At 43.5% G+C, this 121,896-nt stretch overlaps 1 protein-coding gene and 3 non-coding genes across 4 annotated transcripts; 1 reads left to right on the forward strand and 3 right to left on the reverse strand.

Moving 5' to 3' along the window:
- Nucleotides 1–3,454: 3,454 nt before the first annotated feature.
- Nucleotides 3,455–3,526, reverse strand: trnae-cuc (transfer RNA glutamic acid (anticodon CUC)). The gene has a single exon. It is a non-coding gene; the product is annotated as a tRNA-Glu (tRNA).
- An 8,496-nt stretch (nucleotides 3,527–12,022) lies between these two features.
- Nucleotides 12,023–119,867, reverse strand: tmtc1 (transmembrane O-mannosyltransferase targeting cadherins 1). Its single transcript, XM_070929393.1, has 19 exons — nucleotides 119,572–119,867; nucleotides 104,534–104,711; nucleotides 92,325–92,398; nucleotides 90,381–90,557; nucleotides 60,126–60,207; nucleotides 59,593–59,696; nucleotides 53,020–53,209; nucleotides 43,097–43,218; nucleotides 37,585–37,752; nucleotides 36,501–36,614; nucleotides 32,588–32,731; nucleotides 28,427–28,535; nucleotides 28,113–28,215; nucleotides 25,429–25,564; nucleotides 23,994–24,138; nucleotides 23,636–23,773; nucleotides 20,899–21,021; nucleotides 12,751–12,828; nucleotides 12,023–12,148 (listed from the first exon to the last, which is right to left on the reverse strand). Exons 1-19 carry the CDS (start codon nucleotides 119,865–119,867, stop codon nucleotides 12,023–12,025), a joined length of 2,607 nt encoding a protein of 868 aa, XP_070785494.1.
- trnas-aga (transfer RNA serine (anticodon AGA)) lies at nucleotides 64,370–64,451 on the reverse strand. The gene has a single exon. It is a non-coding gene; the product is annotated as a tRNA-Ser (tRNA).
- trnal-aag (transfer RNA leucine (anticodon AAG)) lies at nucleotides 116,378–116,459 on the forward strand. The gene has a single exon. It is a non-coding gene; the product is annotated as a tRNA-Leu (tRNA).
- Nucleotides 119,868–121,896: the final 2,029 nt, after the last annotated feature.

A 121,896-nucleotide genomic window follows, 5' to 3' on the forward strand; every position in this document is an offset into this window, starting at 1 on the left:
CTTCTGAGAAACATGAAGGCCCTTTCCAGCAGTTGCAGCAAATTATATAAGACTTGCAGAAACCTCTACAAGACTTGAATGCATTTTGAGGCAATGTTTAACAACGGTCTTGCTAGAGTTGTGAATGTGGTTGCTTCCTGTGAAGCTGATGGGGTCAATATTCTGGGCCATTCAAGAGAAACTTGGGCTTCAAGTAGCTTATTTGTCACGTCTATCAGTTTTTAGGGAAGAATTCAGAAAGTTTTGGAAGAAAAAGTGTTCCACATGGGTCAAATCTGGGGCCAGTTGTATCTAACATTGTTTTCACTGCACGATAAGGAATCTCTGGTGCAATCCACAGAGAGACAGAGACCATCAGGGAGCCACTGTTGTTATTTTTGCAGGAAACTCGGGCTTCAAGTTTCTCTTTTTTACACATCTTTCACTTTTGAAAATGTTTTGATAGAAAAAAATGTTCCATAGGGTTCAAATCTGGGGCCAGTTGTATCTTTTTTTCTTTTCCCAAATATTTTAATTGAAAGCTACAATACAATACTTTCAATTTCATAAATACAAATTGCGTTTTCTTTTCTTTTTTACATACATATATGTACACAGTCACATATGCAAAACAAAACAAAACAGAAACACTCTGATAAAAATGTAGAAGAAAATAATTAAATTAATTTACAGAGTGCCACATAATAAACAGTGAACAACTCCCCACCCACGTCCCCACTCGGTTCATCACGACCAACACACATACTACTGGTTATTCATGTAATATAAAATGTACAACAGTAACAGGCACACATTCAATCAGGTAGTACCTCTAAATTAGTGAAATAGGAAATAAAGGGTTGCCATTTGTGAAAAAAATTGACTGTACATCCTCTCAACGTATATTTAATTTTCTCAAGTTTTAAAAAAAAACATGACGTCTTTAAGCCACCGGGAAATAGATATTTAGCAGACTTCCAATGCAACAATAATAAACGTCTTGCTAGTAAGGATGTGAAAGCTATAATATCCTTTTGTGTAGAGTTAAATGAAAGTGAGGGGTCAGGAATCCCAAATATAGCAATCAGAGGGCAAGGTTGAATATTTACCCCAAGAACAGTGGACATAACAGAAAAATACCCCGCCCAGTAACCTTTCAGATCAGGACAAAGAAAAAACATGTGGCTAAGGTGACAAGGAGAGCCATGGCATTTATCACATTTGTCTTCCACTTCCGGATACAATTTAGATAGTCTAGACTTAGAGAAATGTGCCCTGTATAAGACCTTAAATTGAATAAATCCAAGACGAGTACAAGAGGTGGTAGATCGTACCCTCTGTATGGCCTGTTCCCAGGTCTCCTCATGTATTTGTATTCCCAGTTCCCCTTCCCATGTATACTTAAGATTAACATTTGGATGGGTACTAAAAGCCAAGATAATATCATACAACTTTGAAATGATTCCTCTGTGATGAGGAATAAATATTAGCATGGATTCCCACTGGTGTTCTGGGGGTAAAGAGGGGAAATTAGGGAAACACTTAGTAACAAAATTGCGAGTCTGAAAATAGCGAAACAGATGAGTAACAGGGAGGTCATAGCGAGATGACAAATCGGCAAAATTATCAAAGACACCATCTACATATAAATCTTTGAATTGTGTAATACCCTTGTCATGCCACACTGAAAATGTCGAGTCCGAAAGTGATGGAGGAAATACATGGTTATTATTTAGAAGACCCGAAGAAGATGCAGCTACAAATTTATAGTGCCGTCTAAATTGAAACCAGATTTTGAGTGTGTTAAGAACCACTTGATTAACAGTATATAGAGAGGGTTTTGTAGGTAGAGAGGAATAAAGTAGAGCAGGTATAGAAGATCCCTTCAAGGAAGATAGTTCCAATTTACACCAAGAGGATCCAGGAGATTTTAACCAGTAGCAAAGTTTATGGATGTGGGTCTTCCACTAAGTCTGCATCTTTGCAGTAAAGATTTACGAACCCTAGGTGACTTCCCTCCCCAAATGAAAGAACCAATTATCTTGTCCAGTGAGTCAAAAAAGTGTTTTGGCAGAAAGAGAGGAATTGACTGAAATAAAAATAGAAGTTTTGGTAAGATATTCATTTTAACAACATTGATCTTGCCGATTAATGAAAGGGAGATATTACCCCATCTTCGAATATCAAATCTAATCTTTGAGATGAGAGGAGTGAAATTAGCTGATGCAAGGCAAGATAAAGAACGAGTCACGTTAATACCTAGGTATTTAAACCCCGATGGACTAAATTGAAAAGGTAAATCTGACTGTTGAAGATGACGTGCTGCAGTATTAATGGGAAAACACTCACTTTTCCCCAGATTTAATTTATAACCTGAAAAGGTGCTGAAGTTCTCCAGAATACTTAAAACAGCAGGGATAGAGCATGTAGGATCAGTTATGTACAATAACAAATCATCCGCATACAGCGATAATTTATATTCGACTCCATAACGGGTGATTCCCTTAAATAAGGGGGAAGATCTTAATGTAATAGACAAAGGCTCGATAGCGATGGCGAAGAGCAAAGGAGACAAAGGACAACCTTGGCGACATCCGCGACCAAGAGCAAAATAATCAGAATAAACATCATTAGTATGGACACTGGCTTTAGGGGACGAATAAAGGAGACGAATCCAGGAGATAAATTTATCACCAAATCCGAATTTCTTCAAAACTGCAAACAAGTACTCACACTCTACCCTATCAAATGCCTTTTCAGCATCTAAAGAAATCACAAGTTCAGGAAGTTCAGTCGAATGTTCTGAATAAATTATATTGAAAAGTGTACGGGTATTAAAAAACAATTGACGTCCCTTTATAAAACCATTTTGCTCTTCAGATATAATATAAGGAAGCACATTCTCTAAACGCGATGCAATTACTTTAGCCAACACCTTAACATCAGCATTAAGCAAAGATAATGGTCTATAGGAACTACAGGAGGTTGGATCCTTGTCCTTTTTAAGAAGGAGAGCAATAGTGGCTTGTGTCAAAGTTGGTGGTAATGAACCACTTTCTAAGGATTCATTGAATACAGATAAAAGTAGTGGTGCCAATTTACCAGTAAATGTTTTGAAAAATTCAATCGGAAACCCATCAGGGCCAGGGGCTTTGTTAGATTGCATAGCTTTAATTGCATTTGATACTTCTTCAAGGGAGAGTGGGGAGTCCAGTTGCATGGCAGTATTAGTATCGATGACAGGATTCGATAGGTTCAAATCTGGGGCCAGATGTATCTAACTTTTTTGTCACTGCACCATCAGAAACTCTTCTGAAAAACATGAAGGCCCTTTCCAGCAGTTGCAGCATTACATTACATTATTATTTCGAACTTGCAGAAACCTCTGGACCAATCCACAGAGAGTTGGGCTTCTCGTAGCTTGCTTATTAGATGGCTTTGACTTTTCAGGGAAGCATTCAGTTCTCAAACGGTTTTCCCTGACCGGGAATCGAACCCGGGCCGCGGCGGTGAGAGCGCCGAATCCTAGCCACTAGACCATCAGGGAGCCACTGTTGTTATTTTTGGAGGAAACTCGGGCTTCAAGTTGCTCTTTTGTTACACATCTTTCACTTTTCAAAAGGTTTTGATTGAAAAAAATGTTCCATAGGGTTCAAATCTGGGGCCAGTTGTATCTTGCTAGAGTTGTGAATGTGGTTGCTTCCTGTGAAGCTGATGGGGTCAATATTCTGGGCGACTCAAGAGAAACATGGGCTTCAAGTAGCTCATTTCTCACATGTCTATCAGTTTCGAGGGAAGAATTCAGAAAGTTTTCATAGAAAAAGTGTTCCACAGGGTTCAAATCTGGGGCCAGTTATATCTAACTTTTATGTCACTGCACCATCAGAAAGTCTTCTGAAAAACATGAAGGCCCTTTCCAGCAGTTGCAGTAGAGTATTTCAAACTTGCAGAAACCTCTGCAAGATTTGAATGTTTTTGAGATACGTGGTTCTCACAGGACAGCGACACTAAATATGATGATCTTATTGAATATGAGGCATTGCTGGAGATGAATATACCCAACAGTATATAAAGTAGGTAAAATGAGCTCAGCATTAAATATCTACAGCATTAAAATGCAATATACAAATTAATGCAGCGGTCATACTAATCCAGAAACATCATAGATAATTGACAGGGACCATTTTACTGCAGAATGAGTACTTTTTCTTTGGATACCTTACTTAAATAAGGCTTTGAATGCAGAACCTTTACTTGCAATAGAGTATTTTCACAGTGTGGTATTGCTACTTTTACTTAAGTGAAGGATCTGAATATTTCTTCCACCATTGGATTTATCCTTAGGGCTCCTTCAGAGCCTTTGGACCAAGTCCCATTTAAGTTTTTATCTACCAAAACAGCTTTGCTTTTTTGGCTCCGACGTCTGCCAAGAGAGTCAGTGAAGTTTCTACTCTCTCTGTGGCTCCCTCTTGCCTCAGGATTTGAGGAGAGGGTGATACGTCTGCTCCCCCCCCCTCATAAATCTGAGGAGAAAGCTGCATCTTATCTTCTCGGCCCGGTGCGCTGTCTTGCTATATTCCCTCATTATCAATGTCTATTTGTGTACTACAGAGAGTCTGCACAGCATCTGTCACACTGGCTGTGTGAGGCTGTTTCACAGGCATATCTCTACCTCTGGGATGGATCCCTTGGATAGCATCCCAGCACATTCCACCAGAGGAATTTCATTCTCTATGGATTCGCACAGAGGAATGGCAGTGGAAGACCTTGGCATTGCAGCCTCTTGGTCTTCCCCCGGCTCTTTCTATCGTTTTTCTATGACTCACTCTGTTCTGAATGTTTTGTCAGAGTGATTGTTACCTGGGGGTGCCTCAACTGTGCGCTCTCCCTCATGCTTTTCGGTGCATGTCGAGTTGTTTTCTCTCCTACTCTGCTCTATGCTGGACAGCGCGTAACCATCGCCTCCGCTTCTCAAAGCAGTAGGCTCCGTCTTAGTGAATAACAGGTGTTGTACTATCTCTGTGACATCTATGCACACTGGATTGTGACGGGTTGTTGTGCTGCGATAAGGACTGGTTATTGTTTCACGTGAAGTGGTCATGCGTTTGTGCTTGCGGTTACCGGACGTACCCAGTGGGGCATGGACCACATCCTGCTTCGCCCTTATCCATCCCACTGGCGATAGCTGAAGTCTACATGTAATAGAACGTTAGTTATGTACTGTAACTCCAGATTCTGCGAGTATAGGCGCAGCCCTCTTAGTTGTGGGCCCCACTGATTCCTTTCAAGAAAAGCTGGTTGGGAGCTGATTTTCAGCTCAATTTATACACAAAGGTGAGACCGAGGTGGGGCCCATGTAGCGTGTGGCCATGGATCCAAAGTATTCAGTGCTGCCGGAAGTGATGAACCAGCTTCTCTCCATCTGACATAAACTGACTTTTTATCCAGTTTGACCACATTTGTACGATACACGTTCTAGGTTTTGGCCGTTTTTTTACTTTATCTTCTAACCACATAAAAGATTTTCGTCATCGGACGTGGTTTACAAGTTGTTTTCAAGAACTTTAGCTCTTTTATCTGCTCATATGTTAAGCGTTCTGAATTGCAGAGGTGTATGAATTGTGCTATATAAATAAACCAATCCTTGCCTTGCCTTCTCTTAGCTTTTTACCCATTCCTGTAGCCTTCATTCAGCATGGTTCACATTTAATCAGGCTAAATGAGTTTAACTAACCGTTAGGACCGCTACACTTGACCTGATTTTATGACTCAGTACCCCCTGGAGCAAGGTTACCATAGAAATGGCGAAGAGCCGTGCCACAGTGCTGTACACACCTCTTTGCCTCGGGCGTCTTGTCAGGCTTGTGTCACCATTATGGGCACCAACTATAAAAGTGTATTTCAGTTACACGGAGGTCTTTTGTAGCAGTGATGGAGAGCAGCAGTAAATGTCAGCGGAGAGGCTGCTGGCTGCAGGTTCCACACACACACACACACACACACTCACTCACTCACTCACTCACTCACTCACTACTGGTTTATCTGCACCACTTGCTCTGGAGATAATCTTTATCACTGTCACAAGGCACTTAGTCCAGTCACGATCATGTTACGCTTCCCTGCTGCTATCTGATGACACGTTTGCGCAAATTCAAGCATCCGCCAGGGAAAAGCAATGTCACGTCGACGTCTCAGTTGTATTTAAACAATCTGCAGGCTCTGATATCTGCCACATGATGCCATGATTGACAAAGGTTCAGCAAAGCAGTTAAAGTATAATTATGGGGAATAATACACTTTGGCTTATATATATATATATTTTTTTTTTTGTGGTGCAGATTTAGATGCACATCAAAATAACTTAATTCTTTTTTTTTTTAAACAGTAAACGGCCAAATCTCCAAACCGCATTTCCTCTGGATAATCAAAGGAGGAAATAAAATGGAAATAGCAACAGTAGCCCCCCCCATTATTGTTTTTCATTATCTAAAAAAAGCATTTTGATAATACTTTAGATGAAGTTATAAAGTTTGAAATTAAGTCTGTTTTGTATACTCTTTCCTGATGGGTGCCGTCCCAGCCTCAATAATACACACTAATTCAACACCAGCCTCCTCCTGGTCAACACCAGCCTCCTCCTGGTCCACCCCCCCCTCCCCAGTCAATGGGTGTAAAACCAATAAAACAGTGGGATTCCCGAGGGATTGGTAGAGTAGCCAATGAAGACCTCACACAAGGGAGGCTGTCCCTGTTTGTATTTCTCCCGCTATCAATAATTGTAGCTTATCGCTAGAGAAGCAGAGACATTTAGCCACTTTCTTAAGAAATACGGTATTAAATTAGGTCTAATATTTGTGTTATCATGATCAACTTCTTCCTGTTTACGTCAAGCCATAGTATCGTAGCTCATAGGACACACCTCTTCATTGCCACAACATTAACCATCGCCATCTCCACTGGTCCGTCCAACAGACAGCGACAACGGGAAAAAAAAGTAGCAGTCAATAGAAAGACGGCAGGTTAAACCGGAGGCTGTTGCCATTTTTTTATATGCAATATTGCGCATTTGCATTGCTGCAACTACCACAGAGGCAGCAGGCCTCGTAAGCAGGAAAGTAGAACATGACAACCAAGGCAAGACAATATTTTCAAACGCTTATGAAAAAGATTTAGCATTTATGTTGAATTTAAATGTGTAAATTTAAATAAAAGGTTCGTCAGTGCCTGTAGCCCCACCCAGATACATAGTCACCGACCGCCACTGCTAGGGCACCACCTAAGCTAGTTAGCCAAGCCTTACTGTTACCCACACAGTATGTTTTAGTATTGAACTCGTTGAAATCGTAAAAGGTCTGACGCCATATCGGAGAGTCTGAGGCTGTGTCCATCCAAAGTGACCGGTCGAGGGAGATGACCGCCCCACCCAGAGCCTGGCTCTGCTCGAGGTTTCTGCCTGTTAAAAGGAGTTTTTCCTTGCCGCTGTGCCTGGGAAGCATCGGGACTCTGTAAATAATATTAGAAAGAGTACGGTCTAGCCCTGCTCTATACGAAAAGTGTCCTACAAAATAGGCGACTAGCTGGTGAAGAAGTACGACGAACATCAGCAGCTAAAGAACCATCGCTATCTTTCTCTCAGTAGGAGCCAACCTGCATCAGTAAGAGGTTTATTGGCTAAACCAGTGGGACAAAGACAGGATTGCGAGGCAGGCAGTGGGTCAAAACCAGGGGGAAACAGTCCAAACAGGCAAACAGATCAGACAAGGAGCGGGCAAAATCAGAGTCCCAAAAAAAAATGAGAGGAGAGTAGGTTACCAAAATAAAACACGAAACACGAAACACGAAACATAACTGACACTCTTGCATTAGAACCAACTACAGCCAGTAGAACCTAATATTTTGTAGTAGTTTTGTTTTTCTGGCATGGGCTTATTATTGTGTATCAAGCTGATTATTCCAAATGATCAATAACATTCCTGTTACATAGTACATGCATTTTTTTACCATGCCGGCCCTAAGCCAGTTAACGCCGAGCGCAACTTTGCACCGAAGATTGGATTTTTAATCCGAGGTGGAAGTGGCCGTGTCATATAAAAATGTGGACGTGTTGTTTCCAACTTTGAGAAATGTACATTAGGGTGCGTGGACCGCCCAGGACCGCCGCTGCTGACTTGCGCACTGTAGCCAGCAATAGAGACAAAACAGGGGAGAGGAACGAACAAGAAAGAGGGGCGGGCCGCATTTGGCCCATACTCTCATTACATTTCTTTGGTCTCATTTAGATTTACAGTCATACTTTTCTCCTTTTCAGCACAGTCCTGAAACTGTTTTTATCCTGCGTGTTGCACCACAAGTTTGTACATTGTTTTGCAGAGTTCCTCTTATCACTCTCGTCTGCATCTTCTGCTGTTTTCGTCTCGTCCCTCCATCCCTCTCTCCTTCAGAGGGCTTCATTGTTAAAAGCTGCAGTTAGTCGGTAAGGGCCCGTTTGCTTTTTTTGTACATTTAGGTGGTCTTGAGCCTGGGTTGGTAGATGCAGTTTTGTTGCTTAAATCTACCACTCACTGAAAAGAACACGCATCTGAAAGAAGAAAAAGAAGAAATTAAAGATATACACCATGCTGATCCTTATAGCGTACCTCCGGAGTTCTGCCAGAAATATGGTTCAAAATGGAAATGAGTTGTTTTGTTGTCAAGCTAAAAACAAGGCTGTTGCTGAAGTACGGCAGTCCTTCTCTGCTCCATATGCTCTGCTCCCGTTCCCCTCGGAAAGCCGACCTCGCCTGCGAAGAACGGTTTATTGAGAGGCTTCCGTCCAAGCCAAAGCTCATTTCTGGCGTGCTCTCTCAGCGCTGGATGCGTGCCACGGCCCCTCCAGTGACTCTCTTGTTTGGGTGTCTATGAAACACTGAACATAGGCCTGATGGGTGGGACCGTGGAGCTCCTGAATCCTGAAACGGATCCAATTTGTGTTTGCTTAATCAGGGATGCGAGGCAGTGGCAAATGAAGGCAGGTTAGTTTCAAGCATTCCAAATACAACACAACCGATTTTTAATCAGCGTTTCACATTCGTGCTCGAAGCCAACTGTGCAGAGTGATGGGTGGTAATGGCTTTTCATTGGAGAACAACAAAAAAACAACACCAAATAGCTGGTCATTAAGATTCACACAAACCCTAGTATTTATCCCTGGTGTCTCTGAAGGTTTATCCAGACTTTTAAAGACCCTGTGCGTCGGATATGAACATTGCCACACAACACTGGGATGAATTTTTTACGAAAGCAGCACACAAGACTGCACCAATTCTCACCCTTGTCTTGTCTCGTTTAAGCCACTCTGTTTTATTATTGACCGCAAATGTGGGACCATACGAACGTAATATTTAACAGAGGGGAGCGTGACGCAAGGAATCGTTCAAAACGAGGGGACAATGTTGGGAGAATGACAAATGTTTGCGGCTATGTCAAACATCAGCAGTAGTCATCAGGTTTTGGTATGTTTTTCTGTCTCTCTCTAACCACATTTACCAACCAAAACGAGGAGAATCCCCCACCTGAATGTGTAAGGCTGGAACAATTCTACAAAGATACATATACATTTCTCTGTGGATGGACACAGTGGAAGTGTCTTATGGGTTGTTGAGGCTTGATTGGCTTCATCCAACTTCCGGACGGGAACAGCTGAATCCAAACATGTCAAAGGGTATCCTGGGAAATGTAGGAAAACACAAGGTTTGCTAAAAAAGGAACAAAGTTGAGTGCAGTGGAGTGTTTTTTCTTGTTCTTTGTTTTGCTTAATACATAGACATTTGAAGAGTAAGAACTCTAAACATATATATTAATAAAACATATACTTTATTTTCTTGGAGCATTCAGTCATTGCACGAGTCACTTCACTTTCATCCAATTGTCATTCCACAACGAAATTCGTTCACGATCAACATCAATGTCAACGAAACCACAACAAGCAACCAAACAGCAATCTTCAGAGGTTATGATATGTATGAAGCCACAAGTTTCACCTCCTCACACAGGAGCGGACTAGCTTATTATACTTGCAGAAGGCTTGCGACATCAGGTCTAATACTGTAGCCAGTTCTGGAAATGGAGGTCAGATGAACATAGTATAGTTTATGTCTAAGGAGAAAGCAGCCATTATGATTCTTATTACATTTCTAAGAAATCAAATAATCTGGGAGCTTCACAGATTTTGCCTTTTGTTATGTTCACTGATATATTCCAACAGAGAACGGGAAAACGGGCCCCGTGTCTAACCATTCCCTTCATGTGCAACACAATAATCCAAGCTCGAAAGGTCCGCTTTCAACCATATCACTTTGACGAATGGAGACGACTCAGGTGGCTTCACTTTATCTTTGACTTGACCCCCCCATATCCAAAGATTCAAAATTATGTTTTAAAAAAGGGTGCAGTAAATTGATACATTTTCGGAAAGGGTGTGTTTGGCAGTACAGACCAACAGACAGTCAAATGAAAAAAAATTCAGGTTTAGTTGGCGCTGACCATTGGTTTTGCTGGTTTAAATGGCAAATGTTATGTAATTATATCACCTGTAGCCAGTTCATATTAATGCCACGTTACTTGCCAAAAGGCAAAAGTTAAACCTTGCCGTTGTCGCGTTAAAGCGCTGTCTGCAAGCACTTGTGAGGTAAAAACATAGTATAGAAAAAAAACATAGTATAGAAATCCGCAAAGGTAATGGTATCAGAAATATGTCTGGACATACCCAACAAGGCGGCTGGACCATTTGGAAGCTATGACACCATTATTTACAAAGTGATGATAGGTTGTTTTTTAGGAAAGAGGTGGAGAATCCATCATTCTCCACCCAGGAGAATCCATAATTCTCCACCCAGGAAGGCGGGGACACTTGGGCTATATAAGAGCATGCACAGCCACTCTGTCTTCAGTTTAGTTCCGGAGCCAGCTCGGGTTTTATCTCTTGCTAAAGAATAAACCCTATTGCACTGAACTCTGATCATCTCCAGTGAAATCTTTTGAACCTCCAGCAGCTATACAACCGCGCTGGAGACCAAGTGTTGGTGAAGAGGTCCAGACTCATACTGGACTTCTGACCTCTGACAGCAAATTCTGCACCCATGCTTCCCAGTCTTGATACATCATGAATCAAGCAACCAAGCTGGTTTGACGGTACAGAGCGCCCTGTCCTATTAATTTACTACTTTCGACGAAGTAGTAGTGTTGCTGTACCTTCTTTACTTCCAAAGAAGAGTAGCCTGTAGCTTCAGGAACTACATCTTCAAAGCAGCATCCCAACCCTGCGTGTGACTTTGACTTTGTCCCACTTCTGGTTTGGTGTTGGATGTTAATGTCCTTCTTAATTATACCGCTTGTCATCCTTGTGACGGGTGTTTGTTTGTGTGCAACCTGAGCAAGCACCATTCGCCGAAGAAGACTTTGAGATTTGGTTGAATGCTCTGACAAGCTAGTAAGAGGACCTTGGAGCTTAGATCATTTTTGTTAAACTTACTGTTCCCAAGAATGGTCAAGAATGAACTTCCATGCCAATTACCTTCATAACAATAACATTTTCCATACACTTTCACTGCACTAATGTAAATACATGAATTATTTTCATAGGCAGAGCAGAGGACTGAATTATAATTTCAGATTAAGTGCCATAAAGAAGATGACTTCACATGAACCTAAATAATAAATCAATCAACAAATGAACAGATGTGCATGTTGAAGTAAAGCTGCTGCAGACAGGGCAACGCACGGTGCTCCCAGTGGTCTTCAACTGGCCATTCCCTTCTGCTTACCACAGGAAGGGCTTCTGGACTGTGGCTGGACCAGTCTCTTTGACTCCAGTACACCGAACACGCTGCAGCCCTGACAAGTTCCCCCTCCTCCTCCGCTCTCACACAGGCAGGTCGTCTTAGTAACCAGGTCCCTGTTATCCAGCAGCCTGGTGACTGGTGTTGGGGCTCCAGAGGGCCGGGTGGCGCCCTGCATCCCTGATCTCTGCAAAGGATGGTGCAGCGTCTGGGGAATCTATGGTGGTCTATGGCCCCCCTGTCAGTCTCCTCTCCAGCCGGTCCAACTTGGCAAGGTTTTCCTTCAAAAGTTTGGAACCAGGGCTCAGAAGTAGGGCTCGCTGGTAGTACATTCTGGCTGCTGCATAGTCTCCCTGCACGCACACAACAATACACGCATTACAGTGTTTTCAATTAAAATCTTACCAGGGGCTGTTAATCTGTCAAAAGTGCTTTAATGGAAGTACTTGTTTTACTTCTATGTTTTAAAATCAGGTTTAGTAGAGTAGATTTTGTACTCCGTGGGATTACGCGATCTGGAATCTACATGATGCGCAAAAAAAAAAACTTGAGAATCAACATAACATAACATAGAAGGCAGGGTAGGGCACCGCCTATTGTACATTCAGCTGAACGAAACCACTCTTTGCAGGGTCCTTGCGACCATCGGTACACAGCAACTGCACTGCCAAAACGTTTCTGGGTAAAAGTCGTGCTGCAGAATTCCTGTTCCGCGTGTGGGAGTAGTACACATAAATAGGCCAACTGACAGTAATTGTTTGGGTCACGGGGCGTACCGAACCGAATGTCCTGTACGTCGGGATGAATATGCGTATTGTTCTCGGATATACACACAGAAAACAGAGTCTAAACTGCTAAAGTTGCTTTCTGTTTATTTATTTATAGTAAGAGCCTTGGTGAGATAAGCCTCTTGGATTGGTTGAAGGAGAATTCAACGACAATTGGCGATTGCTACCTTAATGTGCTGAATCCCTCCCATGTTCATCCAGGCCTGGGACTGGTCAGGTTTGAGTTCCACAGCCAGCTTGTAGCTCTGGTGGGGAGAGAGTAAAAACAGACTGCGGTTGGTGTCATATCTTATCAGGCCATCAGACAGTCACATCCTTCCACTCAAGGAACAACAACAGGGTTTACGATGTGTGAGACTTCTGTCCACACAGCGTAGTGGAAGGAACATGTAAGCAGAGCGGCAGGAGCCTCAGTCCTCCATCTGTGTCTACGCAGGATGCATTCAGGGACGGGGACAGTATTGAGAGTAGGTCACCCGAGCTTTGGCAGCGCTCTGAGCCCAACTCACAATCACTGTAGTTACGCATAGAAGAAAGTAAGACTTCAAGCATAAAAATACACTTCGGGTAGCGAAGATAGAAGCATGCATGTTCTGTCAGATGCGTGTGGCCCTGTGATTTGCTGTCGTTGCTAGTTGACTCTGAAACAGTCCCCCAAAAAGTCTCATGCTGTCCACACAGAAGGGCAATTCAGATGTGTCAATCAGTATTCCATTGCAAAGGACACTAGTACTGTGCACGACGGCTCACTGGCACAGCTTACTGATGCACCTAAATGGAACCGTGCTCTCATTCATGGTATTAGTTACACATGTGTTTGTCCTCCTGTGACAAGTCAAAATGTCTGCTGGGGGAAAACGTCCATTAAGACATTAAATCGTAAAGTGTGGAAGATTTTGCAGCATCCCAACCCAGCAGTGATGCAAACGCAGTGCGCATCTTTACACTTCAACCATTGCTTTCAGTGTTCACTGTAAATTATTCAAAGACAGAGGACACACGCCACTGAATTCATTCACTAGATAGTAGCAGCTAGTACTAACGGCTTCTATCCCAACCATTCTGACCCCCTAAAATATTTACAATATTAACTTAGGGACGGCAGGGTACGGTTAGGGTTATGGCTTTGGACTGGTCTTGGTTCTGCAAGATACACTTAAACCATTGTGTTCTGTACCAGTATTAATCAAGAAAAGTGGGGATGCGCATCACCTCTTTCTACGTACAGAAGAGCATTCAGGCTAAAGGGGACCGTTTAGGCTCTGAACCCTATGTTTCCAAAGTTGTTTTTTCTACTTTCGTGCCGAGCTCACGTCAGATGGGCACGGATTTCCTTACATGGTCACTCTCGGAGCCCGGGCCTGAAAACCTGCTCCTCCTGGTGGCCCAAAGCTCCTGTGCTAGCGGTGTAAACAACAAACACTCCCCCGGTGCTCCGAGCTAACTGAACTACAGTTAGCGGTTACTTTATAAAGCTATCTGTCCATCAGGAAAATCACTGAGAGTTGAGGCAGAGCAGCCGGAGGACATCAGAGGGAAAATATTTTCTCCACAGAATATATATAATTTTGTACAGTAATCAGCGAGGCCCGGTCCCCAGAAACTCCATCGGCATCTATCGCTGTGGTCTGATATACAGTAAATTCATCAAATTCAGTGCTCCATATCGCTATTTTCCAAGCTAAGTTAATGTAGCCGTCATATGACCTAAATTTGAGTTTAGCACTCGGGAGGGTAGATTCTATGGATTCAGTTTTTGAACACAGAGGGTATGTTGAGTCGCATTTTGTAATAACGGTGCATTTTGTAATAAACGTCCAAAATGTAATAACTTTTTCATTTCATTTTGTGATAAAGCCGCATTTTGTAATAAACTGCCGCATTTTGTAATAAACTGTCCCAACGCATTTTGTAATAAATTTTGCCGCATTACGTAATAAGTTATTACATTTTGAGAAGATTATTACAAAATGCACTTGCAACTTTTTTATTTTCTTGAAAATGTAGTAACATGGTGCATTATGTAATAACAATTCTAAAGCATAGTTTATTTGTTTGTTAATTGTATTTTATTTTACTTTCAAGTATTTGTAAAAAGCTAGGCCTATTATTAGTATCACTGTATTAGCCTAGTAGCAGTACTTAGCAATTACTATCAGTACACTATTCAAAGGTTGCATTAACAGAGAATATACTGTAAATTCCAGATTTTTTTTTGTTTTGTTTTGTTTGATGGAAATTTTCCTATTTTGTTTATTGGATACCAAAACCACATCAAGAATAGTTAAAAACGTCCAACAAACCTTATTATGCTTCTTATAATACAGAACAAAACTCTGGCCATCAAAATGTAATCCATTCGTAAACATTAACACATGCACATACAAAATAGAAATGCTGATGAATAGGTAAAGAGCAGCTTTATTTATGCATTAACAGAACCTTTCAACAACAATACATGCGACCAACACATGCAGGCTTTTAACGGCCAATTTAAAATAATAATGAACCAATGAATATAAGTTCTACCTTAAACAACGTAAGGGTCTTCTGTACATGTTTAGAGAGCTGCAGTGACCAGCAAATTTCTCCACTAAGATTAATTTTTAAAAAATATGAAATTACCTCAATAGGCTAAACAAACAACAAAATTTCTATTTCCAAAATATATCTGAAATTTCAAATTGTCCATGTCTAATATGTTTAATTACCAGCCAAGCCATAAACCACTTGGAAAGTTTTCCGAACAGCTCCTTGAGTTTTAATGCCACGCCACCAAAGCGCCCTGCTGCTTTGTACAACCTTTGTACACTAATTGTGTGCTTTCCAACAACGTCCAACCCAAGGCTTCGGCTTAATGTTTCCCTTAGATAGATTGATGGATGGAATCGATCTGCAATGTCTTTAAAATGTTGAGACACTCTGTTGAACGTCCCAAGCATTGACATGTCATCCTCAAGGGTCATTTGGATAATAGACTGAAACATTTCAGTCGGTAGGACAGGCTGAACAGGGGGTGCATTCGGAACAGGCTCCTCAGGCTCATCAGACTGGATAGGTGGGTCAGACTCGACTGGAGAGGCAGGCTGGAGAGGTGAAAGTGTGTTGCTGTCATATAACTGTCCTGCTTGAGCATCCAAAACATATTCTATAAATGGTGTGACTGGTCCCTCAAAACTCAGATAATGTTCTCCATGCCCCTCTGCCACATGACCAAGTACTAGCACTGGATTGTTGTGAGAATATATGTTTGACTCTGATACAATAGTTGAGGCATTGATTCCCAGAGAGGACATTACAAGAAACTGGACCCGGAAAATTTCAGATGCTCTTTGCAATGTAATGTGGTCACCATATGTTCCAGTTTGGGCCATTCTTTCCAAGTATCCATCCCAGTCATTGCCCTCCACAAAGTTGAACAAGGGTGTTCCATTTTCATTGTATGGATAATTCCTGAGGTCTTGGACAATTTCATCTCTTAAGGTTTCTGGTGATCTAAATATTCCAAGTGTGGATAGCTGGTCAGCCATGGCTGCAAACTGACAATTTCCATCTGGGTCAGGGTCATAGCGAATGCTTAACTCCATGGACATAAATTCCTCTAGTCTGTCTGTGTGTGTGTACTGAAACAAAAGTGGGTTTAGGCCTCTCTTTGATGGTGCTGTCTTGGGTTTTTTAGAGTGTGTCTTTTTTCGCAGCCGGGTAGCACTAGTTATATCCGACACGAAGAACCATTTTTGTGTTTGTTGGAGGGTCTTTGGGTCCCTGAAACTCACTTTGTATTTTGAGAGCTTTCGATTTTTTTTCAATTGCACCACGCCTTACGTGATACTTTTTGGAGACTCGATGGGCACCATCCCTCACTCTGACCAAAACAGTGTCCTTAACATTGTAGTGTTGTGATAGGTTTTGTTTGAATGCACGCTTGATCATCAGTTTAGCACAGTGCTGGCATCATGTTGAACTCCGTTGGCTGTCTCAATTAAGCATGCAAGCAGCGCATGATCTTTGTAGAACTGAACGGTGCAGCAGCCAATCAGATTACACCCCCCCCGCCTCCCCTCCCTGGCTGGGTGACAGACGGTGTAAAGAGCTTTGAATTTGGCCACAAATTATTGGCCTATATAATTCCAAACTTCAAATAGGCAACTAACGTTATATTTGGAGTATTCTGTCATACATAGATTTATTAGGCTACATAGCTCTAAGGGAAATTGCATAAAAATCAATAAAAGTCACTCTTGTCTAAATTCATTGTTTAACGAACAACAATAATAGGTATTATTACGTAATGCACCATGTTATTACATTTCCCAGCAAATAAAAAAGTTGCAAGTGCATTTTGTAATAATCTTCTCAAAATGTAATAACTTATTACGTAATGTGGCAAAATGTATTACATAATGCGTTGGGGCAGTTTATTACGAAATGCGGCAGTTTATTACAAAATGCGGCTTTATTACAAAATGAAATAACAAAGTTATTACATTTTGGACGTTTATTACAAAATGCACCGTTATTACAAAATGCGGCTCAACAGGGTACACTTAGCTTTTACAAATTCACTCTGAATTAAAGTAAAGGAATAAAAGAAATCCACTTGATAGACCACTGACTTTTGCAGACCTTACAGAAACAGTCCACTTTCCGAACCCCTTTGCTCTTTTCCTATGATATCTGCATTGCTGTGGAGTCTTTGGTCTCTTCATCACACATGTTTAAAAGCAAGCCTGAATGCTGAAATTATATTTTCAAGGCCAAAATATGATTAATAAACAGCCACGGAAACAGTTTGCAGTATTTAAAGCCCTCAACATTTGCACCCGATGTGTTTATGTTTCTTATCTGCAGGGATTAGGGCAGGGCCGTGGAGGTTTGAATCAGCATTCCGACATTCTGCCGAAAATAAACCAGTTTTTAAAACTGCACTTCAAACAGTTTCTCCTTGCGTTTGTTTTGCTCCTTCAGGACTGTGATAATGCCAGAGAAACAACACCATTGGCTGCATCAACTAATAAAGCTGGTTCTCTCCCTTTAAAGCAGCAGTGACCTGAGATGGCCTCTGCGGCTCTTCCTGTCTTGTTTCCACTCCTTCAGTGTTTCCCACAGAGTGTCTCTCTTGGGTTTGTTTCACCTCTCAGGCCTTTTTCTCAGGAAGTCAATCAAAACTTCCTGCGCAGGAGAGGTGCCTTGCAGAAACTTCCTTCCCAGATGAAAATCGGCGGGCCGAGGCAGTCCTGCCTGAAAGTAATCGCAGTAATAAGCTGGATCTGTTATATATATATATATATATATATATATATATATATATATATATATATATATGGTTGGTTGTATGTTATATGGCAAGTGGTTATGTTTTCTTTTCATTAGTTTCAGTCAATTTATATTTTCAGTTTGCATTTACAAACATTGTTTTGGAACTGCTTACATGTAACTTAACCTAGAAACGTTACCCATCAAGGGTTCGAGACATCACAGCGTAAAAATGGAGTCACATAAATCCAGCTCAAGCCTATGGCTTATCGGCAAGTACAACTTATATATGTTTTATGCTGGTGGGCCGCCGTGTCGTATTCTGTGTTGGTCTATTTCCGTTGTTTGAGGAGACATTTATTTGTGAAAAAGCCTCTCCAAAGCAAGCATTTAACTTGAAATAAAAAAATAACAAAAATATAGCTTCGGGTCTCGAGTTGGGAAAGGCTCTCAAATTCAGCAGTACTTGGCGGGTTCAGGTCTGAAAGGCACGGGTACAGGCAGACCTGGGGTCTCGTTTTTATCCCCATGCACAACTCTGGACTCAAATAACTTAAAACTTAAATACATTCTATGCATGAAAAGCACTGGCTGCGAGGTGCTACTATCTGTGAAAAAAAAGATCCACCACTTCTTTTGAATCATTTCCAGAAATCACTGAGAACAAAGGCTCCTTTGTGTGTTGAGCATTGGGAACATTGTAGTGCTTTTATACTTCATTGCTTTGCTGGGTTTTCACCATGGATGTATTGGATTTTCCCCTTAACATAACATAGTTGTGTGTAGAATGACAAACAAAAAAAAAATAGGCGAGAGAGACCGTAGCTGAACAATCGGCGCATGAAGTAAACGTGAAAGTCAGACTTTTGGTTGCGGAAAGTTACAGGGACGGTGGGACGCAGCCTAATCCGACGTCGGAAAGGTGTGAATCATACTAGCAGCTTAAGCATGCCAGGAGCTGTGAAGCACAGCGTTGCTTTGAGCTTAACGCTAATGTTAGCATGCTAACAATGGTAAATGCTCTCTCTTATATATCTCATATATATATATAAGGTCTCATTCACCCATTCACTCACACACCGATAGTGACTGAGCTGCCACGGTCTCCGTCGGGAACCGGGGATCGAACCCCCACCCTGCTCCCCCTCCTGTGCTAACCGCCGCGCCACCATGCAGCCCGTGATAACGCAAGCATGTTGATCTTTAGTAGATATAATGTTCATCGCCTCAGTTTCGCTTGTTAACATGACGAAACTAGCATTGAACACAAAGTACGGCTGAGGCTGATGGGAATGTCATGGTCTCATGGTTGTGCAGGTCTCTGAACATGAAAGCAACAAATCAGTGTACGATTACTCAACTACTCCTTTGATTTGCGAGCTTAAGGGGAGGTTTTGTTGTTAGAATTAAGTTATTTGCAGTGGATGTCTGGCCAAAGGCTCCAGGCTGGATTATTGCAATTCCTTATTATCAGGCTGTCCCAATAAGTCCCTGAAGACTCTCCAGCTGATCCAGAATGCTGCGGCACGTATACTGACAGGAACCAGGAAAAGAGATCATATTTCTCCTGTATTAGCTTCGCTGCACTGGCTCCCTGTAAAATCCAGAATAGAGTTTAAAATCCTTCTCCTGACCTACAAAGCTCTTACTGGTCAGGCACCATCATATCTTAAAGAGCTCATAGTACCCTATTACCCCACTAGAGCACTGCGCTCCCAGAATGCAGGGTTGCTTGTGGTTCCTAGAGTCTCCAAAAGTCAAATAGGAGCCAGAGCCTTCAGCTACCAAGCTCCTCTCCTGTGGAACCGGCTCCCAGTTTGGGTCCGGGAGGCAGACACACTCTCTACTTTTAAGAGTAGGCTTAAAACTTTGCTTTTTGATAACGCTTATAGTTAGGGCTGCTGGGGGGACTTCCCATGATGCACTGTGCTTTCCTCCTCTCCCTCTCCATCTTTACACATTCATCTCCCTCCAATGCATGTTATTAACTTTATATCTTCCCCGGAGTTTCTTTGTGCTGTGTCGTCTCGCAGGTTGCTGTGGATCGTGGTCCTGGTACGCCTGGCTGCTGCCACCATGGGCCTGCCTGACTCTCATCACTACAGTTACTATGTTTAGTCGTAGTTCTGTTACTATTAAAGCTGTTACTGCTATTATTAATCATATGTCAGTTATTATTACAGCTGTACTATTATCAGTCATATGTCCATTGTTATTCTAATTATAGTTGCTATGGCTACTGCTGGTGCTGCCATACATCTCTGCCTGCCAACCGGTCAAAGCAGATGAATTGAATTGAAAATGGAAAACAGCCAGAAATAGTAATAAATATGATAGAAATAATAGGAATAGGAGTAAAAAAAATTGAGTTAGATCTGTTTTCACCTGCAAAACTGCAAAACTGTTTCACCTGCAAATCTGTTTCCCCTCTGCAGTCAACCTGACAAACTCTCACTGACCCCCCCCCAGAACACAAACACAAGCTATACGTTATATTAACGTACATCACCCCTGTCCCCACTGCGTTACATTAACGCACCCACCCCCTACTGGACACTTTATCTGGACACTTTACTTTATTCTGGTCACTGCACTGTTGTTATTTATCTTATCTTATTTTTATTTATTTATTTTTTTTTTTATTCTTATTCTTATTTTAGCTTTTATATTCTACTTATTTGTTATCAAAACAATAGCACCTTCAGACCACAGCAAATTCCTTGTAATGTATGTTACTTGGCAATAAACAGTTTCTGATTCTGATTCTGATTCTGAAATGTCTGGAACACTGCGACTGGGCTATCATTCACACACACACTTCACACATAAACAGCGCATGTAATTTGCTTCAGGCCATGCTAACATTTACTGTTTTCTTCACAGAATACGTCAGAGCCGGTGGAGCCAGAGTGCTGATCAGCGGCAGCAGACTTTAGAAAACCTGTGCTTCCTTAAAAGCAAGGACAGGAGAGAAAGAGGGACAAAGGAAGTCAGCAAGGGAAGAGAGAGAGAGAGAGAGAGAGAGAGAGAGAGAGAGAGAGAGAGGAGGAGAACAGTACCTCAAAGGCTCGGTCCAGCTGGTTCATCTCTCTGAGCTGGTTTCCTTTGGAGAAATACAGCTCTGCTCTCACTGTCAGATCACTGGGGTTCTGCTGCAGGGCCCTGTCCAGGGCATCCAGAGCCTGGCGCAGACACACACACACACACACACACACACACACACACACAAATGAATATATACAGAATCCCAAACCCCCCCCCCCTTCCAGCCCCCCTCTCTCAGAGTCTGGCGTCTGTCGAGAGTCACTGCCAGTTTAGAGCAGAAATCACAAAAAAAAAAGAAGAAAAAAGCCCCCTTCACGATCTGCTACTTTGAACCATGAAGGCCTCACGAAGGAGAGAGGGATGGAGGGAAGAGAAGAAGAAGAAGAAGGAGAAGCAGATGATGCAGGGAAATGTGGAAGTCTAAACTGATTTAAAGCAGAGCTGGCCAGACAGAAAGAGGAGGAGGACGGGGATGAAGAGCACGGTAATGTATTCCTGTTTCTCTGAGGAAGAGCAGCGTCAGCTTTAACACTGACAGAGAGAGAAGAGTCTACGACAAATACGGAGACGGTCGAGAGGAGAAAGCAGGTTAAAGGAATAGTTTTGTGGGGGTTTTTTGTGCAGAGCTGGAATCAGGAGGTTGTTAGCCTAGCTTAGCATAAAGACTGGAGGCAGGGGGGGAAAACATCTCGCCCGGCTCTGTCTAAAGTTAAAAAAAATACACGTAACACCAGTTAACCTGTACTTAAACAGAAATGAAAAATGGGGTGTTTTAGGGGGACTACTTCTTGACAAACAGTGAATCCAGCATCTCCTGCAACAGGTTCATGGCATGGGTCTCTTGCACAGGCCTGATAGTACCAAAGCTGGCATAACTCCTTCTGAAACCACAACTTGTCAGGTTAACTGGTTCCCCCTGCTTTATGCTAAGCTAGCAATAATTATTACACACCACTGATGGAAAGTGTTGGAGGGTAACTGAATACATTTACTCAAATACAGTACTTGGGTGCAATCCTAAGGTTGTACCTCACCTTAGTATTTCAGTTTTATGCTACGTCATACTTCAACTGCACTTGATTTCAGAGGGAAATGTTGTACTTTTTTACTCCTCTACATTCATTAGATAGGTATATTACTAGTTACTTAACATACAAAACACAAGATAAGTTTGTAAAATACATATGTATCATATATGTATATATTTATAAAACTGTCCAGCAGTATATAAAGTAGTTCACATTAGTTCCACCCCAACCAGCCAATGCTGTTTACATGTTAATGCATCAATAATCAAACAATACAATATATAGTAACACTGACAAGGCCATGCTGCGTAATTACAGTACTTTTACTTTTTTAAGTCGATTTTGCACTTTTACTTGTAAAATGTCTTTACTTGGAACATAGTATTTTCTAAATGATGGTATTTCTACATTTACTTGAGTAAAGAATCTAAATACTTCTTCCACCCACTTGTCGCCTCTTGTGAGGGGTGTGTGTGTGTGCACACACGTCACGCGCTGCACATACGCGTGCACTAATAACTATCTGGGCATGTTCAGTCGCACTGGCAAAGCTCAAACACACAGAAATATACTCTTACATGGTTTCGGTGACACGCGGTCCAGCCCGGATCGGCTCGCAGTTTGGTTATAATGTGAAGTAGTTGAAAACAAGTTTCCGTTTTTATTGGTCCTGTTGCTATTTCTTGGACTATACATATATACCGTGTAATATCATTATTAGCAGTTCAACCTAAAATGTTGCATTTCTGCCTGCAGTTTTTTCACATGTTTCTCCAGTTGTAAGTGGCTCCTCCCTTTCTGCTATGAAAGCATTATGGGCAACAATGATGATGACAATAATGTCCCCCAATAGTACACTGACAGATGCTTTTAGTATGCATACTGTAGACTGCTAGTACACGCTACATAGTTAAAGAGGACCTATTATGTTTTTCCTCATTCTTCTGTCATATATATAATGTTACAATGTTGGATATTCATACTAAACGCAGCCAAAGTTGCCAAATAATGAGGTAAACGTATGTGAATGTAATCCCTGTGAGCCAAAAGCTCAGGCTTCAGACTGCTCTGAATGCTCCGTTTCAGCTTTTTCAACCACCGTGTCTATCTGACGTCAAACAGGCACGGATGTCCTTATATGGTATCTCAGTAATGTTAGGTTTACAGTTTACCTTTGGAAATTCTTCCAAAGACTTCTGGAACTTCACCGGCCAATCAGAAGAAAGTGGGCTTTTGGGGGGGGGCTTAAAGAGACAGGAGCTCAAATGGCTTGTTTCAGACAGAGGGGGGAACTGAGGGGCTGCAGAAAGGGCCAGGAGAAGATAAATCGGGACTTTTTCGAACTGTGAATCATGCAAAGCTGCTCTAGTGGAGTCACAGAATGAAAATATAGAACTGGAAATGAGCACAATAGGTCCCCTTTAAAACACAGAATTATTCACATATTTACTGTGAAACTGGGTCACAAGGAAAGTGAAAGAAAGACAAGCACAAGTGCTGATGGTGGTGATAGAACAGAGTGGGAGGATGAGCGGCAACTGCTTGCCAGCAAATGGTGCTGGTCTGATTGTACAGCGGAGGTGATTCGTTTCCACGGTAACTGTTGGAGGGGGAAAACAATCTCCTGCTGAGAGTTGATCATTCCTGACTGCAACAGACACAAAGGCCATGAGACAGACAGACAGACACACACACACACACACACACACACACACACACACACCTCTGTGTAGTTGCCACGCTTGCTGTAGATGGCGGACAGGAGGCGGTAACATTCGATACAGCTGCCTTCTCTGGATATGATGTCCAAGGTCATCTTCTCAGCCTCTTTGGTACGACCGGCCATGGCTAAAACTTGAGCCTGGGACAGACATACAGCATGTGTGAGTGTGTGTGTGTTACGTATGTGGAACGAGAGAAACAGCTTTTTCAGGGTTTGGCAAAATGTTCGGGGTCAGAGAGATGTTGTTTTGGTGAATATCCAGCATGTGGCAGCAAACACACACCCAGATGTCCTGGCATTCCATGATTCAATGAGTGTGTGTGTGTGTGTGTGTGTGTGTGTGTGTGTGTGTGTTCACCAGAGCAAGCCAGATGTCGGTACTGTCTGGCTGCAGGGCGGTGGCCTCCCTGTACACCTGCAGGGCCTCCTCGTAGCGGCCCGTGTTGTAGTACAGCGCTCCGAGCGGAGTCAGAATGTCCACCTTCCTCGTCACCTGCAGCGCCCTGCAGGCAAAGGTCAGAGGTCACCGAGATGGCTTTCCATGATGGTGGCTCTCTTTGAATAATGTGTTATGTTAGGTGTTACGTACAACGATAAAACACCAAAATCTGCATGATATAGTTAGTGCACACTTATGATCATGGTCAGTACTGCATTTCCCATAAACCCTGTAGCTTCTTGAATCAAAACAGCATTCTATTTGGAAAAAAACCCAGCCCCCTCCTCCTGTTGGACCTTGCTGTAGACGGTCCAGTGGACCTCTTGTCCTCTGACCTACCTGACCCGCTCGCTCGCAGTGGAAAATATGAAAATGTTGCACTGGAGGCCTTTCTCGTTACCTGTTATCTTCTCTGTAATATACTGTATATTTACAATCATGAGATTTAATATCACTGCCTCTGTTTGTTTTCAATTATATGTATTTATTAAAGGTCCCATATTATAGAAAGTGAGATCTCCATGTACTTATTGGATTATAAAGCAGGTCTGGGTGCTGTATAAATACTGTGAAAGGATCAAAACGCTCAGTCCATGGAGAAATGAAACACATTTCCAAACAATGTTGGGAGCACGTTTTTGCAAGAAAAAAAATCATCCACAAATTCCCGCGAAAAATGTCCAGACCTGAATGGTTAATTTCACATGTTGGGAAAAAAAAAGAAATTCCAACAATGAAACAAAAAAAGGTAGTGTCCGTGGCTGGCATGTGGCACTGCTTTCTGCTAATAATCCCACAATGCCATGGGTTACATTTTTGCAGATGTGAAAGCTGATGAGGGACTCCACATGACAAGTCTCAGAGTACTTGAACATTCCCTGTAAATTCCCCTTAAAGGAACACCCTTTTTCTTTTCTTTTTTTTTTAGGAAATATACATATTTTGCTGTCTTGCCAGGAGTTAGAGGAGCAGATCAATATTCACTTCATCTCCGTGCGTTCAGTACAGAGGCAGGTTCAGGAACAACGGAAGCTGAATTTGAAAATCACAATCAAAGACTGAATTATTCGTGTTCGTTGACTATTACTGTATTTCCCCATATGGCTGGGATGTGATTCACTGGTGTAATGGATTATTCATCCTTCTGTAAAGGCTTTCTCCTTCAACTTTGCCAGCTACGCATACTTTTAAATTTGGTCTGGATTCAGTAAAAACTGACGATGTTTGAATGATAAGAATAACTATAAAACACACCAGTAAGTCCCTCTGGGAGTTCAGAGGTCGCAGTCAACTACATGGCAGCAGACTGATAAATATTTTTGCTCCCCCTGCTGGAATGTGATACTTTCCTCACCTCTTGTACCAAGACTCCGCTTCTTTGTTCTCATTGGACGATCGGAGCAGGCGGCCCAGGTTCACCATGGCAACGTAGTGGGCCGGTTTGAGTCTGACAGCTTGCTGGTAATGAGCCGCTGCCAGCTCCCCCTCTCCTGGAGAGGGAAGAAAAGGAGGCAGGAGAAAGGGAGGAAGGAAGGAAGGGACGAAGAAGAGCGGTAGGGAAATAAGGCAGGAGTTAAGAAAGAAATAAGGAAGGAGACAGGAAACGCGTACAGGAAGGAAAGAGAGGGAGTGAGGAAGGAAACAGACGGAAGAAATATCTATTAAATGTACGCCAACACATTTTCCAATTTGAATACCAGCTACTGCTCATTTACATTCCAACGAGTTCATTCAGTCAGCGTATTCAGTGTATAGATTAAGCTCAGGTCAAGTGCTTCTCATACACAACTGGTATTGTAAGTATTGTACCGGTGTAAACACAATCAGACCAGATCAGAGTAAAACTGCAACGGACCCTTAGTAGCTTCTATGGAGTCTATTTTCGTGGTGACAGCTTGGTATTTTCCTGTGTTTTACTTCATTTTCAATCACCTCTCGTGGTTAAAGCAGCAGTGAGTCGGTCGGCATTTATCTATGAATGATTATGAGCGATGTTTTCACAACTTCATTTTCTGCTTGTTTACACGGAGAGACGCTGGATAGCCGTGGCCGTTAAAATAGGGCCAAAATCAGTCTAAACAAGTCAGTTTCCACGGCTGAGGAGCGACTATGTGTTCAGTTCTGGCCAGGTTTCTCAGGCTACCAGCCGACAAGACAAATTTCATGAGCCACCACGCTAATTCATTTCTTTCCATGCTGATATTCCCTGGTCTTTTCGAACAAGGCTTGCTATAAGACCAACAGCACTTTCTGACCTGGAACACCTACACTTAGACGAGAGGTGGACATGATTATTAATCTAAACTACGAGGAGATGAAACATGTGACTACCACCATAAAAATTCTGATGCATCGCCCCTGGTTCCCTCGACAAAAAGCCAATGGGATTTTGGATTATTGCAGAAAATAAGCTCTAAAAATTCAACTTAAAACAAAAGTTTATGATACTTTTACCTTACCTTTCGTTCAGAGAGATAGTCTCCACTAATGAAAAGCACTTTTATGACTTTTGAGGCGTAAACGGAATCACTAGAAGTAAAAAGCTAATGTTAGGCTATAAACGAACTACACCACGGTCACATTACTTCAACGTCACCACCACTGAGCTTCACTTTTAAGAGACTATAGATAGATATAGATATACAGACAGATAGACATAGATATATAGACAGATACTGTAGATATAGAGGACAAACACAACCAGGCTGTAAAGGCGGACTAGTGAGTAGATGACTGAAGACAACCTCTGTAGTCTCATTTAGCCGCTTGCTAGCAACCGCCTTTTTTAAGACACAAAATTAATTTCATTCACATATTTTATGTCGTAGAAACAAAACGTGTGTTAACCACAGACCTTATTTCAGGTATCTAACCAAAAACCCATTCAAAAAAACCCAATGACTTCCAGACGAGGGAACCGGAAGTGTATTTCCAGGTTTTAGGACTCATTCGTGCAGCACTCTGTGGGGTCAAAGACTCCTCACAAATCCACACTAAATAATTTTTTTTTTTTTAAAGAAGTCTAAGTGAGTCCCTCCTGACTGAGGCTGTTGCTTGGTGGTGTGTTAGATAGCTTTGCCTTTGGAAGTTTTAAGAGTCTGCGGATGCAAAGCACTGCAATCACGTCGCTACAAGACAGCAAGTAAAATTGGGTATTGTCTTTTTTTAAAGTAAATCAAAATAATGCACCTTTGTAAAAAATATATAATATATATAAGATATAACAAAAACATACCAGACATAATGCACAATATTGACTAACTACAGGAAGATTATTTTAATTGTATTTGGCTGTGCAGAAAGATTAAAATGTTCTGGGAAGAGGTAAGAGTTATAATCCAGAAGATTATTTCAAAACAGATCTTGCTGGACCTTGAGCTTTTTCTGTTGGGCTTATGTTCCAGAGAAACATAATGAAAAATGAACTTATGGACCTCGGCTTGCTTTATGGCAAAAAATGTATTGCTTACTGTTATGGAAAAATATTCACGGACCAAGCACAATAGATGAGACAGATGCTGTCAAGTCTTAGATATTAGAAAGGATAACTTATGAGAATACACGGAGGCCCTTCATTAATTATGATCAAGTGAATGACCAATTTCTGTAGACAATGCAGCCTCCAATCTTGTGCAGTCGTTCTCTTTCTTCTTCTAATTACTTGTCATTGTTTGCATCTACTGCAACTGTTAAACCACTTAAACAGGAGTTTGTTTTGTCATCTCCACGTGATGAGAATCAAGCATTTTGGCAAACATCATGCAGACTAAATTGTTCACTCTTGACAGATTAGATCTGTGACCAGTTCTAATAATAATGTACTGAACCGAACTGAAATCAATGGCTGCCTGGACGGTAGAAAATCTAAAATTATCGGTAGCAGTCGGGATCAGTAGTCAGGATATATATAGGCAGTGGTTGAATCCTTCCGTTAAGGTGAAGCTGTGTATGTCTACGCACTGCGACACAATGGTGTTACTGGGAGCCTGTGTTTACCCACCAGCCCCGGGGGCTGGAGAGCCGTCGGGTTCAACTCACCCGTATCCACCAGAAACACTCCGTAGTTGTTATGCAGGTCGGAGCTGTCCGGGCAGTTCTCTATGCCTTTCAGGTACACCTCATTGGCTTCAGCGAAGCGTTTCTGTGGGGGGAACGCAGATGAAGTGATTAGAATGGGGACGAGGAATCCGGAGTCCTGCACGAACCGAAACCGGCTCCTCTGCTGGTGTTGTGAGGTAGTGATGAGTTACAACACGCCTCCAGGCACATGAGTCAATATGTGGCACCTATGTGTGTGTGTGTGTGTGTGTGTGAGAGAGACATGGGGGTGTTGCGTCTCCCGGGTGTTTCACCTGCTCAGCATAGAGTGACGCCAGACTGGAGTAAGCGTCCGCAAAATGCGGGCCGAAGCGTATGGAGTCCCTCAGCAGAGTCTCAGCCTCTTTCTCCTTCCCCTGGGACCTGGAACACATCATCATCATCATCATCATCATCAACAACAGCAATATTATCATATGTACATCATCATCAGCATCATCATTATCATTATCATCAACAACATCATTATGGTACGGAAGCCCTGAGACGCAAGTGAGAAAAAACAATTCTGGCGTCTGATCTAAATTGTTTTCTGTCTTGTGTTTATGATTTAAGAAGAGGTGTACATTTTTTTTTTCTTTAACTTCCTTAAAAAAAAGAATTTTGGAAAGAAAAATGGATCACCAGAATGTTTTTTTCCATCTTATCATCATCATCATCAGCAGCAGCAGCAGCAGCAGCAGCAACAACATTATAGTCTCATAATCATCATCATCATCATCATGACCATCACCAGCAGCAGCATAGACTGTATATAAAGATGGATGATATGACAGCTCCCCAAAAGTGAAGCCAAAACGTCTCCATCACCCCCCCCCCCCGGTGGCTGGCTGCAGTATAGGTCATAAGCCCCGCCCCCTCCATATTAACGGATGGGACATGGGCCAAACTAACTTCAAATAAATTCTTCCCAAAGATGGTTTCTGTCATTTCAGACAGCTCTTATCACGCTGATGTTTGTTCAAGTGTTCATTTTTCTCAGATTTTTCTTGATCAGTTTGGTTTTAATTCCCTATTTGATGCTCCAAAAACGGGGTGAAACGTCATGATTGACAGCTGAGACTGACTGCGGTGTGCTCGCGCTTGGAGTCGGGCGGATGTATGGGCGGGTGTATGGGCGGGTGTATGGGCGGGACCCCTCCACTCGCCGATCACCACTGCGCAGACTCTGGCTCCAAATGACATCACCAGGCAGCGGCCGTATCTGGGTTTGGCTTCATTCATCACAACAGCGGGGAGGAAGTGGAGTAGCTGCAATATTATCATACTCTCCTCATCATTATTAGCAGAAATATTATCATTATCTCACTGTCAAGGTCACAAGTTGTTGTCTGTCATTTTTGATGGGTTGCCAGTCTTCAAGAGCGTGCGTCTTTCGTAATATTCGTCACCAGAGGAGCGAATGTATAGGACGAGAGACGAGGACGCCTGAGAGAATGCAAAGAGCTACTTATCATTGAGACTGTGATGGACTATGAACGACAGCCCTCACCCCCAAACTCTTATGGTTTAGTTTATGTCTGTGTCCATTTGTTTAACCAACGTGAACTGAAACCGGCGGAAAGCTCGGCGCTCGGTTGCTCAAACGAGAAGAGGACGGGAGCCAACCTGGACGGGCTGGCACCGGCCCCACAACCGCAGGGAACAAGAGGCTTGAAGCCGGTAGCTAGTCAAGCTCACGTGTGTTTCAGTAGGGCCTGCGTCCTTTTCTTGCTGACTGGCGACCAACGCATTCAGGTTATATTGTGGCCTGTTAGTAGCTGGTACAGCCATTAGATGCCCCTCGACCTTACAACAAATCATTTCCCCCAGTTCAACCTTTAGCCTGATGCGGGCAGCAATATTTCTCATCCTCAACATCTTCACCATAATCATCATCATCATCATCATCAGTAGAAGCTACAGTGGGGTCCAAAAGTCTGAGACCACTAGTCAAAATACTTCAGCCCTTCTGAGAAGTGGTTCAGAAACTGCTACTCATCCTCTGAGACCACTACAAGACTGCCTTCTTTTGACAGGACTTTTGCTGATTGGAGTCTTGGCGTTCTTTATTTAGCAAATTCTGTATCTGCGATGAAGATGCTTTTTTTTTTTTTTTTTTTTTTTTTATCTATCAGGGATTGTGTGGTCACTTTTGGTCTGCCTGATCATGTTTGGATACAACTGATCCCGTTTCTGCAAAGCGTTTTAGAGTTCCACGCACTGCCCCCTCAGAGACCTTTAGTCTGGCTATCTGGCTCTTTGCTCAGAGTAACAATTTGACTTCTGACACTTTCACTTAGTTCTGGTGCCGTGTTTCCCACTATGACAGTGCTACTTAGTAAGCAATGATCCGCTGGAAACATGAGGCACGAGCCTCCGATGAGATCGAATCCGCCCGAGTGTCATCTGAGCGCATGCTTCGATTGGAAGGGATACGACTCAAAGAAATCGGACCTTTTGGACGAAGGAGTCAAGTTGGTCGATGCCACAAATTTGCTTAAATTTGATTGCACTGAAAAATAGTGCACTGTACATCAGCATACTCTCATCACCATCATCATCATAATCATCCATAGAAGCTATATTACCGTGCTCTCACTGGGCCTCGTTCACAAACAGTGCGCATGCGCAAATCTGTGCTTAAACAGTATGAACGTTTTATGCACAAATCTGGGATTCGTCAGTATTTTCTTACCGGAATTTGTTTGTACTCGGCGAACACATTTAGAACTGCCTCAGATGAAGGCCCGGCTGTCTTAGAAAATGTTAATGCACACCTTTTAACTAAATGCATAGCATATCAAAACCGCATTCTTTAAAAACAGGCTTTAATAGGTGGCAATTTTTCAAACTGTTAATTTACTAATGCATTGACCACATGTATTAAATAACCATGACATTGCATCCTCACCAATTAGTGTCATAATTCAAATATTCTACTATAAAAACAGAGTGTCCCGTTCCTGGCTTATAATGGAGTATATGAGAATGTCCATATTGAAATGTAACATCACTTTTACCCTCACTTCTTGGAAATATCCCACTTATCTGGACGTTTGTCCAATAATTGCAGCAAGTCTCTCATCATGGGCTGACCAGATCAGGTGGTCCTTGTCCTCCACCTTGTTTCCTTCTTTTTCTTTTGGTCTATTATTCTGCTTTTTTGGGGGTTTTTTGCGCATCAACTTTAACGTCAAACCATTTCATTTTTACCTGAGCCACAGGTCCGTCATCTCAGGGGGGGGACGGCATTCACCGCCTCAGTTATTGCAGCCCAGCATGATTCTGATTCACTAACATTTGCATGGCGGTAAGAACGAAATTGGAAAGAAAAGCATTTCTACGCACATATTAGTGAAAGAATCCCAATGTACACATATCATTTATTCATGTCCACAAAACAAACAAAGCCCGTATACAGACAAATATAACACAGACAGACAGACAGACACACACACACACACACACACACACACACACAGTGCTGTCTTGACTTGCACCATCACAGCTCCACTGACAACACAGAGGTGGTAATGGAGCTGAGCCACAATAACTGACTTCATTTCAGCTTCTATTATTGTTATGTAATTTTCTATTAGCAGAGCTCAGGGCAGTCTACGCTGTTTGACCTCAAAACACACAAAAAAAGGACTCCACGGGCTGTATAAAGAGCTTGTCACGAGCATGATGGTGGGTCTTTCTTTTTCTGTGACTCCAGTATGGCTGTATCTTCAGCTGATCTCTCAATTATGTTTGTGTCCACATTGACACACTGTGACTTCAAGGTTCTGCGTCATTAGTGCAATGAATCATGGTCATTAAAGGTCCCATGTCATGCTAATTTCAGCTCTCTGGGACTCCACTAGAGTAGCTTTTGGGGGGGGGGGAGTGGCCAAGGGCAGTAACTGTGACATCACAACCTTATGGAAGTCCTGACGCCTCGTTTAAAGGCACAGTTTCTGAATACGGGCTGTGTTTAATTTCTCCGTGGACTGAGTGTTTTGATCCTTTCACAGTATTTATACAGCACCCAGAACTGCTGTATAATCAAACAAGACATGGAGATCTCACTTTCTACAATATGGGACCTTTAAAGTTTAACAACGGTTTGTTGATTGAGTTTACAGTTTAATCACAGATCTGAAAGCAAGCCACAACAAAAACATACTTGGCAGGCTGTTGATTTTCAACCCCAAGATTTCAAGTTTCCTCCTATGTTCAGAAATAGCAATATACTCTCATCATCGTCATCATCATCAACAACATATTCGTCATCATTATCGTCGTCACTACGTCATAGCGACACCGTTTGCAATGTTGGGATCTCTTGGAAGAGCTGAGAACTTCCCACTAGAAACCGCTCAAACGTTGTTAACACAATGTGCTATCATGCTACATGCTTTTGTGCAGTGTGACCAAAAGCCAAATCTTACTTGAGGAGGTTTCCCAGGTTAAACAGAGCTCGGTTGTGCTGAGGGTTCGTGTCCAGCGCTTTCCTGTAGTAGCGCTCAGCCTCCTCTGGGTTGCGAGTCAGAGTGCCGAGATTGTTCATGGCGCTGGCATGGCGGGGGTATAACCTGAGTGGAGGGGAGAAAGGGAAATAAAGGAGACAGGGCAGGAGAGAGTCAAATTTAATCAAATGAGAACATTTTGTATAAAAATGGAAATACAAATCTTTGACTTTGCGTAAGGGAAATGATATCAACCCTGTAATAACTGATTATCTTTTTACTACTTCGAGGCAGAGGAAACAAATAGCGAACACAGCTTTGACACATCTATCGCCTTTTAAGTTGATATGGAGAACTTCTTAGAAAACAACTGCTTATTTACACATCCAGCAGTTACGGAGCGACATTATCATTCATCGGAGTGGTGTTGAAAGTCGTCTGTAACAGCCAGTCTACTAGCTCTCTGGCTGTGGAACTGAGCACCACTGTCAAACTATGTTCATCCTAGGAACCGCTAATAGCTGCACACTACCAGGGAGAAGCATACCATAACATGATCTTGATTGGACCAAGTGCCTTGTGACAGTGATAAGGATTATCTTCAGAGCAAATGGTGGAGATAAATCAGCCGTGAGTGTGCGGAACCTGCAGTCAGCAGCCTCTCCGCTGACATTTACTGCTGCTCTCCATCACTGCTACAAAAGACCTCCGTGTAATTGAAATACACTTTTATAGTTAGTGCCCATAATGGTGACACAAGCCTGACAAGGCGCCCAAGGCAAAGAGTGAGCGGAAGCTGTGGCAGGCGATCTTTACTGTTTCTATGGTAACTTTGCTCCACCCTTTTCAAAGAGCTGGCGTTTCACTGCACAGAAAGAGGAGCAGCTGTGGAAGTACCCAAGAGAAGCCAGCAACCGATCAACAATCAGTCTATCTGTTCACAGAGAGCCTTCGCATTACACTGTGAGCTGCTTGATGCAACAATCTATGGAGGAAAGATCCACTTAGGCTGTCAAAACCTCCAGTCAGATCTCTATGCTTCCCCTTCCCACTGGCCTGCAGACTGCAGGTCTGCTGCTGTGGGCGAACAGTTAATGCAGGGTTGTGTGGCGGTGTGGGAGTGACACTACGTTATGTTGTGAACTTTAACCCCCCCAATCCGGAAGGTGGCGGTAATGCGTTTAAAAGCAGTTTGCCAAAATACACATTTACTTTCGGTAAAAAGGTAAACAAGGTTCGTCTTCTCGCAGGCGTCTTCCGGTCTGATCGGCGGCCTACGTGATTGGCCACCGCAGCGTGACGTTGGCTTGCGTTTCTCCAAAAGTTGAATCCGTCTCAACCCCCCCCCGCCCCCCGGAACCCCCCGCAGTTACCACCGCCGCAGCCTAAACGCACTACCTCAATTTGGTCTGAAAGCGTTTGAAACAAACTGACTCAATAATCAATTAAACAATTTGCTAATTAACTGATTACCAAAGTTGAACCACAGGAAGCCTCTCCAGTGACAGCAACAACTAATGGACACTCTCTTTCATTAATGCAGCCCGTGTGTGTGTGATAGGTGAACAGAGCACAAGCTTTGAGCTGAAACAAGGCCATTACATGCATGAGAGCATGCACCCAAAGGTGTGTGTGTGTGTGTGAATTTGCTTCCATGTATCTTCGAATCTGAATTTAATCATGTAAGAAACAACAACCAAACAGTATGATATGTTGGGTGAAAGCCATCCATTGTGTGGCTCAAGTTTATTCATTTCAAAAAGGGTCTGACATGGGGTTCCTGTTTCAAGTGGAACCATATCAAACAATGGAAGATGGTACCTTTAAAACTTCATTGGACATGAATTATGTTGCTCATGTGTGTGTTTTCCCATTTTACTGAACCTTACACAAGCTAGACAGCTTAGCACATCTGACGGGTCACTGGGGGGGGGGGTAAACAACGTATGTAGGCTATGTGGTCTTACAACTTTGACTGTTAAATAAGACGAACATAACTTGATCATCGGTGAAGAGGCGAAGCCTACTCTCTGGAGGAGCTCACTGGACCCGTTAAAACCACGAACTTTCAAAACAGCAATGTGCAGCTAGCAGAAGGAGAGGACTTATCCCAGCAGTCTAAATCCGGTGAGCCAGACTAGGTACTACTGTACAGTCTAATGCAATCCAATACAATTGTTCTGCCATAATGTTTACTTTTACGGGCGGCGTGGTGGCACAGTGGTTAGCACTGTCGCATGGGCGGTAAAGCTGGTTAAAGCAGGTTGGGGGTTCGCTCCCCCCAATCACGTTGAAGTGTCCTAGAGCATGACACTGAACTGTAAGTTACTCCCGATGGAGACCAGCACCTTGCATGGCAGCTCGTTCGCCATCAGTGTGTGAATGGTTTGAGAGATCATTTACCATTTTAAGATGCCTATAATATTCAGTTGTTGTTCTGACATTGTCAGAGGGGCATTAGAACGTTATTCACCCCAAAAAATGAGAAAAAGGCAAAGCAAAATGAACTACAATGGGAAAGCAGGCGGATAGTTGGTTTTCCGTGAGGCTGGCATTGTTTTATCTGATGCAACGTTCGCATTAACATACGCGTTTTCATGCAGCTTAAACTTGCAATATTTGTTCCCACCAGGTTATTTCACGCACTCTCTTACAACTACTTTCCATGTGTTTTTTTTTTGTGTGTGTGTGTGTGTGTGTGTGTGTGTACTGGCAACACTTTTTGTGCAGGGTTTACACGTTACTACACTCTTGGGACAGAGCACCCTCCTCCATGCGAGCTGTTTAGCCGGAAGCAGTCTGCCGGTGTGACCTTTACTGCCGCGACATGTTTCTGTGGGACTCCCTCTGACCTTTTAAGGGGGAAACATGTGTATCATGTTTCTTTAATTAGTGCCACACCAAAAATGTAAATAAAAACAATGACAATATTAATAATTATGAACATTATATTATAATGTAACATTTTCAGTGTACTCGGCAGCATAACACTTCCATATTGATAACGAAATCGAAGGTGAAATGGACATTTTCAAATTGACTATATGCAACCTGGACTTTTGAATTCTTATTGTGTGTTCATCTCTAATGGAAATGCCAGGCCTCTTCTGTCAAAGTCAACCAGTGTACATGTCATCATCACACGGCGGCGATATGTTCAGGAATACATGTCGAAGTGTCCTTGAGCATGACACTGAACCCTAAGTTGCTCCCGATGGAGACCAGCACCTTGCATGGCAGCCCGGTCACCATTGGTGTGTGAATGGGTGAATGAGACTTAGCTGTAAATCGCTTTGGGAACCGTGAAGGTTGAAAAGTGCTATATAAGTGAGATCATTTACCATTTGATATGACAGCCTAGTACAACAATGCCCCCTGCCATTTCGGAGAACACGGCAACGGATCACCCGAAAGTGTGAATGCCTCCGTGCGATCTCAAAACTACCGCGACATCTACGGCGGCCTGCTCGCGCGAGCATAAACTTCATGCACTGTCACTTACAAGTCGTGGTTCTCTTGCATGCACATTTTGCAGGAGGAGAGAGGCTTTACTTGAGGACAATGAGCCACGTTAAGATACCTTTTCGGCAGGTTGCCTGACGGACCTTGTGTAGGACGCAAAAGCATTCACAGAGGTCCTCAGAAGCTTTCAGCGATATGCAAAATGTGGCCTTGAAGAGGCAACTTTTGGTCTATCAAAACCAACCACTGATGAAGTAATAAATCAAACTGGCTCCTCGCACAGCTCCTCAGATATTGCAGATATTGTAGCCTGACTAGAGGCTCTTAGGTTTGAATGCTGAAGGGAAACAGGAAACAGCTTTTGCCCACATGCTGTGTGACTTGACATGAGTTGGATTAGCACAGTTAGAGAGCTTGGAGCTCAGAGTCAAACCTGAGGGCGGTGGTGTAGTGGTGAATGGCCTCCTGGTGCCGGCTGCTGTCTTTCAGGAAGTTGGCGTAGTTGTAGTGAACTTTGGCATTGTGAGGCAGGGTCTGGATACCAGAGCTGAAACAAGGAGGGACAGCGGGGAGAGGAGGAGGAAGAGGGGGCATGAGGTCAAGTCTGTAGAAAGAACTGAGGAGCAGACATCTGAGCAAAAATCCCAGTGAGAGCAAAAAAGTCTGCAACCCCATTGGGACTGGATTAATGTCTGTGTGGGGTGATTTTAACATTACCTGTGCTGGTCAGTGACTTTTATCCGGTGGGCCGTTTTCACCCCCACCCCAGTAATAATTACAGCCACAATGACCTCCTGGTTCTCTGTGAACTGGCTGTGCAACTCCCGCCTGGATCTCAGAGTTTTTTCTCCCACGAGAGAGAACTGCTTGTCCTCTGCACTTGATTTGAGATTTGACTTTTGTGTGAAAATGGAGGGAGGCAAAAATGTCGTCGCTAATCCGATAGATGCAAACATGCTGACGCCGACACATGTCACGCCACGGAAACAATCAAATCCGTCGGGAGAGCAAGACCCCGCAAAAGCTCGCCAAATGTGCTGCTGTAATGTCAGCCATTTCCATGAGGGTCTGAGCTGCTAGTAATGGCCCCCACATGGTTTAGACCTTCCTTGTGCCAATTTTGATGTTACATTTTGGCCTGAGCAGACTGTTTATCGCGCCCATGGAAGCCAAGCCTGTCCGCCAAGGTTGAACCCTCTCCAGACGGCATGGCCTTCGTGGTCACCGTCTTCCAAAACCACCATAAGGTAGATACACCCACAAGGAACATATTTCAGGCTAGTCCTACCCATCAAAGTTTGTTTAGAGCAATGTTGAAAGTTCAAAAATGCTATGCATGTCATCCATGCCATAAATCTTCATTCTGATTTGTCAGATTCTATAGGAGAGTCTACTGGACTGCTTTACAGCACAAAGGCAAAAGTGTAATGATAAAGACATTGTTGGTGTGTGGGCCTAAGCATATGTTATGGATGTTCTCTCACATACACTCACACACATACACACACTCTCCTTACCGGAAGAGGGCCTCCCTGGAGAGCCAGACGTGGTTCTGCTGGACGGTCTTCCAGGAGAAGAGCAGGAACAGCAGCAGCATGGAGACACTGAGGACCGTGGTGCCCCAACGGCCCACCACCGAGCACAGCCGACCCAGGCCATGAGCCACCAGGATACAGTAGCCCATGCTGGAAGAGGAGAGGGGGAGGAGGGAAGGATTTAAGTGAGGTAGGAAGGGAGGACAGAGGGGAGGGTGGGAGACTGTTACTAACACGCCTCTTCAAACCTGTGTGACATAACATAATGCCCCCCCCTGGTGGCGCCTTTCATTCAAATCACTTCCGGTCACCACTTGAGAGCTTCACTTTTAACAGAATATAGATAGATATAGATGTATAGACAGATAGATACAGAGTATAAACACAACGAGGCTGTGAAGGCGGACTAGTGAATAGATGACTTTCCGTGTTAATGTCCGCGACAACCTCTGTTGCCTCATTTAGCCGCTTGTTAGCAACCGCCTTTTTTAAGACACGTAAAAGCTTCCAAATTCACCAGTGGGGATATCTACTGACGTGTTTTATGTCGTAGAACAAAACGTGGAAATCTCTTAAGCTCGTGTTAACCACAGACCTTCCTTGCAAGCATCTAACCAAAAAACCCATCGACTTCCAGACAAGAGGACAGGAAGTGTAAAAATGCAAACTCATTTCTGTGTTTTTGGACTCATTCCTGCAGAATAGATAAGCACGAAGTTGCCTGTCAGCCAGAGTTTGAGGGATCTTTGCAAGGCGGGAGACTTTAGATACTGGACAATAACTGTGCACGTCATATTCCCTCATCTGGTGTTTTGATGGTGGTGGTGGAGAGCGTTGTCTAACATGTGCAGTGAACACACGGTTCTTCATTGTGGCTTGTCTAAGCAAAGGGACTTCAACAAATTCAATTGGTATTTTGGATTTTTTTTGCTGGAATCCGGCTTGAAAGGTCCATGAACAAAAACATACTTCTACAAATGTGACTCTTTGTGTGTTTGGACGTTCTGCCAAAATGTTTCAGAACACCTGTGTTATCATTACATGGAGAGCAAGAGGGGAAGGTCAGGATGGAGACACGCTGATTGAACATTCAGTGAATGAATGCATGTGGTTAAAAAACCCCAAATGTTTTATTTTCTGTGTCATACTAATGTAAGTGCTATGGATGTGACGTTTACGTCATTTTCAGTTGGCTATCTTTTGCGTTGCTGTCCGAAGCAATGACTTCCAGGATTAAAGGTCCCATATTGCGGAGAGTGAGATCTCCATGTCCTTGTATGATTATAACGCAGGTCTGGGTGTTGTGTAAATACTGTGAAAGGATCAAAACGCTCAGTCCGCGGAGAACACAGCCCATATTCAGACACTGTGCCTTTAAAAGAGCCGTCAGGACTTCCGTATGGTTGTGATGTCACAACTATAACCACGCCCCCCCCCAGCAGGTCATCTGCTCTAGGTGCAGCACAGCCACAACAACTTTCTACCCTTTTTACCTTGGTTTTTTATGCCTCTCCCTCTTCACTTTCTTTGCCGGCCAACGGTTACTCCGGTTGTTCAACTGTCCGCAATAGCTACTGGGGCAAACATATCTTTGTTTTGTTTTGTTTTTGGAAACAAAACAATAATAACTCCATTCTGTCTCCCTCCCCACACAACCGCAACAGAGCCTGGAACTCTCTCCCCAAACACATCCGAGACTGCGCCGAACTGCCCTCCTTCAAAATACTAAAGTGTGTAAAGTGTTTTTGAGTACCATGAAAAGCGCTCTACGAATAAAATGTATTATTATTATTATTATTATTATTATTATTATTAATTGTACAAGTTTGCAACAGCTTATGTAAAAGCCATGGATGTATAAAGAGAACGGTAAAAATGGCATCCTCTTTCTGTTCTGGTTGCAGTGGTGGACGCGCTCCATTGTGCTGTGAATCGAGCCTTGGTTTTCCAGAGTTGCACAGCGAAAGCGAGGCTTATGGGGGAAACAATGCAAACGCAAATGGTGTCATTATTTTGGAGATAAGGTATTGATCAGGTGCAAAGGCTTGTGACTGAAATGAGGATCAGGTGAGTGTTCTGGCCGACTTCAGGCGTGTGGTGTTCGGGAATCAATGCAGCCAGCAGAATAGTCAGCAGGAGAGGTCATGTGTGAATGGTTTTTCATGGGTGGACTTAAAGACTTAAAGTGTGTGTGTGTGTTGGGGTGTGTGTTGTGGGCGTGACAGTATCACACTCTCCGCTGAACCATGACAGCAGTCAGCTGCAAAGTGTTTTTCTGCCTCCAGTGAAACATCTCCTCTGCTCTGAGTCCGCAGGATTTCCTTTAAAACACGGCCCTCCTTCTTTTAGTCCACTGTCCCAGGTACGTTGAGCATCACGTGTCGCCGTGGAGACACAAAGGCGAGGTCAGGAGCCAATACCACCTGTCTTCTGTGCCTCCTCATGCACAGTTGACAAGTGTTGGACTCGTCGGGGTTTGGAAACCTAAGTCTAATGGAAATGAATCAAATAAATGAATAAATTCATTGTCAGAGGAGGAGAGAGATGGAGGTAAAGGACAGTTAGAGGGTGGGAGGAAATGTCCAATTCCTGTTTCACAAAGTGTCCTATCACACAATACAGTTTAAGCAGCAGATGGCAACATCTTTTTTAAATTTTTTTATTTAAATGCTTTTAAATGCCTGCTGGTACATTGCTGACTGCCTTCAGATCACTATCTGCCTTTTCCTTGTTGTATTTAATAACCACAATAAATCCCAAATAAAATGTCAAAGTAAAATTTTACCAATTCTGAAAGAAATGGCTATTTGAAAAGAAAGAAATGGTAAAAACAAAAAAAAAATGTTTTAATGAATCTGGATTGTGTCTTTTTTCCCCCCACTTCAAAGAGTTGTCAAAAATGTCAAAATGCAGCCGAAGTAACTCTGTATTAACAAGTTAACGTAAGCTGCCGCAGTTAATGCTGTCTTTTTTTTTCTTTTTTTTTTTGCCCAGTAATAATCCAAGCTCCCTCTGTTTGTGCCGGGACACAATCTTTTTGGAGGCCCTGAAAAGTTCCGCGTGCACGAGCGCACCTGAACGCTCCTCTTTCCTCAGGCGTTTCCCTGCACGGACGACAGCGAGGGCTCCTTTTCATGAGAATGTCCAATAATTCCACGGATGAGACGAGAAAAGTGGGAAATAAATCCGCTGAAGTTGTCCCCCCCCCCCCCCACTTATACAATATTTTGTTATAATCAATTGGAAATGGAAATGTAAGGCAGGTTCTGTCTTTTTCCCCCTCATGTAATTGTGATGCATTACGCAGGACTGTGCAATAATGAATTCTTAAACATATCAATACTTAACGTGCATAACAATCAGGCCTCTTATGCGCTGGCTCTCTGGAAGCATGTGGCCTTCTCAGAGCTGGAGAGGACGGAGGAGTCAGAGAGGAGAGCTGGTGTTTGAACTGAACTCAGGGGGCAGCAGAAGCGTCTGATGACGCGTTACGCTGCAATTAGCCATGCAGCAGGCTAAGCGAGCGCTGAGTGAGACCAAGTCAGGGGATTTTCTCCGAGCTCTAGCCCCCCCCGAAGGCATCGCCTTTCAACTAAAGCCCCCTGCTCGGAGGGTAGGATTCGCCGTGAGAGTATTCGTGTGAATGTGCATGTGTGGACCCCGATGATTCACAGGGGAACGTTCACACACGTCACGCATCACAAAACCCGAAGAGGATGAAGTGCCTATGGAATCCAAGATAGAGAAGAAAAAAAATAAAAAAATACAGAGCTCTGAGACACGGCAATTTAGTCTGGAGCGGAAGACTTGACGGGAGAGGGAAAGAAAACAGTCACGGGGAGTGAGATAAAGACGGGAGGGAAGAGAGGCAGGAGGAAAACAGACAGTCTTAAAGCAAGGGGATGGAGAGTTTGAGTCAACTACGGGGAGATGGGGGGAGAGCGACGGCGGGGCGAGTCGAGGGCGGAAAGATTTAACTGGCAGAGTGAAGGAGGACAGAGAGCGATTGAGAGGCAGGGACAACAAAGTAAGGAGAGACTCTCCAGTGAGAGTGGAGAGGCTTTTTGACTTCGAGAGTGACACTGCTGTGTAAGAGTGAGTGAAGACACACACACACACACACACACACACACACTGAGCCAGTGATCATCATACAGACATGCTTTTCCACCGTTTGTAATTGCTTTAATTACGTTTGTAATAAAAAAAAGAAAAACAACAAAAAAACCAAACTGGTTTATTACGGCCTGGGTCGTATTTCCTCAGTCGTGTCAGTAATAACACTGAAGCAAAGTCACCGATGAGGTCTGGAAATATGCATACGTCGCTACAGCAGTTAAAACACCTTGAATATCAGCAATAATCCCCCTCATTGAACGGCAAAAACCGCGTGAGCACAACTGCAGTCAGTGCAGCAAGTTGAAGCAGAGCTGTGACGGATGTTCACAGTGGATGGGCACATCACTTTACAGTCCGTCTTAGGGTTTGTCTTCCAAAAGACATTTGGCAAACGTGGAGGCTTGTTTACAACATGTCAGCACAAAGACTGCGATGCTGCCGCGCTCCCAAATCTCAACTATTAAACTATAAGTATAGAGTGATCCACTGTTCTAATAAACGGTCTAATAAAGCTGGAAAACAGACCTGTTCTTATTATTGCTATTTCTACCGGTCACACACACGGGGCGATGTAAACGGTTGAGCTTCCAGTTGTACAAAAAAATATATATATATGTTCATATAATCTTTATGAAAATGACTGGCGGTGACTGATCATATTAATAAATGATGACTCCACAATGATGTGTGTGTGTGTGTGTGTGTGTGTGTGTGTGTCCTGGACTTAATAGGACCACTAAAATCTTGATTGTGATCAGTGTCAGAATGTGTGATTGTTCGATGAATATTGTGTCGCTCTTAAAAATAAATAAAAAATAAATAAATAAATTGTCACGTGTGTACTTTATCACTCATGGGATGAGCTGTCTTTGGCCGCCAGTGGACAACTTGGACAGCCCAGAATACCACGCATAGGGGCGCCAAGTTGCTAAATGGTAAACACAATTCACTTATATAGCTCAAGGAAAAGTTCGACATGTGGACGCCCAACCCGCTCTACCCTGCTTTAACAAACCAACCTAATATGTGCCCCCGCCGCCCCCCCCAACATTGGCGAGTACAACGTCATTATCATCGATAGAGAGGGTGGCCAAAAGCTACAAAAACACGACTCCGGTTGCAGAGCACAGCAGGATAAGCGCCCTGGGCAAGTTTGAAAACTGGCTGATAGAAAAGATATATTTTGTGTGTGTTTTTGTATCCAGTGTGATCAGGGCCGACATTCGAGGAATGTCGACTATAAACCAGGAGCAACCACATTTTTTCTCGAGAAATTATATTTGTTTGCGCTTTGTAGAAGAGAGGGAGTGCAAATTGTGCACAATAAACATATCACTGCAGGCACACACATACACACACACACACACTGACTCACCTTGGCATGTAAAGAACCCTCTCGGCCACAACAAATCCCACCCTGAAGAAAAGGTTACTGGCAGGAATGAAGGGAAACACCAGAAGCAACATTCCCACCAACACCTCCCTGCTCTCCTGCGTCTGCAGAGAGAGAGAGAGAGAGAGAGAGAGAGAGAGAGAGAGAGAGAGAGAGAGAGAGAGAGAGAGAGAGATGAGCACATTCACAGCAAACAAACCTGACATTACATTTTTCAATGAACCAAGTCAAAAGGCTCCGAGTGTAACCGCTTCAAACATTCATTATGAATGGCAATGTGTACCATTCAGCCTCTGCCAACACACACACACACACACACTTGTACACACTGATACGTGCACGTTCAGCGGCCGTAACTAATCTGTCTTAAATATTAATATATCATCTGTGCAACAGAGAAGCAATTAAGGCGATCAAAATGATCAAATTACAGTTCATTCCTTTTTTCTACAGACGTTTCACATTGCCCACCGCCTCTGCCTTCTCTCCTCCCACGTCATCCCGCCCACGGCTGTGTTTACTTGAATATACAGGCCTCTAAATTGGCCTGTATGTGGATTGGCTTGTTGGCAGTAATTAGAGCGAGAGAAGTGTCGGGCGCTGATCAGTGTTGCCCCAAGTCAGAGGCTTGTTCTGCTGCTGGTGGGCTCATATATATCCCTATATACATAGAGCTATGGTGACATTATAGGCGCGCAATGAGCCAACAAACTCGGAAAAACACTTTTAAGCTACTGATGCGACCCTCGACTGGTAATGGCCTGAATATCATGGAGAGAAGAACACAAACCTGCTGCTGGCTGCTGATATCATCCGACACGTATACTACCGTAAACATTATGCACATCTACAAACATAAACAGAGAGCTGCTGGCATCACAGACTGGCTATGGACCTACAGTAATATCGCAGACTGTAATGCACAAACGACAGCCGACTGCTGAATATCATCCACACAAATAAAGCGCAGCCGTGCATTTAGTGTCCATTCAGCCATGTATGGTGGCTACAGAGTGCCACAACAAAAACTATTTGGAGTGTCCCCAGTGGTTAATTTGAATTGTTTATTACATCATGTATAAAATACCGCTAATAATATAATAGGTTATAAATAAAAGATACATTTAAAAGTAAGGTAATTATAAAACTACAATAATAAAATGCAGGGCGTATGCATTTCTGTTAAGGGTCGATTTTGATTTTCATGGTGTTGTGATAAAGAAGAAGCGATCAGTCATCCGTCCTTACTGGAAAAACAAAATGCACATCTGTACAGGCTGTCCACATTCTTGAGAACAATATATAGCCGATAAGTTGAAAGGTCATCTAGCTCCACCCCTCCGTGCTATCTTAAGCGGGTATCTCAAGCTAAGACTCGCCCTGGGTCTCCATCTGACCCTCACCTTGCACACAAGACTATCCCCACATCACCACTGACCTGAGATGCACCACGTTTGTTGACAAATTTGCCAGTCCCGCCTCTCTGATTTAAATACAGAGTTCCAATCACAGTGCAGGCAGAAGAGATTTTTATTTACCTAGATAACATATCGGGATATGGATTGCATGTTAACACCTGGTAGAAATTAGGTATTACCTGATAAATACTTGGTGCCTAGGGTGACTGAAAACAAAAAGGCATCTTCTCCTTCTGTCAGTCTTATTAGTGTGTTATTGTCCTCAGGTACCTTTTTGAAAGGACGTCAATGAAACAATAATGGACGAAAAAAAGTCCAACATTCAGAGCTTGGTAGGAAGTCGATATTATTGATTTCCTAGCAAATCCTTTGTATTATGAAGTGAAACTCCCTCCTCTTCACATCTTCCCCAGAAGTTATTTTGTCTTTACCGGTATTGCTGTTGTCCGTTTTCTGTTCATCTATTTGTGCCTGTTTGTATTAGTTAATTTCTGTTTCCTGTTGCTTCCTCCGTTTAACCCACTTGTATATTTGTTCATGATATTTTCCTCTGTCCAACAGTTAGTTTCTCTGTTCATTATTAAGTTTCTTTAATCCTCACTTCAACTCCCATTTCACTGACTAGTTGCCTGGTGCATATATTAGTGTCTTTGTTCGATTAGGTTCCGGTTCAGTTTTGATGAAACCTGGGGCAACTATGTATGTAAGGAGTATTTCAGCATTTTCACGGTTGCTTTACTTTGTCAACAGACGCATGTGAAGAAGGTTCCTGTTGATGTCAGAAGACCTGTTATTATTGGTCACTCATCCATCCTTCCATCCATCCATCTTCCACCACTTTTCCAGGTCTGGTTAGCGGTGGCAGCAGGCTAAGCAAAGTAAATGAAATGGTAAATGATCTCACTTATATAGCGCTTTTCAACCTTCACGGTTCCCAAAGCGCTTTACAGCTAAGTCTCATTCACCCATTCACTCACACATTCACACACCAATGTCGACCGAGCTGCCATGCAAGGTGCTGGTCTCCATCGGGAGCAACTTAGGGTTCAGTGTCTTGCTCAAGGACACTTCGACATGACGGGGGCAGCCGGGGATCCAACCCCCAACCCGCTCTAACCAGCTTCATCTCCCGTGTGACAGTGCTAACCACTGCGCCACCATGCCGCCCCTTAGTAGCATCGGTGTCCTGAGATTTCTAGATCTGCCCCAAGCGTCCAGAAGGTATCCTTACCAGATGCTCGCACCATGTCAACTGACTCGTTTCAATATGAAGGGGCAGTGCTTATATCTTGCCTTGCATTTTACCCTGACTCGTGAACAAACACCATAGTAATTGAACGTGCATAAATCCCTACCCCAAGGGGGAAATTTTCCAGCAGGGTACCATGGCATCAGAGTCCTTGTTCACAGCTTACTTGGTTAAAAGTCAGTCCAATCACCTGTAAATTAATTTTGATTTATACTAGTTGATGCCTCTAAACCTAGCAGCTGTCTACAGGGCCAAATTTGTGGCTAACTTCTAATTCCATCTGCTACCATCCTAATTGCCTGCCATCAAACCATGCTTTTATAAAGCAGTAACAGAGGGTTGGGGGCAACAGAGAGTGCTTTGAGTCTGCAGAACGCAAAGAGTCTTTGCCGGCAGTGTTTGTGGATGTCAAAACTGAGTTCATAAACTGTCCCATGTGAACATAACCGGAATGTTGGTTTTGTGCACTTTATCACATTAATGCCAAAGAATCATATAAGAATCCAATATTGCCAAACAATCCTACACAATGATTTACAAAACTGCCTACAATGGGATGGATACCATGGTATAGTAAATTCTGTGAATGAGGACAAATGTGTATTGTCTACCGGTATATGTTGTCACATTGCCTACTACAATCGCATACAAATTCTACACACAGTAAGTCCAGAAGCTGTTTAGGGAAGAGCTGAGACACACTTGGCTGTCGTATTTCAAGCCAATAAAATAATCCTACAGGGAGAATTTGTTCCTACCTAAACAACAGAAATCCAATCAGAGGTGTCATTTGACTGCCGCTATGTATGCCTCAGTCCCTCCCGTTTTTTTTTGCTAATTCTTCTTCTCTCTCCCTCCATTCAGTCACCTCTCTCTTCATTGCCACTTCATTCTCCTTCCATCCACCAGATGCCCTCAGCCTTTTCTCCCTTCATTCCAGATCCTGCCACCCCCCATCTCCCCTGCAACCACCTCATTCCTCTCACCTGAGCTTCCACGCCCACCTCCCCACCTGTACCTCATTCCCTCACCGGCCACTCAGGTACCGGCCCAGATCCATTATTCTTCAAAGTTGCCATGTGCCTTATGCCTTATCTGCATTATGTAATATGTTACCTGTTGGTTTTTTGACAATGACAGAGTTATCACCGGGTATTTGAGAATGAACCCAGCTGGACCATTCAGGAAAATGCCGTAGCAATACAATCCTTGGCCACTATGTGGAAGTTACTGCCAAATTCATCCAGTGCACTGCTCCCTTTAAAGTGCAACATCACCCCTCCTTTAACACAGGATGGAAGCTAAACAGAATCCACTGAGGCTCTGGACTTGAGGCGTGAGGTGGGTTAATATCCCACCAGTGCTCTTCCGGTTGGAGCGGTGCCATGTAAACACGGAGTGTTGTTGAGCTCCTCCCCAAGAAAAACTAAAATCATATTGCTCTCATTTTGTGCATTAGCGTCTTAAAAGCTGTCTCTATAGACCACTAAGTGCTTAACAATGGAAGTTTTGACGGTCTCAAACAAAGTTTTGAATCAGTACCGAAACAAGATGAACGCGGGCCGGAGGTGGCCGCGAAGAGGCAGAGACTGGTGCTGAAGTCCAATCGACAACAAAGAAAGATTCGCTGCTGTAGCCCAGTCTGTAGAGCTCCGTAAGCCAGGTTGACCAACTATGAAGTGCCGTGGAACATGCTAACGCTAGAGTGGAAGCAGCCGAGAAGCGTGCGACCAAGCTGGAGTCGGCAATGGGAGGCCACTCAGACTCCATTACCACCCTTTCTTCCTTTTCTTTATCTTCTCTTACTGCTATTCTTTCGCTAACAGAAGCACATGTGCAAGGAGTTTCAGGGTGTTCTGGGGCCTCATTTATAAACGACTGTGCGGTCCGCCACTCTGACCCATGCGTACGCACTTAAACTGGAGAAATGAGAAACTGCGACTCTGATGGCAGAAGGTTGAAACGCGAGAAGCGATGTGAAATTGATGCCATTGTGTAAAATAAGTTGAAATATTACCTCATGCACCATAGCCTATATGAATAGAAAGATAGATGGATAGATAGAAAGATACCGTGTTGGAAGACTTCGGAGGGAGCGAATTTTCAGGGGCCAGCAAGATTACTGGCCAAAGATGATGAGTGGCTGATGATCCTGTTCCGATTTCCTCGAGCTGTTCTCTTGGATCTCTGCTGCCTCTTTTGGGCACAGCTTTACAGAGAAGCACCCGCAGAAACCAAGCCGTGCCAGTGCCACTTCAAGTCCTGACAGCACTGGGATTCCTGGCAACCAGCGCTATTCAGAGGGAATTGGCCGACAGGTCAGGGATATCTCAGCCAACCTTTAGCCGTGTTATGCCAGATGTGTCGGGGGGGTTTAATTGGTTTGTCGCATCTGTGCATAAAGTTTCCTTACATACTGGGTGAACGGGCAAATAAAAAAGTGCAATTTGCAGCAATGTCCGGTTTCCCAACCCCTATCCCAGGCATTTGAGCCAAACTAAAGTATGGAAGGTATGGAAACAAATTATCATTTATTCAGTAATTGTTTCAGTGTAGAGCTAATTTCACGCAACATGTTTTTGAATTACTTTCAACTCCTTGGCAACCTCGTTGATGAAATTGATTGTGTCCCTTTGCATCTGTAGGAATGCATCTGTGAGGGCATGGATGCAGCTGGAGGGTTGTTGTTCTGCAGTTAAACTCCATAAAATGTTCTGGGTCTCAGACCTGAAGGATAAAAGAAGCTCCAGTCTGGTCTCTTATGGAGCAACACTCGTGCAATCCAGTATCATTGCGTTTTATAGTTTGTTCCCTTGAGCGCCAATACTTTATGAATAACCTTCATGCTACTTTAATAGCAAACAAGCCTTTCACACAGCCCAAGATGGGTCCTGTTGAACCCTCTTTAGTGTGTGAAGGACCTTCTTAATGGAGTTTTTTTGATTTATTTGGAAGCTAAGGTCAGACTTCAATATTCCCCAGTCCAATTTCTTACAGGTCCGCAGATTTGTTAAAACACATCTCCCTCCATCCCTGAACCCACCACAGGGGAGCTGGATACATGAATTTTTGTGCATGGAACCTGCTCGTAAAGGTATGGTATCCGTCCTTTATGAGAACATCCAAAGGACTGCTTCCCCGTCTCTCGGACATATAAGGAGGCAGCGGGAGGAGGAACTGGGAATAGTGATATCGGACTCAGCTTGGCAGTGGGCAACAGAACTGGTGCACTCATCATCAGAATGCATCAGATACGAGGCTCTTCAGGCCTTTGGAAATTCCTCCAAAGACTTCCAGGAGCACACTGGAGCGCAAATTACTTCCTGAGGTCGCAGTGGGGTCACGGTGTACGTGCTTTTTACAGAACTGGACTGCAGTGAGTAAAAGGTCACAGGGGTCGAGAAACATTCATACTCATTCGTGTGTGTGTGTGTGTGTGTGTGTGTGTGTGAGACTGACTTTCCTGAAACATATCAGCAACAAACAGAGGACTATACACATTTCTTTCACTGTCTCCCTCTCTCATACTCGCATGCAACATTAACAATATCTGCAGTGCTGACAGCCTTCACCCATCACACACTCCCACCCTGTAGCTCTCTTACTCATAAAAAGAGTATCTTCCCAGAGAGATTCTATGTCGGCGGTGTCGCTGCTTCAGTCTCTGCACGATCCAAACACCCAACTCCTAAAATGCTTTATAAGCAACACACCGAGTTCTGAGAATGAGGGTGTAGAGAAAATGGATGAACAGGGATGGGAAAAAAAAATCACCTCATCTCTTTTCGACTGGTTTCACTAAATTCTGACTCTGCTTTGACACTAATGGACCCAACGTGGGTGCAAGGGTAACAATAAAATCTGATTCTAACTGCAAGGTAATACGTCTGATACACTTGAAACTTAGCAGCTCTCCCTTACAAATGACACTGATTGGCCTAAAGTGGGTACTATAATTAAAAGGTCAGATTTTAATGCCTATACTGCGAGTCTGTTTGACATGAAAGTGGCTCCACAAGTCCAGCTGTCCTCGCTAGTTAGCCGCTGCACAGCTTACTTGTACTTGTACTACATAAGCAACAAAATGTACGGAGATCATTATTTTTGATGTATTAATATGTGAGCAGTACTTTAAGGGGACGGTTGGTCAAGGTGGAACTAATTTTAACTAGTTCATACTTCATGTTGTTGTGGTTTCTAGCTTGTGCTGTTGAGTAGTAGCATAGCATTGTTGGCTACTGACACCTGGGTGCAAACGACATCTGCCTTAAATAAATGTAGTACTAAATAATGTACTAAATGTAGTACTAATAAATACTTAAGAGGTGGAATGGGGTCAACTGGGATCTGCTCAAATCCTTTGAGATGATTTGAAAAATTCACACCATTTACCAATAGCAAGCCTTCTTGACGGGGGGGGGGGGGGGTCGGAGAGTCCTAAACAGAGGAAGCTACTGTAGCTTATTAGCTGTGTAACACAATCCACTTTCATATAACCCTCCACTGCCGTATAAATGCGTATCTGAATATGAATTGTAAATGTCTCTTGGATAAACTGTTCCTGTTAGCGGCCAAGGTAGCGTTAGCTAGCCTGCTAACTGACTTTGAGCGAGCCAGCCAGTTTGGAGGACTATTGTGACTGACGAGTGTTCGCACGCTCCCAGCGGGCTACCATGTTAGCAGTTAGCTCGGCAGCTAGCCCTACGAGTAGTCCATACACCACCAAGCTTCCAGTACCACATATTTTGTGATGACACACAGATAAACTTCACTGTGACCAAGACTTGTTTCGGTATGGAGTTGATGTCCTTTTCGGGGAGCTCCACCTCGACTTCACCTTTTACCTCACCTGAAAGACGTTCAATTGTTATTTCTACTTGTCTGAAGTGAGTTTGTTTAGTCAAACAAAAGTGCCAAAACCAGGTAATGGAAAGAGACTCGAAGTCTACAGAAAGTCCAGAGGTAATGCACATGAGATCCTTTGCAGGAAAGTGCTGGAAAGTCTGGACAATAAGAAGATCAATCTTATTTCTTTCTAGCATAAAGACTGGAAGCAGGGGGAAACAACCAGCCTGGCTTTGTCTAAAGTTCTGGATTTTGAATGCATTTGTTTTAATACGCTAAGGGGACATGTTTAAGCTAAAGTGGTGTATAAAGTTGCTCTTTATAGTCATCATGAACATATTTGGGTTACATTCAGGTTTCAGATTATGTTGCGTGTCCGAGCTTTGCTCTTCTCGGCTGTGCAGAGAGGAGCTGCCTTACTGCTCCTAACATAAGTTAAATTCAAGGAACAATACTGATGTACAAAATGTTCTGGGCAAAGGAAGTGATTCTGCTTGTACATTCGGCAGAAGCACATAGCTCTCTCTCCTGCTCTGCTGAGGCGCTGAAATTATTTATTAATATTTTTGACTTCTCAGAGTGCAAGGCACACAAGCATGACAGAATCTAGACTTTTTCATTGCAGATTTTTTTTTTTTTTTTTTTACCAAATATGAATACAGATCTCCAGAATAAACAGAATGAGAGGAAAGTAGCAGCAGCACCTGGCGGGATTTAACGCGATGAAATTATGTTTTCTGCCAAGAAGCATTCTGTTTGAAAGGAATGTTTTCTTCCCAAAATTGCGGCACAGTTCAATAACGAAACAAATATCATCTGAAATGTATGACGGACATGAGCAGAGAGAGCTATTGTGCGAAAAAGAAATAAGACTGTAAACGCATTGAAAGCAATAATTCAGGCGCCTCGTTTGCTCCTATGACGTCCTGCAGGTATTCACATTTGAAATGCTAACACCACAGAACCAGCAGTATTTTGGGAAAAGGTCGCTACAGTAGGCTAGGCTACAATATAGGCTACAGTATGTGCTGACTTGTCAGACTAAGAAAACAGTCTGATGGCGGACTTCTGTCTCCTTTTTATGCTTTCCTGTTGAGGGAATCAGGAGGGAGGCGACCTCCCTGGTCCAGGCAGGCTGTTCAGCATGGAGACGTATTGACTGTTCTCACATTGCAACACTTTACTTAGATATACTTTTAAAATATCTTTCTTTTCTGTATTTTATATGGCCTATTGGTGAAGTAGCATTAATCACTATGATATATATATATGTATATATATATATATATATATATATATATATATATATATATATATATATATATATATATATATATATATTCGTATCACCTTGCCAAATCACACCCTGGGTTTATGTAGACGATTCATGACCAGCAGATCAGTAATCGTTCATGATAGATGGTATGGGGTGGGTCTGTTAACTGGTACTGCGGCAGCTTTGGTCTCTGGGTCCTCATTTTGACACTCCACAATCTAAGCAAGGTCTGAGGAGGAGGGTGACGCGCCTCATCACGCTTTGTGGCACGTTCGACCCGTTTAAAACGATAGGTGTACTTCAGAACGCCAGCGTCAGGCGCTTTTGACGCATTTGGACCTTAAAGCGCTAAGGGACAGCACTTTTGTTTTTCAGTAACCAGTAAATATATAGTTAAATGGTCTCACTTAGCGCTTTTCAAGCTTCACAGTTCCCAAAGCGCTTTACAGTTATAAATGGTAAATGATCTCACTTATATATCGCTTTTCAATCTTCACGGTTCCCAGAGCGCTTTACAGCTAAGTCTCATTCACCCATTCACTCACACATTCACACATCAATGGCCACTGTGCCACCATGCCGCCCGTGATTCAGTTAAATCACATTCAACCATTCACACGTCGGATGGCAACCGAGCCACCATGCAAGGTGCTGGTCTCCATCGGGAGTTAGGGTTCAGTGTCTTGCTCTAGGAGCTGGGGATTGAACCCCCAACCTGCTGTCAATCATTATAATCATCCTGTTTACCTCCTGTGCAACAGAGCGAACCACTGCGCCACCATGCCGCCGAAGTCGTATGTTTGTCTACTTGATGCTGTGTGTACGTGCGTTTAACATACAGAGGCTTGACTGGGCTGACCTTTTCAGCGCACTTGCCTTTAATGAAGCACTGATTAAGAGTCCCCATTGGGATCTGAAAGTGCACTGATTAATAGCTCCTTAAATACACATTGTGCTCTTTAGTGGAAAAAAAAAACTCAACAGAGACAGGATGAGCCGTCTGATCACTGACAAATGATGCAAATGCGCGATGTAATGAGGACGGAGAAGCAACAGGAGGCAACAGAGTTCATGGGGAAGGGCACTTTCCAGCCACCTGTCACTTCTTTGCGCTTACCTGCAGCGAGAAGACGCAGCGCAGGCAGAGAGCGACCACGACCACGGCCAGCAGCAGGGTGGCCAAGTTGCGTGCGTCGTCCAGCGACTCCACCAAGGGAATGCTTCCCACCTGCCAGTCATAGCACAGCACGATGGGGGCCAGCAGCAGCCAGGCGTTAAAGGACAGCAGGTAGCAATAGGTCAGAATCCTGGGGAGAGGGGGGTAGAGAGAGAGAGAGAGAGAGAGAGAGAGAGAGAGAGAGAGAGAGAGAGAAGATGGATGTGAGGCGGATAGAGATGGAACAAAGCAGTGAAGGAAGAATTGTCGAACCTAATCAGAATTTCAATCAATCATTATAATCATCCTGTTTATCTCAGTACTAGAGTGTTAGGCAGTTTGCCTGAGGAGGTTGTCTAAGGTTAACTATTGATTCGGAGTAATCTTCTAACCTGACATTTAGAGCCCAATCAAATAAGTCACGCAGTGTATTGAATGCTGAAAGCCTGAATCATGCTGCTGCTGTTGCTACGCTATGGTCATCGTTTTCCTCCCCCTTTCTCTCCATTTCTCTCAGTGGAGCTTGAGACCTGCATTGGCCTGTCTGAAGTATCGATCAGTCCACAGCGTGGCGGCTATCTGCTTCAGTTAAAAGTGCCAGGGCAGGGTCAGACAGAGAGGCCCTCTGGTATGGTCCCACATACAGGAGAAGGAGGAGGAAATGTTAATGGAAAAAATGGCAAAAATGCTGCCAGTAAAATATTCGCTGACAACATATCTAACTTGTTTAACCCCCAAATGTCAGATCTTGAATACCTCGTACAGCATGATTCACTTTTTTTTATGGTTATGTTTAGGCACGCGCTGTTCTTGGTTAAGGTTAAGGAAAGATCATGGTCTGGTTTGATACAGGAAAAAGTCCACAGTGAGCTGAGACATTTGTTAAAATTTAACCAAAACCACAATCTTTCCCTAACCTTAACCTGAACCTAACCACAGACGAGAGTCAGGACGTGACCCCGAGACTCTTAAAACACTTTGCCCCTGAATATAATCCAGCCAGCGATTACGTTTTTCATCAACATAATAGGGAAAATAATTTAGTACCAAACTTAATTTCTAGAGGGGTTGCAAATGGGCTATTGTAATGTCAGCTATAGGTACTAGTATTCTCTTTTGGCTCTGTAATGTCCATGTCTATTACAGACCACATTCTGTTATCTCGCAATGGTTAAAATGGCACCTGGAATGATGAGTTCATTCACATTCACATCAGGGATACCCGGGCCCGGATCAGAGTGCACTTGACCCCAAAGATCGGTTCGTTTGATTAGCGTGAACACTGTGTACCCGGGCATGGATCAGCGAACTGGGTCCACTTGGAAAGGTGGTTTCGAGTACAGTTCGCAATCAGGTGTGAAAACTACGGTACTAAATAGAAATACGAAATAGACCGCTGTTTAGAATGTGGCGCCATAACCATTCGACTGCACCAATCGGGTTGCCCCGATCTCATCCTCTGAACTGCACGGCCATGGCTGATAAAGTAGGAAGGACGGGTCGGTCTTGACATTGTCTCCACAGTGGCAATAATAGTGCTCATAGAACTTTTTTCTACACAGGAATTACCGTGGCATTACCGCCACCAACTGCTACAGAGTGTGGATAAAGTGTACTGCGGGGGGTGGGGGCAATCGTACTCTGGCACAGTACGAATCAATCATACCTAATGTGAAAACGCCCTTAAATTACAGAGTCTTTAGACCATGTCCGCACTAACGTTTGTCCATAGTAATAAGGACGGATTCTTGAACATGGCCAACATACTTCCACTTACCACCATTTAGTTGTTTGCCAACGACTGGAGGAAGCAGAAGAGACTTCCATTGTTTGCAGAAAAACTTTTGACACATAAACAGCATTTTAAAATCTACCCAGAGGAATGTGGACACATCCTTGAACTATAATTGGTTTTCACAAGGACTGCAGTGCAAGAAGGCCCACACTTGTTAAGATCGAGTCAGACAGCTCAGTGGCTGAGGGACATGATATTACGGCCCAAACTGGTTTCTTTCTAGTCTTTAGTGATGAGGAATGAGTTTGTAATGTACTGCAGGAGAAATGTCTTGATCTGTACCGGGCTGGAGGGTACATACTGTTAAGTCTTCTACTGTCAACTTCTCCCTCTCTCTTACTTCACGAACACAGAGTGGCGACAAACTTTAAGAAGGCAAGCATTGCCTTAAACCCGACCACCTTTAAAACCAGGGTAAAATTGTTACCCTGGTGTATTGCTTTTAACTGTAACAAAGGCACTCAGTCCATCCTGCGCTGTCCTCTGTCCATTTGTCTGTCTTTCATCTTTTTAATTTCTTTCATCCATGAGAGTTCTTGCTTTAACAGTGTTAATGGCAACACACGTTGGTGGCGTGGTGAAACTCATGTCATCTTACGTATAACAATTAATGCCAATAGCACACACAGAGAGCATAATACAGACAAAAGCAGCACTCGGGGTAAAGCAGCCGGAATGTGCCTACCCAGGAAGCAAATGTGACTCTGAAGGGTGGACGCCTGCTTGACTTGGTTTAAGGATGTTTTTTTGGCGTCAGATGTGAATGTTCTCCTTGATCTTTCTCTGGCCATCCTCTGGCTCCTGGTCGATTGAAGTTTGATGGGGTCAGGGGTCATAGACCAGGAGTCAGTGGACGGCTGGAGAAAGATCAATGAGGACATCATCACATTTAACATCAGAGGCCATCTTTGAGCAAAGACAGGGGTTATCTCGCTAGTAATGTTCCGTGGGAGGTGGTATAAAGCTCTGAAAAGCTAGTTAGTTGGTGGACCTTTGAGTTTACATTAGCTAGCCATCTTCTTCCTGCCTTTTCAGTACAAATGTGCTTTGCATAACCTGCAGGATCGTGCGTGTGCTAGTATTCACAAGACAAAACAAAATGGGAACCCAGTCTTTAAACATAACTCCATTACACCACAATTGGTAAAAACTCTGCAGGTAACCTTAACCCTTAAGTGGTCTTGACTAAGGCCGCGTTCAGACCAACTTTAGCCCTGTGTGAAAATGCGCAGCCCTCTCGTTCATTTCAATGAGCCCAGTCCAGTGACAGAACAAGGCAGGCTCGTCGGGTTGAAAAGCTTGGACCTGGCTCGATTTTTGCTGCAATGACATCATCCGGCAAGGTGCTGCATCACATACGTGCACATGCTCATTCCTAGGGGATTACTTTGTAACGAGGACGCTGTGTTTCTGCTGTTGACCTCGCAATCATCACGAAATAGCTGCCGGCGTGATAACTTTCCACAGTTGTAAAACCCAGTCTCTGACTTCTGATAAGCCTTCAGATTCACAGATCTGTCACTCCAACTGGACCTGGATCGTATTTCATTGAGTCAGATGGGCCTGAGGCCACACGCCACCACCAACATCACAATGAAAACATGACAGGAAGACGACTCCTCCCTCTTCCCGATCTCTCTGCTGTCCCCCTTTGTTGCCCTGACTTCTGTTCAGATTGGCTATTAAAAGAGACTGACGGCTGGAGAGGGACACAGGAGACCAAGTCTGAAATAAACACAGGCTCGGGTCAATAGGCATACAAAGACTTGCAGAGGTTGTCTTAAGCCGTCGCTCACAGACACACACACACACACACACACACACACACACACACACACACACACACACACACACACACACAGATAAGGCAGGCCTCTGAGGAGATGCTGACAGGCCGTTTAGCATGCAGCACAATGTTTTCCACCTGCAGTCATCTGATGGGTCTGGGCCATAAATTCAATTCCCTTTTCCCCACTTTGCAAGGCCCTCTAACAACAAATAATCACACACCCACACACACACACACACACGACAGAGGCTCACAGACAGGAGAAGAAACAGAAGCTAGAGGGAGAAAAGTAGTGCGGGATTAGGGAGCAGAAAGAGAAAATTAGTAATTTGTCAGGTGCAATGGCGTTCTGCTCTCCTGAGTTTCGTCTGATGGCAAGAGGAGCTTAGGCATGAAGCAGCGCTCTCAGCTGTTCCACACCTCCTCACACACACAGGCAGTAGAGTAGAGCAGAGAGCGTTTATTCGGAAAACTTCTACAGTGCTGGATCAAAACGCAAACTCAAGTCAGACAAAAGATAGGCACTCTGATAGCTCCCAGCTAATGTAATTCAACCGGGCAACGCTTTCGATGTAACAGGCACCGTCAAATCGACATCAGACACAAACACGTTCATCCCTCAGGTGGATGTGGTCTGCATGATAGAGAGTCAACCTACCCTCAGACTGGACAAATCATAATAGATATCGCTCTCTGATACTGCCTCTACGGAAAGGGCAAAAATATGTCTGTCCTTGAAAATACTGTTCAACAACATTTGCATAGTTTGAACACAAATTAGTCTTTATAAACTGATATTTACACAGTATTTATCAGAGTTATAGACATGGACAGGAGACCTCTAATTCTTGCTATTTGTTTGAGATGCTCAAAAGCTTTTCCTCGGTGTGGAGTCTACTAAACCGCCGAGATTTCTAACTTGGGCCTTCGTCTTTCTAGCTCTGGGAACAGACTGAGCAATACCTTTCAGTCTATTCTCCTTGTTGCCAAACACAGTTATTTTTGTCTTGTCTTTATATAATTGAAGACAAACATTTGGCATTCATCTGTTGACTTGTCACATAGTATGTCACAGTGGGGGCCGTAGGGATTTTGTGAGAGAGCAAAAGTAAATCAAGGTGTCATCAGCGTAGCTATGATAAGCAATCTTATTATCTTGCACGACTTAGCCTGGAGGACGCATATGCAGGTCATAATTAGCTTTAAAAAGATATTTCATATGTCCACCTGCACACTGTCAACGTCGAACGGCTGAGACAAGAGCACCGGATGGATGGAACGAGGACACACTGACAGACAGACAGTCACACAGAGAGGTGATAAGGGAATACTGGAGGCCCGGCCAGACATCAGTGAGGAGAAATAATGAGAGGAGAAAATGAAGGCGAGCAGGAAGGACAGAGTGAGGGATATGAGAATCCGCTATAAATTTCCCAGGTGGCCGAGGGAGAGGAGAGCTATTTTTCACTGCAGCTGTGCTAATGACAGATTATATGCTGTTTCACCGACGACAGACACTGACACCGCTGAGAGGACCGCAAGACCTCGCTACTGTCTGCTGGCACCCGCAATGCCTCATGCTAGCATCCTACCAAGCTCAATGTTAACAAATGTACAGAGAGTCAGAGGAAAAACTGAAGGTGACTCACTGGAACAACAAAGAGACGAGACTCGGAGTCCACAGCCATGCTAGCAAGTATGTGAGACAGTACTTAGGCACAGTGGTGCTATCATGTTAGCACATTAACCATTTTCGTTTAGTATGTTTGCATGCTAACATACGCTAATTAGCAGTAAATATAAAGTACAGCTGAGGCTGATGGGAAATGTTATTAGTTTTGCAGGTATTTCGTCATAAACCAGTCATAAAGTATTGGACACACTGACGTGTCGACCTGATGATGGCGCTAGATGAAATGAAAAGTTGTAGAGATATTTCACTCCTAACCACACATGTCAACCACATGGAGGCAGCTTGAAGAAAAGCCAGAGGATTTAAAAAAAAAAATGTTTTTTTTGTAAAAAGTCAGGTGATCACCAAAATCAATATGTGTCATCCTCTGGGGACCTTGAATGTCTGTACCCAATGTTTTATTTTAGTCATGCTGCTAGCATGGCTAAAACATAAAGCAACAAATGATGCAAGACATTCATCAGTTTCTTCTCTCTCTGGTTTTCTTTTCTAATTTGCAGTGTTACTGCGCCTACATTTTGCGATGTTTCTAAATAGTAGCCTTCCGAAACAGAAGAGTCCGCATATAATTTACAACATTCTTGAATGAACAGATTTTCAAATTTATTTGTAGACTGTTTATGAGATGTCGCAAAGTTCCCAGAGCCCAAAGACATCTTCCAAAAATTACAAATCCTAACATAAGAAAAGCTAATAAATCTTATGACAAATATTTGGCATATCTTGTGCTGTTTGTTATTGTTATTAATAATAATGATGGCGATGAAAACCCAAAACAATACTATAAGCTATTTCATCAAAACACATACTAGCATTGGTTATTGTCTGTATCCTACTTTTAGTAGTCAAATATTCACAACAAACTCCTGAGACTTTGAATTCCTCCTGAAAGTCAAGAACTCTCAAAGTACAAATGAACTGCTCAAATTGGTATTAATATTTAAGAAAAATAATGAAATGAAAAACTGCACTGTATCTGGATTATTACATTCTCAGTAGTTTCAGTCATTGTTTTGTGTGCTATTGCCATCTTCTAACTAACACTAACACGACTGGCATGTGCTGACTTCATTGCATATTTAAGCTCAGTATACAATATTGTCAATGCTATCTCAGTCATAAGTGAATTTTCACTTTTTTCCACTTAAGAACCCATTTTTAGCCAAACAAACATGGAGAAATGCAGCTTTCTTGACAGATTACATGTTCAATGTGTGAGTGTGTGTGTGTGTGTGTGTGTGTGTGTGTGACACTGACCTGGTAAGCAGGTGAGGCGAGAAGGAGGCGGGGTTGTCCTGTTCTGAGAAGAGAGGCATGGATCCTCCCATCAGCCACAGCCTGACCGACATGATGATCACCACCTGGAGGGCGCAGGGGGGAAACACATGTCAGCACAGTTACAATCCACCGCCAGTTTCCGGTTTTACGGCAGCTAAATGGCCTCTGATAGACCATTTACAGTGTTACATTACAATACACAACACTTGAATGCACTAATGAGCAAAGGTTTTCCCAAACAGTCCTCATTCTCAGCTGTATTGATGATGGCAGCAAAATATTAACTGTAATAGACAAGTCTCTGAAAGTTGCTATTTCATAGCATACTGAAATGAAAGGAAGCCAACGGCTCCCTGGAAGGTAGGAAAACCACACATCTATCAATCTTAAAATCTATGCTTTACTTTGGAAAATGGCCAACAGTAATATACAATTTGTAGGCAGCTGACTAAAGCAAGCACAACCACCGCTGTGGTGCTTTGGTGGTAGTCAGTGTAAAATAAAATACTCACGTAGCCAGAGATGAGGCAGGCTCGTTTGATGAAGGGGCTGCAGATGTGGAGGACGTCCCTGAGTCTGGAGCCAGACAGGTGACTGATGGACAATTAGACATACAGAGGGGTCAGTCAGACTTTAACTGCGGGCTTACGGCAGCAGTACAATACAATCAAAATTGGAATTGTGTTCTCACGGGCGATAAGACCAAAGGGGAAATCACATGGTGAGCTGGCCTCCACTCAGAACTTGTTGACATAATTTGCACAAGGGACAAGTATGTAGCATTTGTAGCCTAAGCTAATTTGCAATGCCCGTCCCCAGGTGGGACTTTTAAAATACATAAAACTCAACTGCAGATATGCGAGAGACGGTGCAAAACACAAACTCGACAACAGGTATGTACATTAAAAACACAAAGCTCAGAACTCAACAAAAAAAAAAAGTACAGACAGAACAATACAACACACAAACTAACAAACTGACAAAGCACCGTAAAACAAGAGGCACCAGATCATTCATGACTGCAGGACTGGTCCCTCTTCAAAACCAGTTTCAGTTTGAGTTTAAAACGACCCCAGTCAAGGATCCAGTTTGAGTTCTGTCGGTAAGGAATTCCACATGTTGATCCCCACGAACGGAAAAGGCTGTTTGGCCGAAATGAGGATCTACGTAAGGGCACCTTACAGTTCCCACCAGATGGGCCACGTGTTACCGAGGCCGAAGCTCTTGAGCGGAACCACAAGGTCACTGAACACCTGGGGAGCCTGGTTATGTAGGCATTTATGGATAAAACGTAACATGTTTTTTTTCGTAACTTCATGTAATAAATAAGTAAAATGGCATTCACTTTAACGAATCTAATACTTTTGACATGAGCTGCTACTTGATCCCATAGATGTCCAGTAATTGAGCTTCAGGCGGCATATAAAAACTTAAAAAGGTGTCCATGAGTTTGTCTGACAGCTAAAGAAAGCTGGAAAAAAAGTAAACTATTCCTTTTAAAGAGGCACTATTACGTTTTTCCTTATTTTCTGTCATATATATAACGTTACAATGTCGGATATTCATACTAGATTTTGGAAATTCTTCCAAAGACTTCCAGAACTTGGCCGGCCAATCAGAAGAAAGGGGGATTTTAGGGAGGGGAGGGGGCCTTAAAGAGACAGGAGCTCAAACAGCTTGTTTCAGACAGAGAGTGAACTGAGGGGGCTCCATCAAGGGCCAGTAGAAGATAAATCAGAACTTTTTTTGAACTGTGAATCATGCAAGGCTGCTCTAGTGGAATCACAAAATGAAAATATAGAGCTGGACATGAGCAGAAGAGGTCCCCTTTAAAAGAATCACGGCAGCTGCCAGGTAGAGTGCAGCAGCATCTCAAGTTGAGAACATTTTTTGTGATCAGAAAGAAGACCGCTCGGGATTTTGCTGCATATAGGTAACTCAGAGTTTGTGGCAACAACAACAACAACAAGCTGAGTGAAGATGGGGCCAATGAATGGCAATTAGCAGTGTCGTCTGCTATAAAAGAGGTCTGGCTTTCGCTACTTTGACATATGAGTTTTCAAAGCTCCAATGGCTCCGATGGGGCCAAACGATCTGAGCACAAACTGCAGGCGCATCAATCAAAGAAAAAAAAAAAGCAAAATTATTAAATACCCCCAAAGGGAAGAGTCAGGGGAAAAACAGAAAAGCATGAAAGAGTACATAAAACATACAGATGCACAAATGTGTAGATTCAGATCAAATCTTGCTGTTTCCAGAGGCCTGGACCACGAAGCAGGATTTGAGGTTAGCGAAGTAACTTCTGGTTTAACCTCGGCGGTTCGGTTCTTACATGGTAAGTCACCATGGTAACTCATGCCGCATACCTAACCTGCTCCGGAGCAAGTCATGTTCCGAGATAACAGATCAACTGGTGTGAAAGCACAGCCATACTGACCAATCAATTCTCTTGGAAAACGGCATCACCAAACATAGAGGATCCCGTGGAGCTTGATGCGGATCGTGAGAGGGTCTCTTATGAGGGCAAGAGAGTTCAGAGACGAGAAAAGCCCTTTGGCTTTCCCTGATGGTTTTTTATACGGGAGATATAGATTCTGGTCAGAGGGAATGACTCATCTGTGTCAGCTTCTTGAGCCGTATGTCAAAGCCATTTCATTTGTGCTTCAGCTGCCCCGAATACTCACCACAGCACCAAATGTGGATTAATCCACCGCTGAAAATAGTCCCCAACAGATGCACTATTTCCTCCTGATTGAGTAACGTTTGTTAAAAACTACAGTAGCCAGGTGTTTTAGAAAATTACTAAGCCTTTTTTTTTTTTTTTTTTTTTAAACATGAAACTATATATTTGCAAGTTGTTTTTTAGGATTTATGTCTTCAGTGGGAACCAATAGGCTCGGAGCCGAGAGCCAAAAACAGAGTAGGGAAGTCAGAAAATATTGAGAGGCAGACTAACACATTGGTGGTTTGGGTCTTTTTATAGGATTTGAATTCTTTTTAGAACAACCCCTGCTTATATTCTTTAAAAAAAATACCTGGCTGCACAAACTGGAGACACAACTCATGTTCACAAGTCCCCAGACTCTTTCAAATCTTGACTTTCAATTTCATTCCCTTTTTCATTTGTTTTCTGCCCTCTCAGTAGCTTTTTTACAAGCAATTTACAGCATTTATGTGTCTATTTCGGCAACAAAGTCTACAAGGTTACCATCCATTCACTCGTATTCTGTATCGATCCAAGCATCCAGCCAAGGTCATTTATGAAGTCTACCTCCAGACCACGTGGTCCTATCCATTAGCCCGAGGTAGAAACTAAAGACGCAGCCCTGACTGTAGAAAAGAGGCAGCAAGAGAATAAGATGAGAGGGAGGGGATCAGACGTATAGGTAGTGAAAGGAAAGCATGGAGAATCCATTCAACACCCCATCACTTTGAGATGCAGCGCTTTCAAAGCATCATAGAGATGGCGAGAGAAGAGATCTCACAGGAATTCTACACACATTCTGTCTGTCTCACACTCCGTCTCGTCTGTTTCATCTCTGCCTCTCTCCCTCTGCTCTCTACTCGCCGTTTCTCCTTTTCTATATTTGTCTTTGACAAAGTCTTTACTCTGCCTGTTCTGCTGAGGTTTGGGGCACCAGGAGACGGCATGACAAAGAGGAGTCAGACTCCGCAGACGCTTCATTTGCCTGAGTTACCGTGAAAGAGTTGCCCTCTCCCCCCAAAAAAAAGCAAGGCCGTTATCCCCGCTGATTACCATTGAAGCCTGTTCTAGAGAAGCGCGGTGCACTTCACATTTTCAATGGGCTTAAAACTCTCAGTGCAAATCCCTGACGGTGAAATAGTTAGTGACGTGCACTTATACAGAGAATCCAGGTAAAAGCATCGATCCCTTCATGATTCAGTGTCAGGAAAAAAAAAAAGTCAGCACTATTATGTATTTTCCGTTGTTCTTTGTCACGACAATTTTAAAATTGATCAAAGCTGCATTTGATATATGCAATATGCAACTACCTTTATGTGGTTCCAACGGCAAACATGCGGGGCCCCCGGACCCTGAAAGCCGAGGTAGAGTTATACTCGTGATAAAGACATATCACCAAAAAAAAAAAAAAAAAAAGCATCAAACTCCCTGTTTTCTGTTTGAGCTGTGAGATGTTAGACATCATCTGCCTGGAGGGGCTAAATAATCCTCCCTACAAGCAAACATGCACCACTCTATGCTTTCATCTTATCACAAAGTCAAAAAGACCGGTTGAAGTTAACGGTGTCTTTCAGTTTTATTATCATTCATAATGAAATACAATTGTATTTCTTTGATTGAAAGAAGTTCCTACTATCAAGAGAATGCCGACTGAAATAGTCGCACAAACTCGACCACAACTATTGCTGGACAGACTGGGATGGGACTTTCCAACACAAACTAAACCGGGACTACTTTGTGTCGGTAATAAACACACCTGAGCGCATGTGGAGTTCCCCAAGGCTCCATTCTCAGGCCTCTTCGGTTCAACATACCACTTACTCAGTAAGATAACTTTTGAACACTTGACAATTCACCTGTCAAACTTTTTTCACTCAACCGGAAACTTTTACAGAGATGTTAGTTGTCGGAACCCTACTCTCACCCCAGGAGATACTCTGCAACATGGCCCGACCTTACACCCAGGGAAGAGTACCAGAATATTATACTCAAGTGAAATCAGAATCAGAAATACTTTATTGATCCGCGGGGGGAAATTACACAAAAATGGGACGTTATCGGCAGGACTCGAATCTGCGTGGGGAAACCTCAATGGATTTCTAGTCCATCGCCTTAACCACTCGGCCACGACAACCGGATAAAGTACTGTTACTTTAAATTACTTTCACTCAAGCAAAGTGACTTGTCTAAAAATGTAGTGAGATAAAAGTAAAAGGTCGGTCAGTTAAATGTAATAAAAAGAAAGGCCCGTCACCGCTTCTCTGGTCCCATTAGTCCAATATAGCTTATAATAAAGAGAAATAAAAATGTAAAAAAAAAAAGTAAAAAAAACCCTTGCAAAACCATGCCACCCACATGCGTGTGCAAGCTGCTGAGCTGCCATGCAATATTGCTGGCATACACCATGTGAGCTGTCAGTGCTACCTACTTATCTGCCGCATAACAGCATATTTTGAAGGGCTTTAAATATTGTAAAATAATATTTTTGCTTTTTTTTTTCTCCCTTCTGTTTTGATTTGCTTGAAAAAGGAGTCTGTGCAATTGTCGTTCTATTTCGCGATGTGGAGAAACATCATCCATACAAATGTACAATAGTAAAATAGAAATGAATAAATCACTGTACAACAGCATAAATGTCTTGTTCAGACTCTAAGTGGTGCATTTCAAATGGAAAGACCACATCAAATTACTGTTACAAGGCCCCTTCAACAGGTGTATTATGTTTAATAATGTGTTGCTGAGCTGAAGCTGATGAAAAGCGCTCTCCGGGGCTGGAAATGCAAAGCAACTCTGTACGTCCTTGGGAAAAGAAAAAAAAGACGGAGCAACGCTGAGAAGATTAGTTTCACGCTGAAAAGTGAAAGAATGAAAAGCCCACGCACCCAAAACACACACACACACACACACACACAAGCACACAAGCACACAGAGGGGCGGGCGGGAGGGAGAGGAACAGACAGATGTTGTTGGTGTCAGACCCAGGCCTCAACTTTTCCCATAGGATCATGGGAAAGACGACTCTGTGCGTCTGCATAACAGGATGCTAATTTACCATGACAACTGTGGCCGTGGCAACAGCAGAGGATGAATGGAGGAAAGGGGGGGGTTAGTTGGAGGTAGGAAGTAGAACAGAAAATTGAGTTTGGTTGATTGTTTTGAACACACACACACACACACACACACAGATAAAATCCACTGTCCCACTTCGGGGTGTGATGGCATGTTATTTGTGGATTAAGCTTTTTAAATTGAAGCTCATTTAAAGCCCTCAGTGCTCCACTCACAGCAGAAATTCCTCACATTCTTCCCTCTGAGTGGCATTTCCTCTCCTCCTCCTCCTCCTCTTCCTCCTCCTCTTCTTCCACCCCGCATTATTTACACTCGCCCCGGCCGCCATGGCTGAAGCGAGGCATAATCGCCCCCCGAATGGCTACACGAGTCTTAACATTCAATACGCAGAGTAATGCTTCTGAATTCTTTGGAGTCTTTTAATGAGACAGATGACGTTCTACAAACATGTAACATTCAAGAGAGGCAATTCTCTCATGTGTCAGAGCTCCACGCCAGGACCGACAACGGCCAATAAAAACCTACTTGCACTCCTTTTAAATGTCATCAGATGGCAATCCCGACTCTCCACACACTTTCCTTTCTTTCCAACCAAATGCACTCAGAGGCTTTAAAAAAAATGTTTGTTTTTTTTTTAATTTGCCAGTTGGGCTAGATTTTGTGCTCAAAATGAAAAGGGTGCAAGTATCATCTTACCCAACGGTGTTCCTTCGAGTTGTGAGCGCAGCTTAAGAGGCAGGACAGCCAGCGTGTGCTAGGGCCGCAGCTAAGGATTATTGTCGCGATTAATCGATTAATCGTTTAGCACAGGGGTATTCAACTAAAATTCGATGGGGTCCAGTTAGAGAAAAGGTCCTCAAGCAAAGGTCCGGAACGTCCTAATGTCTAACTTGCGTTGTGATTTAGTGTGATATATATTGAAGTAGCCTAGTAGCTGTATCAACGTCTGCATGTAATCAACAACTGACTGTCTGACTGACTGTCAAATCAAATAAAGAAAGTACAATTCAATATTTATTGTCACTTAACATTGAACTATACAGATATATGATACTGTAGATATGTATAATGTCCTTCTCTCATTAAGTAAAAGAAGGGCTGCATTTAAAAATGCTTAATTTTAGGAAAAATAAAATAAAGCGTAGCAGCAGCTTGAGTTTCCCTTTTTCCGTGTTAACTCTTTCACATGTTGACTTAACAGTCTCTCTCCCTCGTTCACTCGTCTTATCATCATCTGTCACTCGCCTCTCGCCTCTCTCGTCCAACTGTATTCAGAGTCGCAATGTTTAGCGCCTGGAATGCACAGATTTGATTGGCCGAGCAGCATCATGTGGGCTGGCTTAACTCGCATGCAATTGGTCTGTGAGTTTCTTGAGTGCCGTAAAGACTAGAAAAAGCTGCGCCGGGTTAAAATAGAAGCGCCCCGTCAAAATTTTAAATCCCTTCACAATTAATGACGGTCCAAAACGCCAGAGACCCTTCATCTACTGTCACAAACGACAAAGACAAAAAGCCGCAGATCCTCACGTTTGAGACGCTTTTTTTTTTTTGCTTGACAAACGTCCCGAGACGATTTTCACTCACTTTTCTTTCCATCGAACAGTCGGCTCATCGAGCAAATCGCAGCAGCTCTCGCGTACGAACGATAAGGGTGGCATCACATCGGGATGTGTGGATTCGCGTTTTGTTTTGACAGAATTTCACATGTATTTTTATTTAAAGCTGGAATGGAAATATAAGTACACTACACCAGTGACCCGCGTACTACCAGCCAAAAGCTTTTTGCCTCACACAGCAACAATCGTGTGCCGGTCTTTTCTCACATTTCTTCTTTCTGTCTCTCATCTCTCTCTCTCTCTCTTTCTGTCTCAACCTCTCTGTCTCTCTCTCTCAGAGTTGATGTCAGGCCACGCAATGTCTTATGATGTGTGATGTAGTATGAAGGGCTGCTCCGGGGCAGTCACAGAACTGAAACGCTTCACAGCTCTCTGACACTGACAAAACTGACACTCTGCCTGCGTGCGTGTGTGCGCGCGTGTGTGTGTGTGTGTGCGTGTGTGTGTGTGCGTGTGTGTGTGTGCGTGTGTGTGTGTGTGTGTGTGTCAGGCCCAAGGTGTCCCTTTTTTTTTTGGTCATTTAACTCAAAGTGTGAAAAGCCTCGGCTCATCTCATGTTTGTGCACCTTACTGAGCGCCTGTGCCACTTCATCCTCCACCTGAATCCTCCACTTTCGGTGCTGCAAAACAGTCACTGAGGTTGCGATCTGAGTACTTTACGAAAAGGTGAGTTATTATTCGGTGTAGTTGAAAAAAAAAAAATCTCAATAAAATTTCAATAAAAGGATCTTTCGAGACTGTCGTGAATGAGGGGTAGACATGTAGCAAAAGGGCCCGGGCTGGAATTGAACCCGGGATGCTGCAGTGAGGACCTTAATGGGTTACGTGGAGGTGCGGGTTCGCATAACACAGTCGCCGTTGGTTTCTTTCAATATTTCCCTGACCTTAACCGCTACATAACAATGTGTACATACGTGTGCGATCTCAGGACGTTGTTAAATTAAAGAAGAATTAAAGAATTATGAAGAAGTTAAAGAAAACGAAAGGTGCCCTGAGGAGTTTTCTGTATGTCCAGCATTTCTCGCCAAATGCATTGTGGTCTGATAACCACATTGAATGCATTTCCACGTCCAAAGCCCATTTCTAAAAACATTTCAGATTTTGCAGGGGAACACGCAGAGCGACTTTTCATCGAGACCGTGACGCACAATGAATGATCAGCCACGGGATGGGCCGCGTGCCAGCGCAAGGACCAAAAACAGCGAAACACTTAGGCCCAAACCAATAGAAGAGCAAGCATTTGTAAATGTTTAACTATTGACTTCCGCTCTGTTTTAAAAATAATAATGAGTTGCTGATTCTTGGCACACACTATTCCTACTAAGAAAAAAAATCCTGTGCCAATTTCTTCTTAACCTTCCACAGAGGAGCCATAGAAAGCATCTTGACTGGAAACATTACAAACTGGTGTGGGATGTGCACGGCCCGGGACCGGAGGGGCTCTGCAGCGGGTGATTAAAACCACCGGGAACATCACCGGTACCCATCCACCGAGCGATATTGGAGAGGAGTCAGAGCCCAAAGGACACGAAAGACAATAACCACTCGGCCTGTTCACCCTGCTGCCGCCTGACAAGCGATAAGGAAGTATCGCGCGCTGTCGTACCACCAGACTACAGAGCAGCTTCCTTCCTCGGGCTGCGAGACTCCTCAACTCCACCTCATCCTCCGCACTCCACCATAAATAAATGACTTTCTGTTATGCTGGAAGTGGGAGAGGATTGAAGTCCAACCTAGAGGTTTTAAATTCAGGATGAAAGGCTCAGTTAAAAAACTGCTCTGCAACAATGTTCTGCCGTTGCTGTGGCTTGAAATGCACTTTTTAATCTTTTACTAATCGTCAGCCCCCCCCCCCCAAAAAAAATTCTCCATCGTTTGCGTCACGGCACACACACACACACACACACCCTCCCAATATCACACTCATCAGCCTGCCAGATTAGGTCAAATGTGCACTGCAGAAAAACACAGGAGAGGGTTACTATCGGGCGTTGTTACGCACACTCACAACCTCAGAGCTTTCCCTGAGAATATCACACCAGGGAGAGCTTTACTCTCTCTGTGCATGTGTGTGTGTGGTGTGTGTGTTCCTCCCTGGAAGACACAGCCTGAAGTGCCCAAAGAACCTGCTCATTAATCACAGAGACATTCTCTCTCTCTCTCTCACACACACACACACACACACACACACACACACACACACACACACACACACACACACACACACACACACACACACACACACCCTTTCACATCCCTCCTGTGAGAGCTCAGGAGTCGTTCCTCAGAAAGAGCACTGTCTCCATATTAAAGCCGTCCATCTTCACTAACCTCCGCTTGTTATTCAGGAACTTCGTGGAGAAACGCGTTGCCTTTCTGTTTGCCATCTAAAAGAAATAGCATCTATAGCTATAACTGTGCAACAGCTGATTGAGTCGAGTTAACTCTAAAATGCTTAAAGGCCACCTAAAAAGGTAGATGTTGAATTTCAAAAAGCCTCCTTGAACGAGGGATAATGCTCCATGTTAACCCTGAGGCATAGAAGCGGATCTTTTTTGTAATAATAAGCCACTGGGTACATTTTAAAAACGGAATATTATGTATATTACTTCCACATGATTGGCTAGCAATGTCAATCCGCTGATCACTGGGCACTGGGAGTAGATTATCTGCACAGGAAACAGGTGTTTTTTTTTTCCAGTGTCTGTCTCCATCACTTACTGAGACTCATTTGCCATAAAAAAAAAAAAACTTGGCGTGTCCCTTTAAGAGAATAGCTTCTTTTGATAAAGAGCAGGGGAACAGACATTGAACTGTGAGTGCGAGTGTCGGGGTGAGAGGAGAAGTGTTATGACTTCAGTGGAGCTTCCAAAAACCGCACATTTCGGTTTTCAGTGAGTGTGCTGCCTTGAGGTTCCTCTCGCCAAATGTGCATCGAGGTATGTCTGTGCTCCGGCGTTTCCGCACTCGCGAAGGCCCAGTGTCTTCGCAAGAAATTAGATTCTGAACATTTCCCTGAAGCGCAAGCAGTTTGGCCGATCCAACCCTCCTTTACAGCCTAGTAGTGACAACCATATTGCAGCATGCACCAGAAGTTTCTTAGATTGATTTCAAAACTTTCCAGACAGTTGGTTTCAGTTGATTTCAGTACGCTATAAAAGAAAAATCAACTAGCAAAGACTGCAACTTGCTCAAGAAAGTTGATTTACATGTCAAGAATTAGGTAAGGTAAGGTTAAGTTTATCTGTGTAGCACCTGCAGCAGGTCATCTCAGCTGTCACTAATTCACGTACAATCTGCGACTGACCTGATGACGCGCCAAAATGAAACTTGTCTGGTTCTGCACGCGTGAGCGGCGGCCAGTTTCAGACCAAAGATTTGCGGCGAAAAAAGAAGCCGTTTTTGGAATGCAGCGGCGGTGTGAACTGGCCCTGGTCTCAGCTCGACTCAAGCTGGCTGACGGCGTTGCCTGTGACTCGGCTTGTATATATATATATATGTATATATATCCTACATGTCAAAAAAGTTTGAATAGACTACAATACAATACAATAGCACTACAGAGATCGTTGCTATAGTCGCACTGGGTTTCAGAACGCCGCATTGCAAGCAGCTGCAAGTTTCAACCCGTCTCGTCGTGAATCTTTGGTCTGAACTCTGCTTCAGGGATTAGTGAAGCACTTCTACGTCATTTGCGAGGGGAGTGACGCCACTGTGCAACAAATGAACTGCATAACTACTTGCTATAAACGGTAAATTCCTTGACGTGTCTACCTGTCCGAGTACGTGTGGCAGACCAAAGTTGAACTGTAAACTGTGATGGACGCTCGCATTCGTCTTTGTTTTTTAAGTTCGCCAAACCTGGGAGTTTATTTACAACCTGCTAGTGTTTCCTCCACCATCAAACTTCTTTTTAGCAATGTTGTGTTCCCAGATTTCAGTACTTGTAACTTGTTAAACAACAAAATAGGGCTTTAAAGGTCCCATATTGTACTCATGTAAGCTCTATATTTTTATTCTGGGACTCCACTAGAGCAGCTTTGCATGATTCACAGTTCAACAAAGTCCTTATGTATGTTCTCCTGGCCCTTTCTGCAGCCCCTCAGTTCCCCCCTCTGTCTGAAACGAGCCGTTTGAGACAAACTGAACAACCTCCAGTGGGAGGATGAGTGCGTCCCTGTGCTTGGTGGGTGGCACAGGTTTCTGAATGCGGGCTGTATTTATACAGCACCTAGATCTGCTTTATAACCAAACAAAACATAGAAATCTCACTTTCTACAATACGGGACCTTTAAAAAAAGGGGCTACTTCAGGCTTAGTACCTAACTCTAGTAATTTACTCCGCAAAGTGTCTCCTAAGCGTAGAAAAATGGCAGTGTGAGTGTATAAGGGACAGACTAAATGAGGGGTATTCTGGGTGGCATTCTGCAGTGTAATGCATGGCCATTGCAGCACAGAAAATGTACGAAAGAGAAAAAAGACATTAGTTAGTTGAGGAGTGCTGGGGAAAAGATCAAGGGATGGAGGGATGCAGTCTGAGAAGCATTCTAATGAGCAACGAGTGGAGCCAGTCAAAGCGGAGACAGAGGGAGGAGGAGGTGGAGGTGGAGGAGGAGCTCCGAGCCACGGTCTCCGTTCCCTCCTCGCCTCGTTTCTCTTCGTGGCTTTATAAACAAAATGCCCTCCTCTCACATCTCCCCGATGTCCTCATTATTGCCTGTCTGCTCCTGAGCCAGCAGGCAATCTCCTCACATTTCAGGGAAAACGTAGGGTTGGGTGTCAAGGAAAGCAGGGTAGGAGTTATGCAGCATGTCAGAGAGGTGAAGAGGGAGCGAGAGGAACGAGGCAAATAAAAAGGTGGAAGGAATGCAAGGATGGGGGGGGGCGGGGGCGCGAACTGCTGCATTATGCATGTTGGACAGAGAGGACAGAGAGAGGACAGAGAGAGGAGAGAGAGAGGAGAGAGAGAGAGACAGAAAGACTGCAAAGTTGGGAGAGATTTGTCAGGTGAAAAGGGGCTTTGTTCCTGCTGCCCAGAACAACGTTTCACTGTTTTCACCCGCTCTTCTTGCCCTTCCGAGTCAGGGAAACCACAGCTGTCACCTGAAGTGTTATTCAATAGCTCTGAAAGCTTGAGTACACTCGAAGGCTCAGGTCAACTTTCAGAGAACCACCTTTTCGGGAGGGCAAGCCGACGACAATAGTTTTGAGGGTCTTGAGATGCGGCTTGCTTAGAATGGATCGTCATTGCTCCATGAGACTAAGCCCCCCCCCCCCCCGCATGTGATCAGCACAGCCTGGGGAATGTAGGAAAAGTGTAAAATAGGCACTGTCACAAAATAGAGAAACTCTATTTGATTTACTTCTGATTTGAACTTCACTATATCACTTGAGGGGGGTGGGGGGGTGTAGGCAGTTACTTTGATCGTTGGTGTCACTGTTTTCTGTCTAAATATAGCTCCTTAAGCGGAGCTCCGCCAGATAAGATCACATCCTATGGGGTTCCACAGTCAATGAGAATCTATCTGAGGAGTTCTACACATCTAGAGACATCTTGGGACTCTCGTGGCTGCTAATCAGGATCCAATCCAGATAGCTTCATTATGAGTGCTCACGTTTTACGTAAGATGTCTCACACAATTATATGCTGCAGGTGAAGGGGCGGGAGAGGCCTCCTGTTGACTATATTAGCATACTAATGGTATGCGGGCTATTTCTGGCTCTGGTTATTACCGCTGTAAACCCAGCCGTTAGCTCATCTAGAAGCCACAACATGCATGCATAAACACTGTTACATATTACATATCAATTACGTACATACAGCTGTAACTACTATTATCAGTCATATTTCCAGTATTATTATAATTATAGCTGCTATTTCTACTGCTAGTGCTGCCATCTCTGCCTGTCTGTCTGTCTATCTCTCTCTCTCTGTCTCTTTCTGTCTGTCTGTCTGTCTCTCCCCCTCTCTCTTTCTCTCTCTTTCTCTCTCTTTCTCCCTCTCTCTCTCTCTCTCTCTCTCTCTCAAACCCAACCGGTCAAAGCAGATGACTGCCTACCTAGAGTCTGGTTCTGCTCGAGGTTTCTGCCTCTTAAAAGGAAGTTTTTCCTTGCCACTGTCGCCAAAGTGCTTGCTCATGGTGGGAACTGTTGGGTCTATGTAATAACATTATAAAGAGTCGGTCTAGACCTGCTCTATTTGTAAAGTGTCATGATGACTTTTGTTGTGATTTGGCGCTATATAAATAAAATTGAATTGAATTGAATTGAATATATATATTTCCACAACACTAAAAAAAAACAGGAATGTCAAGAATGCATATCACAGTGACGAAAGGTGCGGTCTTCTGCAAAGCAGCACCAACAGGGAGCCCAAACTTAAAGAGTTAGGAGGAATATTGCAGAAAACCCTTTTGGCATTCTTAAAATATCAAGTCGCCTTGCAGAGGTTTCATCGTCTTTCACATTTCCATTCACAAGGTAACAAAGAGCACAATTTGTGTGCAGGTGTGGCCACATTTGTTTTTGGAACACTACCGCAATCGTTGCTGGATCATTCCTGCAATTTTAATCTCGTCAAAATCAGCCACTTTTTTATGGACTGCGTAATTACCTTCGGTGGGAGCTGACGCTTTTACTTTGAAATAAAAAACCCTATTTCCTGTGCTCTTTTTATGCTCTTAACTTGTGGTTTTTCATAGAATGACATTAGGTAAGAGTTCTATGTTTTTTTTCTATAAGCTAGAGGCATCTCTGAAACAAACTTTGTTTTTAAACTGCACTACACGGTGTAAATAATGCTTCCCAAACCGTGTGGCTGTGGACCATCTGTTCAAGTTGCAACCGAAATAATTTACTCCAAAATGATTATGAAATGATAATAATAACTCTATTTATACAGCACCTTTCAGGAACAAGCTGCAAAGTGCTTTATAATATAAATGGATAATAAAAGTAAATAAGATCCAGAATATGAAACAAGATACCAGATAAATGGTAAATGATCTCACTTATATAGCGCCTTTCAACCTTCACAGTTCCCAAAGCGCTTTACAGCTAAGTCTCATTCACCCATTCACTCACACATTTACACACCAATGGTGACCGAGCTGCCATGCAAGGTGCTGGTCTCCATCGGGAGCAACTTAGGGTTCAGTGTCTTGCTCAAGGACAGTTCACAGTTCCCAAAGCGCTTTACAGCTAAGTCTCATTCACCCATTCACTCACACATTTACTTGCCATGCAAGGTGCTGGTCTCCATCGGGAGCAACTTAGGGTTCAGTGTCTTGCTCAAGGACACTTCGACATGACGGGGGCAGCCGGGGATCGAACTCCCAACCCACTCTAACCAGCTTTACCTCCCGTGCGACAGTGCTAACCACTGCGCCACCATGCCGCCCAAATATTATTTATTTACTTATTCCCAGATAAGAGAATAAGGTTTGTTGCAGTAGTCAAGTCTGGGGGAGATAAAAGCATGGATGACCTTTTCTAGACCTGCAGAGGCAAGGAATGATCTGATCTTGGTTTCATGTCTCAGTTGGACAAAGCAGGACTGCACCACTTTAGTCACCAAAAGACAAATCTGAGTCAAAAAAACACCTAGATTGAGAGTGCCCCCCCCCCCTCCCCCCCTTTTTTTTTTTAAAACATTGTTAGATAAGGCACCCAGACTAGACGAGAGAGTGACGAGGAAGTTTTTGGACATCCAATTCTTAATTTCGGCGAGACAGGACATAAGCGTGGGACATGTGTCATCTGCGTAGCAATGACAATTGATATTGTGCATTGAATTGCCCCAGAGGTAGCATGTATACAGTAAATAAGAGGGGGAGAGGAGCTCGAGAGTAGCATCTCCAAGTATAACGTTGGTACGTTTAGTTATTTTCATGTGATGCACACTCAGTTGTGAGTTTATTAGATACACCTGCCTAAAATTAATGCGGACTAATTCAGCAGTCCTGCAATAAACCCTACCTTCATGAAGATTACAGTTCTTGGTGACACTGGTTTAATTTCATGGTGTTTTTGGAGGATGTAGTAGGTTGTAATTCAACAGAAACACAAACTCAAAACTAAAAACCAACTAAAAAAAATCACTAAAAACGTGACCATAAACGCCTTCACAAAGATAGGATTCGTTGCAGGACTGTTGTCTTGTGTTAGACAAGATTAGTTTCAGCTAGTTGAACTTACAACTGGAAAGTGAGTATATTTCCTATTGATCGTAGGATCATAGGGGACGAGAAACAAGGAGGTGATTTGGAACAAGAAGAAAGGGTGGGACACTTTAAAGTTACCACTCTGGTCCTCTCTGGCGCATCAATGACGGGTAAAAAGAGAAGACACTCTAAGGAAAAAGTTTAATTAATAATGGCAAGCCCAATTCCACTGGGGTGAGCCAGTAAGCAATGCCAGCCAGAACACACATCAGCAGGGCCCTGCTAGTGGGTACCACTGTTAGATTTATTCGGTTTTTTTATTTTTTTTATTAATGTCTGCTTTGATAATGGTCTATTGGCCATCGTTCCATGTGTCCATGTCATAGCAGTGACTTAACAGAAACCATGTTGAAAGCGCGATATGACGCAACTTGTTGCCAATCATGCCTTTCAATGGGTTAATGCTTGCCTCTTCTGGTTTTGACAAAAATTGGCGGTGATGAAGAGAAAAGAGGAGGCACCCAGCAATTTGTAACACCAGAACACCTGGTAAAAGCCTCAGGTCCAATAGGTTGCCCCAAATAGAGACCATCAATCTCAATCTCATTACGGACCCAACACCCACCCCCTTCAGTCCTCCACTTTTGGACCATCCAAAATGGACTGTCAATAATGCTGGAGGTGGACAATAAAACCCTGCAAGAGAGTCTGCACCGATGCCGATTATTCACTCTCCACTACCCTTAACCAAAAGCGGTAGTGCCAAATGACGGGGGAATCATCATATTAATGCAAGCCCCTTTTATGATGGGTTTAAACAAACTTCAACTTCAATCGCATGATGCACGCGTCAGTTAAAGAGCGTATCATCCAATCATCTATTTTCACCATCTCGCACATGCTGACTATTTTAGGCAAATTTAGGGATGCTCAAATGATGATTCAAATCATCAGTGGAGAAGCCCCCGAGTCATATCTCATTTTGCCAGTTGAGTCCCTTCACTCTTTTTTAGCTGCATTGCTATAAACAGAGCAAATGCAAGACGACAGCATGGCAGGCTGTGAACTTTTACAAACCGAGTCTTGTTTGTTCGGCGATTTCTCAAAATCGCTGAACTGCAACACCAACTGTAATGGAAACGGAGAGGGGTGACGGAAACAGAGCAGTGCAACTCCTTTCTGCTCACTGCTTGGACGCTCTCGGCTCCAGTGCTGAATGTTGGCGAACTACTTTTGAACAAGACGCTGAAAATTCTGATTTGGGCACAATCCTAGGGAATTTATGCATAGTACATTATGGGGCATTGGTTAAGACACATTCCATATAAGTGCAACTTCCCCACTTGGATTCTGGTCTGGTATAAAACAAAGCCTAAATGCCAAAAAAGAAGCACATCATATACGATACCAAGCAAGGCCTGTATCAGAATCCATGGTGACGGACGTTTCCTGTTCATGGCGGAGATTGGCAAGCGCGTCCCACAGCTTACCTGCTATTTTATACCCTCCTCTTTAATGTAAAGAGTCCTCTGAAAAACCTTGAGTGCAACTTCACATGGAGGGAAGAGTTTGGTAAACGGTGTAAAGGAGTGTACAAGATGAGCCCTCTCGCAGGATCTGATCGGTCCAGACGGTCTACAGGACAGGAGCCAATTATGTTACAATATTCGAGGCTGCACCTTTATCACTTGTTGAAGGCTTAATGAGTTGCTGGGCCTCCAGGGGGCAGACACTCAAGTGTGTACAGTAAGTGCGGCATGAGAGTGAGAGTAAAGAGTGTATCTGACAGGCAGAAGGATATGACTCCTTGAGAGCAGCAGTATGTACACTCTGCCTCCCCTGTCGCTAATTAGCCATGTCTAGGAGGAACACGGAGCAGACGCTCCGCTGAGCCGCAGAAAACAAATGCAGCCCTTCTTACACCCCCCCCCACCCACCCCCATCCCCACCCGTCACGCCTTCATATCTGTTTCCGAGTGAATGATCACACAGCTCAGTGCACAGCAAAAAAAAAAATTAAGAGGCGAAACGCGTTCATTCGCAGAAACATCAATCAATCAATCAATCAATCAATCAAGTTTGTTTGTCACATGTAATGATAAAGGGTACAAACACAGAGAAATGTAATCCCGCCAGTTCCTTCAATTTGTGTATTGAATGGAGTTTAAAAAGAATAAGAATCATGTAATAACCTTGCTCACATTCAGTTGATGTTAATGTGCCTGAGATTTAGTGGAATGTTTCGTGCATCTAGAATAAGATTCATCATTCAACTATATTACCCCTTGACAGGCAAGTGACAGACGTCAGAAAAGCTCTCTTTAAGGATTGCCCGTAAGAGTCTACAGCCACGCTAATGGCTGGTAAATGGCTGGTTAGGCTGCAGGTGGGCACGGCTGTGATTTAGGCTAAATGCTAACGTCAGCATGCTAACATGCTCGCATCGACAGCGCTCAAAAGCTCATGTTTGGCATGTATAGTGTTTACCATTCTTGCAATCTTACTTTAGCGTGTTGGCACGCTAGCGTTTGCTGATCAGCATTAAACCACAACTGCAGCTGAGGCTGACATGAATGTCATTCGTTTTGCAAGCATTAAGTATTGAGCAAACTGAAATTTTGATCTGATAGGGCCAAATGAAATGTTTAGGGATCGCAAAAAATGATTACAAATCATCCTCTGGGGACCATGAATGCTTGCACCACATTTCATGGTAATCCATTTAAAAGGCATTTCATCCTGGACCCAAAAAATGTCACCAAAGTCTCAAAGATACATCCTCTGCGAACCATGGATGTCCGTATCAAAGTTGGCGCTGATCCATCTAGTAGACATTCAGATATTTCATTTGATTAATTAAAATATATGAAATGCTAGGGCGCTAGGTGACAAGATCACCATAGTCATTAGGATACATTTTCTGTGAACCACAAACGTCTGTACAAAAGTTCATGGCAAAGCAATCCAATCCAATAGTTGTCAGGATTTTTCAGTGTGGACCAAAGTGCTGCACCAATCACTCGACATTCCCATCTAAAAGCCCCACTGCTAGCATGGTTAAAAACCACCTTCACATTGTGTAATATATCTGACACTACTAATACTACTGTGATTATATTTGGGTTGTGGGGGTTCTTTGGGCTGGCTATGCATGTCACAATGACCCTGAAAGGACTGCACCATTCACAGGGAGAACATGTCCACGCCGTGGCCTATTTGTGACATGCCTTGAACAGTTTTGGGAGGCTTTCCGGCGAGATTGTTGCTTTGCCTTCAAGCACGACTGCAGGGCCTTCAGTGCTGACAGCCGTCGTGCTACTGATGGACAAGCGAGGCTGCAGCATGCATACTAGTATGTTGTCTGAGCCACCAATCCAAGGTAATTGGATTTGGATTTAACCATGCGAGCATTTTAATCCAACTCGGAAAAGTGATTTTAGTGTGTTTGCCGCTGGAGGAGATGTTCGGTGTTTGTTCTTTGTTTCACGCAGCATTGGTTTTAGTTTATCCTTTTCTGCTTGCACAATAAAAGCTGAGGCTTTTAGCGCTGCGTTGCCTTTTTTTTGTGTGTGTGTGTGCTCACAGCACTTCATCCTTAATCGGCTTGTGAATGACTCAAATATTTGCCCGTGTCCGGTGCCATGTCTATATTTGCAGCAGCTGACCTCTATTTTAGAGTAAATCTCAGAGGATCAGTGCACACAAGCAGCATATGAATTCACTTTCATTTTCCATGGTAAAAAAAATAAATAAATATGCAAATGTAGCTGAGTCTGCATGGACTTCTAACAGTCCTATTTATGCAGGAAACGTCCCATTCAGATCAGCATGTCTTCTATATGTCAGAGGCTGACATAAAATCAGGTTCCAAGAAGAACTGTTTGGAAAGGTTATCTTCGGGGGCGGTGTAACAATATATATCAACCCACCAGACGATAGTAAAATACTGTTTATACTGAGATATCTATCTATCTTTAATATTTCTGGTTGTATTAAGACCATTGCAGGAAATACTTGGCAACACCTTGAGTTGCCAAATATCAAGTTCGCTGGATTAGCCGAAAATAATTATTCCCATCTGTTCATCATATCTATAAACTGTTTCAAGAAAATTACTAAACAGTATATTCCCAATACACATATATCAATGTCTTGATAAGATAAGGTGTTATGGGATCTACGTACGGAGGCTACAAGCATGGCTGAAAGAACAAAATAATGCTTCATTTATATTGTTGCTGACCTATGCAGGACATTTGAGGCCGATACCATAGAATGGTGACTCTATTGGCCGACAAGCCCTTCCCTTATCCCAGGATGAAAATGGGTTGAGCCAGACCTTTCTCCAAAGTGTGGAGATAGGTCGGGCTATGCAAGACTAGATTAGATTGAGTAGTTTAGCGTCCTTGAATGCACCACCAAGAAGAACAGAAAACGATCCCTGCTAACAGCTGCACTTGTAATCAATTCTTATGACACTGGCTGCCTGGAGGAAAGGAAATCTGCTTTGGGAAATGGTTCGCAGTAAAATGTGAACTTTTTGTCGTAAATAGGTGAAAACTTCTAAAACCGCTGGAGTGCTCTCTGAAGTTGAGGTGTAAACTTTGAAATTTTTCACGTACACATGCATAAGAGCAAAAATTCAAATTAACTTGAGAATATGATCAGATTATTTTCAACACAAATCAAATATAAGGGTAGGGTTAGGGGTTATTCACACACACACACACACACACTCTTTATACTCAGTTTCATTGGGACTCATCGCAGACTTCACACTGTTGGGTTTTCAAAAGGTTTCTGTCTGAACAAACAGGACTCTTCAAAGTATTTTGATCTCAGAGAACTCAAAGCTCTCTAAAGACATTTCTGCAACACACACACACTAACACACACACACACACACACACAGACTTCAGACGCTGGCTTTGATGCATTTTGCCTTGTTGTCACCATCTTGTCATCTTCTTCATCTATCACTATCATAATCACATTTTCCAGAGAAAGCACAAACACTGGTTCCCACCGGGCCCAGTTCTTCCAGGCTTTACCACAGATAATAACCTTCCACAATAGGAGGTGTGTGTGTGTGTGTGTGTGTGTGTGTGTGTGTGTGTTTCTCAATCAATTAGCAGTGACACCAATAGCTGAGCTGTATTCAGGGCTGATGAACGTTAATTAGGGCTTCAACTAAAGATTATTTTCATTCCTGATTAATCTGCCGGTTATTGTCACGATTAAGAAATGTATATTTTAGTCTTTTAAATCATCAAGTCATAAAAATTGTGAAAAATGCTCATCAATAATTTCCGAGAGAGCAAAAGTGACACCTACAAATTGCTTCTTTTTGTCCAACCGACAGTCCAAAACCCCAAAGACTCTTCTTTTACCGTCACAAACGACAAAGAAAAGCAGCAGATCACGTGACATTTTTGAAGGTGGAACAAGCAAACGTTTGACATTTTTGCTTGAAAAATAACTGAAGCGGTTTATGGGTCGTCAAAATAGTTGGCGACTCTCTCTTTCTCTTCGAATCGAATGATCGAGTAATCACTGCAGCTCTAACAGTAATGCTATGCGCTACAACGTAGGGTACCCGCACAGTAACTCTCTCAAAGAGACACAGATTCTGATAGTACCTGGTTAGCTGGTGGTCCAACAGTGTCCTCCTACAGTCATTTCGAACAAAGTCGACGTACTGGCTCTCCTCTCTCATTTTGGCTTGAACCCAAAGCGTGGCGCTGGTGAAGTGCAGCTTGAAACCATCAAACCAAGTCCATTTGGACTTATTCTTACAAGCCTCCTGGCTGGAATTATGCAGTCGTCGGGAAAGACACCTATCAGCCTCGAGTGACACATTATCTTCACTTCACCTGGTTCACTGTTGCCGTGTGTGTGTGTGTGTGTGTATGTGTGTGTGAGTTCAGCTGTGTGGAGAAAATACTTGCTTGGATGTGTCTGAATGAAGCGGAGGCGGCAAAATATGTAGACAAAAACTATGCACGCGGAACAGAAAAAAACGTGACATGCCGTGGGAAGAAAGCCCATGGGGAAAAAGACATATTTGATGGACCTCTGCTGTCTCGAAGCCGTCTGTAAACACACCACGCACACCGTGAGGAAACGGCAATATCTGGACTGCGCTAAACCAAAGCAAACAGAGGAAGAGAAGGTCAGAGCCCAGGCCCACACCGCCCTGCTGATTCCTCCCGATGCTCACTGAAGAAAAGCGCCATTAACCCCGCTGCGGGGCCTGAAAACATACCCATTTGATTAGTCTTTGGAGTCATGTTTGAGGAAACGTGTCACGTTTAGGCTACTAACACTCACTTCAACGCTGCTTGTTGCTACAGAATTTGTTGCCAGTCTGTTCCCTGGTCGTTTATGATAATAACATCTATACAGAATATATTTGATGGTAAGCAATGCCACTTATTTTCATTTATAATGGAAAACGAATGCCTATGTTAAACAAATGTTAAGAACTGTATCGCATCGCACCGAATCGTTGTGTATTAAAATGTATCGACCCTGAATCGTGTCGAAGCCCATGTATCTAGATATGTATATGTATCGTCTTAGTAAAACACAGCCACGAAATATCTGTTCCCACATTGATCACGAACAATTCATCATCTGGAAACCATGAATATGTGTGGTGCAAATCCACAATCCATATCACTGACCCGCCGGTCGGAGTCGGAGGATCATCAAAGTGATGCATCCTGCATTGAACTGGAATATATCCGGAGCAACCTTCAAGGCCATCCGTCTGATAGTCGTCAAGCTATTTCCCTCTCACGGCACTTGTCTTTTTTTCCCCCACACACATCGTATGCAGTATTCATCATAACGGTGCTAAAAGATCTTTCAGCGGTCAAACGTTTCGAGGTGATGGTCTGGCCCACGAAGTCTGTAAGCTAATGGTTTCCCCGTTTCTGCCTCAGCAGCAGCAGCGTGAAAGTCTTCATTACCGCCAGTCAGTGGATGGCCTCCGTCCAACTCGAAACAGCTGCTGAACAAAGGGCTCAGCCAAATAAAAAGTAAGACAGCGTTTTATTTCTTTGTTTCCATGTTTTATGAGAGCCCCTTTCCAAACAAACTCCCAATTAGCGGTGGGTCAGCCTTTAATGTGCCGTGCTGAGACTCTGAGCTCCGCTGGCCCTGAACACTGGGAGGAGGAGGAGGAGGAGGAGGAGGAAGGGGTGACGGCTGGCTGAACCTCTCATTCTCTCTCTGCCCCCCTCCATCCACCCAAAGTCACTCTGTCACCCTCTGAGCCTCCAGATTCCTCTCATTTTTGCCTGAATCTGGTTTATTCTCTATTCCATCTCTTTCCTTTCCGTCTTTCTCTCCGTTCACGCATTATGCACAGCTCATCCTCCATCTCTTCCTCTTCCTCCATATCTTGGGAAATCTTTTTCTATTTATCTATTTCTCTCTCAGGAAAGCATGTCTGATGTCGAGACGGCAAAAAAATGCTGCAGTCTCACACCATACTGCTGGAAACACTGGGTGATATTAAACAAATCATTCAGTAATTGTATTTTATATCACCGCTGTCTTTATTTTAAGTGTAACAGTTCACTTTGTAGTTTGACTAACTAACAAAATAAATGTTGATAAGCTTTTAGGGTCTAACCACACTGAGAGTCTACAGCCCTGTGAGGCTGTGTTTGGGCACAATGGTGCTTTGAGCTAAATGCTAACGTCGGCATGCTAACATGGTCACAATGGCAATGCTAACATGCTGATGTTAAGCAGGTATAGACCCCTTCACTGTTAGTAAATATTATGACTTTTTTTGTGGGCGGGGCTTAGGTGGAGGCAGAATAATTCCCTGAACACCTTAGCTAACGCTAGCTAGCAAGTTTTGTCGGCTGGCTTTTTAACAATGGCTTGAGAAAATACATGTTTTTCTGAATATGTACGGTCACTCACTCGGTTAAAGTTAACATGAACAAATGGGGCCAGATTGGCCAACCCGTACACGCTCACTCAGTGGCTTAGTGACAGGCTTACCTCCGGCGGAATGGCCAAACAATTAGCGTTACACCTCCCTGATAGAGAAACCAATTATGTATAGTAAAAAGAACCTGAGGATATATAAGTATTTAGATTCCTATAACTGTGTCCTGAATGGTCATGTTGGCCTAAAAGACTTGAAATATAAAGATTTAACAGATGAGTTTCATCTCTGGCCACACAAGTAGCTAACAAAGTTAGTTAATGCGCTAAAAGAGCTACGACACGAGCATTTTTGACGACCGCCTCAATCCAATCCTTTTGTTTTATCGCAATTGCAATGGCAATGGCAATCCGTCCAAAACATTTGCGCTGACTTTGGCCAGTTTGCTTTCCTCATATACAAACAGAACACAGCTAACTCGTCTTGATTTGACCGCAAGCAATATCACAGTGTTTCCCGCTATGTTCGGTGGGTATGTCCTGTTTGATCAGACTAAATCACTGCAGAATGCAGCGAACATGTACAAAATAGGGTTTTTTTCCACTTGAAACGTTGTCCCTGCGGACTCTCAAACCTTGACTTACGCACAGATTACTGCTCTAATGTTTGTATTCACTCGTTAGTTTTGTTTCCTCTATCGGCTTCCGTCTCTTCATCTCGTATTCTTCCTGATGCTTTTTACCTCTTTATATCTGACAGATATATCTGACCGATATCCAAACCCACTCCCTCTGTCTGTCAACCCATTAGCCCTTTCAGAGGATCCACTGGCAGCTTTTGAGGTTTAATTAAGGCTTAAATTAAATCAGCAGTTAATCTTCTCTGGATACCAAACGGGGAGACGTGGACTGGGAAGGCTGTCCGTGATGCTGGCAACATCCCAAGATGCCGCCTTTGTAGCAAATCCCATAATAGCACTAAGATATACTGTATTGCTAACCCCCCCTTGCCCTTGACATATTCAACGTTGCTCTCATATTTAAACCTGTTTGCACTGTAGTTTTGTTCCGGCAGGTTTGTCTGTTTTCAGGAAGAAGCATATGCCTTCATATCCAACAACAACAACAAAAACAACAACAACAACAACAACAACCTCCTCGTCCTGGGGCTCATGGTGAGTAATGCAGTCCCTCAGAGGAATACCGGACCTTGCAATGTTTCTGTGGGAAAGAGGACATAGCCCTGACACTTCACGTCAGTTCATTCACATTCAGATATTTGCTGCATGTTAAAAAGTCTTTGGACATACAGGCTTTTTAATTAAAAAAAAATATATATATATATATATACCATGTGCAGTACCACTCACATGCTCATTTCTGGGGCGTTTCTCATAACTTATTCTGAAAATGACAACATATGCCTTTCCTAAGCAAGGCATGTGGTAAACGACGCCATAAGGCTGTTAATAAAAAAGTGAAAACTGTGCAAAAAGCAGCTGGGGGGGGTTTAAAGGGTTCGTTAAATTATTCATAAAAAGGTAAACGAAGCTTTAGTCAAGCTGCAGTATATCACACTTGTGCCATATGCTCAGTCAGATTTACATCGTTCATGTTATGGTTGCACTGTTAACGGCGGTCTTGTGGACAGTTTTAAAAAACACCTTTCGGACCTCTGAGGAAATGTCGAATCGTCTTCAGCTCTATGGCTCTGAGCCGAGTGTGGCGGCACTACACGAGTCTGTAATTAGGAGCCTGCCAAAGAGTGCGTGTGCGGTTAAGAGGTTAATCTGGCTGTATTCAAATGATTAGCTTGTATGTAAACACACGAGCAGAGAGAGAATCGCCTCTGGCTGCCTGCTTGGCTTCATCTGCTGAAATGACAGTGTTGTGCAGAATTCGCTCTCCTCCACACACACACACACGCTTTCACCTGACATGAGCGTGTAGACACGAGTGAATGAATGAATTTATTTTGTGTCTGGTCATTTACACGACCCATCCCTCGTGGGATTATTCAGACACATGAATCAATAGCAAACCCAATGTTCCGAAAAGGACAATTTGAATCAATCTACACCCTTTCGGTCAACTTTATTTTATTCTTTTTTTAGTTTTATTTATTTATTGATTTAATTATTGATTTATTCCATTTTTCCCCCCTCTCTCCATTTAAATTTTCCTCGTAATTTCATACCTTATCGTTATTTAGTTATTCATACGTGTATTCATTATGAAAAATTGTTAACAAGGGCCGAAATAAAGATGAAATTAAATAAATAAAAATAAGTATGCCCACCGGCATCATCACTTTTTTTATTTTTTTTACCCCTGACCTGCTATTTGAACACTTCCACTTCAACATTTTTTTTTGTGTGTGGGGGGGGGGGGGGGGGGGGGGCATAATTCTACTCAATTCCATTTTCCTGTAATAAATATAATTTTTTTTTCAGGTTACTATTCTTCTCCAGTAACTGTCCTGACATCGCCTCCGGGCTAGCCTTTGTTCCACTCACTTCTGTAATCTCTCAGTGTGTGTGTGTGTGTGTGTGTGTGTGTGTGTGTGTGTGTGTGCACGTGAATGCATTAACACACGGAGCGCTTCAATCTTCCTCCAGAGTCATAGATGTCATCTGTAGGATGTAAAAGAATGAAAATGTTTGTCTGTGCTGTCTTAAATGTCGGTCCTCTCTCACAATTCTGTGTGTGTGTGTGTGTGTGTGTGCGTGTGTGCGTGTGTTTTGTCTTGCAGCTAAGTGAAACGAGGATCCAAAGACAATCCGAAATGGCTTCACTGTCACTACTACTTTCAGCGTTCTTGCAATTTTGGCTGGGACAGGAACAAAGTCAACAGTTTGTTTATCAGGACGTTAGCTCCGAGTCAGAGAGAGGGAGACACCAAGAGATGGAAATCCTGCTGAGAGACATCTGTACCCCCACCCACCCCACCCCACCCCCACCCATGCTGGCTGCCGGCTCCACACTGACATTATCGCAGTGCAGCAGCCCTCTGCCAGCTTTATACCACTACCATTGCACAGGCTTATTGCCCTGTGTGTGTGTGTGTGTGTGTGTGTGTGTGTGTGTGTGTGTGTGTGTGTGTGTGCGCGTGCACATGAATTTGAGAGTATTACGGGCTGGCACTAATCTAGAGGAAGACATAAACAAGACGAGGGAGCGGAGAGGAGTCGGGCGCCAGCGGCTGAAGCCCGTGCTGGTCACAGACTGAGGGACATGAGGAGCATAGTGGATCAGCGTGACATTGCATTAAGCACAAGCATGCACACACACACACACACACACACACACACGCACACACACACACACAAACAAACAAACATGCACTGATGTCATTGCTGGGTGATGTTTTCTCAAAAAAGGCCTACTTTTCCAAAACTAAGAAACAAAACCTTGTTTTAAGATCAATGAACAAGTAGGTCTTGGGACATCCCCAAAAAGAAGTCGGACGGGACAAGAGACACGATCACTATTCATTTTATTAGTGACACTTCAGGGGCCTCGCCTTCAGTCTGACCTCTAGTGGTCTACATCAGTTTGTTAACAGCCTGTCCGATCATATGCAAGATAGATGACCCTCGTTAACCGACAAGATTAAAATTGACTATATAGATCCATTGATCCATTAAAAAATGACCCATTGGCTTGTTAAGAAAGGGTATTTATGCGCAATAGCAGCACAAAACAACAACAGGACACGAGGATTCACACATTGTAGGCTAGCGCACGTTGAATCCTCCAGCGCAGAATCCGCTGCATAGAACAGAATCTTTAGTGTGCATAACAGCCTGGAATGGTTCCTAAAAATGTGGACTTGTTACTAAAGGTGACGGGGGGGGGGGGGCTTTGCTGTCCGGGTTGCTTCCTCAGCTGCAGAACTCCCTGCCCGAGGATCCCAGGCAGACAAACTCGGTGACCTCTTTTAAATCTCCTTTAAAAAGAATCGTGTTTTATATGTCATGTTTTGGATCTTATTTACTTTTATTATGAATTTTTACGTGAGAAATTGATTTTTTTTATTTTTTAGGTTCCAACACAACAATCACCATATTTTTAGTTAGAAATTCAGTTAATGATGGACATACTGTCACATAATGTCACTCATTGAAGAAAATTCCAACAAACATGCACATTGGGAGATACACACACACACACACACACATACACCCTAGCCCTGCAGCCTTCTGGACGTTTGCCACACTTCTAAGTGACAGACACCCCGGGGTAGTTTGCCTAAAATAACCTCTAATACAGATTAAGCTCAATACAAACACACACACACACACACACACACACACACACACACACACACACACACACACACACACCTTCTCAAGCATGCAGTGTTTCAGTGTTATCAGCTCATCCAGCCCAGTAGCAGCAGGCTAATTCCAGAACATTCCAGGCCGGCTTACACAGCAGGGAGGCTCCCAAAACATCTGGACCTGGCTTTGGCATGGCCAGACTCACACATAAAAGACACTTATGCAAATGTGGAGAAAAGCACAAACGCTCTTATATATACACACACACACACACACACACACAGTTACAAAGTCAGAACACAACTTTACAGTTTTGGCTGTAAAGTGCAGCTCTTGTAATGGCTTCACACACCCACACACACACATACACACACACAACCCAATAAACATTCCTCACTCCCCACTGGGACTCTGCAGACAGGGGGAACATCTTTATCAGGCTTACAGCAACATGTGGACACAAATACAGCTTTTGCCCATTTCTATTAGACGTCTATACATCAGTGCTGACCATTTTCCAAAGCACACCAGTTTGATTGATGAATATGTTCTCTTCCTTGCAGGCAGCCATTGGTCTCCAAAATGTCAGGACTTAATGAACATCGACTTGCAGAGACCTGAAACTTGCTGCAGATGGATAATCCATCTCATTCACTTGCCTGTAGGTTTTTTCAACTCATTATTCGGGCATGTTAAGGTGCACAAAGATTCAACTCTCGCTACCTGCTATCCCATCATGCTCCTCACAAGGGGTTTACTACTTCTAACTCAAATGAATTAGAGTGGATGGCTCCGCTAATGACAACAATATTAGCATGCTAATGTTTAGCAGAGATGTTTACAATGCTCACCATCTTAGTTTAGCGTGTTAGCATGCTAACATGCCATCTCTCGCTACCTGCTACCCCATCATGCTCCTCACAAGGGGTGTGCTACTTGTAACTCAAATGAATTAGAGTGGACGGCTCCGCTAATGACAACGACAATATTAGCATGCTAATGTTTAGCAGATATGTTTACAATGTTCACCATATTTAGTTTAGCTGATGTTTAGCAGTTATGTTTACAGTATTCACCCCAAGGGGTTTGCTACTTGTAACTCAAATGAATTAGAGTGGACGTCTACGCCACTGACAACAACAATATTAGCATGCCGATGTTTAGCAGGTATGTTTACGATGTTCACCATCTTAGTTTAGCATGTTAGCATGCTAACATGCCATCGCTCGTCACCTGCTATCCCATCATGTTCCTCACAAGGGGTTTGCTACTTCTAACTCAAATGAATTAGAGTGGATGGCTCTGCTAATGACAACGACAATATTAGCATGCTGATGTTTAGCAGATATGTTTACAATGACCTTATTTAGTTAGCTAAACTAAATAAGGTCTTGTGTCAAAGATACAATGATGTTTTGCATGGGGTTAATACCTCAGTGTTCCTTTGCCTTACATGCCTGACGAAGGTCTGTGACTGTAAGCTAGTATGTAACTGAATAGAATGTGGAAAACCTAGGGTGTGGAAGCTATAATTTTTGACCAAAAAAAAAGAAAGAAAAAAAAACTGACTAGATGTTCTCTGTGATGAATTATTTACCTGTAGCAAGTTTCAAGTCTCTGCAAGTTGATTTTCCTGGAGTACTAAAATGAACTAAACCCAGAGGCAGCCTGGAAAGTTGAGAAATCAATCTAAAAACTGATGGTGTACTTTGGAAAATGGCCAGCAGTAATGTAAAATATATGTAATTTGTAGTTAATGGGCTAAAACACACAACACACTGGTATGGTCCACTAAAATAGGAGGAAGGAGCGCAGTTGGAATGATTAGGAGACAGGAGAGAGTTGGCCTCTGCTGACATGGACTGTGTTTAGTTGAAAGCTCACTGCTCTCCAGGCATCTGCCCTCCATTACCACTGCAGTCTTCTTTTAAAAGAGCCAAGCAGGGGATGGAGAAACACAACAGCAGCAGCAGCACAGCGTGCTAGTAAAAAGTGGGACATGGATAATAGCATCGGTATAAGGCCACAAAGGCATACACAGGAAAGACGATCAATTGACTGCATTCAGTATTCCTCTAATACTGTGACTTTGTTACACCTCTGCAATCTGCGGTGCTCATTGTGTTCCAGGGGAAGCGTTGTCCACTGTCCATATATTTCCTCACTTTTTCCAGCACCTTAAGGAGGTGTTACAGCTCTACTAACACATCGTAAGACCAGCAAGGAGGCTTGGAGACACTATAAAAAAACACTCCCCAAAGATGTCATTGATAAGGTCATTGGCAATCAACTTCCTTCCTTTACTCACAGTGACATCCACCACCCTTTGCCCCTCAGAGACTTTAATCGATGGCGTGATCAGTGCAGGTGCCTGAGCGAAAGACGACTTTTCAAGCCAGCTGTGTTTTCACAGAGCCGAGACCGTGTCCTTTCAATGCATAGGCCTGTGACTGAATATCTCACGGTGATGAAAGTTTAGTTTCCAGGATTTTGAGAGATAAAAACTTGAGACTTGAATGCATTTGCTTTTGAGTCTCAAGTGAAGTCAAGTGTCAGAGCAGTGCAAGTCCAAGTCTAGTCTGTAGTTGTAGTTTTTGTGACTTGAGTCCAAGCATCAAGTCTGGAAACCTAGTATATGGCTGGACCATGTATGGTCAATGTGCTCCTGAGGGCGTAATTGAGGACCGCCAGCACGCCAGCTGGAAAGCTTCGTTTATGCTCGACACAGTGTCCACGATGCAAAGGTGCACGTGGTTGTGCACCTCCCTAACTTCATCACTCTCTCACTCAAAAAAAAACAGACAGTCCTCCTTATTTTTGCACACAGTTTCAGAAAAAAAAACACACTTCTTCGTCTCCCAAAGCAAATTGCCTATGGTTGCAGAGAGGCAGCTCCCAGGTGTAAATATAATGCTAAGCATTGCTGGAAAAACTGTGTGCACGCTCAGCGGACCACTGCCACATAAATCAAGATAAGAAAAAGACAAACAAAACATAAACAAAGCAGAAAACCCTGTGTGCTTACTAGACGAGAGGCTTGCGGCAGAGCACCAGGGCATCGTAGAGCATGCACACTCCGAACACGGTGATGCCCGTCTCCTTGACCAGCATGGCGCAGGTGCCCAGCAGCAAACTGACGAGCAGACACCCCGCTGACTCCGTGGGGGGCAGGGAGTCCTCAGAGACGCATGCACCCACACTCCTGAGGAAACAGGAAGAGAGAGGTGGCAGAGCAAAGGTGATTTGTAATGACAGATGATGGCAGGTTAGCCTCAGCCCAGTCACAGGGAGAGGATGGCAGGAGGACAAGACACTTACTCCTCATTTAGTACTGTAGTCATGTTGTAGGGTGATTCAAATAAGTACACCGTTGTTCACTGTTGTTCACACTAGCTTCATTATGTTAATTAAGATCTGTGTCGTGGCTGCAAGTAACAAATGTCCCATTCAAATGTTCATTTTCAGGGACCAGACAAAGTAACAAAAGCTTCCAGGCAATATAAGTAACCTGATCACAGACACAAGATCTGCCACACAGGGTAGTCATATTAGGCTGAATGCCAATTAGCAGTATAAAAGATTTGGATGTGGTTTGATATGTGAGATTTCAGATCTCCATGATTAGGGCTGTATCGGTGTTGGCCTATCACATTTCACACCATTAGGATTTAAATAAATGCACACATTTGTAACTGCATTTTTCTAGGACATTCTGAGTTCTACATTTGTATAGTCCATCGCAATTCTTGAATGCAACTATTCATGTCAAACGCATCTGCATTTTCAAATAGCTATGGTTATCATAATAATAATAAACATTTGTTCTTTACACCTCATAAATAAGGGTTTTAACGCTACGTGTACTCGTCCAGAACGATCGGTACACGATGTTCGGTTCGGTATGGGACTTCCTCCTGAACAATTACTGACAAAATGGTCTATGTATCTCGACTACTTGCAGGCGTGGAGCAGAAATTCTAGAGCGCGAGTGTTTGGGCAGTCCACCAGTTGTTGTCTATCGGCTGTAGCGTGCTAGTCGGCTTAGCTTGTTCAGCCAGGTTAGTCAAGCTCATGTAGTGTCGCTGCCTCCGAATGGCAAACACAAAAGAGAGACCAGAGCTGGACGATCCTCCGTGACATTTACATCCACTGTGTGGGAGGACCTATGGTCATGAGCTTTGGGTAATGACCTAAGAACGAGATTGCGGATACAAGCGGACGAAATGAGCTTCCTCAGCTTTGGAGATAGGGTAGAGAGATAGAGCTCAGACATCGGGAGGGAGCTTGGAATAGAGACGCTGCTCCTTTGTGTTGAAAGGAGCCGGTTGAGGTGGTTCGGGCATCTGATCAGGATGCCTCCTGGGCGCCTTCCTTTGGAGGTCTTTCGACACATCCACCTGGAAGAAGACCCCGGGGTAGACCCAGAACACGCTGGAGGGATTACGTATCTCATCTGGCCTGGGAACGCTTCGGGATCCCCCAGGAGCAGCTGGAAAACGTCGCTTGGGAGAGGGACATCTGGACTGCCTTGCTTAGCCTGCTGCCACCGCGACCCTGCCCCGTATTCCCAGTTCTCAGCAGTTACAGTTGTTGAGTACAATGTTCATCATTACAGATACAAAAGGATGGCCTAATATGCTATGAAAATGAGACCCAAGTAGAAATAAACCGGAACTGTCCTTTTAATTCATAGCAGAGAGGGCACTCTGCCAGTTTAGAATGATAAGTCTGATATTAGTCAATGAGTGCAGGGCATCCTCTTCTGATCACATGGTCTGAACATTGCAGCCTTTGTGATAGACCAACCCGTACTATGTTAAATAACATGGCTTACTGTAAACCTACGAAACAATTTCAGTCTAGCTTAATTTCACAAACTGCATCAGCAAACAAGACAATAGTCTTAAGTTAGAGCAAAAAAAAAAGAATAGGAACACAATGAACATGTTCAGGGACAAAGTCATCTTACCTGATATAGGAGAGGAACGTAAGCAAGAACAGCAGACAGGCCAAGACGTCAGCCCTGCCCACGATGCCAGACACCTGCAATACACATGCACACAGGTTTTTAGAGGATTACTCATGTGTCTGACAGCTCTGGCGAGGAAGCAGTTGGATGTCCGGGTTGAGCCCATTATGTTGCTACGCTACAGTGAGACGAAAACCTGACATCACTGTCTTTACGGAATGTGGCCACTACCAAGACCTGAGAGCAGAATTACTGTGATTATGTTTTGGACAGGTGCCCATTATCCAAGCCAAGAAAGAGTGTTTTGCGGCAGCGGCTGCCCACACCAGTGTGCAGGTTGAGCATGTATAATAACAATAAACTGGGAAAGAACATAAATGATCATAATCAAGCTTGTTTCCCCGCAGCAGTTCCCGTAGCATCTGCTAACAGGAGAGCCCCCAAAACATACTCTAAGCATTCTAAGAACGGCACTCCAGAAGTTACTTCTGACAAAGATTTCCCATATTTCCCACAAAGCTTTTAACGACTCCTGGAAAAAGCCCCTACGCTGGCTTGCAATGTTCTCCTGTTTGAATATGTCCTGCCACAAGTGTGCAATATTTTGCAACAGCCTTTGAAATACACTTGGTGGGTGTGTCGGGGTTATAATGCAAACACCCGTTAACATACCAAAAAGTTATAATATTACTTATGTGTTTAATCTAGCATAGATGAAGGAAAAGGGAATGAAAGAAAAAAGGCCATAGACATTTCACAGCCAAACAAGACTAGTATTCCACAGTAATGCTGATGGGAGAGTCACTGGTTCTGCAGGTATTTGGTCGATAACCATGCCACAAATGGGGAATTTGACCCGATGCTGGCGCTGAAAGTCAGAGGATCACCATAGTTATTGCACTTCATCATGATTTCATGGCAATCCCATGCCATGGTTGTAAAAAACTAATACAAAATCACAATTCCTGACTCAGTTAGAGAAATTGCTTGACTTGACATAGGCTCAGTTGAGGAACCTAGATAATTATGGGCTGTGGTTCAAGGTTTCATAAGGAGTCCTTATGAGACCACTTTGTTTCCTTCAAATTTATGTAAAGGATAGATAAAACACAGGACCAGGCAGCACTATTACTTCCATGGGTATAGCCCCTTGGCTTTGAAAATCCAGTCCAGTGAACACTTTGCAGATATCCCCCTCCATTAAATCATCAAAAGGCAACATCACACCTGAACCAAACCAAATACACGGGACCTTTCGGGTTAGGGTTAGCCTAACCCAGCCACAGCCTTATACTGAAAACACAAGTCTTGCAGCTGCACTGCACTGCACCCCCCCACCCTTCCTTTATAGCACAATACGATATGGTTTATGATTATTGCCAGCATTCTAATGAAGTGTTTCTGACCAGTTCAGCTGCCTGGCTGAAACTACCTGCTGTAAAACACTGACGGAACAGGCCTGAGCACAGGAATAATCAGACAATTTATAGTCAGTCAGTCAGTCAAACGCTGCTCGGCTCTGGCTGTCTGCTCTATCAGCCACCTTAGCACCTGGACGATTTCAGGATGTACTGCAGACTGTTGAAAAACACAACTGTTAGCTTCCTGTCTGGGGAGTAATAGACAGTATTGCAGCAGTGTTTCTCCATAAAGTTGATCTACAGTATCAGGTTTTTTTGCGTGTGGTGGGGCAGCAGTCAGCTACAGCCCGGCAGCGGAGCAGTAAACATGTCCGTCTGACACTGATAAAGAGGAGGCCGGGAGGGGAATAAGGATGGAGGGCGGTGGAGGGAGGATGAAAAGGAAAAGAACAGGGAGAGGAGAGAGGGAGGAGGGGGTGGTGGACTTTCATGTGACATCTCATAAAAAAAAGAAAGAGTGAAAGAACCTCAGCAGCTCCTACACACAACTCAGGAACTGGCACAAGGATGGAGGGAGTGAGTATGAAACAAAAGAACAGGAGAGACGTATTCAATTACAACAAAGATAAAATTAGGCCTGGCTAGAAAGATGTTACAGATTGCACATGTTGCTTTGAAGTCGAACCGAAGTAGAAAATGTAATTTTTGCCGACGAATTGATTAGATAGATCATTGCTGTCGGTTTTGACTTCAAAATTGTGATGACCGAAAACAAGAAATTCAAGTTTTATTGACGTTTCTGCGGTGACAGGGCCCCCGAATTAGCATTTTCCAGGGAGCGTGAAATTCTTGGCACCAACTGTAATTTGATTGGTGCAATACATGGTGACAGTTAACAAGCTAGGTGTCATTGAGGAACACACATTGCGTTTACTGCCGAGGTTCTCTAAACCAACTGTTGTTGTCAGATTTACTACTGTGATAATGCAGCTACTGCATGATTTGGTTGAACATAAGGCGGTGACGCTGTAATTCTGAAATATCATGGTTCACTTTTTTTTTTTACCTCAAAGAACTGTAATGGTTAGGGGCCTCACACTGAAAGACCTTTCAAACAATTTCACTGTTGCAGACAAACTGCCAATTGTCGGAATGAAATCACAAGAGCTTTGTCGGAGTCGGGGGAGCGCGCTCCCTCTTGAGTCGTTTTCTCGCCTTGACGTTCCGATGAAATCAAACTTGTTTCATGTTGTCTGAGGTTTTTTTTTTTTGTCTTGGCTCGTGCAAATAGTGAAGTTAATTGACCTGAACACATCGTCAACGACAAATGGGTTCGCCTCTCATTCCCAAGGTCTTCTCCCACTAGCAGCGAGTTAAGGTAGACAAAATTCAATGTAAAAGTTTTTTTTTTAATTATTTTTATTGCAGCTGCTACACAAATGAAAAAAAAACTCGATAAAATATCATTCACAAAAAAAAAATTGTCCCATCATGTAAATTTGTGTCCAGTTATCCACGAGAAAAGGGAAATCGACCAAATAACAAAATGGAGTTAGAAATGCGAAGCACATTGTGTGGAAACCAACTGTGTTTCAAGTATTTCGATTCCTCTAAAAGGTACAATCAAAGCCACATGTCCCTTTAGTATTTACAGAGGAAGGGCGTGTCTCCAAGGGACGTCGATTAGAAGCAGCTGCAGTCTTCTGGAAAATAGGGGACATGTGGGTTTCACACTTACACACACATTTGCACAAACACACACGTACACACACACACACACAGCTTTTTGAGGTTTTACTTCGGTGTTAGCTTTTTTGCAAAACAGCACTAGTGTGTCTGTCCGTCATGCAAAGTGTCTGTAAGACACACACACACACACACAGCGTGGCTTAAACCTCTTGGAATCGGTGAGATGAAAGGAGATTATTTACATCCTTAAGTGGATGGTTTCTGAGTGTTGAGTTAGAAGTGCGTGTGTGTGTGTGTGTGTGTGTGTGTGTGTGAGAGTGTGCACACTAAAAAGACATTGCTTAGTCACCCACAAATACTTAGGAGGGGCCGGGATGGACGGAGATGAAAGGGGAGAGAACAGAGGAGGAAGTGAGGGATGAAGAGTGATTGAAGGAGAGGTGCAAGATGAAAGGAAGAGTCGGGGTGGGGGGGGGTGGGGGGTGTAGACTTGTCCCGGTCTGCATGAAGCATGAATAAAATATTGGTGTGGGAAGCCTCTCTCTCCCTAGACACACACACACAATGAATAACAACATGTTTGGAACTTAAGCAGCAGTGAACAGATTACTCTCCTTAAAGCTGAGGAAGAACGAGCTGGGGGTCAGAGTCGTTCTGTCCATTTGATGGTAACAATCAAAAGTGTGCATCCATATGGTACAACCCCCAAAAAATAAAAATGTACTGGGCTCAGTGGTCAAGACAAGGTATCAGAGTACTAAATGACTTGTTCGAAGAGGGCAAGAAGAGGGTTTAATCTGGAGGGATATGACTACTACCTGCAACTACCAACAATGTTTCATCAAAATGGTTATGTGAGTTATGTCCTTGGGTCAGTAACGATGGGTGTGAAAACCTTAGGCTGATATGGGGGGCGGGGGGGGGGGGGGGGCTGGGGTTGTACACTTCATGAAGAAACATAGGAGAGGATTGGAATACATCAGAGAAGCCGGAGGCAAATTTACCCCATAAAAAATACTTCATAGGTATTATTTCAGCCCAACGAGACTCAATAATATGGGTCCAATTAAAGACAGTTTATGTTGGAAATGTAAAACAGAACTCGGTACTTATATGCACGCATTATGGGAATGCACCATGGTTTTCCCCTTATAGAGGGGTGTGCAAGTGTGCACAGGAAGAATGTAGATAGTCTAAAAACAGTAAAGATGAGATAAGATAACTTGAGGACAGGAGGGCTCTGCAGCAGATAGATAGATTATGTACAGTGGGGTCCAAAAGTCTGAGACCACATTGAAAATCTCAAATATTTTTTCACGCAAACCTGCAAATAATCACAAAGTTTGAGGATTCAGAAATATTTAAAAACGCAAAAAGTTATGACATGTAAAATGAAATTTGTGGCATCGACCAACTTGACTCCTTCGTACAAAAGGTTAGATTCCTTTGAGTTGTATCCCTTCCAATCGAAGCATGCGTTCAGATGACACTCGGGCGAATTCGATCTTCTCATCAGAGGCTCGTTCAATTAGCCTGTTCACCTGTTGTAAATATGGCTGTGCCTCAAGTTTCCAGCAGGTCATTGCTTACTAAGTAGCACTGTAATAGTAGGAAACATGGCATCTGAAATAAGTGAAAGTGTCAGAAGTCAAATTCTTACTCTGAGCAAAGAGGGGCTTTCTCAGTGTCAAATCACGGCCAGACTAAAGGTTTCTAAGAGGGCAGTGCATGGGACTCTGAAACGCTTTGCAGAAACGGGATCGGTTGTATCCAAAGCACCAAAAGTGACCACACATCATCAACTCATCAAGCTTAGTTCCCTGAGAGATAAAAAAGAAGCAACTTCATCACAGATAAAGAACGCCAAGACTCCAATCAGCAAAAGTACTGTCAAAAGAAGGCAGTCTTGTAGTGGTCTCAGAGGACGAGCAGCAGCTTCTGAACCATGCACCATGGTGGTGGGAATATCCAAGTCTGGGGGTGTTTTTGCCTACTCTGGAGTTGGACACCTGCAACGAATCTACTACACCCTGACCAAGGAGAAGCACCACTCCATTCTTCAGAGACATGCTGTACCCTCTAGTTTGCATCTTCGTGGAGAGGGATTCATACTGCAGCAGGATAAGGACCCCAAACACACCTCAAAGCTTTGCAAGAACTACGTGAAGACCAAAGAAGACAGAGGAGTTCTGACTGTCATGGACTTTCCTCCACAGTCACCTGAAATCAACCCCATTGAACTATTTATATGGGAAAGGGGGCACTTGAAGACTCAGAAAGCCAAGCATTCTGTGACCTCACAAGAAGCCCTTTGGAACATCGTCAAATCCTTCTGGGGTAACACGTGTCATCAGGTTTTGCACAAACTTGTGGAGCCCATACTTGTACCTGTACGTTTTTCAAAGGTTCAACTTTTCACTCAAATTGTTAAGCTGATATTATCATTTGTAATGAAAAACAATAGTATTACCTTCGAAACAAATGCAAAATAGAAGTACCTTGACTAGTGGTCTCAGACTTTTTGGACCTCACTGCATATCATCTTCACTGAAATACTCCTTTAATCTGATCAAGGTGTTTACAGGAGGCGTTTTACGTGTAATTCAGATTATTAGCGGAGTAAAGAGGTGGAGGAGGAGGAGGAGGAGGAAAGAAACATACCTATTTGTCTCGCTCTCTCACCCCTCTCCCTAGGTCGCTCTCTCTCTCTCTCTCTCTCTCTCGCTTTAATTCGGGCCTATTACACAATTCTGCAGGAATCTGAGCTCAGCTGCAGCTGCCTCTCTGCATCCAAACCCCAGCACAGGGGGGGAGAGGAAGTGTAAAATTACAGCTTGGTTAAACACACCCAAAACACACACACTGAGCGTGTGTGAATTTCTTTTTTTTTTTTTATTACAGGCAGACTGCACCCCGGGCACATTCAATGAAAAGTTGTGCATCTCCAGTCGCCTGTCCCTCGGCCCCGTCTGTCCTGGCCTTCACAACCGCCCCAAGACAGCTTTATTTTGTGTGTGTGCGTGTGTGTGTGTGTGAGAGGGCCCACTGCAACCCGGCACACATATGGCTAACGGGATCCACACATGGCCGGCATGCTATTAGCAGAAAGAGGAGAGGGGGTGTGGATGAATGGAGGCTTTTCAGCTCTGAAACAGGAGCCCCATTCACTGGATAAGGGCCGACCGACGGATTGCCAGACCGGCCATATTGGACACAGAAAACAGCAGAGACCGTCTGGACCCAGAGACACACTGGAGTGTCGAGGTTCAGGCTGAGTTCATCTGCAACATAATAATGACGAACAACTGGAGGAAAAAGGGAGACATTCAAACAGTGACACAAATGGCGCCACGGGTCTCATTAAACAAGACTGTAATCAGAGATCCGAATGTCTGATTACAAATTGGGGTGTTGCATAACACCGAGCTGAGCAAACGGAATAATCGTACAAAAACTGAAGAGTTTCCCATGAATAATTAGCAAAAGAAACAAATTCAGCCAAGAAGGCAGACCGGCTCCTGCCTCCAAAACTGTTGACATTAAATACAAAATCTTACCCTCTTCTTGATAAAGTTTCCAGACCCCTTTTTTTTTTTTTTTTTGACAGACTAAAGCACACAATGTCCTGTGAGTTAGCAAAACTTATATTGCTAACCATTTCCTCTATTTTAAGCCACAACCTGTACCTCTATGCAGTGACCTGCACTCAATACTGTCCCTGAACGCATCCTGTGATGATGTACAATGCTGCCCAGATGTAGAGTTTTTTTTGGGGGGGGGGGTTTGTAAAGATGCCGACCACATTGAAACAAAAATTGCACTACAGAATTACTACTTTCTGGGTGCATACGTGTAGGCTATAGGTATATACAGTATGTATGTAAACAACTGTACATATTGTTTATTTTATCTTATTCGTAATTTAAATATTTGTGTATATGTTCTGTGCGTGTAGCATGAAGGGGCAACAACTTACAATCACACTGTGCAGCACCGCTTTGCAAAATGACAAATAAATGACCTTGATTGATTGGTCCCTTGAATGATATCAGCTAATGCTGTTAGCTAACTAAAAGATAAAAACTAAATCACTGTTCCATTTCAAAACACGGCACGCCACACTTGATGCCGTTTACCGACAATTCTCTGACACAAACAGATTTTATTGCACTTTACGGTTTAGGGGCAGACCTAATGGAAGAGCTGCCCAACTCTGTTTCCATCTGACTAGAGAAAAGGCTGCAGAGACATAGCCAAAACAGACAGCACGGGTGTGCTGAGGGTTTATTAGCAGTAAGCCAAATGCTTTTAACCTTGGTGAAAAAAATTTTTTTTGCTGCAAAGTGTTTCAGTTTAGATAAAGACTTGGAAACATTCAGCAGGGGAGATCTCTCTTTTTAGACTTGGAGAGGACTGGAGGAGGCTGCTTCTATTTCGAGGCACGCAACAACCTCGTCTGTTTCTTTCCAGAAAGGTTTCTGAATCTTTCTAAAAAAACGAAAATGTGATTGGTTGAGCAAGGAAGGAGCCCAACGGATAAAAACAAACATGAGCTAAAATCGCCTGGGTTAAAAATGGGTTTCTTCCCCCAATGTGTGTGTGTGTGTGTGTGTGTGTGTGTGTGTGTGTGTGTGTGTGTGTGTTTGTCTCCACCAATCTCGTCCCTTATAACGATAAGAAAAATGAACTCCGTCTGGTCTTAATGACGGAGGTTGTTTAAATTGGAGGTACAGTCTGGTATTCATCAAGCTGTGTGGGTTAGGGTGTGTGTGTGTGTGTGTGTGTGTGTGTGGGCGAATTTCCATCCACTTTGATCTGAATTAAATTTGCATAACAGTAGTTGATGGAAACTAGACATTTTCCTAAAACGCGCACAATTAGTTTGAAGCACTAGGATTTAGCTTGTACAACACCTTCTTCTTTAAAATCCCGTTCCAGGTTGGCAGAATATCCAAATTCTCGAAGCTCGGGAAGCTAACAAATCGAGCAACAAACGTTTTCTTTGACATGTAAACAGCAATATACAAAAGTCTCAGAGAGAGAGCTGCTTTCGCCAGTTAAAATGACGTTGTTCATTCTTAAGTGACATGCCCAAAGGCCAAAATGAAACCTATTGGCTGATTCAAGGTTTACTATTACACCTGAGCTTGTACTTTCACAGCTCTGGCCACCAGTTCCAAAGTCATTTCTGAGCTCTTGGAATCTGGCAACATCTCTAAAAACAGGTCCAAGATAAAAAAAAAAAAAAAATTAAAATCATAATCAAAACGTTTCCGTTGTCAACATCCATCACTGTTTACTGATTTCCTGCTTCAACTTTAGCCGGACCATACTTAGCCATAGGTGTTCTGTGTGATGAGTGATTATTAGTGACATTTTAGGGCGCGCTCACTCCGATTTTACCTCAGCTGATCTGGTAGCTAATCTGGCTAAACTCTGGCTTTTCTTTGCCCCTGTTGGACCTATTTTTAGTGACGGTGCTGCATTGCGAGATCCCAGCGAGAGATACAGTCTTCCATAGCCGATAGAACGAATGGCCAGAGCAGTGCAAATGAAACTGGATGCCAGAGTCTGTTTTGCTCATTGCGTGTTTTCTTTTTAGCTGAAATGTCAATTAGTCCATCAACACAAAATTATGGCAACACATTTGGCAAATGATTTATCGCTTCAGTCATTTTTTAAAGCAAAAATACAAAACTTTGTCTTGTTTTGGTTTCTTTGCATTTGCTGCTTTTCTTGGGCATACATGATATTAAACTTAATATCTTTGGGTGTTTAACTATAGACCCTTTTAGTGCAGACGTCATGATTACGTGACAGTGTTAGCTGGAGGCAAAACACGAATCAGTAGTAGGGCTACATCACCTCCTGAAAATATATCATCTTGCTGTGTTGTTGGCTGCCAGAATCGAAGGAGTAATGGCTCCAATGCCACTGTCGGTCAAAAAACAGCACACTTACATATTACATAAGATTAAACAAAGTACCGTCTGTTGTAGGTATAGATAACGTTATGTGTCTAAAGGTTTGTCATGCCCACCTCATCAGAAACTGGGGAACGCATTAACTCATGCGCTAATTCATCTGTTAAATCTTTTGCATTTCAAGTCTTGTAGGCCTACATGACCATTCAGGACATAGTTATAGGCGTCTAAAGATTTCTAAACACAGTTGGTTTCTCTATCAGGGAGGTGTAACGCTAAATGTCTGGCCATTCCGCCGGAGCTAATCCTGTCAGATCGTCCATCCACATGAGTGAGCGTGTACGAGTTGGCCAGTCTGGCCCCTGTTGGTTCATGTTAACTTTAACCTTTAACTTTAAACCCATATTTTCTTCAGCCACTGTTAAAAAACAAGCCAATAAAACTTGCTAGCTAGCGTTAGCTAACGTGTTCAGGGCTCCGCCTACAAAAAACGTCATATATTTACTCACAGGAAAGGGGTCTATAGGTCTGACAAAACAGGCAATTATATATATATATATATATATATATATATATATATAGTGCTTAACAAATGTATTAGCCCACCACCCAGTGTAAGGTGTTTGCCACCGCTGTCCTAAATTAACAATATTGCTGATTACCAAAATATTTGATGTTTCTGTAATGGTTAATCCACCAGTATGTGCAAGCCAAGCTCTTTAATCAAAATGATATCTTTAATGCTAAAATATAATTATTGTTGTTATCCATGAATTCTCAAATTTACTTTCTTTTACGTTTTACAAAAAAGAAGAAAAAAATAGTAAAGTACATTATTATTTTTTGATTGAGATGCCAAATCACAGTTATTTACTTGCATTCCTGAACAGAAAAATTTGTTTTGTGGTTGCAAGAATGCAAGCTGTTATCAGGGCCAAAGGAGGTCATACAAAATATTAAGATTTTTGGTTAATATATGTGAATAAGGACTGTTTAGTTGTTCCAGTTTGTTATTTGCCTAATAAATAACAATACAATTTTTAGTTTGAAACAAGTTTTTGACAGATTTCTAAAATATTTGTGTTTTCTCATTTTTATGACAGGTGGTCTAATAAATTTGTTAAGCACTGTATATATGTTTATATATTACATTTTTCGGTAATGCATATAAAAATGATTAAAGCTCATCAACTTTATAGTTCTGAATCAAGACCAATTTGGACAAAGTAGCTTGTGAAAAATAAGGTATCCAAAAGTAAGAAGGCTACACCTGTTACCTCTACGTGCTGCTCATCTCAATTTTAGGTTGCAGCTACAAAATGAACCCTAAGCCTAAAGACTCCGACTAACAATAATTTTCATAACTTCATAAATCTAGATTAATCTGCCGATTATTTTCTCAATCATTCAACTAACTGCTTTTTCTGAAAACCATCAGGAAACACTGAAAGCCCAAAGGTGACGTCCTCAAATGTTCAGCAATTTTATTTGTTAAATTACTTGTGGCCAAAGTGGTTGTTGATTCATTTTCTGTCGTTGCCGCTCTACTCTGAATACTAATGTTTCCACTTTCTCAAGGCGGGAACATGCTGGGCTGTTAGATCGACTCGATCAGCTTGTGTGACGTTCAGAGCAACAAAGCACGTTGCATTTTGGGAGGTTTACAGGTCAGCTCCTCTGTGCGTTCGCGGCCTCTGAGACCTACGCCTGTCTTTGAGCTGAAATTCACGGGCATCTTCACAAAAGCTGATCACATCAGATCTCAACTGAATCTTTGAGTTTTAGCGAAGACATTTAAAACCTTGACAAAACTGTTGTGCCTAAATGGACTCGCAAAAAGGATTTTAAAAGATTTGAATTCAATGAAGTGGGCGGCATGGTGGCACAGTGGTTAGAACTGTGACACGGGAGGCAGAGCAGGGTAGAGCACATGCCGAATTCACATGTCGAAGTGTCCTTGACCAAGACACGGAACCCCAAGTTGCTCCCGATGGAGGCCGGCACCTCGCATGGCAGCTTGGTCGCCATCGGTGTGTGAATGAGACCAGATCTGCAAAGTGCTCTGGGAACCAAACCATTTACCATTTAAATGCATTCCAAATTTGATTCAGATTCCAAAAAAAAAAAAGAGGACTGGTTTGAGGGTTGGTGCACAGAGCCAGTGGCCAGCTCTCCCAGTCATATCCAGGCCAAGTGTTCCTGGCAGTTTGACTGGCACGCTGGGAGATGAGCAGGGAAATCAAACTCTCTCCTCCACCGGCCTGGGGACTCTGACTCCTTCACGCTTCCTGCTCTCACTGTCTTTTCTGTCTTGTCGTCTTCCCTCGCTCCCCCTCTCCTCTGAACCTTGCCTTTGCTCCCCCACGTCTCCTCCCCTTCGTCTCTGTACGGGGAGTCAGGGGAGCACCCTGGCAGGAGGCCTGTCCTGCTACAACCCCTGCTGCTCTCCATTCATCTCTCCCTCGCTCGCCCCGCTTCCTCCCTCTCCGCCTGCCTCTCGTTTCCTTTCATCGCCCTCCTCCACCACATCTCATGCATTTCTTTCTTCGCTCTTTCTCTATGCTACGCATACTCCTCCGCTGCATTCATCTCCTGCCCCTCCCCTCGCGCTCATCCCCATTCCAATTTCTCTACAGCGCTCGTGTAGTGATCTGAGCTCTTATTGTCACCTCACCTGTTGGTGCGGAGGAGAGGAATAATAATGTGCTTTTTTGCATAGATTCCACAACTTGATTCACCACCTTTCAGAGTGAGATAAGGGCACAGGCTGCCCTTGAATCGCATGTAAAGTGGAGCAGAGGTTCTAAATGGCGAGAGGGGTGTGAGAGCTGAACTAGGCTGACATACAGGGACACAAAGGAGTCAGAGGATGAAATAAAAATGTGATGCTATACTGATCCCAAAGGACCTGGTGGACAACTGCTACCATGAAGGGCAGAGGACAGACGCCAGCCCTCATTTCTCAATCCTTCCAAGAAACAAATTCAAGAAGCAGAAGCCACTTGTAAACCTCTCAGCTGTTTCCCCAGGAAGTTGACGTAGCGAGGGGACGTAGAGCAGGGAGAGAGCGGGTTGGGGTAAAGACTGGAAACAGGTGGAAAAGCTCTTTCAGTGTCATGGAACATTTTGTGAAAGGTCAACATTTTCTAATTCGATTGAGAAAATGTAAACCGGATCACATTTTTATACTCGTTTTGCTTTTGACTCGTTTTTGGTCTGTGTGTCATGTACTCACGGCCTCGGTGTGGACAGGGTGCACAGCAAAGAGGAGCGCCGTGACGAAGGCCAGGCGCGAGTCTTCGAACGTCCAGCGTTCACACGTGTGCATGAGCAGGCAGGTTACGGCGCAGTGCAAACACACGTTGACTATGTGGAAATAGAGAGGCGTCATGCCGCCCAGCAGGATGTTCAACCTGGCAGACAGACAGAGAGGGAAATATTCAGCACTGTGTGGTCTGTTCGTGTGTGAAAGATATCATAGGCGATTAAAACTCATGCAAAAAAAAAAAGAAGACTGAAACAGACTGATGAATAGATAAGTACAGTCGGTGTCATTCAACTTCCCATAAACCCTAACCACAAGTAGAGAAAAAAGGGTGAATCTTATCTAGAACAATCACTCTGCTATACACCGCCGTGGATTTACTGTAGGAATCTTTAAAGTAAATTACCTTTTATATTTCCTGGATGAAGTGATTGTCTCATAATCCTGAACAGAATCGCAATCCATTTTCCACGGTGCCATGAATTTCAAATGAAAAAGAGCATGATTGCTCTGAGAGAGAATGTCGGATTGCCGACACCAAATCACACCCTGCTTAAGATCTTCCAACAGCTAATCCCTCAGTGAGGAATAACAGAGAGGTATGCAATTTTCACCTGGTTTATCATAATTGGTATTACGCCGTGACAATTCCCTCTTCACCCAACAGAATATCAACAACCTGATAATAGTGAACCCAGAGAGAGAGGGAGAGAGAGGCATTACAGTGGTTCAGGTTCCAGCCGTCATTCCATTCCAAAAAACATGTTGCGAGGATTCCAACCTCCACATAGGGCTGGATGATTTCAGGAAATGATCAAATAGTGATATTGATGAGTCTGATAATTGCGATAGCAATTTAAAATGTGATTATCTGAGTAAGATATCTTTCTTGATCATGAAGCAGCTCTAGGTGCTGTATAAATACTGGGAAAGTATCAAAAAGCTCAGCGCACACGGACCGTGTTCAGGAACTGCGCCTTTAAAATGAGCCGTCAAGACTTCCTGTAAGGTTGTGATGTCACAGCTATACAGTCGCCGCACTCAGCCAATCACAGCACCACTCACCAAGTACAGTGACGCTCATCCACCTGCTCAGTCTGTCTTAAGTTATTGGAGCGCTCTGCTCAGGAACTACTCTTCAAGTGTTTGGAGGTTGTTCAGTTTGTCTAAAACGGCTTGTTTCAGACAGAGGGGGGGAACTGAGGGGCTGCAGAAAGAGCCAGAAGAAGATACATAAGGACTTTTTTGAACTGTGAATCATCTCTAGTGGAGTCCCAGAATAAAAATATAGACCTGAAATGAGCATAATATATGGGACCTTTAAAGCACAGTGTAAACACTGACTGTGATGTGCGATCGTCATCGTGCAGAATTGTGTGAATCTCAGTTTAAGTGTGATGTGGAAACTTGGGACACATATTCAGTGAGGTAGGACACATCTTGTGTCCAGCAGTTAAACATTTGAAACAGAAGATGGAAAACAAAAAGCACAAGACAGGAACGAGATAGGTTTGTTGTACTAGACACAATCACACACGTATTTCTGCATGAACAGAATCAGATTCGACTGTTGTTCAGGCCCCCCCCCACGATGGGGAGGTCGTTCATTTTTGCAGCTTTTGGTCATAAACCAAAGTATTAGACAAGTTATAATTTTGACCGGATGATGGCGCTAGATGAGAAGTCACAAAAGTTACTATACTACTAATACTACTACTATATTACCAATAGTTCTTGAGATATTTCACTTAAAAAACCCACAAATGTCAACTTCATGCTCGAGGAAAGTCATGGGATCACCAAAGTCAGTAGGATTCATCCTCTAGGGACGATGAATGTCTGTACAAAATATCATCATGGTAATCCACTTCAGTCTGGACCAAAGTGGTGTAGCCAACAACCAGAGTTCTTGTACCTTTCTCTCTTTCTCTTAATCTTCTGTCTCCAGTGTTTGCATTTGGCAGTACCAGCGAGGTTCTTTCCGGTCAGATCTTAAAAGACCTGCTGCTAGGTTTGGTTTGGTTCGGGTCTCAGTTTAAAGACTGCGCAGAACCATTTCAATCCCTTAACCCCACCGCCGGTGAGCCAGTCTTTACAAACTCATGCTGTGTAGCAAAATTGCGTTAAAACCCACAGAACTTTGTTTTAAGGTCCAAAGATACCAAATATGTCAGGCTGACTTTTGGGGAAACATGTAGAAAGTTATGCACAAGACATCTAGTATTCGTATTTTAAGCAGCCATAAAAAATAATAATAAAGTCTTGGGTTTTAATATTTAACTCATCGGGTAACCATCATAAAGGCTCGGTGACAAGTTGGAACAAGATGGTAGAGAACATATACGTCAGAGTGGAATAAGATGCTAATGTGTCTTTATATGTAACTTTATAAAGTAAGTCCACCTCTAAGGCAAGGCTTCACAGAATGGAAAACCAAACAGGGAGAGCTGAACCGAACATGGCTCCACATCTGAACTCCTTATCTCTGATTGTAATTAGTTCTAATGGGGTCCTCTGTGAGCCCTCCTCCAGCCCATTATGTGATGAAGGAGACTCTGGCCTCCACTATCCCTCTTTGATTCATAATTCAATGAGGACGACTGATAAAACCTGCTTTAACTTGCGGAGAGGGCCTCAACCCTCACTATTTTGTCACCCTGACCTCAACTGATGCTGATCTGCCCTCACAGCTAATGCTGAGATGAGCGCGGAGCAAGGGAAGAGCCGTGAGATGAATGTCCCCCCGAGGGGCCCCCGGCCGGGGTCTCTGACCCCATCCCCCAGGCTTCTGAGGAATTTCAATTTCTCATTGGAGGCATTTGGCTGATGTGCTTATCAAGAGAGACTTACAATGAGGGAGCAGGTCGGGGGTTCAGTGTCCCGCTCAAGGACATTTTGACAGGAAACGTGACTGCTGATGGATGGAGACACACACACACACACACACACACACACACACACACACACACACACACACACACACACACACTGGCTGCTGGAGGAATCTAATCTATGAACTGTGTGTGATGGGCCTGTACAACCACTACTCTCAAACATGAATAACAATGAGCCTGGGCCTGCATGGTGATAATATGTTTTAGTGTGTATTATTCTGGATGATTTGTGACCTGATTTATTTCATTACATTTAACCATCTTACTTTCAGACTATGCAACATTTGACAGACTATATATAGAATAATAATTATCTCACAAATGAAAAAAATGAATTCCTAAGCAATAAAACGCACTGTTGCTCAGTTCAGAACAGCTACAACCTGGGATTATGTTCGCATAGACTGATATTTTTTTAAAATAAACAGCTTAACTCAATGTCCACTTGCTGGCATTTTTCCAGAAACTAATAGTGTTGCAGGGATGACGCATTTTTGGAGGCCAACCCAGAAGTTAGCGTCGCCCCTGGTTCCCTCGACAAAAAGCCAATGGGATTTTTCCACGGGTTTTTGGATTATTGCAGAAAATAAACTCTGTGGAAAAACAGTTTATGATTTTTACACGTTTCTTTCATAATTGTCACAAATGAACACCACTGTTAGGATTTTTGAGGCGTAAACGGAATCGCCAGAAGTATAAAGCTAACGTTAGGCTATAAACGAACTACAGCACTGAGCTTCACTTTTAAGAGAATATAGATATAGATATATAGACAGATAGATATAGAGTATAAACACAACGAGGCTGTAAAGTGAGTAGTAGTGAATAGTGAGTAGATGACTTTCTGTGTTCGGCGTGAAGACGTCAATGTTGGCGACAACCTCTGTAGTCTCATTTAGCCACTTGTTAACAACTGCTAGCTTCAAAATTCACAGGTGGGGGTATCTACTGACATATTTTATGTCGTAGGCCAAAAACGTTGAAATCTCTTAAAGCTTGCGTTAACCACAGACCTTATTTCAGGCATCTAACCAAAAAAAAAACATTCAAAAAACCCAATGACTTCCAGACGAAGGAACTGGAAGTGTTTCCGAGTTTTCTATTGCTGTTAGCCAGCGAGTTGTCCTGGAAGTAGATCCTTATGCATTTAGCTACAACGGCTAATCCAGGGGCCTAATGTTACTGTAATCTCAGGATGGGATCCCTTTCAGTGTAAGCAAAAAAGCCACAGTCCTCGTTTTGTGTAAAAAAAAATGTATTCTAAAGTCTATCTGAAGCTAATATGAGGTTTCAGCAGTCTGAGTAATACAAACCAAGTGGATACCTTCCAAAGTTACAGAGGCCCCTGTATTCTAGTCTTTTAACAAAACACACTGTGCTATTGTGTGGATTGTGCAGAAAGGTAACCTAAGTCGAAGGTGCGTTCAGTTCCTGTAGGTGACAGGGACTGAAAACGGGCACGTTACGTTTCAGACTTCAGGCTATCCCGCAGATCGCACATGACAGCAGGGCTGACAGCGTTAGTTAGCAGATCCGACAACACTGCCACTGACATTTAAGAATCTGTGTCCTACAAGCAGAGTCACAGCTGTGGCTGTGTTCACCAGTCTGGGAGAACTGCTTATTTACTTTCCTAAAATTGTCCTGAACATGCAGGCACAAACGTCTGTCAGTGTGAGTCTTGAGTGGTCCATCTCAACCAAAATTGTCTAGATTTTGGCTCCATGACAGCTCGGCTGAGCCAGTGACAGCATGAAGGGAAACATGGCGCAATGATGCGGAGTCAAGACAAAGATGACTTGATTGGTATTTTGGGGAAACAATTCAATCCAGTCAGAATCCCACGGCATGCGACAGGAACATATTTGAGAAGCCCACAGCAGAAGAACAAACAGTTGACAAACAGTGACAACATGTGACAAGCTTTTGTTATAGTATTTTCAACATTGCTGTTCTGGTGTGTGAGTTTTATCCTTGAGCAGAAGAAAAAACTCAGTGGGAGTGGGAGAATCACACGATGACAGCTCGTCACAGCTTTAAAGTCTCGAAACTTTGAGGAGATTGCCCAAAATTCCAAAAGTGATTGTAATAACTGAATGTCGACACTATCTAAGTCAAACGCGGCATAACGTCAGGCACCCACATCTTCCAGTCAAGCTGAGTGATAAATCAACATTTTGCCGACAGATTCCACAAAAACATCTACAATTCAGAATGAATGTTATTGCAACGCACGCAAATCTGCAAATGTTCAAATGAGATTACAGCACTATCAGTGTCATATGTTATCATATTGTGAACGTGCTACTGTGAGCAATTCTGCACACTTAACCGCTTAGTAACATGCCATCTGTCTTGGTGGACTGGCAAAACCGAAGAATCAGCTGGAATGTGCTGATTCCTGTCCCTGCTAGAACAGCGGCAAAGAGATGCTTCTAGACTAAATAACAGGTGCGCTGCCGAGCGTGGGTGAATGAGGAGAATATAAATGCACAACAACTCAATGGAGAGCCATTAAGTTGCCTTGCAGGTTGATTTTTAAGCATGACCCATAAGTGAGTTAAAGTTACTTAACAGAATGTAAATATTCATTTCATGACTTAAACCTCAGCTGAACCCGTGGGCTTCATATATATATATATATATATATATGCCAAAACAATGCGAAGGTTCTAAACAACAACCTCCCTGTATGAAATTGTTGAGGGAAGTGAGCGACATGTTAATGATTTAGCAATTCTTGGTCATGGGCCCATTAGAATCAAGAGGATATATCCTTTTGGGATCACAAATGTCACGAGCAAGGCGCAATATAATTTCAACCAATCAGTGACATCATTAGGATTCATCCTCTGACAGCCCTGAACGCCCTAGCTTGGTTCCAGACCTCTGAAGCGCCGCCTACTGTATGTCTCCAATTCGTTCATGGATTCAAATAGAACAGGTGCTTATTAACAGCTGATCCCCTCAGTTAGAAAAAAAAAAAGACCAATCACATTAAGAATGGGTACATCATAGGGCTGGGCGATATACTGAATATATTCGAACATCAAGCAGATGGCCATATCGTCATACTCAAGTTTTCAGTGTTCAAGGCCCATCTGCAGGGAAATGGTCCCTGTCAGTAGTTTTCCTGTTATATGCGATGTTTCTGGATTAATATTACTGCTGCATTCGTGTGCATTTACTGCTGTAGATGTTTAAGGTTGAGCTCATTTGAACTACTTTATATGTATATTCTGTAAGATCATCATACGTTTGTGCTATTTGAGAATTGAAGTAGCTTTGGGTATGACCGAAAGACTGACATTACGCATATAAGCAGTCGAAATGAGTTTCCCTCGCACCCATGGAGCTTGAGGTAGAACCATTGCCCCTTCACGGCAAAAGGAGTTGGTTAAGACAGTTCCTGGGTGCCTCCCTTTAGAGGTTTTCCATCTGGGAGGAGACTCCGGTGTGGACCCAGAAATGCTGGAGGTATTGCATATCCCATCTGGCCTGGGAACATCTTGGTGTACATAGAGTGGCGATTTATGGCCCAACTTCACCTAATTTCAAGGTGCATTGAGACTGAAAAAAAAAGGTCTAGAGGGATCAAAACTTCAAGAAAGCTTGTAGTATATAGCAACTTTATTGCAAGATCAATGACCAAAGGATCCAAGGATCAAAGGACTTTCTTGGCATACCCCAGAAAGAAGTATATATGGGTTACCTGGTTTATACTGCTATAACGCAGAAAAGTGGACAAAAATGGATGGATGGAAGGTCAGGGAGTTGCCTGAATTATCGGGGATCATTCTCCGGGGACCCCGAAGAATATCCGCAGCAAAGTTCAAGGGAATCTCACCTGTAGTTGTAGAGATAGATGTATCTGCTGTATGATGAACCACAAACTCCTCTCTTGGGCCCCACCACTAGCAGAGCAAGAGTAAAAAAATCTGACATGGGCAACCATTGTGAAGCCGAGCATGCACGACCCAGTGCGATCGCATCCAGCGAGACGGACGCGGTGTCCTCTGTCGGGCTGGAGAGGTGACAGAGAGGCAATTTAGCTCTGTCTGTCTCTCTGCTGGTTAGTGACCATGCAGCGGCGGCGGCAGCATGATGACTTCCTGTCCTTTGCTCTGATATACTCTCCTATGCTGGAGACTGGGCCATGACCCAAAGGAAGGTTGCGAGAATACTAAAAATAGGTTGTTAATTATTCTGGAGAGCATTGCATCAGCAGTTAACAGGTAGTGTAATTTGCCCCACCAAATCCCTGCAATGTAAAACAGGGTGTATAAAACACTGCAGGCAAGAGAGGCTTTGAATATCGGATAGAGAAACCTCTTTCTGAAATAAAACACAGCACATAATTAAATGTCCTGGCTCGCAAAATGACAGCGCGTCCCTGACTGGATCCTTGAACCCGAGGTAATAACTTTTTTTTATTTTTTTTATTCTGAAATAGATAAACAGCAATTGGGAAATGAAGCTCTCACATTCCCTGAGTCAGCTTCTCCCCGATTAGAGCAGCGTCATCTATCACTTTCTTACCCTTCTTCTTTTACATTTATTTTTCACTCTTCATCTCCTACTCTTGTCTCTTTCCATTGTCTGCTGTGCCTGCGCCCTCCTCCTCTTCCTCCTCATTTACCAGAAGAGCATCCGTCACCACTTCTTCCTTCCCCGTCTTGTGTCATCCGTCCTTGTGTTTCTATTTTAAACACATGGCCTCTTGCTATCTATCTCTCCCTGCTTCTTTCCTTCTTCCTCTCCCCCCACCTCCCTTGTTTACTCACCACAATCACTGCTCAGTTAGTTGGGCTCAGCTATAAAAAAGAAAAAAGTGCCTTGAGGTTGCGTTGTGTGTGTGTGTATTTACTCGTTCTGTGTGTGTCCTTCACCTTGATCGCATCCCAAAAGCCCTGCAGCTTTCACCGGCACAGAAAACACAATGCTGGACTGACTGCACATTCCCCATAGGTTCACCACAGGGGTGTGTGTTTGTGCGCTCGTGGGTGGGGGTGTTCTTGCCCATGTGTAAAGCAGACATATACACACAGAAGTGACCCCCAAGGCCACGGGTGTTGGAGGAGTGAACCCATATGCTCCCCTGCATGCACAAAAAAAGCCCTCAGATGATCCGTGCAGCAACTCATGACTCGCTTCACGTGGAGTAAAATTCAGCCAGGGCTGTCCGGGCTGAGCGAGAGAACAAAGTGAAACCATGTTCTGAATAGTTATCAGCCTAGACACGAAAAAGCTGAAACATCCAGACCTGCCCCACGCAGTCTCTCATCGAGGTGTCCACCTCTGCCTCTGGGTCATTAGCTTGATAAGGGGTGCTGTAGTCGTCTCCCAGGAGCAACATCGTGGATATTAGGTAATAATATTTTTTGAACTGTTTAACTGATAGTATTAAATCGGTCATAATTGTTATTGCCGATTTGCGGTTAAACGTTAATTATTAACATCCCTAGATCATACCGTTGTGTAAACATTCACTTAAGGTAATCTCTAAGATATGGTTAAGATAAGGGTATATTATTACTGAAGGGGGTGGGGGGCAGTTGTCTCAATTTTGTCTGAGGGGGACCCACAGTGTCAAAGCCCTGGTTTAAACACAATAAATAGAACTTTCAAAACGTTATTGTATATATATATATATATATATATATATATATATATTGATTTTGTGTATTTGTATATCTGTAAATTAACATGTAATGTTCACACATATTGATCACTTTTTTCTACAACACATTTAGAACTAATCTTAAAGGGGACCTATTCTGCTCATTTCCAGCTCTCTATTTTCATTTTGTGATTCCACTGGAGCAGCTTTGCATGATTCTCAGTTCAAAAAAGTCCTGATTTATCTTCTACTGGCCCTTCATGCAGCCCCCTCAGTTCATCCTCTGTCTGAAACAAGCCGTTTGAGCTCCTGTGTCTTTAAGGCCCCCCCTCCCTGAGAGCCCACTTTCTTCTGATTGGCCCGGCCAAGTTCCAGAAGTCTTTGGAAGAATTTCCAAAGGCAAACTGTAAAGCTAACATTACTAAGCGACGTTGACATAAACATAAACATCTGGCCTGTGCCTGGAGCAGAGATACCATATAAGGACATCCGTGCCTCTCTGACATCAGATAGACACAGCGGTTGAACAAACTGAACCGGAGCGTTTAGAGCAGTCTGCAGCCTGAGCTTTTGGCTCACAGGGATTACTTTTACATACGTTTACCTCATTATTTGGCAACTTTGGCCGCGTTTAGTATGAATATCCGACATTGCAACATTATATATATGACGAAATATAAGGAAAAGCATAATAGGTCCCCTTTAAGGTGTCAAATCTTATTCTGTCTTCATATGTCTCTATTATGCTAAACTGACCTGCACCAAAACAAATTCCTTCAGCACGTGTAAATGTGAATTAAGTCCGATGTTCATTTCGATTCAAATGTTACTACTTTGGACCTTCGTAAAGAACACCACAAACAATACATACAGAGACACCCAGCGTAAAACAGAAGCATGTGCGTCTGCTTTCTTTTTGAAGTACATCACAGCCTTCAGTGAGTTGTGCACTGAGCCTCCCTCAGCTCGTAGGTCCACTGATCTGACTCCATTCTGTGATACCAAGCCGACAATCTTCTTCATTTCTGTTGGGCAAATAGTCATGCATCGCGCTGAAACAGCTGCAGCAGAAGAACATGCCTGTGGGGTTCAGAAGAAAAGGTTTGTGGACACGCTCCCGACAGCAGAACTTGTCCCCTGAATGTGACAGACAAATAAATATATATCACACGAACACAGCCATGTTGTCTTATCTCCAATTATGGCCTTAGGAATAATTTCCACATATATCTTTGGTCAGGAACTATTTTCCTGTCACCAAATGGTTTTGCTTTTAATTATGCAAAGTCTTGATAGCATTTGGGGTTGAACGAACGCTGGCGAATTTCCACAGGGAGAGAAAGAGCAGCGAAAAATGGGCCTGGCACTCACTGTGACCTGAGTCATCCCTTTAATCGTTTTTTCTCCACAGAGCAAACTGTGCGTGCCTTTCCTCAGCTACACCTTTCCTCCGCACGCATGCACGCACGCACGCACGCACGCACACGGCAGCTGAGGGTTAAGGATCGAGCGAAAGGCCATCTCACCAGATGAGGAAAAGGAGTGTAGCTACAAATTAATTCCGTGTGAACCGGCGTCCTTCACGAATCAGGCTAATAAAAGATGGTGTGGAGAGGCTGACGGCCAAACAGCCCTGGAAGCTACAACCCAAAGCACCCCCCCCCCCCCCCCCCCCCCGGAGACAGCAATAGGGCAACACCTGTCACTCCTGAAAGATCACCTTCCCTCCATTGTCTCTGGCCATTACTGTCTCCAGCACACACACTCATCATTAAGGGAGTGTGTTTTTGGGAGCAGATGCTCCTGCAAAGCCGTAAGCCGCGCTGTCGGCTCTCGTGAGAAGCATTAGGGCGCCGGTATCTTCTTCAACAAGCGGGTTACCGGAGGGTGGAAAGGAAAGCAGCTGCTCGAGAGGTTGTAACACCGCTGGGTGATTAGACTGGAGTATGATCAAACAATGAAACCCTCCTGCTGCCCACAGTCAAGGGTTCTCAGTGCAGGGCGAGTGTGCTGACGGAGCTCCGCCTGGGGACACATGATGTCTGTCACCAGACCAGCCAATCACATTCCGCAACATTTCTTGAGGTATATAGAGTGCTGCAGGAATGAGTCATAAAACCTGGAAATTAGTTAGCCTTTCTACACTTCCGGTTCCCTCGTCTCGAAGTGGAATGGGTTTTTGGTTAGATGCCTGAACATCTTCGTGCCGAACGCGGAAAGTCATCTACTCACTAGTCCGCCTGTAACGCCTCGTTGTGTTTATACTCTATATCTGTCTGTCTATATATCTAGATCTATCTATATCTACATCAAGGCACAAAAACAAACTGGGTCACATGATCAATGGGGGGTTGCTTTAGGACAGTAACAACAATGGTTTACAATAGCAGGCAGAACATGAACACTTCAGGAGACGCAAAGAAGTGTCTATGACATATTCCCAATCTGTCTTTAGGTGGGGGTCCAGTATGGGTCAGCTTTTAAGGGCCTCTGTCTCCTGAATGGTTGATCTATCTATCTGGTAACACTCTCTCACGTAGGTTGCATGCAGGTAAAAGACAAAAACAAAACATGTGGTCCAATCGAAAGGGGTGAACAGAAAGTGATTGATTTCCGATGGAATGCCCCTATAGCCGGTGTCAGCGCCCTGTGTTGTTTTTTTTTGTTTTTTTCAGAACGATTCCTGCCTTCATTCCTTTGCCGTTGCGTTCACTGTCGCGCTCTGATCTGTGAACGGTCTCTGGGCAGATTGTCACCATGAACCATCAGGGACCGTCTACACTCTCTCTCACGCTCGCAGCTTGCTGCCGTTTGCGTCACTCGGGGGCAGTTATATCAGGTGCCGTTCGCCTGTCGTCCTGGTTGAATGAAGGTGGTGTCGCTCGGTTTCGAACCTCGCCGTTGGTAGCAATTGGTTCCCTGCTGCTGCTGAAGTTCCCTTGAGCAACACACTGAGTCACTCCCAGCTGCATGGCTGCTGTTCTGTAGCTCAGCCTAAGGGCCTGTGTCCACATAGCGGTTTTATTTCCTGGCAGAAAAGCGTTGGCAGGGCGCTGGGGTGAAGCGCTTGTGCGGTGAGAAAAAAAGAAAAAACGCTGCACACTGTCAGGTTTGTCTCTATGACAACAATATCTTAACTCTAGTTAAGGGGTTTACTACACAGCTAACATCAAGCTAACAACGTGTAGGGTGATAAAAGCACTCACACTCACCAGCAACATTCAGTTTCCGGCCGATCTATGCCTACAAATGGAGTCTTTTCCATCTCTTTCTCTCCAGCACCTCTCAGATACACACATGGGTAGCGTGGCCGAGCGGTCTAAGGCGCTGGATTAAGGCTCCAGTCTCTTCGGGGGCGTGGGTTCGAATCCCACCGCTGCCAAGATAACTATTTAGTGTAATTTCCCCTTGGGGATCAATAAAGTACTTCCAATTTCCAGATAAGCTTGACTGAGACAACAACATTGTCCGAGAATTACAAGCTGTCGTGCCTCCTCCCCAGTGGCTTGTGACACGCTGTATAAAGCTGAGCGGACACAATGCTACCTTTTCTGGTCCGACTGTATATAAAGATGGCCACTTCCTCCCACTGTGCAAAAGTGAAGCCAAACTCTCCCAGAGTCTGGTGATCATCGACCACACGAGGTCCCGCCCATACAGCCGCCCGAACCCAATCATGAGCACACCACAGTCAATCTCAGCTGTCAATCATGACGTTTCGCCCCGTTGTTATAGCATCAAACAACTAAAACCGAACTTTTTAGAAAAATGAACATTCGAACAAACGTCAGCGTGATAAGAACTATCTAAAATCTTTGGGGAAATTGTATTGGACGTGCACTTCGATTTTTTTAGTTTGGCCCATGTCCCATCCACGAACATGGAGGGGGGCAGGGCTCATGACCTTATACTGCAGCCACCCACCGGGGGGGCGATTGAGACGTTTTGGCTTCACTTTTGGGGAGCTGTCATGTTGTCAAGCTTTATACACAGTCTACGGTCTGAACTGTGTCCATGTATACAAGCTGTACCAAGCTTTTTTTTGTTGATGTAATACACTTATATATTAAAGGTAAGGACAACTGAGGTTGAAATGTATTCTTCTATTCACCGAAGTGAAGATTGACCACATCAGCTGGTTGTAACATATTCTAAGTCACTGTAACAGTTGGTGTCGTAGTGTACATATTATGAATCACAAAACTGACATTAGCGGGTTATGACGCTGGTGAAAATGCAGAGAAGCAGGAAATGTGGTCCCAGCAGAACCAGTATACGGTTGACATGAAGCAGGTGTAATGTTTACAATCTTAGTTTCGCATGTTGGCGTGCTAAATTTGCTAAAGAACTAAACACAAGTACAGCTGAGGCTGATGGGAATGTAATCAGTTTTTGCAGCTATTTGGGCTTAAACTTAAGTACTAGACACACTTTTGACCGGATGATAAGGGGATAAACATTCTTACAATCCATCCTCTGGGGACCGTGAATGTCATCCATCAATGTAGTTGAAAGTTGACAAGATATTTCACTAAAAAAAAAAACAATAAAAAAAGTTAACCTCATGGTGGCGCTAGAGGAAAAGTCAGGGGATGAGCAAAGTCAATAGACTTGCTTCGTCTGGGAACCAGAATAGAGTAACGCCGCTAGAATGGGCGAATATGAAGGGTTGTGTTTGAGTCATGTGTAGGGATGGGTACTGAAACCCGGTACTAAACACACCATAGTATCGTAATATAATATATTATTATCGAAACAAACTGTGTAGCATGATTACTTAGTGAAGGACCAGGATAGGATTCTGCTGAAAAACGATAGGAAGGCATTTTTACAGCAGCCTCGTCGCCTCCCGCCTGACTCACAGTGCATTATAATGTATTTTATTATAGCATTTGTTTTAAACAATTATAATGTGTCAGCACCAGTGTCATCGGGCCGGATGGAAGTGTCACCAGACCTCTCTTAAAAAAGGGGGGGGGGGAGCGTTTTACCTGTTCAGAACAGCCACGTTCAAAAGGCTGTTGAACTCGGTTGAGCACAATCGACACTAGTCCCATATTACTGCTTACATCAGCTCTGTATTTTTAATTCTGGGACTCCACTCGAGCAGCTTCGTGGGTTGCACGTTCACAACCTTACGGAAGTTGCGACGTTTTGATACCTTCGCAGTATTTATACAACACCCGGACCTGCTTTGTAATCAAACAAGACAGGGAAATCTCACTTTCTACAATGCGGGGCCTTTTAACAAGTCGCACACAAACTCCAGTACAGTTAGCAGCAGCAGACGTAGTTTTAAAACGGTGTTGTCCTTTGTCCCAGCATCCGATGGCCTGTAAGCCTGAATAAAATAGTCGGGAATTGGCGGCAGTTTTTTTTTTATATATAAATCAGGAACTATCTGCTCAAAGGATGGTTAGCAGAAAGTGTTTAGGTTTGATGCACAACCCATATTACCCACTTCCCCCCATTTTTTTTTTTTTTTTTTTTAATTTCTTCGCGACAAAACGACACCTTTCAATGAGGAGGTTGAGTGAGCACGCCTTTTGTGAAATTTAAACCTAGGTATAACTATGCATTACACTCTAAAAACCCTGCACAGTCAAAAGCTGGCAATCAACCCTCATCTCTCGGCTCCGTTTCAATCCACTCCTGCATCCGCAAAGCCTCAGTTTGGACTTCTCCCTCGCTCCGGAACACTGTGTGGGCTTGTCCTCCTTTTTTTTCTCTCTTGCAATCACTGCAACATAATATCATTCACAACACAATCCCACCCTGTTCTTTCTGGATGCTGGCCTGGTTCCTCCGACAGACCCGCCCTCCTGTGTTTTCCCCTCCTCAAACGCTGTTTTCCAGAACTTTTACATCACTCCCACCCACCACCCCCTCACACCCAAAGCTACACTGCACCTCAACTCCACTACCACGAAAGAGAAAGTCCTCAAAAAAAAGCTGCGCAACAAGTTCCACATTACAAGCCGTTCTCTGTAGGTAGGCTATTTCTGGCTCAGTGTCGTCTGAATTGCTTTAATCCTTAAACCTGAAGTCGCGCGAAGGAGGGCCGGGATGTGCTGGGACAAGTTCAGTGTGCAGCTGGCCGGCTCGAGCTCATTTGATAACTCTTTTGGAACGAAGCAGAGATACGCTCCGTTATGCTCGCTATCACACGCTCGGCGGCGTTTTCCGTTTCCCTCCCCGTATGGCGCGGCCGCAACGCTCTTTCAAAACAACAACAACAACAACAACAACAACAACAACAACAAAAAGGTGTTAACGTTGTGAAGTTGACGACGAGGCTGCCAGCAGCCTCTGCCCGTGCGGGCACAGCTGTATGACGTCAGCCGTAAGTGTGCGTGCTCACACAGCTTCCAGGCGACAGTTCAGTCCCCTCGGGTTCACGCCGAGGGGTCACGCTGCGGTGAACCTCCGCCGAGTGTGTTCGCCCTGAGGGGTGAGACGGCGGAGTTAGGGCAAGCAGGGGGGAGAGAACTTACTTGAAGGTGAGGATGCACAGCGGTCTGTAGGACTTGTGGCTCGTGTTGTCCGCCATCCTCTTGCCCCAGAAGTCGTTGCTGAAGATGTTTCGGAGGCTGGAGCCCAGTCGGACGTCCGGGTTGTTGATGATAGCCCACACGTCGTCGTGCACCAACTCCCCGCGGAGAGAGTTGCTGTAGCACAGGGCGCACAGGGCGGCCAGCACGGCGTAGCGACCCGCAGCCCACACCGCCTCCGGCCGGACTGTCCCCCGCGGCCGCTGGCGGGCTTTCTTGTCCCGTCCCGGCGCTGTCATGTCGGGCCTGGCTTCTCCCGCGGCTTCGCTGGGCTGAGGATGAAGCTGGGGGCACCGGAGGATGCGTCCATTCCGCCTGGCAGGTAGCGGCCGTGTGTGCCGTGGACTGCGGGGACGGTGTGCATGTGTTGTGCTGCCTTCACGTACAATTGGGGAACGTCGGGATTTACGCTCTTACAAGAATTTACGCTTTTGTTTTGCATTCGTTTTTTCCTTCCTTTCCAAGAAAATGTGATATTTATTCGTCTTTGTTGTATTTTATTTTATTCAGGTTATTAGTTTCAATGTATGATTCGTTGATTATCGTATATTCTATTTATCATTTGACATAGCCTATTCTTTATTATTTGGTCTTAAAATACAAACTTAAATGTGCGTGTTGATGAAAAGCCAGTGGCTTTGTTTGAAAACAAAAAATAAAAGGTAAGTTCAGAAAAAAGCTAGTGTGTTTTTGGTTTCTTTTTTTTGTGATAAAACCTAATGGAGTGTGACAAGGGTACAATTGGCACAGCACAGTGGCTAGCAAAAAACACTTTAAACAAACTTTACTATGAACAGGTTACTTCTCATACAGTAAGAATAAACCGAATAAAGAAAAAAGCTTGGATAGCTCCAATGGTGATATGATGTATATGTGTAGACACTTAACAGAAAAAGCCTAATGAAACTCCCACTTGATTGGCACAAATTCAACGAGGCTACACTGGTGAATATGATGGGGGGGGGGGGGGTCCTAAGTATTTCATGACACGCCCCTGCGGCAGGCTATTATGTGAGACTTAGTATTCTTAAGTTTGACTATTAGACCAAAAAGGCATGGTTGAGCCACCAATCTTGGATTTACGAGCGTTCTGTGGAGTACCAGAACGCGACATCAGCGCCGAGAACCCGCCTGCTTGCGCATGCGCACGGGAAGGGACGCTGCCTCTCCTGGCCGCCAGAGTCAGCGGCTGCGGGAAAATCAATGCAGCTCGGCGGAAACTGCACGAGCGCAGGATTGCGCGGCACCGACTTGACCTCTTCCTCCGTCATGAGAAACCAACGCGTCCGAAATGAGGAGGAGGAGGAGGAGGCTGTGATAGTGACGGCAGGGCAAGGAGACACATTGCAACAGGACGCTCCTATTGGAGGTGCATATAGACTAAACATAGATAAGCAAGGTCATGTCTGACTTTCCGACCATTCATTTAAAGCTGCATATGTTCACCATCTTTGAGCGTGACGGTCCCCCTAGGACCACAAAAAAAAAAAGGCCCAACAATTGTCTGACACACTTTTTCGTGAGAAATCCTTAAAGGCACGTCTATTCCTTCTCCCAGGTTTGAGCAATCCAGAATCCTTTCCAAACCCGCCTGCTACACTGGCAGTACATACTGATTTGGCCTAAATGTAGCATGTAGTATACAATATGTAAACCAAAGCAAAATATAGTGTATATATATATATGGTATATAGTAATAAAATATAATATAGTATGTCAAAAACATCTGTACTGATTCATAAAAACCAAACAGTATGTACTACATACTGCGTACTGCATTTGTCGGTAGTATGTCGTAGGCGGTTTTGAACATGTTCAGTGGAGATTTCGAGTTTCCACACCAAACCCGTGCAAAGTTTCACACTGGACCGCGATTGGCTCCAATCTGGCTCTTGGAAATGCAGGTAAGATTGTGTGGTCCCTGGGTTTTTGGAAAACGCCCCTCGGTGAATATTTCCTGGTTCCAGCTTCTCAAATGTGAGGATTCACTGCTTTTTCCTCTGTATTTCAATACCCCCCCCTCCCATTTCCTTTAACATTTAGGCCAATGGAGGGAAAATAACACAACGTGTGACACTGTAGCATCCTCTTGTCCTATTGCAGATAGTTATATTTGTTCATTCATTAGCATCATGGTTTTTTGGTTGTTTTTTTTTTTTTTTACTTCTGTCCGCTGCAAATCCCACCACCTACACTCAAAAGAAAGAGACCTCTTTTTGAAAGAAAGTAGCAGTCGACCATTCCATTCATTCAAATAATTCAGTAATT

This window comes from Enoplosus armatus, chromosome 22, assembly GCF_043641665.1.
Source record: "Enoplosus armatus isolate fEnoArm2 chromosome 22, fEnoArm2.hap1, whole genome shotgun sequence".
Classification (NCBI taxonomy): domain Eukaryota; kingdom Metazoa; phylum Chordata; class Actinopteri; order Centrarchiformes; family Enoplosidae; genus Enoplosus; species Enoplosus armatus.

Coding starts and splice junctions, on each gene's coding strand:
- tmtc1 (XM_070929393.1), bottom strand. CDS start 119,867: ATGACAGCGCCGGGACGGGACAAGAAAGCCCGCCAGCGGCCGCGGGGG. Junction 23,774..23,993: donor CCGACATCTGGCTTGCTCTG/GTGAACACACAC, acceptor TGTCTGTCCCAG/GCTCAAGTTTTAGCCATGGC. Junction 21,022..23,635: donor AGCGTGGCAACTACACAGAG/GTGTGTGTGTGT, acceptor TGTCTGCGCCAG/GCTCTGGATGCCCTGGACAG.